Here is a 141663-nt window from a genome sequence, read left to right on the forward strand (position 1 = left end):
TACTCTGCCCCCCCCCAACTGGCTAGGTTGAAAGAGTTTCTTCTGGATCCCTCTGGCTGAAAGCCCAGTTGGATCAGAGAAAGGCTGGGAGACTTAGGTAAAGGACCCCAGAGTCCTATTCCTCCAGCCCTACTTACTGACTTTTGCTTCTTTTTTCCTAGTAGTCACAGCCTAGTCCCCCCAGCCTTGCCCAGTATGTAGGAGGGAGTGTTTCAGGCAGCCAAAGGGTAAGTGTGTGCTGTCTGTTTGAATGGGGAGGAGGATCAGGGCATGAGAATGGGGGAAAGAGGAGTAGGTCAGAAAGTTGGGATAACTGGATCCAGTACCTAGGTCTGAGGTTCAGGGCGGCTGGAATCTCACTTCCCAAGTCCAAGAAGGATTGCTCCTCTCCAGCCATAGATTAACCCCTGGGGAGGGACATGGGACCTTTTGAGGTGAGGAAACCTCACTTGTGCCCACACTTTAGAGGGATGTGAAGAGAGGGAAGTGTTAGGGAAATGTAACTTGTGCCCCCCCCCTTGTTAGGAGAAGGGAGTGGGGATTGCCTCCCAAACAACACCCCTTCCCCCTTTCATACACCATAGCTCAGGACTCTGGTAGAGAGCGGTGGGCACGCCCCCTTCTACCCCCACCCTGGCACATTCCCCCCCTGGCTCAGAAAGCCACCTAACTGGCACCTCCAGTTTCCCCCCTGCCCCACCCTGCCCGTGCCCTCCGATGCCCACACACATTCCACTGGCATTGCCTGCCTTCTCCCCTGGGCACTGCCCTTTCCTGGGGCCATTTTAGTGTAGGGAAGACACCTGGGGATGGGAGTGGGTGGGGACCCTGGGGTCTGGGCTCCTCTGAGGTTGGCACAGGGCCAAAGGAAACACCCTCCATACCCTCTGCAGCAGCCAGGGGGCCTAGGCAGGAGGCCTAAGGATGCCTGAATCCTTCCACTAGGACTGTGGATAGGGTCATGGAAAAAGGTGGTCGTGTTTATTCAGGGGGGGGTGAAGAAGGGGTGGGGGGAGAGCAGCCACAAGAGCCTCTTTGTTCCACAAGCTTAGCTGGACTGGGCAGAGAGACATGCCCCCCTTCTCATCCGCCCTCCATCCCTGCCCACGCCCACCCCCCTCAGTTACAAGAGAAGCTGCTTTGTAAAGCAGCCCACCCCTCAACTGGGCCCGTTCTCTGGGGTGGGATATTGGTAGGGTAGAGGGGTGAAAAACATTTCTTTCCAGACAGCTCCCCAGGGAAACCCAGGTGTCTCATATCCAACTCAATGCTTCTCTTTACTCCCCCTGTACCACCCCTTTCCTCCAATCCCAACATCCCCCCCACCCCACCCTGGGCCTGAGCTTCCCATCTACAATGAATGAAAGAGAAACTAAGCTTTCCTGGCCCTGTCCCCCATCGCCATTTCAATCTCTAGGGAGATGAGAGGTAGGCAGCTCCTGTTCCTTCATCTACAAACTCCATTCTCTAGGGAGACCCAAGTACTTGAGCACTCAGTTCTGGTTTCCTACCTTCCTGTCTCCCGTTCTCCCTTCTCTTTAGGGTCTAGAATCTCAATATGTGAGGGGGAAAAAGTGAAACCAGAATAGGAGACGCTGGGCATCCTGGCTTCAAGTCTAAACTAGGGCCAGGGAGGGGCAAGGGGGGGAGCCTTTTGCTTCTCACCCTTGGCATCAAAGGGGTTAATACAGTTGGAATGTGGCCCAGCCTGTTGGGCTGTGGCCCAGAGGCCTCTGGGAGCCAGGACTCCTGGCTCCACCTGGGATAAGGACTGCAAGGAGAAGGGAAAAGGAAGAAAGATGGGGCCCCTGAGGTTGGAAGGTCAGATTTGTGGGGATATGGGTGTGGTACAAGGTGAATGTGGTAGGGGGCGTCTCATGACCAGGTCTGAGGACCAGAATGGAAAGATACGTCACTGGGGGCCAGAGTCCCTGACACATGGGAGAGATGTACAGACACACACACACACACACACAGAGAAACGGAAGCAGAGGTAGAAGACAGATAATCTAAGGATTGTAAAAATACAGGACAAATAGATGCCCAGAGATGAGATGAGAGAAACAAACAGAAAATGATAAGTATGAAGACAGGTCATTGTGGTCCCACGAATAGATGCTGAAATGAAAAGAGAGATGTGGGAGCATTTCCCACCTCTGTCTCCCCCTTTTGTGTCTGCCTCTATCCATTCCCTCCCATTTCACAGCCCTAGAAGGGGATGCCCTGGGCTTGGCGCATAGGCTTCCCACTCCTGAGCCCAGACACCATATACAGGCTGGAATCAGAGTGAGCAGGGGGTGCAGGAAAAGAGGGAGAGCCTAAGAAAGAGAGATGGAAGCAAAGGCAGAAGGAAGGAAGGAAGTGGAAAGAGGCGTTTAGGGGAAAAGGGAAAGAGATTTGGGGAAAAGATGAAGTGTTGGGGTGGAAGTTGAGGGAATTTGGAAAGGGAAGAGAGAAGAGATAGGGAAAGAGGGAGGAGAGAGTTAATAGAAGGGGGAAGAAAAATTGGGAGAAAAGGTCACAAGAATTTCAGAAAAGGGGAATTGGATAAGTGTGCCAGAAGGGTAGCTGAGGAGGATTTGAGTGTGAAATGTACACAGATTAATAAAGAGATAAGGAAACACAAAGGGGCCTGAGAAATAGAGACAGGCCTGGGCTGCGGAATGGAGATAGAGACTTCTCCTCCTCCTTTGTTATCCCCAACTGGTGTGTCCTGAAGCCTGACCTCTCACCTCCCTCTACCCCCTGCCTCACCTCTTTCACCTACTTAGGACACATGATAGCCCCAGGCCCCAAGACCGTTTTCCCCTGGAGTGGATCTAGAGGGTGTCTCTAAGCCCCAGCACAAGTCCCCTTCTGTGTTTCCCCTAAATTTCCAAGGACCCTTTACTAGTAGCTGCAGATTGGGAAGGTGGCTGCCCAGTGAGTGAGGCACAAGAAGGGTATTTACAATCAAAAAACGATGCCCCCTCACCTTTTTCATCTGACCTTTTTTCTTCTTTCCTACTCCAGGACCCTTGGAGCCCTGGTGGTTGGGCTGGACGGGGTGGGCACGGAGCCTCCCGGGCCCAGGCGTCGGGCATGGGCGGGGGTTGTGGCTGAGGGTCCCCCCCGCCCATTGCAGACCCTAGAGGGCTCAGCCACCCATGCCACCGCCATGACTGCCAATAAGGATCGTCTGTTTGTCCCCGGTGCCCTGGGACCCGGGGCTGGTTTCCCTGGGACGACAAGCTTCCCTTTCGCCTTCTCCGGGGGACTTCGGGGATCTCCACCCTTTGAGATGCTGAGTCCTGGCTTCCGGGGCCTGGGCCAGCCTGACCTCCCCAAGGAGATGGCCTCTCTGTGTGAGTCTCAGGGGCTGTGAGAGGGAAAGGGAGGGGAAGGGGAGACAATCAGATACAGGGTATCCAATTGAGGCTGATTATAGAGTGGGGAGATGGTTACCAAGGGTCTTGGGCCCCCAGGTGGGAAAGTTAGGTCTGAGAGCTTGGGGTACTGGAAAAGCTGTTCTGATGCAGTGTTTGTTGAGGGGGGTGGGGGTGATGGGGATCTGGGCCATGTGGAAGTAGTTATGAAGAGGGCTTTTGCATGCAAATGGCTTGGGGAAAGCAGAAGAGGAAGAACTCGGGGTTTGGGAGAATTCTAGTCATGGGCAGTTATTTGTTGCTGAATAATAATGCTTGACACGTTTATACGGCAAGTGAAGGTTTGCAAAGCGTTATATAAGCATTATCCCATTTGCTCCTCCCAGTGGACTCTGGGCCATAGGTGCTATTTCTAGTCCCATTCTACAGACGAGGAAATTGAGGCTTGTAGACTTGACCCAGAGTCACGCCACTAGTAAGTGTCTGAGTTGGGATTGGAACCCACGTCTTCCAGACTCTAGGCCAAGCATCCTATCGCCAGAAAGGAGGCCGAGGAGGCTAGGGAGCCGGTCTGGGGAGCGGTAATTGTTTTCTGGGTTGGTGGGTTCAGTCTGTGCTGCAGAAGGGTAACTTCTTGAAAACTCCAAAGCCAAAATGGAAAAAAGGAGACCCAGGGTTGAGTGAAGGTGGGTGAGTTGAGTTCATCCTCCCAGACTCTGGGATGGGGTGGAGACCGTCCTATAGGAGGAGAAGAACTTTATATTTAAACAGGGGAGGTGGGGCCCCAGATAGGGGGTGGTGTCCTCAGATTATCTTCCCTCTCTTCTTTGTGGGACTTGTGCCCCTCCCCTCCTCTGGGGCCTGGCACAATGCCTGTGTGCAGCGCAGATCCCAACATGCCCCCCTACCCTACCCACTTTGAATTAAATCCTCGGGTGCTGACAGTCACCTGGTCCTCCCCTGTTCCCCCCACTGACCCCAAGCACACACACACACACACACACACACACACTCCTCCTGTAGGGCATCCAGCCCCTTCTACCTATGACCTCTTCTCCTCACCCTGTCCCCGAGCAGGTGTGCCCAGGGTCCTAGGAACTGGGGTCAGGGTGAGATGAGAGAGAGACAGACTGGGCAGGTGAGGCAGAGAGGGAGGCCCCCAGACCAAGCTAGAAAGGAGAAAGACAGTAAAAGGAGAGAAAAGCAGAGAAAGAGAGGGACAGAGATAGATGGAGTCAGAGAATCCCGGATAGAGAAATGAAGACATAGTGGGAGAGGGTAGGGAGAGAGGGGAGCCCTGTATTTGAGGAGGGGCCACTGAGAGTGGTATGTGTGTGTGTGTGGTGGGGGGAAGGAGGGAAAGGGGTGACTAGGCTGGACTGGCAACTGTACTGGAAAGAGTGAGCTCATCTGGAGAGAGGAGACATTGTGTGTGTGTGTGTGTGTGTGTGTGTGTGTGCGTGTGCCCCTGTGTAGTTACAGGCATACGTGTACATTCGTATGTATTATTCACACACAAAAGGACAAGCAGGGCTGGGGACCTAGGAAGTATGTGAGGAGCCAGTTGGCTTGTCTGATGGATTTGCTGTGGCCGGTCTTTGTTAGGTGTGCCTAAAAAATGGTGAAATTATGTGGATGGCATTCAGGTGCATGGGAAGAAACGACGTATCCTCTTTGTCTAAGGCCCAGCAGAACTCTCTGGATCCCCTTTCTATGTCTAATGAGGTTTAGGGATCTGGATTGTGAAGGCCAAGACCCCTGCCCTGTCACCATACATAGTTGTTGCAAAATCATGAGGACTTTGGACCCCATTCTTCCTAGGAATAAGGTGTCTGTATCTTAGGAGAAGCAAATGTGGGACTTGAGGGCTGGAAAATAAACCCTCTGGCAGGGAGTGGGATGGGCAAGGGAGACAGTAGGTATGGGACTGGCAGATTCTAAGCTGGGATTCTTGTCATGGACCCCTTTGGCAGTCTGGTGAAACCTATGGACTTATCAGAATAAGGTTTTTAAATGGTTATCAAAATACATACATACATACATACATTTTTTAAAAGTCAGGTTCACAACACCAGGTTAAGAACCCTTATTCTAGGGAGACAGTCCAGAGACCTGGGAGCCAGGAATCCTGGGTTACAACCCAAGCTCCATTTCTGTGATCCTGTGACCCAGTCTCTGGTCAGGGTTTAGGGTTCAAGGTGGGGTTAAGGTTAGAGAAGGGGTCAGGGACCAGCATGGGCTCCCTTTCCAAAGGCTGCCCTGAAGCTAGGGGCAGGGAAGTAGGCTCTGGAGGAGGAACAGGAATTAGGACCGGGAGCTGGGGAGGGTTGGGGAGGGTGCGGCTGCTGGGGACAGGCCTGGGCAGAGCTGTGGTGGTTGGGGGTGGGAAAGCCTGGGCCTCAGACAACTTGGGTGGGGAAGATGCATGGGAAAGCTGTAGTGGTAGGAGCAAAGAGGGAAACAAAAGGAGAGAAGAGGAACCATGTGCTTTCCTAGGGAAGCCCTGGGCAGTGGTGAGGGTTCTGTCTTCCCTTTAGGCCCCAGATCTCTCCACCTCCCCACCCTACCTTCCCTGGCTTCATTTTCCTCTATTCACAGCCCTTTTGAGAGAAAAAGATACGAGATTGGCATGGACGGGCCAGTGAAATGCATTATCTTAGACCTGCCCAGGTCTGGTCATGTTCACACTTTCTCAGAAGCCCAGATCCTTAGCCTCTTTCAGAATCTCCCCTTTGGTAGTTGGGGTTCTGCTGTACTAGCTAGGGGCCCACCGTTGGGTTTGAGTCTGAGGGAACCAAAGTGGGGGAGGTTGGGGGGAGCACGTGCTAGACTGAGGCATGTAGAGGCTTGTGTGCATGTGAAGGCAGGGAGGGCTTCGTGTATGTGTGTGTCCTCAGACATTGTATTTTGATGTGAGACTCTAGGGGTCTTTCTTTTGTGTCTGAGGGTGAGTGAATTTTTGAATGTTGAGAATGTATCAGTATTGCACTTATGTTAACCCAGGGCAGGGGGGCAGAGTGTAGTGGGTGGGGAAGGTTCTCAAAAGGTCTTTCTCCTGTTGGGGAGGTAGCTGAGTTGTTAGGATCTGGGGATTGCGTTTCACATCTAAGGATGTGTCAGTGCCCTGCCCATCTCTACTGGATCAGGCGAAGGGGCACATAGACATACACAGAAAACAGAAGTGAGAAATAAAAGAGATGAGAAGTAATCAAAGGGATGGACATAAACAAAGGGAAATCCTTCGGCAGAGACAACCAGGAAGACAGAGTCAGGAAAGACAGACAAAGGGAGACAGAGACTCAGATACAGAGAGGCAGAGAGTGCAAACAGGCGGGTGAGGGCACTGGGCAGGCGGCCTCAAGGAAAAAACCCCAGACTACCGCCTCCTTTCCTTCCCTCCCCTTCCCTGCTCTCTCCTCCTTCGGCTCCAGCTCCAGGCCGACACAAACGGGGCTTTGATTGCAACAGGAAACCTCTCTGGCGGGGGGAGCTGGGCAAGCCGCCGCCTTTGGGGCCCAGTCTGCACCCCTCTCCAGCCTTTCCCTGGCCCCCCTCTATCCAGTCTTTACCATGGAAGGCCCCTATCCCAGTCCAAGGCTCCCCACCCCTTAGTCCCACCTCCCCGAGCTCCAGAGACCCCTCCCATTGCCCTGGGCCATCCTCCCATCAGGGGCTGCTCCCAAACTCAGGTCTTCTTCCCTGTGGCCGTGCCCACTTTGCCGGGTAACATCCCCCCCAATAAATTGGAAAAGAGAAACAGTTGATTAGGAGTGAGGATTGGGGGGGTGTGAGGGATAAAGAAAGCTATCTCCCCCTTTTTCCTCCCTCCTGCATGTCAGCTAGAATCCATCTGTGCCAGGGGTAGTGTTGGGGGAAGGGTAATGATGAGGGTAAGACCATTCAGGACCCATAGAACTCATGGCCTGGATGGTCACTTTCTTTATGGGGGAGGGGAGCAGACACCCTGTTCCCCCTTCTCTTGTATGTGTGCTCATGTGCCATTGGGAGGCTTGTGAGGAGGAAGGGGCACAAGAAGAGTGGGTGAGTCAGGCAGTGTGCCCCCATCCCCCCCCAGGCTGGTGGAGAACATCTGGTTTTCATGAAATGCTAGAAGAGTAATGGTCCTAATTGCTGCAATAAGGGCAGGGGGAACATTGGGGGTAAGGGGGGAGTTGAGCAGCTCCCCACCCCCCTCCCTGTCACACCTTTCCCCAAGGCTGTGAGGGGGGCCAGGCTAGGCAGAATGCTCTAATGCCCCTCCCCTCGTGGGACCCCCTTTCTTAGGAAGGCAGGGAAGGAACTCTGAAAGGGTGATGTGGAATGGGGAGCATCTGGTGTTGGGAAGAGGGGGGCTGGCAAGGGTTTGGGGCTTTCTGGAACCCTCCTCCCCCACTCCTCTTGTGCCCTCCTCCCAGTCCCCCTCCCAGTGGCCTGGCCACTTCTGGTTCTAATTACCAACCAGGCGGGCCTGACTTAATTGGGACCTTTCGGGAGAGGAAGGGTGGAGGGGGAAGGGTGGGGGACTGACAGCCTACATTGAAGAACTGGGATCCCTTTATCCATTCCACCTGGGTTTTGGGGAGTTGGTGTCACCCCCATTTTGGTTCCCACACATAAATTTATGTTACAAGAGTATTCACGGGACTTCTCTGATTCTACCCCCTGCCCCCCATCCCAAACCCTACCACTGGCTCCATTCCAAGTCAAAAAATACATCACTTATTTGTTGGGGTGCCCCCTTCAGGAATGGGGAGTTAAAAAGATGAGGGGGGAGCTTACCCTGGATTGGAAAGAGGACAGCATCCCCCTTCCCCGTTTGCAGCCCCGGCCCCCTGATTCAATCAGCACCCTCCGCACAGCCTGTCTCACCTTCCCAGTACCCTCAATCCCTCCATCTCTGCCCCTTCTCAGTCTGCCAGCCCCTGAAGCCCACCTTTAATTCCCACCCCCGAAGCCCTCACCTTCCAGCATACTGTGGCATTCTTTGCTCCGCTCTGCTATCTGTCCTCCCAACCCTGTACCCAATATTTGTCCCCTCAAGTCCCTTGCACCCCTTAACTACCCTCCCCCCCAATTGCATCAGAGATTCTTAGAAAAGCGGCGCCCCGCCCCACCCTGCTGCTGCCGCCGCCGCCGGGGCCTGGGTTGGGGGGGGTGGGGAGGGCCAGCAGTGTGCGTGTGTGAGTGTGAGAGTGTGTGTCTGTGTGTGCGTGCGTGCGTGTGTGTGTGTGTGTGTGTGTGTGTGTGGAGGGGGGGGGCGGGCCAGGCCGGGCGGCGCTCCCACTCCCTCCGCGGCTCCCAGTGTGAGCCAGGCTGACCGAGCCGGCTGGGCAGGCCGGGCGGCTGGGCAGCGGGGCGGGGCACTGGGGATGGATGGGGTGGGGGAGGGACAGGGGGGGCGGTTTCCGGGAGTAGCAGCCGCTGGCGCTGTCCCGGGGCCAGGCCCCCCGACTCCGCCCGGGCAAACTCTTGACGTGGACCAGCTTCCCTCCACCCTCTCTGCCCCAGCCCCCGTTCCCCCCTCCCCAGCAGCTCCTGGTCCCTCCTCCCCAGTCCTGGGTCCCCACCAGCTCTAGGGCTCCCTTCAGCCCCGGGTTTCCCCATAACCCCACACCGGGAGGGTGACTGATGCTGGGAGGAGCGGGAAGGGAGAGGCGAGGGGCACCGCGAAGTGGGGTTGCGTGTGTACGTGGGGAGCAGCCCTACGAGCTGGGCACTGGAAACTTCCGAGGGACATTTGTGATCCTGGGGGCAGTTAGTGGTCCTGAGGGGGAGTTAATGATCCTGGGGACAGGTGACGATTCTTGGGGCAGGGGGCATTTGGTGATTCTGGTGGACAGTTTTGATTTGGGGTAGAATTAGTGATCTTGAGGGTCTTTTGATGATCATGAAGGGCAGTTCATGGGAGGGGGAATTATTGATTTCGGGGGGCCACAGTGATCCTAGGGGGCAGTTGGCAATACTAGGGAGCACATCCTAGAGGGGTATTTGGGGGAAGTTGTTTATTCTGGGCCGGGGGTAGTTGGTGAATCTTGAGTTGGGCATTTGGGAATCCCTGAGGGACACTTATATTGGGAGGAGAAATTTTGGAGCTTTCCCGGGGTACAGTCAGGCACCCTAAAAGAGGGGGATTGCGAGCCGGAGGGCAGTGGGAGTCACGGAGCAGACAGGAGCCGCGTGTGTGTGCGCGCGGGGGTAGGGTTGGAGGCGTTAGACAGACAGTCAAGGACCCCAGAGCTTGGAAGAGGGTGCCCCCAGGGCTGCGTTGTTCGTAGGGGGTGGGGGGGCCGGAGAAGGACGCTAGCCGACGGGGACGGCGGCCGGCTGGGCGGGGCCGGGCGGGGCCGGGTCAGGGGGAGGTGAGCGCGCCCGGCCGCCAGCCCTGAGGGGGGTTCCCGGAGAGTTCACGTCGGGCGCGCGCTTCGGCCCCGGGACAAGGAGTTGGTGGGGAGGGAGGCAAGGAGAGGGGGCGGGGACTAGAGGAGGCCGAGCCAGAGCCGCAGGAATGTGCCGCGAGCGAGCGCAAGGCGGGAGCGCGCGCCGAGGGGGTGGAGCCTCAGGAACCAACCCGGGGGGAAAGGGGGAGGGGAGCGAGAGCTTCGGACCCGGCGCTGCGCGCGCTGGAGGCGGAAGGACTCCTCGGTCCTCCCTTCCCTAGCCTTAGTCCAAGACCTAGATCTTTTTCTTCCCTTGGGTCGGATTGCAAGGAAAGTGAGGATGTTAGGGAAGACGAAGAGTATGCAAACCCCCTCTCTTTTCTTGCCTCCGCCTCCACTCTAGACACGCGCGTGGGTGCAAATTACGGGCTTCCGTACAGTGAACAGTGAATTCGAGGGGTGTCCTTGCAAGCGTGTTTATGTTTGCAAATGCGTGCGGGCATGTGCTTGCATTGCCGAATATGTGCATATGCGTGCGTTCCAAGATGTGTGCATGCATGGATTTATTTATGCCTCCATGCGCGCGCGCTCGTGTGTATGTATATATGCGCGCGCGCGCGCCTGTGCGCGCTTGACTCTTCGTTCGGCTCCAGCTCGGTGCCCGGCCCCCTCTGCTCTCCAAGCCCCACCCCCCTCCACCCCTCCAGGCTTCGCTTTTACAAAAGGTCTCCCCAACGAGAGCAGCCTCGGCGCCCGCCCGGAGTGAGCGGGACCGCAGCTGCCGCGGCTTCCAGCCCCGCCCAGCCCCCTCCCTCTTACTGGGGATCACTCCCCCCATCCACGCCTCCCCCCTATGCGGCCCGGCGACCGGCACTAGCACTCCCCCGCCTCCCTCCAGTAGCGGGGCGCTTGCTGGGGGAGGAGGGGGATTGCCCGCGGGTCCCCGGCGCCCAGCCTCCCCCTCCACCTCCTCCACCCCCTCCACCCCGAGCCGCGATGTACGATTGCATGGAAACGTTTGCCGGGAGCCCCAGACGGCTGTACGGGGCGGTGGGGCCCGGGGCTGGCTTGCTGCGCAAAGCCACCGGCAGCCCGTGCTTCGCCGGACTTGAGTCCTTTGCTTGGTCGCAGTCCGCCAGTCTACAATGTAGGTACCGCCTGGGACAGAGGTATGGGGTGCAAGAGAGGTGGATACTGGCCCTTTAAATGTTTTTTTTTTGGGGGGTGGACTTAAAATAGATGTCTTGACAAGGGCCCTTTAAATCCTTGAATTGGGGGGGTTCTGGCCCTTTAAATGTGGGGGGGCCCCGGAGATTTCTTTGGGTGTGTGCAGTTGGTGTATAGTAGGTGATTTCCATAGTGGTTGTATAGCTGGAGTGTGTGGTTAGTGTCGCTTAGAGGTTTCTTTTTGGGGAGGAGGGAGACCCTGGTGTTTATTTGTGTAATTTACAAACCAGTCGACCCTGCTCTTGGAGAGTTTGAACGCTGAGCTCTGCTCAGGAGTGTGTCTAAAGTTTTAAGGTCCCTAGGTGGACCTTGTGATTCCTTTTTGTGGACGAGCATTTGATACTGGAAATGTGGGTGACAGTTATTTTCAATGTGTGTATGTTTGTGACCTTGGGAGTGTGTGTGGTTGGTGTGGCTCAGTATGTGTCTGGGTGGTGTGTTTGTGTGTGTTAGTTTATCCCTGTGCGTATGTGTGTGTGTGTGTGTGTCTCTCTCTCTCTCTCTGCAGATTGCCTCCCAGCTCACCCAATCCAGTGGGTTTTGCCTGTGTGGCCCTGGGTGCATAGTGTGTACAGTTCGCCTGTGTGGATGTTTGCGGCATGAGTCTGACGGAGTGTGTGACCCACAGTGGATGAGGGGGTGGGTGGTTTTGGAAAGTGATATGTGTGAGAGTGTATCCTGTCCCCCTCCCCTGTATGTGTAAGGGGATGGTTGTGTAGTACTGTGAGTGGGGAGTGAGCTGGGGGAAGGGGGTAACCCAGGCCTGCTCCCTCCCACAACTTCAGGAGGAAGGACCCTGTATGGGTGGGGTGGGGTGGGGTGCTGTGATGATGGGCACGAAGAGGGCAGAGTTTCCCTCTGGGTCTTTTCCATATACCAGTTTGAAGGAAGCACAGAGTCAGAAAAAAAATGTGTGTGTGTGTGTTGGGGGTGGGAAGAAAGCCTAGTCACAGAGAGGGGAAATTTCTTCCTCAGTGGGGCCCCAAAATATCTATCCTGCCCTCCTCTGGTGAGGGGTGGGATAGATAGAGCTGGGGAGGGAAGACTGGGGCCCTGGAGTCCCCTTCTCCAGAGCTGTAATAAAAAGCCGGGACTGGGAGGCTGTAAAAATGAAGTCCAGATGAGAGGCAGCTTTGAAGAGTGGGCTGCAGAGCCTGGAGGAGGGGGTGGGCCAATTGGAAGGGGGGGCCCAGAGGGAGCTGGAGGCTGTGACCTGCCCCCCCCCCAACTTGCTATTCACAATTTCCATGGGGCCTGGGTCCCCTTAGGGAGGGGAGCAGGGTAAGGGTAGTTGGGGCTAGGGAATGGTGAGGATGGGGGCGGGAAGAGAGAAGGGAAAAGGGCAGGGCGGACTGGGGGCGCTGTGGGAGTGTGCGAGCCCGGTCACCGAGCCCAGAGCCCCCGCCAACGCGCCTCACTCCTTGGCACTCAGTAGTGCTGTTTACAAGTTCAGCCGTTTTCGGTTCCAGAGCAGAGCTGCTCAGATCTAATGACTTGACTGAGGGGGGCTGGGGGTGGTGGTGGTGGTGGAAATGAAGGGAATTAGATGGGAAGGGATGGGGGGGTTGGAGCTGAGGGAGGTTGGGTCTTGGCATTTCAGGGATGGGCTAGGGGAGGAGGAGGTATGTCCCAAACCTTCCTGGATTCTCAGCTGCCCCATCACTGCCTGGGTGAAGGGGATGGATGTAGTTTTGGGCTAGGGGTGGGGAGGTCAGGAGGGGTATTCCAGGAACTAGGGTTTTGTGGGGTTAGGTAGGGCCTTCTATCATTTCAGACTGCCCCTAGGCATTAACTGACCACTTCCTCTCTTCACCACTGCCATGGGAGGGGGGGTGTTTACCCCCTGACAGCCCAGGGTCCATCTGGCAGTGGGTGCCAAGCAGTTAAGGAGGGCTGAGGAACCTTGTTGGACAGCTAGGAAGAGGGCTGAGTAAAAATGTGTTCTAGGACTTACTGGGTCTTTTGGGGGTACTTGTTGGCTGTTTCAGGAATGGGTGTGTATGTTATTAGTGTGCCACTTTGTTGCTGGGTGAGTGTGTGTTGTGTGTTGAGTCTTTTGCCTTTTTGTGGGTCTTTTCTGGGCTGGGGGGTATGGGGAGCTGGGGGTGTGTGTGTGTGTGTGTGTGTCTCTGTGTGTCTGACTGGGAGGAGGTATGGGTCTGCTCCACAGCCTGGGGCTTCGGAGTGCCATGGGCCTCGCAGCTGGGAGCATTTACAGCGGGTTATAAAGAGTTTGTTTGAAGCTCTCAACTGGCTGGCCAGGAATTTCCTCAATTTCAGCAATTTGGACTTTAAAAGGAGAAAAACCCAGAGCCCACCACCTCCTCTTCCCCAAAAGAGGCCCCCCTGATTCTGCCCCAGCCAAGCCTATCGTGCCTAGGGGGCCCTTGCTGGGGACAGGGCTGGGTCCAACATTGGTTAGGGTCTCTTTGGAGCAGCTTCCCCTCACCAGATGGGTCCTGAAATCACTAGTTGTACTTCAGGGTTTGGAGATTGGGGCGGGGGTGGGGTGGGGGTGGGGAGCAAGGGAGGGCTGTTAAAAGGGTGCCCAGGCAGGGGTGATGGCATCACCCAAAGTAGAAAAACTGCCCCCTAGGCCTGTCTCCTCGAACCCCCCTGCTTTGTGGATTGGCTGGCACTGCCCCATGCCGGCTTGGCCCCACCCGGGGCCCTTTCGCAAGAGAGGAAATGAGGCAGCTCTCTGAGGGCAAGGAAGGCGTCAGTGCCCGAGGTGAGCACCCAAATCCATTCGTAGCCCGGTGGGCACAGTTCTTCCAGAGTAAAGCGTGGTGGGGAAGATGGGTCTGGGGAAAGAATCTGGCAGTCCAACCCCCTCCTGGATTCTTAGGAACAGCCACAGCCCCTGCCCTCAGTTTTGAAAAGAACTCAGGCATCTTTCTCCTCCCCATCTGGATTCTTATGTAAATGGGGGGGGGGTCAGGTCTCCCTTCCCCCATCCCACCCTCAGGCTTGGCGGAGCCAGGCTGCAACCCAGTAATCTGACTTTTGGATGCTCTTTCCACACTTACTGCCCCTTGTTGGATTGGGGACCAATCCCAGGTGGGCCCCAGTGGGCTGATGCGTCTTGGATTCCTTCATTCACTGACAAAGCAGGGTAATTCTTGCTCTAATTGTGAGACTCCCTTGGATTGGCCTGACCTACCTAACACTTGAGAATGGGGGCACACACACACATACACACAGAACCACCAAATATAAAAAGCAGTCTTGTCTCTGCTCAGATTAATTACTACAGCTAGAAGTGAGTAGTGTCTTCTCACCCATTGTGTGATGGGTTTACCCCACTTTGGGAGCCGTGTTTGGGTGTTTCTAAGTTCAGCAGCCCTGTAATGTAATCAGGAGTGGAGAAGCATGGAGACAGACTTTTCAAAGATAGTCCTCCCTCATTACCTACCCTTCCTTGCATGCTGATGCATGCCTTCCCAGGCATGTATTCCCCACAGACTCCTGAACGTGCTTTTGCATACGTGCCCCCCTTGTCTCTACCCTTCCTGGGCCCCATTTTCAGAGTCCCACCTTTTCAGTCTTTTCTTCCTGCTTTCAACTCTAGCCCCTGGATCAGAACAGTGTCTAGAGTGTCACTGCACCTAGTAGGAACTTAATCATGCTTGGTGGGGACTAAATGAGATGTGATTTATTGTCTCAGATCTGCTGCCAGCTCACTGTGTTGTTGGGCAAGCCTTTTCATTTACTTGGTCCTCACCTTCCTCATTTGTAAAATAACAGAATTTCTCAGTTTATATTGCTATGATTTTATGCTTTTTTATGGGGAGAGGGGTGTATACTATAGCCAGGAGATAAGCTTGGGCACTTGAGTTACATTCACCCAGATTGACCTCTCAGTCTCTCTTAACCCCAGATAGATTTAGGGCAAGGACACTGAGAAATTAAGGAATAGGGGCATGTTATTAAAGCATTTCCTGAGGGGAAAAGGGTAACTTCCTACCCTATTATGTTTTGGAAAAAGGGAGGCCCAGCATTCCAGGCTCTCCATAAGACTCCAGCTCCCCACTTACCCATTGCTCTCCCAGAGGCCCCAAGGAGGGGGCCATTGGACGATGGGGATATATGAATCCTGGGTAGTGAAAAAGGTCAAAGAACCTTGGTCAGTGCAAAAGTTGGACACCCAGAACCTGGCTTTTTTGGTTGGGTCCTAGAATTTTGGACCCTTAGATAATCCTGACCAAACAGGTCATTTTTCAAATGAGGAAACTGAGGACTTAACCTCTGTGGTTGGGCTTGAGTCTCTTTGGATTTGGGGCGGGGGGGGGGGGGGTTAGGCTTTGTCCTTGAAGAGCTGAAGGTGAGGCTAGCTTTGTTGTAGGGTTGTTGATGGGTGGGTGTTGATCATATGCATGTGGGGAAATGGGGGGAGGCCACTTGTTTATGGTAAAGTGGTCTGTGTGTCAACGGGAGGGAGCCTGAACTTTGTTGCTGTAAGGTCCTTTGCATGGCTGAGTTATTGTGGATTGTTGTTGCTAGAAGGCCGGAGGAATGAGCAGAAGGAAGGGTGTTGTGGGGAGGGAGTACCTTAGTTAATTCCACATTGCTCCTTCCCCTCCCAGCTGTAGAGACCCAGAGCACAAGCTCCGAGGAAATGGTGCCCAGCTCGCCCTCACCCCCTCCACCTCCCAGAGTCTATAAGCCATGTTTCGTCTGCAACGACAAGTCTTCCGGCTATCACTATGGGGTCAGCTCCTGTGAGGGGTGCAAGGTGTGTGATGGGAAAGTCTAGACCCACTGATCTGGGCTGAAGCGCCCCTTCCCCAGAGCAAGGTGGGGTGGGTCTGATTTAAAGGGTGGGGGACCAAAATTAAGGGTTAGGTAGGTAGGTCAGTCAAGCATTTATTAAGCACCCACTGTGTGCCAAGCACTGTACTAAGTGCCGAGGTTACAAAAAGGGTTGGGGGTGAGGTCAGAGAGTGGAAGTCTGGGGTGGGGTGGGGCAAAGAGGTGTTTGGGTGAGTGCTTTGGGTATAATACACTGTTCTAGGCTGGAGGTTGGGAGAGAAGGGGAGAAGCTCTGGGTGGGTCGAAGTGACTGTGGGAGCTTGGAGCTCTAGGAATGTTGGCTTGATGACCCCCTCCCCCCTTTTTCCCCTTCCACTGCCAGGGCTTCTTTCGACGAAGCATCCAGAAGAACATGGTGTACACGTGTCACCGGGATAAGAACTGCATCATCAACAAGGTGACCCGAAACAGGTGCCAGTACTGCCGCCTGCAGAAGTGTTTTGAAGTTGGGATGTCCAAGGAAGGTAGGCCCCCTGCCCACTCCTGGGAACACACTCTCTCAGCGGTGTCTCTATGACTGGTCCCTACCTTACTCTCTGAAACCCTGCCCTTTTCTCCACCCACCCCCCCACCTTTGCAGGACTTCCTATACTTATTACCACTGAAGACTACCTAGGAGGACCCCCCACCCACCCATTCTCAACCCTTTCTCCCTTCCCCCAATTCAGGCAGTTTCATGGGCCTTAACCCTTTGGTTTCCCACAAATAGGAGTGGTGATTAGGGAGCGCATGCCCTACTCCTCTGGGAAAATCAAGGGCTTATTAGAGGTTCCCCATTCTTCCTTAACACGGATTTGGGGTGCTGGCTCCCTCTCCTTCACCCATCCCCCACCATTGTGCTGCCAGGGCTATAAGTGGATATCCTGCCGGCCTTGTATCCTGCCACCCCCATCCCCACCCCCTCCCTGGCTCCCTCGGTAGCTCTGCAGGGTGACAGGAAGGGCAGGATGGAGTCCTGCTGCCTGGAGAGAGAAGGAGCAGAGACTACGGGCCCTGAGCCCGGGAAGGGAGGCTAGGAGACACAGTGAATGTGGGGAATGGAAGGGCAAGGGTTGGGTGCTGGAAGGAGGAAGGGGATCACTTTGAGACACAGGAAAAAGGGGAAGGGACTGACCTGGGTGCCCTGACCTCTCTCCCTGTGCTTCTCTGTCTTCACTCCCTGCCCTGCCCCAAGCTGTCAGGAATGACCGAAACAAGAAGAAAAAGGAAGTCAAGGAAGAGGGTCCTCCTGACAGCTATGAGCTGAGCCCCCAGCTGGAGGAACTGATCGCTAAGGTCAGCAAGGCCCATCAAGAGACCTTCCCTTCCTTGTGCCAGCTGGGCAAGTATACAACGGTGAGTGGACACAGCACGGTCAGGGAGTAGGACTGGAGGAAGACACCAGAGTGGGCATGGGGAGGAGGGGATGGGCTCAGGGTGGGCACGGGAAGGAGGGGATGGGCTCAGGGTGGGCACAGGGAGGAGGGGATGGGCTCCTGGAGATACTGAGAGGGAAGAGGAGCAGGAGAGTTTGGGAAGAGGATCAGCAAGCTATGAGAAGAAGATACACTGAATTAGGTTCTCAGAGGACCCCTTTAGGGATCGGGAATAGTCAATAGAGGCAGTCGGGGTTAAGTGACTTGCCCAGAGTCACACAGACAGTAAGTGTCTGAGTTTGGATTTGAACTTAGGTCCTCTTGACTCCAGAGCCAGTGCTCTTTCTACCTCACCATTTAGCTGCCCCTCAGTAAACACTTACTATGAGCCTATGCTGGGATAGGAATTTGAGAGTAGGTCACAATGGCCCTTGAACCTGTAACTCCCCAATTCCCATCCCTAGAACTCAAGTGCAGATCACCGGGTGCAACTGGACTTAGGCCTGTGGGACAAATTCAGTGAGCTGGCCACCAAGTGTATCATCAAGATTGTGGAGTTTGCCAAGAGGCTTCCAGGTTTCACAGGACTCAGCATCGCCGATCAGATCACCCTCCTCAAGGCAGCCTGCCTGGACATCTTGGTGAGAGCCAGGGAATCCTAGCAACCATCTAAGAACACTTTCTTTAGGTCATATCTAGGTTCTACCTTTCCTTAGATCCCCCTCCCTCAAGACCTCCCACATCTCAAAAACTTTCCATACTCTAGAAATCATTTCCCCCAGGGGAGATCCTTAATCTGCACCCAGCTAGGCCCCTGAGACCCGTCTCATCCAAAGCCAATCCCCTACCTCCTTAGCTTAAGGCTGCTAAGATTTCTTTGGTTGGATTTCTTTGGTCTCCTTTCCAATATTTCCTAGGTCACTAGGTCCTGTCACTGCCCACCTAAGGAGCCCAGTATGTATGGTAAATCAGAAAGGACAGTGTCCTTGGAGTCAGGAGAACTAGGTTTGAATTCTGGTCTCCATGACCCTCCTTAGTGAAGTGGAGATAATAGCACACATGATAATCTACACAACCTGTCTCACAGTTTTTATGGAAGCCTAAAAGTGTTCTGTGTATGTGTTCTTACTGCTCCCCAAATCCTTGAACTCAGGTTTCTGAGCTCCCTTCCCCACTCCCAAGCTCCTTAAGACTGACCCCAAGGATATTCTCTTCCCCATTCTAGCACCTTAGAACCTGGTCCTCTCAGAACCCTTTGAGAGGCCCATCTCTTTCCCTAGGACTGATCTCTGACCAACAGATAAACCCTTTTACCTCAAGTCTTCTTTGAAATGACTTTCCAGCTCCTACCCCTCTTTCTTTTATGTTCCTTCTCTTCCAGCTTATACCCATTCTTGGGGCTTATTCTCCAAGTCGGTATGTTGTTCATGGTAGATCTGCTGTTCCTGACAGACCCTCCCCAGATGCCGTGCCTCGGTTGGCCCTTTTCACCCCCTTCCTTGACAGGCCACAGATTCCTCTCTTTCCCCACTCTCCCTGAACCTTGTGCCCCAGCCCCAGATCCCCCCTTGTCTACTAAGACAGTATCATAGAGCCTCCTGCCATTCCCCAGTAAGGCCAGAACCACTCCTGACCACCTCCTCACCTTGTGTCTTTCCTCACTCCTCTCCTTCCCCCCCAGATGCTTCGGATCTGCACTCGATACACCCCAGAGCAGGACACAATGACTTTTTCTGATGGGCTGACCTTAAATCGGACGCAGATGCACAATGCTGGCTTTGGGCCTCTCACGGACTTGGTCTTTGCCTTTGCTGGGCAGCTGTTGCCTCTCGAGATGGATGACACGGAGACTGGACTGCTCAGTGCCATTTGCCTCATCTGTGGAGGTACTCCATGTCCCCTGGCATCTGGTGACCCTCCCTTGGCCTTTTTCTTCCTCATACTCCTATCAGTCCAGACCCCACAGGTCCAGTTTTTCTCTAAAACAGCTACTTCTGGGAGAGACTACCTTAGCCCTTTTTTTCTTATTCCTACGAGGTTGGATTATAAGCTTTTCTCCTCTCTCTTCGCCAAATGGGGGTACTATGGGAAATTGCTCTAGGACACCCCATAGCGGGGTCCCCCCTTCTTTGGGTCCCCATTCCTATTGTCTCCAGTCCTCTACTGTTACTGTGTCTTCTCACAATATTTCCTCTTGCCCTCCCCTCTACTTCCCCACTTCCCCAGACCGAATGGACCTAGAGGAGCCAGAGAAGGTGGACAAATTGCAGGAGCCGCTCTTGGAGGCTCTGAGGCTGTATGCGAGGCGGCGTCGGCCTAGCCAGCCCTACATGTTCCCGAGGATGCTTATGAAGATTACTGACCTCCGGGGCATCAGTACCAAGGGTCAGCCTGGAAGGGGGAAGGGTGTGATGGAGGGAGGAGGGAGCTGGGGGTAGAGCCTGCCCTAGAACTCAGAGAGGGAGGAGAAGGAAATCCAGAGGAGGTACCCAGACTGATGGGGGGAAATGGGACAGACGATTGCTAGCTGTGTGATCCGGGTAAGTCACTTGGTGGCTGCCTCTGCCTGACTCAGTTTACTCCTCAGTAAAATGCGGATCATAATGCTCAACCTCCCAGGGTCATCGTGAGGATCAAATGAGGTCAGATTTGTAAAGCCTGTTGCAAACTTTGGCGTGCTATATAAATGGTAGCTGCTATTACTGTTACTACTACTACAATGTATCCTGGGCCATCTCCAGTCATCCTGGTGAATATCAGGCCATCAGACCCAGGTGGCTCTGGAGGAGAAAGCGAGGCTGGTGACCTTGCACAGCCCTCCCTCCCTCACGTCAAAGTCAAGGGCAAGTCATGTCATCATCTCCCTGATGTCATGGTCTTCTTCGAGAACAAAGGACAAACACAACTACCCCCACCACCACCACCACCACCACCACTGCATAGTAATAACAAACTTTAAAAAAAAAATCTTTCCTCAGTCACCATGTGAGGCAGATGGTACAAATACTGCCCCATTTTGCAGATGAGAGCACTGAGTCTCAGTAGAACCCAGTCTCAGTACCCAGGATCACATAACTAGTACATGTTAATGCTTGCATTTGAACCCAGATCTTACTCCAAAGCAAATTCTTTCCCCGCTGCCTGAGCACAACTGGGTTGACTTTCCACATCAGCATTGGGGCTCATAGGATCAAAGTTAGGACTGGGTACAGTTTCTCTGGAAAGGCTTCCAGGAAGAGGAAGGAAATAGACATTTATTAAGCACCTACTGTGTGCCAGGCCTTGTACTGAGTGCTTTACAAATATTCCCTTATTGATCCTTACAACAATCCCTACATTGGGGCTGTTATCATCCCCATTTTACAGTTGAGAAACTGAGGTTAAGGGTGCCCAGGGTCACGCTGCTAGTAAGTGTTTGGGGCTGGATTTGACCTCTGGTCTTCCTGACTCCAGGTCCAGTGTTCTAGCTGCCCCTATAGAGCAAAGTTAGGAAGGACTAAGGGGAGAGATAGGGTTGTATAGAGGAGTGCTCAGAGATGGGAGAGCCTGAGGAATGTGTCTGGCACCATAGGGACCCTCGCTATCAGGCTGGAGGAGGGAGTCTATGCTGGCAAGTCCCAAGAGACAAATGGGAATGAGGTGGATGGGTCAGAGGTAAGAGAAGTAATGAGGTCTGATCATTTCTTCCATGGGATTCTTCTTCACAGGAGCAGAACGGGCTATCACCTTGAAAATGGAGATCCCAGGCCCAATGCCCCCCCTGATTCGGGAAATGCTGGAGAACCCTGAGATGTTTGAGGACGACTCCTCGCAGCCTGGCCCCCGACCAGAGCCCCCCAGCGAGGATGAGGGCATAGGGGGTGGGGGTGATGGGGACCTCAGCCCCGCCCCTGACCCAGACCCCTGATTTCCCCCTGCTGTGGTGGCGGTGGTAAGGGGTTATCAGATACCCAGGTAGCAGATTGACCATCCCCACCAGTGACTGGGAGAGGACCTTATGCGCCCTCTCTTCACTCCCATTCCCCAAACCAGCACCAGTTCAAGCTCCTTGTTTTTGCCAAAGTTTCCTGGGCTATTTGTCCATCCTTTACCCTCACCAAGTCCTTACTGGGCTTCCTCCCCACAATTTTCTGGCTGGGACCTGATTCCTGTGCCTCGCTCCCCACTTTAGGGAGATCGAATCGGAGGGGTGAGACGAGGTCTCAGCTATGAATCTAGGAGCTATCTCTTGGACATCAGGCTCCCTCGGTTCTCCAGCAGGGAGAAGGGGGAGAACCTTTGTTGGTGCTGAGTAGGTGAGGACCTTGTCTCCCACTCCCCACCCCTCCTATCCCCACCCCCACCCCATCTGGGGAGACCTCCAGGAATAATTAGGAACACTAGAGACCAAAGGGAGGAGCAGGGGGGCTGGGCCAGCTGCCTCCACCCCCTTGTGATCGCTGTGCAATGCCCCCTGCCTGACACATACTGCCCTCTGCCTCCCTGTGTGCCAGGCTCAGGGTAGGGGGTAGCTGGTCCCCTCCAGTCCTCTGGGGGCAGTGAAGGGGAGCAGATGCAGGACCGTTCTGCACCTCTTTGCTGATGGTTCCAGCGTGTACTCCCCCTTTCACAAAAAGGGGAAGTGCCCTCCGTTAAGAATCCCCCAGCCCTACCATGTGCCTTGGGTGTCCCCCGCCCCCCATCTCAGCCATCGGGGCGGAACCCTTCTACACTACAGAGGGGCTTGGGGAGCCCCTCCCTCTCCACCCCTAGTGCCTTCCCCCCACAATACCCCAGAGCAGCTCAGCCCAGGGAGGGGAGGGCTGCTTAGCTGATCCCGACCCTACCGAGAGGAAGCCTCTTATTTATTTATTAGCTTTTGTTTACACCCTGGAATTACCCCCCATCCCCCTGGGGGTTCTGGGGGTGGAGCCCAGGGCCCCTTCTGATTCCCAACCCCTGGTTTGTATTTAGCTGCCAAATAAAATTCCCACTGGCCCCCCTTTTTCTCTGGGGGGGCTGGGTGCTGTCCCCTCCCCCCCTTTGTTTACATCCCCCTTCCCTCCCGCTGTATCGCATATTGCTGAGTTTTCTATTTTTGCAAAATAAAGTGATGGAAACTCGTGAGATCTGACTTCATCCTGGTGGGGGGAGGGGAGGGGAGGAAGGTGAGGAAGACTTGCCTGAAGGACTAAGGTGAGGGCTTGTGGTCTGGCAGGTGTTCTTTCTCCTCTCCCCTTGGGGGGGGGCCGTCCCCTTTCACCCCCCTTCCCCCACCCACTCTCCAGGCAGATGTGTGAGAATACAGCCAAAGGGAATGAGATCTGGAAACCAGATTGGGACTCTTAGCTGGGAAGGGGGAGGAATTGGTGTGTGGACCAGGTAGATCCACCCCAGGCCTACCTGGGCCTATGTCTTCTGTGGCCACTAGAGGGTGTAGCTACATGTGGTTCACACAGCCTATTCTCCCAACAAAGCATTCCTCAGACAACCCTACTTCTTAGACTTTTAGCATCTTAGATTTAGACCCGGAAGAAACCTTTTGAGATCTTCTTCACCAGAAGAAGAAACAGGTCTTGGGGAGACATGGTTCGCTTAGTTATATATCCAGTAAGTTGCAGAGCTTGGACTGGACCATGGGTCTCTTGACTTTGCTTCCTCACTCCTTCCAACCCATACTTTCCACCTGGGTGCCTCCCATTGATACCGTCTCCCCCCTCCCCCCCCCACACCTTAGACAGGATCTGTGCTTGATTTCCTGAACTGAGGAATTGGGGGTGGGGGTGGGGTTGGGTAGTCTCTAGACTATTTGCCTTTTCAGAAATGTCAGTGCCAGGAGTGGGGACATATGGGAGAGAGAAGAGGCCATGGGTGGGAAGTGGGGAGCTGGGAACTAAGCAACCAACAATCAGGAGAAAGTGGACACTAGAGAGGAAACCACCAAAGAGGGTGGATGACGTGGGGGGGGGATCGTTACCTCTCCGTTGGGAGGATAGATGATTGGGTGGCAGGGATGTTACCATAAGTCCCAAGACAGCTTCCTCAAACTAGAGCAGGCCACCCTTCTCTTCCTTCTAGGCCAACCCCAACTAGTACTTGTTTTCATAGTATCTGTCAGATGGGGGAAGGGAAGGATTCGGGCAAGGAATCACACCAACACATTTCCCATCCCTAATGTTTGACCCCATACTCCCTAGTCCCTGGATATTGCTTTCTACCACAGTAAAAACACAGTGAGATTTCTTTCTCTTTTTTAAAAGCTTTATTTTTTAATTTGACTTTTTTGGGGGGAGGCAATCAGGGTTAAGTGACTTGCCCAGGGTCACACTGGCTGGTAAGTGTCTGAAGTTGGATTTGAACTCCAGTCCTCCTGACTATATAGGACCTGCTACTCTATGTACTGCACCACCTAACTACCCTTGTGGCATTTCTCGTGGTCCTGGATCCTTCTTGACAGTGTACCCAAGGCCAGACCTGACATCCTCATTCAATCTGTACTCCTTAGATATAGATCTTTTCTCCCCATCTTGTTCTTGTTCTTGTGTTCTTCCATTTACTTTTCTGATTTCTGGTCCCTACATCCCTCTTCAGTTTCCATCTCCCATCGTCATCATCTCCCATTCTGTCTTTTCCAGTGTTATCCTAGGTTTCTCCATCCACTTCATCTCCATCCCTCCCTACCCTCTCTCTACAATGACTCCCAACCAACAGCCCCCAGTTTCTCCTTGGCCTTCCCATCTTTTTGCTGCCCCTCCTTCGTGTGTCCTCCCTCTCTTTGCTATCTTCTAGCCACCCTCCCTTCCCCCCACCCTGCACGTACACACAGCGCCCCCCCCTCCACTGGGTGTGTCACTTCCTCCCCAGGCCACCCCTAGGCAGATGCAAATAGCACAAAGGCGGATACAGCAAGAGAAAGAGCTCTGCACCTGTGAGTACTGGAGAACCCAATTTCTCTACCTGGAATTCCCTCCAAGTTCAGGCTCTGTCCTCCACACCTTCTAAGGGAAAGGGGAAGTTTCTGAACCAGTGAGGCTGGACCCCTAGGTCCACAGACTCCACAGCATGAGCACTTCTGACTCCCATGGCTAGAAAGGAGTGAGGGAAGGGAACTCTGGATTCCAGAGTCTTGCCTAGGTTTTAAGATGGCTGTCCTGCTCCTGAGAGGCTGCTTAAGCCCTGAGCCATAACTCTATGCACACTTTCCTTTCTGATTTCATTTTTCTGGGCAGGGGACTGGTTGGGGGGAGGAGCAGGGGGGAGAGAAGAGAGATAAAGAAGGGAGGGACTTCTTTAGCATCCCAAAGTTAATTGCAATTTTCCTTCCTCCCTGGGTCCCAACTCACTACCTCTTGTTTCTAAAACCTGTTTAACTCTCCCACCTCAGACTCCCAAATGAGCCAATGTTCTCTAGGGAAAAGAGGTTAAACAGGCTTAGGTGACCAACAGGCATTAGTCCCATCTTCTCCTAGTGTCCCTCTACACTATGATTGTGAACAGAGGGGTCAGGATCAAAGCAGGAAGGTAACTTGGGATGAGGGCATCTGTGTTCTAGGTTTTGTTTCCCTACCAGTGTGGGAAAGAAGGAAATTACAAGAGGATTGTGTACTTTAGGGTACATATGATTTAAGGCCCAGGAGTTAGGACCAACAGATCAGAAAAATGGAAAGAGACTAGAGGGGAACGAAAAGAAGACTGAAGGACACTCAAATGGGAAGAGAAAGCAAATGGAAGAAAGAGGAAATAGTAAAGAGAGAAATGGATGGAGCCAATTAGGATCATGGAGGAAAGACCAAGCTTGGACTTTGATGATGGGAGTTAGGATTATGAGGAAAGACAAAGAGGAGGGAGCAGCAGAAGGGGCAAAGGAAGAAGGGGGTTGGTGGGGGGGTGAGATCATTGTTAACAGAGAGAGAAGCAGTAAAAATGGGAAAAGGTAATGGAGTAAAAGGAGAGAGAGTTGAGGGAAAAACCGGGAGATGAAGGGCAGAGTTGGGTGGAAGAGGAATTGGGGGATGGAGCGAAGTGGGAAGACCATGACCCCCTCAAAGGGGATAAGAGTAAAGGGCTGGGTGAGAATTATAGACTGTGTTTTTGAGTTTGCCCCCCACCCCCCGGGGCTAGGGGTTCTAGAAGGGTGGAGGCCCTGAGCTTTGTAGGAAATGAGTCAGAGCCAGGAAAGGTACTATCATTTCTCCCCCCACAAAGACATACATTAACCACATAGAATTGAGGTTAGGCTGAAGCTAAACACTAGGCTCCCTGAAGGGTATACCTAGTAAAAGGGGGTGGTGGTGGTGGTACAGATTCAGTACATTGACAGAATCTAGAGGTTGGGGGGGATGGAGAGGAAAAGGGCAACAACTCTATCCCCCTGCATCTCTTTTCACCACTTCCTCATACTCCTGGGCTCACTTAGCTCTGGGCCTGCAATTACCCTTGGAAGAAGTGTGCACAGATACCTTGTCTGCATTTGTACAGCAAAAAGAATCCACCTGGCCTTGCAGAAGTCATATCGGCTACAATCTTGCCTTCAGGTCAGATAACCCTTAAAACCTCTGGGGTAGAAGAGAGTATCTTCCTACTGACTCTAACTAACCTTTTCCTTCTTCCACCCCAGATCTTTAGAAAGTCTAACCTTGATTCTCCCCAGGAGTGTTCCCTTCTCTTTGTTTCTTTGTTTCTTCCATATACCCCATTCTTCCCAGTCCCTCCTGTCTGCCTTCCCTGCTGCTCCCCTTAGCCTTCTCTTCTTCCATCTCAATACCTGCATGTCTTTGATTATCCCTCGAATCCCTGAATATCACAGCTGGAAAGGAATGGTTCAGATGATCTAACCCCAGCCTCTCATTTTCTACAAGTAAGCAGCTTGGTTTGGAAATAGGTGATTTTTTAGTTCCTGGGGGCTCTGCACACGGGATGGGTGCTTAATAAATGTTTGACTTATCAATTGATTTACAATGAGGCAAGTGAAGTCCAGAGGAGCCAATAATTTGCGTAATTTCTCACAGTGTAGCTGACTCCGAACCCAGCTCTTTGGACTCTGGATCTACTGCCCTTTCTGTTATAGCACACTCCCTTCTTGAATGCAGATCTGACTTTCAATTCTTTCGATTTTCTGAAGGTGGAAAATTCATCTGTTCTGACTTTATTGAAGTCTTGAGTTGAGGTCCTGGTTCCTCTCTCCCTCAGGAGCCTGAGGCGGATCTGTCCTCTCTGTGTGTCTCTGACCTACTCCCCCTCCAAATCTTAAAGCATAGGGGGAAGTGAAACTCTGGGGTGTGGAGATAAGGAGATGGGGTGGGGTTTGGATGGGAGACCACAGGCTAAGCTTAAAGACTGATGGGAAAAAGTTGACCCACTGAGCACCTTCGTTGTAGGCTATGAGAGCTGGAGCTTTTGCAATATCCCTAGGGCTCCTGCTGGCTTTGGGCAGAGGCCAGAGGGAGCCAGATGCCAGGATCCTATCTGCAGATGAGACCCTAGAAGAAGAAGATACTGATCTGTCACCTTCTGGGTCCTGTCAATCAGTCTCCTCCTGTAGGGAATGCATCCGTTCCCACTACAGCTGTGCATGGTGCAAGCAACTGGTGAGGGGGCATTTGGGGCTCTGATTGGATGTGTCTGGGTCTGTATATGGGGCAACTGGCTGTGTGAAAGTGTGTGTGTGTGTGTGTGTGTGTGTGTGTGTGTGAGAGAGAGAGAGAGAGAGAGAGAGAGAGAGAGAGAGAGAGAGAGAGAGAGTGTTTGTGTGTGTGTGTGGTGGGTGCTGTGGGTGGCAGCGAGGGCCCTCTTTCCTTTTTGCGTGTCACCCTATATTCTCTACAGGAAGTTAGAGGGCCTGGACTCCGGGCGGTGGTTGGGAAGCTCCGCCGGGCAGGGAAGGGGCCATAAGATGGGGAGGGGAGGCCAACGCTTGTATTGAGAAGCTGGGGGAGGAAGCTGCAAAGTCAGGCCAGGGAGAGAGTGCAGCTAAGGATTCTCGAAGAATGGGGGATGCCGGGGATGCCGGGTCGGAGCCGAGTCAGGGTGGGAAGCATGTGGATCCCTGACAGGCCTCCTCCCGCCCCGCAGAACTTCACCGCCGTGGGAGAGGCGGAGGGGAGGCGGTGCGCCCGACGAGAGGAGCTGCTGGCCCGGGGCTGCCCGTTGGAGGAGCTGGAGGAGCCCCGAGGACGGCAGGAGGTGCTACAAGATGAGCCCCTCAGCCAGGGCGCACAGGGCGAAGGCGTCACGCAGCTGGCTCCGCAAAGGGTTCTCGTTAAGCTGCGGCGGGGTGAGCCTGGGGCCGAAGGAAGGATGGAATGGGCTAGGGGCGTGGGGAGGCGGGAGGGCAGTAGAAGGGACCCTGAGCACTCCAGAGCTGGGCTGGGAATTTTGGCCCGCGAGCACTTGGAAGGGATGATGACTGTCCCCCGGTCCGCCTGGGACCCCACCCACAGGCGAGACACAACGGCTCCGCGTCCGCTTCCGTCGAGTCGAGGGCTACCCGGTGGACCTGTACTACCTCATGGACCTGAGCTACTCAATGAAAGACGACCTGGAGCGAGTGCGCCAGCTGGGGCACGCGCTCCTGGTCCAGCTGCGGGGGGTCACCCGCTCGGTTCGTATTGGTGAGTTCAGTACACCTCTGCACAATCTCTGTACACCCCAGTCTATGCCCTAAGCCAGGACAGGTCTCCAACCCCTGGGGCTACTTTCTATCTCTGAAGACCCTCCCCTTTACCACATACACAAGAGGCTATCTATACCTGGACGCGAGTTGTAAAGATTTGGGCTCTCTCCCCGAACATCCCAGCTTACCACCAAGGTTGGGGCCCAGGATTTGTAGGTAGCTTTGTACAGTACTCACCCCGACCTTCCCCCTCAGCCCTAGCCTGAGCTCCACATTCAGACCCCTAGTCCCCTTCCTATCCTTTGAACAACCTCAATCCCCAACCTCCCTTTCCCTGGCCCGCCTTCTTCTACCTAGACCTATATCCCGTATTATCTTTCCCCTTTCCTCAACCCTGCTTATTCCTCAACCGTCATGAATTTCTGGTCTTTACAACCTTCTAATCACTTCCCACCCCTTTGGGAACTGCCAGTTAACTATTTGATTCTTTCTATCCCAAAGCCTACGCTACAGACTCTTCTCTTTAATTCTATTTCCCAATGTTTGTTGCTCCCTGAATGTATCCACCATATGTGAAGAGCTAAAAGTGGGAGAGATTTGTCCTGGATGGGTATTGTAAAGACCGTTTTATGCCTGATTTAAGGGGGAAAGTTCTTAACAATTATAATTGTCCCAAAGTGGAATAGCCTGCCTCAGGAGATAAGTGGACTCCCTTTCCTGGAAGCTATGTTGTTGTCGTTGTGTTTGGAATCAGGGAGATGATGATGTGACTTGCAGTTGACTTTGATTTGAGTGAGGAAGGGCTGTGCAAGGTCACCAGCCTTACTTTCTCCTCCAGTGCTAGGTGGTATGCTAGATAGAGCACCAGCCCTGGAGTCGGGAGGATCTGAGTTCAAATCCAGCCTTAGATACTTAATAGTCATGTGACCCTGGGCAAGTCACTTAATCCTGATTGCCTCCTCGCCTCCAAAAAAAGTAGGAGGTAGAAGTTAGACAATAGCTTGTAAAGACAGTTTTATGCCTGATGTAAGGGCTATTCAGGTACAGTCAATTGTCCCCAACACATTGACAAACCCTTTTCAGTATCGAGATTCTGTGGTTCTGCATGTTTCAACTAAAATTTGCCTCACATACCCTTATGACAAGTCTGAGTCCCCTGTTCCTAGGAGTGCAACTGCCCATTCTGTCTCTTGGTTCTCCTCTCCCCTCCATTTCCTAGACATCGTTTTCTTCTCACCATTCCAGGCTTTGGTTCCTTTGTGGACAAGACGGTGTTGCCCTTTGTGAGCACGGTGCCCTCCAAGCTTCAACATCCATGCCCCACACGACTAGAAAAATGCCAGCCACCCTTCAGTTTCAGACATGTGCTGCCCCTCACTGATAATGCCTCTGCCTTTGAGCATATGGTTGAGCAACAGAATGTGTCAGGCAACCTAGACTCACCTGAAGGGGGTTTTGATGCCATCTTGCAGATAGCCCTCTGCCAGGTGTGTGTGTGTGTGTGTGTGTGTGTGTGTGTGTGTGTGTGTATTGACAGGGGGACAAAGAGGGTAGGCTGGGGATTGGTGGGGGGGCAAGAATGCTGGAAGCTAGGATTTGGGAGGGTGGGTCCTGAAAGACAAAGGAGAGAGCTCTAAACCACCAGCAGGAGGCCTGGAGGACAAGAATAGAGAGGCTAGGAGAATGGGGGACTGGGGAGCAAAGGGGTATGAATAGTACAGAATTTCACAAATAAAGGGTAGAGAGGGTTTGGAGGGAAAAAGAAAAACACAAAGGCAGAGCTGTAGATAAATTGATCTCTGAGTCTGATTGTTGCTACTGCCTGCCAGATAGGTGGCTGTGGTGGTAGGAGGTTTCAAGTCACTGATATATTTCCCCTTTACCTCATCAATACCCCAGGAGCAGATTGGCTGGAGAAATGTATCCCGGCTGCTGGTGTTTACGTCAGATGACACATTTCACACCGCAGGGGATGGGAAATTGGGTGGCATCTTCATGCCCAGTGATGGACACTGTCACCTGGATGCTAAGGGTTTCTACAGCCGAAGTCAAGATTTTGTGAGAGCCTCTCTCCCTTGGTGCCTTAAGCTCTGCCTCCTTTCCCAGCTACAACAGCTGTCTTTCTTTCAGCCAGGTCCTGCCTCTCTGCCCCCTGGAGCTGCCTAGCCACAGGACACCCCTTAGAGCAGAGGGTCTTCATCTGGGGTGCTCGAATTAAAAAAAATTGTTGATCACTGTATTTCAATAGAACTGGTTTCCTTTAAAATCCTATGTATTTTATTTTATAAATTTAAAAACATTTTTCTGAGAAGGGATTCATAGGTTTCACTAGACACTGCCAAAGGAGTCCAGGATACCCAAAACACAGGTGACTGTGGCTCTACCTGTGGGTTTACAGAAATGACCTGGTCCCTCTCTGTTTCTTTCTTTTTTTAAGTTTTGCAAAGCACATTACATGTGTTTATTTATTTTTAATTTATGGAATAAAACAAGCATTTCCATAATATAGTATAATAAAAAAGATGATTGCATATGAAACTGCAGATCTATTATGTACAACTTGCTTTCCCTTTTAAATATATAATATATAATAAATATATAATAAAGTTATCATGCAAATTTTTTTCTTTTTTTCTTCCCTCTCCCCTTTCCCCTCCCTATGATTCCCATTAGACACAAATATGTACGTAAAATAATTATTCTATCCTCCTGTTTCTCAGGACTACCCTTCTGTGGGTCAAGTAGCCCATGTTTTATCTGCTGCCAATATCCAGCCCATCTTTGCTGTTACTAGTCCTGCATTGCCAATCTACCAGGTGAGACTTTTCTGGATCCCAGACCATTGTGTCTCCCCAGTCCCCTTCACTTCCTCTACCTTTCTTCCACTCTCCTCAACTTCTGCCATCTCGATTCCTTTTTCCTCCCCCTTGGAACCTCTCTAATGATCTCTGTGATTCCTTAGGAGCTGAGTAAGCTGATCCCCAAGTCAGCTGTGGGGGAGCTGAGTGAGGACTCCAGTAATGTAGTGCAGCTCATCATGGATGCATATAATGTAAGGCTGGAACCAGGTAGGGGAGGGGAGAAGAGCACAGGGACTGGATGGGCAAAGGAGATGAATGGGGGTGGGGGTGGAGAAGGGGACCATTCAAAGGTCTTAAGGAAGGACTGGGCTGCTTGGTGGGGTGGCCAAAACAAAGAGGAAGACATCTTTTCTTAAATTCTTATACCTTAGCAATCAGCTTTGATTTGAACCATATTTGAACCATAATCCCTCACTTCATTCTTTCATCTATTCCTTCGTCCCTATTATACACGAGATGTTTACATATACATAAGATACAGTCCTTAATCTCTAACAACTTACAGTTCAATAGGGCAGATCTAATTTGATTTGCCTATATCTCTTAGTATTTCAATTACGTGTTGCTTCTGTCCTCGACTAGACTCATAGGATGTTAGAGCCAGAAGGAACCTCTTTGAGATCATCTTCTAGTCCAAGGGTCAGCAAACTACCACTATAGGGCCAACCCACAGCCTGTTTTGGTGCCCCACGAGCTAAGAATGGTCTTTACATGTTTAAATAGAAAAAAAACCATTTAAAAATATAAAAAATTATTCTTAGCTTGTGGGTGGTACAAAAACAGGCAGCAGCTGGGCTGTGGGTTGTAGAAAACCCCTGATTTCCAACCCAACCCCCTCATTTTGCAGATGGGGAAGCTGAGGTCCAGGGGTTGTGATTTGTCCAAGCTCACATAGTGAACTAGGGGTGGAATGCAGGTCTCCTGACTCCTAGACCACGGATCTTTGAGTAACACTGTCCTATTTCTCAAGTCTTTTGAGGGTAGGGACATTGTCTTAAAATTCTCTTGTTGCATAGAACTGAGAGGGCCCAGCATGGGACCTTAGTAAATTCTTATTTTCTTGTGTCGAGTAAAAAGGGGTCCATAGGATGGGTAAAGAGGCGGGGAACTGGCTGTTGGACAAGTGGGAGTTTTGTGTGGGGAGCGGGTTAAGGGAGGAGGGAGAGGTTCATCCCCACATTGTGATTCTCAACCCTCAGAATCTGTCTTCCACCGTGACTCTGGAGCACTCACAACCTCCTGCTGGGATCCACATTTCCTATGAGTCTCAGTGTGATGATTCTGAGATCAAAGACACAGGAGATAAAGGCCAGTGTAGCCACGTCCGAATTAACCAAACGGTGAGACAGGAGCAGGGGTGGGAAATAGAATGAGGTGGGAAGAGATAAAGGACGCTGTTGGGAATAGAGGGAAAAGAGAGGAGCAGGGAGGGACTCTAGACCTTGCAATGGGGGGGGGCATTACTGAATTCTTATGCCCTTAGAATGAGAAGTTTGGAGACTGGATATCTATCTGTGTGTATGTGTGTGTGTGTGTGTGTACACCCTGACCCCCATGCTCTCCCCTCCCACTGAGTTTTCTGGGTTATGAGTGTAGATCTTGTGTGTTCTGACCCTGCCTTCTCCTACCAGGTGAATTTCTGGGTTAAGATCCGTGCTACCAGCTGCCTCCCTGGGCCCCATCTCCTGAAACTTCGGGCTCTTGGGTTTTCTGAGGAGCTGAGCTTGGAGCTGCATACCTTGTGTGACTGTAACTGCAGTGATGTGCAGTTACAAGCCTTCCACTGCAGCCATGGCCAAGGTGACCTCCAGTGTGGAGTCTGCAGGTGAGGGGTTCCTCTTCCCCTCTAGTGCTCCCTTACAGCAAGCCATCCATGCTGTCTTAGAACTACCCCTGCCCTGACTTTTCTCCCACACTCATTCAGGAGCTCCTTTTTCACAGATAGCCCATGGTTCACCCTAAATCCTATCCCTTGACACCCTCAGCATTCCAGGATTCCCTTCCTGACCTACCATGGGGAAGCCTTCTATATCCTTCACATATTCTGAGACTACCAGGGTCTTAGTTCACTATTATTCCTTTTTTGTAGGGGTTGGGCAATAGAAGGCAATAGAAGAGGGGAAGGGGCTGGGGAGCACTGAGAGCAGAGGGATTGGGCCTGAGGGAACACTGAGGGGAGAAGAATAGAAACTAGAGAAACCCTGAGGTGTGGGAAGCAGGGTCTAAGTCTGAGGAGGGGCGGGAGGGCACCAATGAAAATCGGAGAATCTCAGAATTGGAAGAGAACTCAGACGTTGCCTTGTTCAGTCTGTACCCAAACAGGAATCCATCCATTTTATAACATCTCTGACCAATGTTGGAAAACTCACTGCTTCCTAAGACAGCTTGTACTATTTTGGGGGTAGCTCTTGAAGTATTATAAAGCTCTTGAGTTTCAATTTGAACCAAAATCTTCCTTTCTGTTATGTCTATCCATTGCTCCTAATTCTGGTATCTGGTGTCAAGTATTGGTTGCATGCCCCCAAATCCTCTCCTCTTCATGCCTGGTTCCTTTAACCAGTCCTTTTCTGGGTTTTGGTCCCCTTAACAATCTGGTTGTTCTCTACTTTACGGAAGTTCTTCCCGGAAGGTAGTGGCCACATTGAACACAGTATGGTGTTGGGTAGAGAGTCCTGGATTTGGAATCAGAGTATGAGTCTCAACTCTACGACTGCCTAGCAGTGTGACTGAAGGCAACTCCCTTAACTTCCTCGAACCTCTGTTTTCTCATCCATGCAGTGGGGATAATGTCAAATAAGCTTTAAGGGCTAGGTAAATATGAGTGGTCACCAACTGCCAGATGTGGTCCAACCAGGTCATAGTACACCTACCCCATTCTGTGCTTTTTTTTTTGACGCAGCCTAGAATGTAGGTGGCCTTGTCATGCTCTTGATGCATATCGAGCTTGCCGTCTGCTAAAACCTTCAGATCTTTTTCACATGTTTCATATTGTCTAGCTCTGTTTCCCTTATCCTGTATCCATGCAATTGATTTTTTGAACCCAAATGTAGGACTTTACATTAATACCTATTGTATTCTTTCTTAATAGAATCAGTCTGTTCTAGCCTGTCAACATATTTGTTTTTTTGGAGCCTGACTCTATCTTCTCATCTATTAACTATTCATTTGAACTTCCTGTTATCTGTAAACATTTAAAAATATTTTATTTTATTTTTTCCCCCAATTACATGCAAAAACAATTTTTAACATTCATTTAAAAATCTTTTTGAGTTCCAGATTCTCTCCCTTCTCTCCTTCCCCTCACTTGCTCACTGAGAGGGTAAGTAATTTGATATAGGTTAGATGTGTGCGGTCATGCAAAACATATTTCCATGTTAGTCATGTTGTGAAAGAAATCACAGCCAAAAAACCCCCAAGAAAAATAAAGAAAGTAAAGAAAAAGTATGCTTTGATCTACATTCAGATGCAATCAGTTCTTTCTCTGGAGATGGACAGCACTTTTCCTCATAAGTCTTTCAGCATTGTCTTGGATCATTGTATTGCTGAGAATAGCTGTCATTTACAGTTGATCATCTTACAGTATACTGTACTGTATACTGTTACTATATACGATGTTTTCCTGGTTCTGTTCATTTCACTTTGCTCCAGTTCATGTAAGTCTTTTCAGGTTTTTACGAGAGCATCCTGCTCATCGTTCCCCCCACCCCCCACTTAATAGTGTTTTATTTTTTTCCAATTACATGTAAGGATGGTTTTATAAGATTTTGAGTTCCAAAGACAGTAAACAATCTGATATAGGTTATACATGTACAATCATGTTAAACGTATTTCCACATTAGTCATGTTGTGAAAGAAGAATCAGAACAAAAGGGGAAAACCATGAGAAACAAAAAACAAAAAAAGTGAAAATAGTATTCTTCGATCTGCATTCAGACTCCATACTTCTTTCTCTGGATGTGGAATAGCATTTGCCATGATGGGTCTTTTGAAATTGTCTAAGTCAGGGGTGGGGAACCTGCAGCCTCGAGGCCACCTGTGGCCTTCTAGGTCCTTGAATTTGGCCTTTTGACTGAGTCCAAGTTTTACGGAACAGATACTTTTATTAAGGGGATTTGCTCTATGAAGTTTGTATTCAGTCAAAGGGCGCAAACTTGAGGACCTAGAAGGCCACATGTGGCCTTGGGGCCACGTTTCCCACCCCAGTCTAAGTCTGTGGTCTAAGTCTATCATAGTTGATCATTGCACAGTGTTGCTGTTACTGTGTACAATGTTCTGGTTCTGCTCACTTCACTCAGCATCAGTTCAAGTAAGTCTTTCCATGTTTTTGTTTTTGTTTTTTAGAGCATCTGGCTCATCATTTCTTATAGCACAGTTGTATTCCATTACATTTATATACCACAATTTGTAAAGCCCTTGAGGCATCCCCTCAATTTTCAAATCTTTGCCACCAGAAAAAGAGCTGCTATAAATATTTTTGTACATGTGGGTCCTTTTCCCTTTTTATGATCTCTTTGGGATACAGATTTAGTAGCAATATTGCTTGGTCAAAGGGTGTACATGGTTTATGGCCCTTTGGGAATAGTTCCAAATTGCTCTACAGAATGATTGAATCAGTGTACCACTTCATCAACAATACATTAGTGTCTCAATTTTCCCAAATCCCCTCCAACATTTGTCATTTTCCTTTTTGTCATATTAGCCAATCTGATAGGTGTCGGGTGGTAGCTCAGAGTTGTTTTAATTTGCCTTTCTCTAATCAGTGGTGATGTAGAGCATTTTTTTCATGTGACTATAGATTGCTTTGACTACTTTATCTGAAAACTGCCTGTTCATATCCTTTGACCATTTATCAATTGAGGAATGGCCCTTGTTTCCATAAAACTGACTCAGTTCTCTATTTATTTTAGAAATTAGGTCTTTACTAGGGAAACCTGCTGTAAAATTTTTTTTCATAATTATGATTACTATGTATTCCCTTCCATTCAGTTTTCCCCTTGTTATCCTCCTCTCTCTCTCTCCATTCACCCTATCCATTCTCAAAAGTGTTTTGCTTTCGAGTTTTACCTCCCCTAGTCCACCCTCCCTTCTACCAGCCCTGCTTCTCTTTTATCTTATTCCCTTTCCCTCTTAATTTCCCGTATGATAAGATAGAGCCAGGGTGTTCCTAAAGTCTGGACGCATAGGCAATTGACAGCAATGTGGCGTTATTGCATCGAGTTCATGTGAATCTTGCAAAGCGCATCACAAGTGATGGAAATCATACTGATGATGTTATTTGTTAATATTCCAATTAAATAAAATATTGTTGAAAATTTCATTCATCTCATTTCTTGAAAATATGCATTTTTGCCTATGTGTCCAGACTTTAGGAACACCATATTATTCCCTCTTTGAGCCATTCCAATGAGAGTAAGGTTCACAAGCTCCCCCACACCTCCACCATCTTCCCCTCAACTGTAAAAGCTCTTTCAAGACTCTTATATATCAGATAATTTACCCCATTCTACCTCTCCTTCTCTCCTTCTCCGAGTGTCTCCTCTTTAATTTTATTTTTTATGATAATTATCCCATTACATTCAACTCACACTCGTGCCCTCTGTCTATGTACACTCCTTCTAACTGCCCTAATAATGAGAAAGTTTTTATCATTTTCCCATACAGGAATGTAAACAGTTTAACCTTACTGACTCCCATATGATTTTTCTTTCCTATTCACGTTTTTATGCTTCTTCTGAGTCTTGTATATGAAAGTCAGATTTTCTATTTAGCTCTGGTCTTGTCATCAGGAATGCTTGAAAGTCCTCTATTTTATTGAATGTGCCATTTTCCCCCTGAAGGAGCATGCTCAATTTTGTTTGTAATCCTAGCTTTTTTGCCCTCTGGAACATCATATTCTAAAGCCCTCCAATCCTTCACTATAGAAACTACTAAATCTTGTGTTATCCTAACTGTGGCTCCATGATATTTGAATTGTTTCTTTTTGGCTGTTTGCAATATTTTCTCCTTGACCTGGGAACTCTGGAATTTGGTTATAATGTTCCTGGAAGTTTTCATTTTGGGATCTCTTTCAAGAGGTGATTGGTGGATTCTTTCAATTTCTATTTTACTCTTGAGTTTTAGAATATCAGGGCAGTTTTCCTTGATAATTTCTTGAAAGATGATGTGTAAGCTCTTTTTTTCCAGTAATTCTGAAATTATTTCTCCTGGACCTATTTTCCAGGTTAGGTATTTTTCCAGTGAGATATTCCACATTTTCTTCTATTTTTTCATTCTTTTGATTTTGTTTTATTGTTTCTTGATTTCTCATAAAGTCATTAGCTTTCACTTTGCAAATTCTAATTTTTAAGGAATTATTTTCTTCAGTAAGCTTTTGTACCTCCTTTTCCATTTGGTCAATTCTACTTTTTAAGGAATTCTTTTTTCAGTGAATTTTTGTACATCTTTTTCCATTTGGCCAATTCTCTTTTCATGGAATTCTTCTCTTCATTGGATTTTTGTGCTTCTTTTACCATTTGGCCTATTCTGTTTTTTTAAGGTGTTATTTTCTTCAGTATTTTTTGTGCCTCCTTTACCAAAGCTGTTGACTTTTTTTCATGATTTTTTTGTATCACTCTCATTTCTCTTCCCAATTTTTACTCTACCTCTCTTGATTTTTAAAATCTTTCTTGAGTGCTTTCATGGCCTGAGACCAATTCATATTTTCCTTTGAAGCTTTGGATGTAGCAGTTTTGACTTTATTGTCTTCTTCTGAGTTTGTGTTTTGATCTTCCTTGTCATCATAGTAACTTTCTTTAGTCAGGATCTTTTTCTGCTGTTTGCTCATTTTTCCAGCCTATTTCTTGACTTTTAATTCCGTGTTAAAGTGAGGCTCTGCTTCTAGGATGGAGAGGGCACTGTCCCAAGCTTCAGGTTTTTTGTGCAACTGTATTCAGAGATAATTCTGGAGACCTGTAAGTTTTCAGTTTTTCCAAGGTAGTATGAGCTTGGTAGCATGAGTATATTTACTAGTCTCCTGGCCTATACTCTGGTCTGTGAGCAACCACAGGCACTCTTTTCTGCCTCGGAACAGTGACTAGGATGCCAGCTCCCCTGTGGTCATAACCTCTGATGTGCTAGTGCTCCCACTTGCCCTGGGACTTAAACCCATGACTGTGACCCAGATCCAAGTATGGGCAACGCAACAGAGTCTTGCTCCTGATGCCAACAAAGGGACCCCTGTAATCTCTTTCTGACCAGTTGTCTGATTGTATTAGCAAAGCAATAATTGCAATATAGATGATAATTGTAATTATGACTATGTAGTTCTGTATTGCAAAATATAAGAGACTCTCCATATAGAAGGTAGAAGTAAACCATTTATTCAGACACCAGAGAACCAGATCCCTAAACCAGTAAGTCCAACCCATCCAAGCAGCAAAGAAATTAATGCACGTTATCACAGCAGAGAATGACTCCATCTCAAAACCATTCCCACCCGTGCTGGGGCCTTGCCACCAATATACACTCACAGGACAGCTAGCACACATCTGCTCTCTCCCTCAGCTCTAACTGTTCTCAGTGTTTCCTGCTCCACCCTTCCAGTTCCTCTCATTGAGCAAGCTCCTCCCACCACATATGACTTAGGCTTCCTGTGATGTAAGCGGTTCACATGGGCCTATTAATAGGTGGGAAAGATCTTCAAATTTAAATTACCATTACACTGACCTCCCCCCTTTACCATTTGTGGCCTGAATGGTCTGGAAACTGCCACTGCTGCCAGTGATTGTCATCCCAAAGCCTGCAGCTGGTTTGCGAGGCCACAGCCTACACTGGACTGCCCTGCATGCTCACCCCAGTGCAACAGACCTTTCCTGCTGAAATTCTAAGCTGTCTTGGGCTGGAAAGTTGTTTCACCCCGTCCTCTTGTGGGTTCTGCTACTCCAGTATTTGTTTCGAGGTATTATTTAAAGTTTTTTGGAGGGGTCTCGGGGAGATCTCAGGTGAGTCCCTGACTCTTCTCCTCCATCTTAGCTCTATACCCGGTAAACATTTTTTAAAAGTTGTATTGAAACAGCTAGGTGGCACAGTGGGTAGAGCACTGGGCTTCGAGTCAGGAAGACTTGAGTTCAAATGTGGCCTCAGACACTTACTGGCTGGGTGACCCTGGGCAAGTCATTTCACCTCTACCTCAGTTTCTTCAACTGTAATATGGAAATAAAAAGAGCACCTACCTCCAAGGGCAGCTAGGTGGCGCAGTGGATAGATTACCGGGCTTGGAATAAAGAAGATCCGAGTTCAAATTTGGTTCGTTTTTAAGCTATGTCTTGAAAGAAGCCAGTGATTTTGTATATGAGGAAGCAGTGGAGAGAGAAAATTCTAGGCATGGGGGAGAGCCAAGGCAAAGGCACCAAGTTAGGAGATGGAGTACCATATGTAAGGAGCAGCGAACAGGCCTGTCTGGATCATAGAGCGCCTGGGCCGAGGGGAGTAAAGTACAAGAAACCTGGTAAAGGTAGGAAAGGCTTGGGGTGTGAAGAGCTTTAAATGCCAGAGGAGTTCATATTTTATTCTGGAGGTAACAAGGACTCACTAGAATTGACTGAATGAAGGGAGGGGTGATGTGGTCAGACCCGTGCTTTAGGGAGAGATCTGAGTGAGTCCAATTAGAAGGCTATTTCCATAGTCCAGATGAGAGCTACAGTGGTGATTGTGTGAATGGAGGGAAGGGGAACGCACATATGAGATGCTATAAAGGATCTTTGCCTAGTCAGTTCTGGGCCAGTTCATTGTCCATCTGAAGCACCTTTAAAAGAAATTTGTACTGATGGAGTAACTCAATGGGCTGCCAATTACCCAACCATACTTCATAATCTGGGTAATGATATGCATCTACTTGGTTTTTCCTGTGTACATTGATAGGTCAATTTCTTTTGAGTGGTCATGTTTCTTAAGCAGTATACTCTAGTGTTCCAGGGCTTGATTCAGTCAGAAAAATGTCTTATGCAAAGGGCATCTGGAATCAAAGGTGCCCCTATCCTCCCAGTCACCTAGGTTTACAATCTCAGTACTTCACTGAGATTCACACTGTACTTCACATATCTAATGTCACAAAATATCATTTCTACATCCACAATATCTCTTATGTTTGTCTACTTTTCTCCTCCAACAATACCTCATGTCCCACCCTGGTGTAAGCCCTCATCACCTCATACCTGGACTATTGCAGTAGGCTGCTGGATGGTCTTCCTGTCTCAAGCCTTCTCCCACTTCAGTCCATTCTTCACTCAGCTGCCAATGGACCATATCACTGCTCCACCCGAGACTCAGTAAACTCCAATGGCTCCCTATTGACTTCAGGATCAAATACAGAATCTTCTGTTTGGCTTCTAAAGGCCCTCACAACCTGGCCCTTTCCCAACTCTCTTGGTTTCTTTGCTGTCACTCTTTTCTAAGTACTTTATGATCCAATGGCCCTGACCTTCTTTCTATTCCTGGAACACAACACTTTGTCTTCCAATTCCTTTACCCCAGCTGTCCCTCATGCCTGCAATGTTCTCCCTCCTCACTTCTACCTCTTGGCTTCCCTGGATTCCTTCAGCACTTCTCTCATCTTTTGCAAATCTCATATTTCCGCAAGAGGCCTTTCTTGGTCCCCTTCCTGCTGATAGTACCTTCCCTCCGAGGTTACCTCCCATTTACATTGTGTGTGTGTATATATATATATATGTATTTACATATATAAATATACACATATATGTGTGTGTGTGTCTATCTATATCCATCCATTTATCTGTCTGTTCATCTATCCCTCAATCCATCCACCCATCTATCTATATCTATCCATCTATCTCTGTCTATCCATCTATCTATATCTGTATCTATCTATTTATCTATATCTTGTATGTATGTAGATGTTTCCATGTTGTCTCTCCCTCATCAGACTCCTCCCTTGAAGGCAGGAACTGTATTTTTACTTTTCTTTGTATCCCCAGCACTTAGCACATAGTAGGTATTTATTAAATGTTTCTTGAAGGTTGCTGATAGTGATAATGATGAACCTCACCATCTATAAGGAGCTATAGTCACTCCTGAACTCCAGTCATGTGTGATCAAATGAGATAATATAAGAAAAGTACATTACTAACCGTAAATACTAGCTATTGTCATCCCTATCAGCTACCTGAGATTTCCCTTCTGGATGGGCCATAAGTATCTCAAAACTCTACATGTCCAAAACTCATAATCTTCCTTTTTTTTTTTTTAACTTGGAGGGAGGAAGGCAGGGCAATTGGGGTTAAGTGACTTGCCCAAAGTCACACAGCTAGTGAGTGTGTCAAGTGTCTGAGGCTGGATTTGAACCCAGGTACAGATTTGACTCCAGAGCCTGTGCTCTACTCACTGTGCCACCTAGCTGCCCCATAATTTTCTCTTTTCTAAAGTTCCTTATTTCTGCGAAGCCTGCCACTAACTTCCTGAGTCAACCAGGTTTGTATCCTTGGAGTCTTGACTCTTAATTCTTGGCAGCTAGATGGTGAAATGGATAGAGGACTGGTCCTGGAGCCAGGAAGACCTGAATTCAAATACCCTCTTCATCTCTCACCTGAACTACCAGAATAGTCACCTCATTGGTCTCCCAGATTCCAGTCTTCCAGGTCTCTCTCAGGCTCATCTATACAGCTGCTTGGAAATCTTCCCAGGTCCCGGGTTAGAACTGGGCCACCTTCCTTCTCAAAAGCTTTTAGCAGCTCCCCTATCGTTTCTAGGATAAAATAATCTCCTCAGTTTACCATTTAAGACCTTCTATAATCTGGCTCCCACTTGTCTTCCCAGCCCTCCTGATGTTGTGCTCCCTCCAAACTGGACACTCAGCTCCTCCCTAGAACTCAGTACTCTGTGCATTTCATAAACTATTCATAAACTATTTGTTGCCATATTATAAATGCTCTTAGCTGATTTGGCATAGTTGGGTCTCATGCCAAGTTATCTGGAGGTTTGCCCTTTTTTTCCCTTCTGTTTCATGAGTATCTTGTAAATACTCTATTGCTGCTTTTAATATATTGTTTCAGTTGAGCAAAATATACTCCTACAGAGCCATTTTCTAGTTCTGAGTTCCATATCCCCAAAGCTCAGTGATATCCATAAAGCTGAATTTAACTTATCATGTCAGTATCTAATTCATTTTGAGTATTTTCCATACCTTATGCAGAAATCTGAGACTATAGGATTTATTATTGGATCTTTTCTTGGATATTATTTCCCTGAGATACTGCTGATCGTCTTCTCACCATGTTATACCTCTGGTATCTGGATTGACACATACATGTCATCAGTTTCCTCCCTCTCCCATTTTTGTTTTAAATCTTCCTTGATCAGAGATGAGGGAAGAATAGCAGGGGCTGGAAGATGCTGAGGGAGAGGAGTATGGGTCAAGTCTAGAGAGGAGGATGGATGGTCCCTTCATCACATTTTTTTCTCCCCACTTCTCTTCCCCTTTCCTCCCACCCCACAGTTGTGCTCCTGGTCGTGTTGGTCGACTTTGTGAATGTTCAGAGGCAGAGTTGTCATCACCAGATTTGGAGTCTGGATGCCGGGTGCCCAATGGGACGGGGCCCCTTTGCAGTGGGAGGGGTCAGTGCCAATGTGGACGGTGCAGCTGCAGCGGGCAGAGCTCTGGGGATCTTTGCGAGTGTGATAATGCCAGCTGTGAGCGGCATGAAGGCATCCTCTGTGCAGGTACCTGGGAAGGTTTTGAGGAGGTGAATACTGTCTCTAGGAGGGTGCTCAGAAGACACCGGGTAAGCAGAACGGCTCAAATGAACATCCAGGGGAATCAGATGATCTCCATCAAAGGATGTTTGCCTATAAGGGGAGAGGACTCTCAGTTTCTGCCCATTTCCTTTTCTCCTGTCTCATCATAGGCTTTGGCCAGTGCCGCTGTGGAGTCTGTCACTGTGATGCCAACCACACAGGCCAAGCCTGTGAATGTAGCAAGGACACAAGCAAGTGTGCCACCCCAGGGGGGGTCTGTCATGGACATGGCTCTTGTCGCTGTAACCAATGCCAGTGTCTGGAGGGTTACTATGGTGCCCTGTGTGATCAGTGCCCAGGCTGCAAGACACCGTGTGAGAAGCACAGGTGAAGAGTGTGGGTGCTAGGGTTTGGGGAAGCCAGGAAGGAGGAGCTCCAAAGAGTTGGGACCCAAGCGATACAAGGGGAAACCCAAGGCATTGCATGAGATGCCTCTCACAGAGCAGGCACTTAATAAGAGTGTATTGGATTGAATTGGGTGTATTTGGGGAGGGGGATTATTGGGGAATGTCAGTGAGTGATTCTTGGCATTGGTGCGACAGGGACTGTGCTGAATGTGGGGCTTTCAAGACAGGGCCGCTGGCCAGCAACTGTAGTCTGGCCTGTGCCCATGCCAACATAACAGTGAGCCTGATGCCTCAGCTGGATGATCGTTGGTGCAAGGAGAGAACTGTGGACAACCAGCTGCTCCTCTTTCTGGTGGAGAATGAGGCTGAAGGCAGAGTTATACTGAGAGTGAGACCTCAAGAGAGTGAGTATAGGTGGGAGTACTGTGGGGACAGAAGAGGATGGACTTGGGGACATGGTGAAGAAGGCTGTGGTAAGGGGCAAAGGGACATTTTGGGGAGGGGTGGTGAATCTTGGATGTATTAGATGACAGGCAGAGCTAAGGGTCTGGTTCCGGGTAGAGGAGGTACTCATGGGCACAGGTTGGTAGGCAGTCCTCCTAGGGAAGTTCTAGGCCTCCCCAGGCTCCCTTGGTAAACATTCTTCCACGTTTCAGGAGGATCAGATCACACCCAGGCCATTGTGCTGGGCTGTACCGGGGGCATTGTGGCAGTGGGGTTGGTGCTTGTCCTGGTCTATCGGCTCACCGTGGAAATCTATGACCGGAGAGAGTACAGTCGCTTTGAAAAGGAAAGGAAGCTGCTCAATTGGAACCAGGTGAGCCACCCTTGCTCTCCCTGACACCCTTTTCATATTTCCTGCCCCCAGATCCCTCATCACTTCTTTGTAACTCACAGACCTCTACAGGAGTGGACACCTTCACAGACAACCTTACCTGCACCCTGCTTCATATTCCTCTTACCTAGAACATCCCTCTTGTAGGCTTCATGATTCTGTTCCCTATCCCATAGCTCTTTAATCTTGTGCCTTCTCTTTGTCATTTTCCTGGTCCTGTCTCATCCCTCTCCACTCCATTTTGTTCTCTGTTGGCACCTAAGGTGAAGCCTGTTTCAAGGGAACCTGAGGACTAGGGGATAGGTAAAGGCACAATCAGCCTCCCTTACCGGTTTCTGACACCCTCCTCCCATTTTCCCCAGGATGACAACCCCCTCTATAGGAGTGCCATCACCACCACCATCAATCCTCGATTCCAGGAGAATGACGAGAGCCCACAATAAGCAACTGCTCTCAGGCTGGATTTGGCCCTTCTCCTTAAACCTGACTCGGCAGTCTTCAGGGCTTGCTTCTCACTCTTGTCCCCGACAGTGGCAAAGCTGAGAGGGGCACCCTTGTTAAAGTGCTCCCTACCCAACAAATTTTTGCTTAAATGTGCAGGATAGAAACCCTCCCTCACCTCACATGGCCCAGAGTTCTTCCTAACCCCTAAGGGAGCTGTACCCAAGGCTAAAGCTATTGTGTTGTGCCCCCAGACGGTCAATAGCCCAACTGGACAGCAGGCATTTTCTTTTTGCCTGGTTTGGTAGAGTTCGCCTAGTTGTTTATATTGAGAGCCTTTGGAAAGAACTTCCTTAGCAATTTTCTACCCCTACTCAGGTCCATCTGCACCCTATTGTTATCCCCTGCTTTTCCCCCTTGTTCCTCTATCACATGACCCACTGATATTGCCTTTAAATCCATAGGTGGAGGAGGTATGATGTGGGATAAAAGAAGGGAGGGGGCACAAGTGGGGATGCCAAATTTTCCTTCTCCAACTTGTGATAAAGGCAACCTGAAATGGACCCCTCCCCAGGAAAGGCAGACACTGTAGAAAACCCCCATTTTATTTAAATATTCTAAATATGTCACAAAGGAACATACACTGCACTTTGAATGGTAAAAAGATACAAGTTTATAACATCTTATAAAAACTACCATTTAAAATTTCTTGTCCATCTGTTACTCCCTTCCCGCCCCCCAATAGCAAAATAAGTGTATTAAAAAAAAGGGGGGAGGGTGAGAGTGAAGGGGATGATGAAAATAAAAGCTCCAAGGCCTGTGTAGGATGGTGGGAAGAGGGAGTTGGGAACAGGGGGCCAGGGAGACTACTTTCCCTCTAGCCACCAGGCCAAGGGGCATTATCAGTAGCTAAACAGCCGCTGTGGGCTAGTGAAGGGGTCTTTACGACCCTCAGACGCTGGGGTGGACAAAAAAGGAAGGATAGGGGCTGAAGGAGATATAGGAATTTGGGTAAATGCTACATTGATGTAGCAACTCCCCTATAAACTGGCTCATCTCCCCTTCCTCCCAGCTGCGTTATCTGCAGCACAGAGGAGGGTGGTGAGGATTCAATCCAGGAGTCCTTGCAGTCTTCTGTGGTTTCTTCCATTAGGTGAGGCTCCTAGGCCTGGGTGGGTAGGTGTGCAGCACCCCTCCTTCTATCCACCCACCCCTTCCTCTAAAGTCTTAGCACCCATTGCAACAGAATTAGCCACAGGCTTCCCCCTACATGCCAGTGATGGCTGTGAGCTGTCCTGGCCTGGTCCCTTATCATACACTCATTAGCTCCCTCCCATTCCTTCGGCTGCTCTGGCAAAAGCTGAAGAAGCAGTCTGACTTACAACACATCAGCATATAACCCATTCACATGATTTCCCACTCTTTTCCCTACCCCTGTAAAAAACCTCTGGCCCCCCAAAAATTGGCCTTGCAAGGCAAGGGGGTGGGGTGGGAAGAAGCCTTCCCAGTTTTTAAGAGCTGTTTGTGGTTCACCTTTCTAAATCCATCCTTGCTTCTCACAAGACTCCTCATTGTTGATGTATAAGGAAATCCTAGACCACTGGCAACCCCGGCTCACCTCCCTGACACCCAGGAAGCTGGCTGACATTCAGTAAGACACCCCCTCCCAGGGATCATTCACTGCACAGGGGAGGGGGAATGCATAGAATTCAGGCCAGGGGAAATGGGCGTGAAATTAAAATTGGGATGACTGAGCAAAGTCTTAGATGCTGCCAGCGCAGAATCTGAGCGCCAAGGATCCCTGACTTCATTGAGTCCTTCCCCTTTGGACAAGCAGGATTCCTTCTTTCTCTGGCCCCCAATGTCCATCTATAGGGCGTAACCACAAATTTGCCGCCATACCCCCTGCTCACCAAGTTTCAGGACTACAGGGAACACAAACTCTTCCAGCCCTGCTCTCATCTAGTCCCACCTCCTACTATCCTACCCTATTCACAAGACACAGGTAACTGACTCAACTTTCCCAGACTAAGATGGGAGATAGGGATAGAGAGACTGCCACACTTCCCAAAGAGAGCCCTTAAGAGTCCAAATGGCCATCGTTCAAGAATCCCTAGCTCTCAGCTTAGTCCAGAAACACCAGAGCCTCAGTTTGTTAAATAACAACATCCTCAATATACAAATCCCCTGAAATCACTGAGATGCTGCTCAGTTTCCCAAGAACCCTTTCAGTTTGGGAGAGAGGAGGTGCTTGGCTCAATCTGCCATCACGATCTAATTCTGAAACATCCACACTGGTGTTACACACACATAAACATCTGTAATCGATCAAACTTAGGGGCATGGAACAAGTGGACATGGGGATTAGAGTATTGATTTAAATAGAGTCCACATTAGCTCCATTAGTCATTACAAGCAGCACCCCCCCCTCCCCCATTTAGGGTTGTGGAGGACCATGAGGAGGAAACAGGACCCTCTCTCTCTTTCATTACGAGGAAGCAACTATTGTCATCTCAATACAGTGATAGGACTTGGTGGGTAGGTACAGGGGAAAGATACTCCCCTCCCCACTTCAGGAATGAGATAAAAGGCAGACTCCAGTTTCATTTACTTCTTCAGCAGGTTGTGATCCAACTCAAGTCTAATCTTGACACAGAGTAGCTAGCTGAACTCCTAAGTGGGGACACAGCACTGATCCACTTTTTGGCACCCAGAACTTCCAACCTATCCACTTTGATTTGAACTCCAGTGGCATTGGGGGAAGGCAATCAGAAAATTAGGCTTCATGGAGACCACCCTCAAGATTTAGGATCCCTAAGAAGGGGCGGTGTGTGTGTGCACGTGATCCCCAAGCCTCCTTCCATAGCTTCCTCCAAAAGGCACTTGAGCCAGCCCTATCAAGTATTTGTGTCACACACACTGCTTTAACAGACATGGGCACAACTCTTGCTACTCCACTGAGGGAAAGGAGGTACCTGTCCACTCTTGCTTGTGTCCAACTGCCCCTGCCTCCCAGGGACCGCTTTCTATAGCCCATAGTAAGCTCAGCTGCCAGCCATCTCTGCTTCCCACCTGCCTCAGAGAAAGTGGTGAGGTACAGGGCATGTAAACGCTGAAGGCAAAATGCAACCAGAATGCCACCTGTGGGGGATGATCAGGACAATCATAGTCCCTGTTTTGCCCTAGGGTACCATGCCTTCATGTTATCTATATCCACAGTTCATCTGGTGAAATCACTTTTGGATTAAATATATATGCATATATACACACACATATGCATATATATGTATACACACAAACACACACACGTATATGTACACATATACGCATATGTATACATATACACGCATTCACACACACCCCTTCCCAATTTCCACTCCCATGTAGAGTTCATGGCTGTGTGATCCGCTGTTCTGTCTTGGTCCTGTATCTTGAGTCCCTTTCCATGGCTTAATCAAGGGTTCAGAGATTGGTCAACCCTCCCAGGAATTGCTGGAAAAACCCCTCCAGCTGCCAAAATCTCATTATTTACAGGGCTGTGGCTCTGGTGCCCTGTCCCCTGATGTAGGTTAGGTCTCTGACTCTCCTGGTCCCCTCCTCCATGAAGAGAAGAAAGAAGAGGCATGTGGAAGAGTGGGAGGTGGTGGCACCATCAGAACCAGAGGGGGCAGCATCTTCAGCAAGCTCTTCTGATCCTTCCCACCACCCTGGGCCCCATGCCTAGAGGGAAAATTGCCCATCAAGGGTTTTGGAGTGACACCCTTGGCACATCCGTTTGTGTCTGAGCAAACGATCTGTCCGGGAAAAGCTCTGAGAAGAGAAAAAGGAGACAGTAAACTCATAAGAAGAAAACTGAAGAACCAGTTAGCTGGGCCCGATCTTTTCCAGCCCCAGCCACCTTTCGTTATTCCACCCTGCCCTGACCTGTAGCCTAATATCTGTGCTTTGATGACATTGCACTTGTTTATATGTTATCTAAGTCTGGGGTACTAAATCTCTTATCACACTGGGAAATGTTTGATAGCACGTGTTCCTACTCCCTCTGTATTTTCTTCTAATACCACTTCAAGGCTCTGCACATAGGGGACACAGCAGTTAAACTGACTTTTGCTCAGAAACGTCTCATGGAAGACTAAGAAAAAGGACAATGGGTATCACTACAATAAACACTGTTTCAGTGCTGACACTGGTCAGGTATGAATGGACAGTGCTAATGTCCTCTTTTGTAAGAAGACATTGTAAGAAGACCTAAATTAGGTCACCCTGTGATGCTAATCCCATCATAGTTGAGGGAGATAGGGGGATGTCAGGGTTGAGGAGCCTAGCTTCTTATAGCAAGCAGGGAACTCTGTGTTGACCGCAACCTGAGGAAGGGTAGTGTAACCTATATGGGGTTGGGACCCGCAGTTTAAGAAGCCCTGAAGGGATCTCAAGTGGAAAAAGTTTAAGAAACCCTGGTGTATATCAATGGTAAAGAGGAGTATGTGTTCACGGTGAACGTCGAGAGACTGGGGTGGTACCTGCTGACATCGTTCACACTGGTAGGGTTTCTCCCCACTGTGCACACGTTTGTGACGTTCCAGATGGTACTTCTGAATGAATCGCATATCACATACATCACATTCAAATGGTTTCTCCCCTGGACATGGCAGAGAAAAGACGAACAAGGAAAAGTCAACATGATAGGGACCTTATCCCAGGTACATATTCCTGAGAACTACATCCCCCTTTAACTTTGTACTGACTGCTTCACTCTGGCCCTAGTCAGTGTTCTGAGTGGGGTGGAAAGGTGGAAGACACTCCCCACAAAGGGGCTCAGGTGTGAACTACATCACATCCTCATGTCTTTAGGTGTTCTTCCTCCCATTTCTAACCTTTCTTTTATAAAGTAAGGTCTCTGGGGGTTGGGAGGAGAGGAGAGGTCCTGTGGCCTTGTTTTCACTTAACTATTACAGGGGACCTTTACTTCACACACACACACACACACACACACACACACACACACACACACACACTCACTCTCTCTCTCTCACTCTCTCTCTCACCCACCCTCCTCGTGCGTTAGTGATTATTTTCTCTCCTGAATACAGGCAGAAGGCTTACCTGTGTGAATGAGGATGTGCCTCTTGAGGTGATAACTACTTCTAAAGGCTCCAAAACACTGCTCACAAATAAAGTTTTTTTGGCTCTTCACTTGAAAAGAGCCATTCTGCTCCACAACCACCATCTGGGGGATGACAATCAGGCATGTTACCTTAGGGGGAGCCCCCAGTGTTGGCCTATTCCTAGAAAACCCTATTGTACTGTAGCATCTCCAGTAGTTGCTTGGCTTTAATTTCTTTCTGCTTATACTAAAGATAGTCTTTTTTCTCCATTACTGGGGTCAGGTCAATCCGAGTTTGGAGATGAAGGTAAAACGGTTTATCTTGGCAAATCTGCAACATGAGAGATGATCTGAGGAGTCAAGTCTATGCCTTTCCTAAAGAATCCCACATACTACCTCCTCCTCCTCCTCTGTGTCTTATAACCCAGGTCAGAAAGCAAACAATAGTGATGAGAACAGCAATCCATATAGTTTAAGGCTCACAAAACACTTAACCTCACAGCAACCCGGGAAGTATGTTAAGTATTTTTTTGAGGGGACTTTGGTTTTTTTTTTGTCTTGGGGGGGAAGGCAGGACAGTTGGGGTTAAGTGACTTGCCCAAGGTCACACAGCTAGTAAATGTGGCAAGTGTCTGAGGCTGGATTTGAACTCAGGTCCTCTTGACTCCAGGGCCAGTGCTCTACTCACTGTGCCACCTAGCTGCCCCCCATTGAGGGGACCTTGGTAAAGGGAACTCTTTGGGGTACAATCACGTTCTTCCTATGCAGACTGGCAGCTCTTCTGTGATTAAGAGTGCGAGCATCACTGTCTCCATTTTACTGATAAGGAAACAAGCCCGGAGAGCTTACATAACTTGCCCCTTCGTGATGCTGAAGGAGTCGCGCCTCGAACTCAAGTTTTCTGACTACAAGTCCAATGTTCTTTCCAGCCTGTTATGCTCCTATATCCAATGACTCCCATTTTACGTAAGAGGAAATCAGGGCTCAGAGGGGTGAAGTGCCTTGGTCCAAGAAGCCCAGCAACACATAGCAGTGCGGGGACTTGAGATCAGGTCTCGCTTGCCCACTGATTTGGAGGTGATCTAGACTTCAGGGCAATGATCCTAGCAAAGCAGAGGGGTGAAAGGGATCCCTCAACCCCAAGTGTGCCTGCCCCATTACCTGCCTTTTTAACTTTTTTTGGTGGAGGTGCTTCAACTGTGGCGCTGTCATCTTTTCGGTTTCGCGACTTTTCTCCATCTTTGCGGTGACCCTTTTAAACACAATATCATATTTAAAGCTTTGGTCTGCTCCAAAGAGATAAAAATGGGCAAAGAGACAGGATAAGAAAAGAGGTTCTCACTGTTTTCAGACACATGATTAGCCCCCAAATGAGTCATAGGCGATGGACTCCTCCCTCTTCCCTATCCCAATGATCAGAGAGTGGGGCCTCAGTGGGAACCTCTGTTCTTATCTTCTCACAGCTCCTCAGGCTGTGGCATCCAAAGGTTAGAGGCAGGGAAAAGACCCTCCCTCAGATGTAAAAAAAATGCCCATTTACCCCACCCCAACATGATCAATGGGAACTGGTGGCGCCGAGAAAAGGAAGGGACCTCTCCCTATCTGGCTGAACAAAAGCCCAGAGTTTTCTATGGAAAACCAGGTTGCTCAACTCGCAGTGCTGTACCTGGCCTGAGCACCTCAGCACCTCTGGGTTGCCCGTTCGCTCCCCGTTCTCTGCCTGTTTGCTGGCAATCTGGCTCAGCATCATCTTCTTGCTGGCTGCCGTGGGGACCAAACTCACACCTGCAAGGCCCTCACAGGCTAGGAGACTCGCCTAGATTGGGAGAAGAGAGGTCAGATGACTTGACAGGTTCAACTAATCTTGGTGATGCTCCCTCACCCACACACTGGTACCCTGCTCTGCATAAGCCAACCTCTATTCCAGAAGGGCCTTCCTCTTTCCCAACATCACCAAATACTATCTTTGCTTCCCTTGAAACACAGCTACAAAGCTTACCATTCTTCCTGCCTGAGATGGCTTCTGTTTTTCTTCAAGACATAACTCCTCAGCTTCTTCTAATCCTCACTTGATATTCCCCATTCCCCTTCTCCAGGAAGTCCTTTTTGACTATCCTGGCACATAAGGAGCTCTTATTAACTTGCTTATTAATTGATCCTGACTGATCCTACCAGGAATCAGTCATTCTTTTACTCTGATATGCTTGTTTCATGTTATTTGCTTTGAAAATTGGTTTTTTCTTTTACTTAAAAGGGACAGCTAGGTAGAAAAATGGATAGAGCTCTGGACCTACAGTCAGAAAGGACCCAAATTCTGATCTCAGACACTTACTAGCTACGCTGACTCTAGGCAAGTCACTGAACCTGTTTGCCTCAGTTTGCTCATCTGCAAAATGGGCATATGACCCAGCTCCCAGGGTTGTTGTGAGGTTCAAATGAAATAATTGTAAAGTGCTTAGCATAGTGCCTGGTACTAGCAAGAGCTATATAAATGGTAGCTATTATTATCATATAAGAAGAAACTAAGGAGAACAATGGAGATTGAACACGCAGAACCCTGAGCAGTGACTTGCTCTTTGCCAATAAACTGTATTCTAGAGGTTGTTTTGGTTTAATTGAGTCATGGGCTTGCCCTGAACCACAGTTTAACCCCACTCAGAGCAGTCTGGAGAGATCTTGCTCAGCCCTTGGGTCATCTCCAGTCTCAAAGATGCGGTAAGTAAAGCCAACATTCAGATTTCAGCTGATATGGAAGGGGAAAGGATTATGGGGGAAGAGAAAATAGGGGATGAAAATTCTGCCCCAGGGAAGTCTTCCTATTACCCTGAGAAGAGACCTCATCTCAAGAACCCTCAGATCAGCAATAACTTTCCTCACTACACTGTGGCACACATACTGTTCCCCTCACCCCCCAACAGATGGAGGCAGTGAGGCTCTTGTTCCTATGCTTTTACTCTAACCCGAGGAAGAGGACAGACCTTGAGTAAGCTGCTTATATGTATCTAAGCCTGTTTGTTCAATGATGGGGTTAGAACAGATGATCTCCAAAGGTCTCTTTGAATGATTTATGACTATACTCAGTCTGAACTCATCAACAAGTATTTATTATTGACTATGAGATTATCAGCAAGTACGGGAGACAGCATTTCTATGGTGCCGTTTATATGCCAGGAACTGTGCTAAGAGCCCCACTACAATCCTGGGAAGGAGGGGCTGTTCACCCTCATTTTGCAGTTGAGGAAACTGAGGCAAACAGAGGTGAAGTAACTTGCCAGGGGTCACATAGCTAATAAGTGTATGAGTCTAGATTTGAACTCAGGTCTTCCTGACTCCAAGCCCAGCATCCTATCTACTGTGCCACCCCGCTGATAGGTTTGTCCTATCTCTAATATTGAACTTCCACCATCTTTTGCTATTTTAATATCCTCTCCCAGCACCCAGGGCACTTCCCTGCTCTGCCCAGTCTATATCACTCATTTCTTTACTAGAAGAAACTTCTTTTTGCTGAGCAGTGACTGACTCCAACTTCTCTTCTTCCCCTTTCTTCAGGTTCTGTACACATCCAGGACCTAGGTAATCTCAGTGGGATGAATGCTCTTTCTGACGCGTCTCAATTCCTAACTTTAGATGATTTTTCAGAGTTGCTATGGCCAGAAACATTCAAGACCGTGCAGCCTGGTGCTGAGCTCCTCTGGACCGAGATATGAGACAAGTAATCTATGATTCATCACCAGACCTGCACTTGAAGCCTTTTCCATTCAGTAAAACCCACCAGAGCTGGTACCTAGCTCAGCCTTCAAGAATGGAGGGCGACATTATATCTGGACCAAAAGGAGATTCTGGAGGGGACTTTATTGGAGCTAAGAGTCCGTATGTATGTATCTATATCTGTGCGTGTGTTCGTGCACATGTGCTTTTTCTGGACAACCATCTCATTTTTCCCTTTAAACTGAGAGCTCCCCGAGGCAAGGATAATTACAAAGTAGGGATTTGAAGGCTGGCTATATAATTGTACTTGACCAAATATCATTTCTATCCAGATATATTTTTTCACAACATATTACCTTTATCACTACCCAAATAAGGGGACTAAAAGTCATATGGTCTCTCAGGCATAAAGTGGTGAAGTAAGTTCCTAGCCCTTGTCTTCTACTCTGACCTCCAAAATGGATTGGTTAAGTCCACCTAGCCAATAATAACAGCTAGTATTCACACATCATTTTAAGGTTGGCAAAGTGCTTTATAAATATCTCATTTTATCCTCATAACCACCCTGAGAGGTAGATGCTATTATCAGCACCCCAATTTTACGGAAAAAGAAATCAAATCAGGCAGAGATCAAGTGATCTGCCCAGGATCACACAGCTAGTTTCTGTGACTAGATACGAACTCAGGTCTTGACTCCACCTAAGTTCAGTACACTACCCACTGTGCCACCTAGCTAAAATAAATGGCTCATTGGGACACTGTAAGTATCCCTATTTTGAGGACTGAAAGCCATGTGAGCCCTCAAAGTCATCCTAGTAGGTGAAACTTAACAAATGGGATATGTAGCGTAAGAAACTGAAGTGGATCTAAGGGTGTTCTGAGGCAGCGTGGAAAGAGGAAGGCACCGGGGTAGAAGTAGTTAAGGAAAATAACTCAGACACGTTGTAGTTATACTCGTTAAGCCTGGGGCAAGGAGTTTTCCTCAAAAAGAGGGAAGAAAAGGGTGTTGAAAGCTTTCCTACTTCTGGGTATCTATGCACATACCATTTTCTTCTTGTAAAGAGACCAAAGGCATAACAGAAAGGTAGCAACAAGAACTAATCTGGGACCAACAATACTGTAGAGAAATTACAAGCACCCTGTGATTCTAAAGCTTTTGAAGTTCCATCAGAGGGTTAGCTAAAGAGCCTACCTGAGTACAATGACAAAGTGGGTCTTCTTCCACTTTCCATCAACAAATTACTAAATGTTTATCAGGTGCCTACTCTGTGGGCACAGGGTATAATAGGAATAAAACAGCTCCAAGGAGTTTGTCTTCTACTGGAACAACACATCATATGTATGTGTGTGTAAATACACAGTCAGTATACAGGGAGGTAATATACAGACTGTACGTATATGTGACATGTGTTATATGTGTACACTACAAATTGTGCATCGACAATAAATACAAGATAGTTTAAGAAGATGAGGAACCAAGAGAAGCTTCGTGTAGAATGGGGTAAGCAGGTAACTAGGGATTCAAAGAGATAAGGAAGTGCATTCCAGATATGGGAGGATGGTCATTTTGAAGGGACAGAGATGAGAAATGGTGTACAACGTGTGAAGGACAGCAAGGTCAGTTTGGCTGGAACACTGAATACATGAAAGGGAGCAATGTACAATGACGATGCAAAAGGTCAGCTAGGATCAAGTTGTGAAGTTTCCAAAGGCCGACAGAGAAGTTAACATTTTATCCTAGAGGTAATAGAGACACTGGAGTTTATTGACCAATGGAGTGTCACAGTCAGACCACTGCTTAAGGAAAACAATTTGGCAGCTGCATGGAGGAAGAAATGTAGCGGAGAGATTCTTGAGGCAGCGTGATCAACCAGAAGGCCACTGCTATGGTCCAGGTGAGAGGTACTGAGCACTCGAACTAAGTCAGAGGCTGTGTGAATAGAGACAGAGATGGATGAGAGAGAGGTGGTGGAGTTAGAAAAGGCCTGGAAATGGCTCCTGCAGGTGAGATGTGAGCGGAGTCTTGAAGGAAACCAGGAGGCAGAGTTAAGGAGGAGGAGCATTCCAGGCATGGAAGAGAGCCAGTGAAAAGGCATGCATGCAGGACACGGAGTGTTGTGTTCAAAGAACATCGAGCGGGCCAGTGTAGCTAGACTGAAGGGAAGCAAAGTCAATCAACAGCCAGTTAACAAACTTTTAATAAGCACAAAGTATGTGAAGCACAGAATTGTGCTGGGGATCCCAATCCCCCAAAAAGACAAAAAACAACCCCTCCCTTAACGGAGGGAAAGGTAGAAGGGAACAGAAGATTAAGGGCTTTAAAAAGCAAACAGAGGGAAGAGGGAGTCACTGGAGTTGATGAAGTCTGGAGACATGAGTCAAGACCTGACCTTTGGGAAGACTACTTTGGCTGCTCGGTGGAGAAGGACTGGAGTGAGACAGCAGTTGGGAAGGGGGCATAAGTACAAGTTAGGTGTGGATGATGACACCAAGGTTGTAAGGCTGGGTGACTGACAGGATGGTGGTGCATGCAACCGTCATCAATAAAATTTATTACTGTAATACAGAAGTAATAGTAACAAGGAGGATGGGAAGAGGGCTTGGGAGGAAAGATAACGAGTTCCATTCTGGATTGTTACGTTTGAGATGGCTACGGGATATCTAATTCAAGATGCACAAAACACAGCTGTCATTGATGTGAGCCTGGAAGTCCTCCTGAGGAGAGAGGTTAGAGCTGGATAAACAGATCTCGAATCATCTACATGGAGATGACAGCTGAGTATGTGAGAGCTAATGAGATCAACAAGTGAGTTAAAATAGAGCAATATTTCTCTAACTATGCAGCAAAGAACCCTGAAGTATTCCAAATTTTAAAAAATGAAACATGTGGTTTGTTAATAGGCATTGAAATGATAATTTTAGAGGATTTTACTACAGGGGTTCTGCCAAGTTGTTTTTTACCACTGTGAAAAAGTCTGAGAATCACATATACAAGAAAAAGAGAAAGGGGCTCAGGAAAGAACCTTGGAAAACATTCATTGTTAGTGAGTGTGACTTGGAAGAAGATGCTGCAAAAGAAATTAAGAAGCAGATATCAGATAGGCAGGTGAAGAATCAACAAGAGGGACTGACAATGTCAAAAGTTTCAGAGAAGGTCAAAAAGGATGAGGATCTAGAAGACGCCATTACCCTTGGCAATTAAGAGATTGCGGGTGCCTTTGGAGAGCAGGTTCAGTTGAATGATGAGGTCAAAAGCCAGACTGCAGAGGGTTTAGAGGTTTACAAGAAAGTGAGAGGACAGGCAGTAAAAGCACTGATTGTAGATAGCTTTTTTAAGGTGTTTAGCCAAGAAAAGGAGGACACATATAAGATGATAGCTAGCTGGGATGGATTCAAGTGAAGGTTTTCGGTTTTTTTGTTTTGTTTTTAAAGAATGGGAGAGTCAAGAGAATGTTTGTAGGTGACAGATGCAGTTAGATAGGGAAAGACTGAAGAATAGTGAGAGAGTGGGGATGATAGAGGTGGTCAGTCTGCTGGAGAGGATGGGATGGAATGAGAGCCCTCTTGCATGCAAAGGTATTTGTCCTGGCAAGGAGAAGGGCCATTTCTTCATGTGAGATATGGTAAAGAAGTGGGGGAAGACATGTGAGTGATGTGAGAGAAGACTCTTCTGAATGGCCTCAGTTTCTCCTGTGAAGAATGAAGCAGGGTCCTCCGTTGAGCAACTGGTGAAAGGGGATGCCATGAGAGGTTTGAGGAGAGATGAAAAGATTTTACAGTAACACGGAAAATTCTTAGTGCCATAGGGCACCTTGGAAGACACGTTGTCAATGTAGTCACACAGTCTTGTCCCTAAGAGGCTGAAAAATGGCAGCCTTCTTTGTAGCTGTACACAAGTCCCAATTCAGTTCTGATCTGTGTAAAGCTGCAGCAGTCGTCATGCCTTGTCAGCAAGGATGGTATGGGACTAAATGTCCACTTTGTGGGTTCAGAGGCCAGAGTGAGCTAGCTAGGTGCAGGGTGGTCAGGAGGAAAGAGGGCCACAGACTTGTTGTCTTCATAGTATACAGTATATAGCTGTACACTCCTTGAGGCGAAAGACTGTTTTAACCTTCCTTTGTGTTTTCCCAATGCTTAGCGAAAGATATGAACAAAAGCTTGTTCCTTGATTAGAAGGGAGACATAATCAGAATAATGATTAGTCGGTGGGGGGAGGATTATGAAAACTGTGGTTCCCCTGTAAACTACCTGGAAGTTAAAATGGAAATTGGAACTTTATATATGAGTCCCTTAAAAGGGCTTTCCTAATGATATGACTTCTATTTCACATGTATTGGGAAACTTAAGAGGATTTGGAAAAGCTGACTAAATTCATCATGTCCGAGCATCAATACATTTTTCTAATGAACTTAATACCCCCCTCAAGCAAATTCTCCCCCGCCCCATTCCCCTTTTTACTCATTTACTACCTTCCTCCCACCATTAAAAACATGACTTTTTTGGTATTTTATTAAGAGACAACATGGTACAATGGAGAGTTGGACTTAAAACCAGGACAACTGGGGTTCAAGCCCTGCTTCTGTGACCCCAGCCAAGCAGATTAACCCTTCTCAACACCCCAGGTAACTCTCTAAGATGGCAAGTTGCAGGGAAGGTGCTAGCCTGTATTGGAGATGGAGTTTCCTCATCAGGGAGCTCCTTATACCAATGAAATCACAGGTATCCATTCCCTAACCCTATCTTATTTCAATCACATAATTTTAAAAATTATTGCTGCTATCTTTTGTTTTTGTATTGCTTTTATTACCAAAACTATCCCTCCCCCTTCCATAGCCAGAATGCTATCCCTTGTTTAAAAAAAAAGGGGGGGTTGTTGGGGGAAGAAAATGTAATTCATCATAACTAACCAATGCAGATTTAATCTGACAGTACACAGTGTTGCCCAGCCCTGCAGTTCCCCATATCTGCAAAGATGGGAAGGAGGTGCACTGACTCATTTATTTTGCAAGCTTTTATTGTTCAATGTTAAATCTGCTTGTGTCTATGTGTACAAGCGTATGTGTGTATGAGTCCACCGTTTAAACTTGTGTATGCTGGTATATCAGGTATTAATTTGTTCTGCCAGAGTATTATCCTTTAAAGAAAAAACAGGGGAGGGAGCGAATTTAAGGAGTTAGAAATTGTTTCAGACTCTTCTAACTCTTTATAGGATGAAAAAATGGGGGTGGGGGAGGAGGGAGGAGGAAGGGGCTCTGCAAGGAATTCTAGCACTCTAGAGTTAGAACGAAAAAGGAGACTGACTATATCTTGGAATTAGGAATGGCTTTTCTGGTTTTGGCTAGTAGTGAATTTATCTTTGGATTATAAAATTTGAACTAATAATTTATGGACAGAGAGAAATAATGTTTCACTGCCCAATGTGGTGAAAGCTAAATGATATGACCTGTTTTTGCAATGATGGCAAGTGTTTGTATGAAGGGTTTCTCTTTACAGGAGACCCTAGGGCATCTGAATTATCAGAATATGGTTTGGCAAATGCCATTATGTATTCCAACTTTAATTATATTTTATGTTTTAGTTTAACTGGAATTCTATACAGATTCAATTCTGTGATATATGAACTTGGACAACCCCAAGCATAAATGGAGATAAAATTGTGTACTTAGAAGATTTTAATTCAACTATTTCATTATTTAGGACTATATTTGATTTTCCTGTATTAGAATGAAAATATCTAGACTGAAGCAGAAAGAGTGCTGGACAGTCAGGTGAGACCTGAACTCAAGTCCTGCTGACATGGATTAATTGTAACCTCATTTATAAAAGGAGGCTAGGATTTCCTATACTGCCTAGCTAACCAAGTATTATTAGGAAGTGCTTCATAAATCCTAAAGTGCCACATAAATGTGAGTTTTTATTCTCACATCAGTGGCATATAAGATCGTAGTTACCATGGAAGGTATTTGGTAGGAAATGGGACCTAATTCATGCAGGTGCTGAAAAAGGCATCTAACGCTATGCTCACTGGTAGGTTTAAGGAAGCCATGATGTGGCTCCATTATGAGAATAAGTATGCTGTATTTCATCTGCGTGAATAATGTAGACACACACAGAATGCAATTATGCTTCAGAACAACCAACTGATCACCAAGTATTTATTAAGCACCTACTGTAAGTTTAATTATATCATTAGGGCTGAAAATTATTGGGCTGTGGCTACAGTGGACGGGCACAAAGTCTGACAGCGCTTAGAGTGCCCATGATGGGTTTATCTAGGATCCTTCACTTTTCTTGTGGCATGAACCCCTCTGGTAGTCTGGTGAAATCTACAGACCCCTTCTCAGAATAATATTTTTAAATGCATACAATAAAATACATAGGATTACAAAGAAAACAATGATATTAAAATGTAGTTATCTAAATATTAAAAAAACCACACACGTGAGTTCTCAGATCCCAAGTTAAGAACCCCTGATCTAGAGAATTTTCTGTAGGTTGGGAAAGACTTTGCAAGCTGTTTCTCAGAGATTCAGGAATCATTATGAAGCACACATCAACTTCTGAATAACAGTAAGGAAGTACTCGGTACCATTCTATTGTCTTTTTCATTCTCCCCTCTTATGCTGCTTGGTTGTGATTTTGATTTCTGTACTTGGTGTTTGTGACTGTTGAAGCTGTTTAGGCCCAATGTCCAGTTTGATGTGAGACTTGGTTTGCCATGGCACATAAATAAGAGGTATCTGATAGGTGATATGCATGAAAGGCAGGAGTGGGTGAACAGGATAAGAAAATGAATGATAATATCTCCATTTGCGCCTACATGTTACCTTGTCCGGATTACTACTGGGTTTTTATTTTTATGCCATTTTGACACTGTTACGGTTATTACTATGAGATGACTGAAATAATACTGCTAACATGACTAAGATTCTCTCGTTCCATTGTTTTTCATTTGTTAATGACAAAAAAAAAATAGACATTTTCAGATAGCATTTTAGAGTTTGGTCCAGAGTAACTCACTAGATCCTCACAATAACCCGAGGTGGTATCATTATGGCCCCTTTTACAGCTGAGCACACTACGGTTTAGAAAGGGGTCATGACCTACGTGTGACCACCCTGTTTGTGTCAGAGGTATGCTTTGAACCTAGGTTCTGACTCCAGGTTCAGCTCCAGATCAAGCCAGCTCTGACCAAAATTTGTAGAGAGAAACTTACGGTCTAAGAATAGTTTCACTCAAAGTGGACAATACACGAACACAAATCTTCACAGAGAACACACTGAATTTTAGGGGACAGAGAAGCCATAAAAGGATAATGAATTATATGTTGGGCCCTTACGTGGATGTGGTAATTGGTTTTTGTTGTTGCTCAGTCATTTCAGCCATATCTGACTGTTCCTGATCCCATCTAGGGTATTCTTGGCAAATATACTGGAGTGGTTTCCCATTTCCTTTTCTAGCTCATTTTTTACAAATGAGGAAACTGAGGCAAACGGTTAAGTGACTTACCCAGGGTCAAACTGTTAGTAAGAGTCTGAGGCTGGATTTGAACTCATGAAAATGAGTCTCCCTGATTCCAAGCTCAGTGCTCTATCCACTGCACCAGCTAGCTGCCCAAATTAGTTTAGGAGCAAGGGATAATTAGGTTGCTGGAAGCAAAGACAAGACTGCTTTGAGACTTGCCCCTAATAACCAACGATAGTCACAATAAAGTTGGGAGCTGGGGGATTATGAGAGTGACCTTGTAGGGCAGTTAGGTGTCACAGTAGACAGAGTACCAGCCCTGGAATCAGGAGTACCTGAATTCAAATTGGGCTGTGTGACCCTGGGCAAGTCACTTAACCCCGATTCTTTCCTCCTCCCCTCCCCCCAAAGAAAAGGAGAGAGAGTGGCCTTGAAAATACCAACTCCAAGAAGGAAAGGAAACACTAAATTCAACTGTGGCTTCTACATGCCAGTGGTCATACTAAGGACCTGAGTCCAAGGTAGAGGATTGAGGCCAGCTGAGAATTAAGTTGCTATTTTCCTATAAAGTACCTAAGCAATAATAGTAGTGAAGCAAATGCTAGAAAGATTCAGCATTGTAAACAATTTTCTTCTCTCTGAATGTATGCTTTTAGCAACTTCATCAGCAAATTATCATATCCCATAGATCATATGCCTTTCAGGGCAAACTGTGGCTGCAAAGATTTGAACACCTAAGAGAGATTTAGAGACAGAAGAGACCCTGGTGGTCAGTGGCTAAATGATTAATCAGAAATACTCTTAGAGGGTAGCAGAGGTACTTATTAGTGACTAAGTAAGGTACATGATTAGTAAAGGCCTAAGAAAGAAGGCACACAAGAAATTATAGCTGTCTGGACAATCTTAAGGGTTCTTCTACTCCATCAAAGGGGATGGATTAAAGAGATACTAAAATTGCCAAGTCTTTCTTCTTGTAGTAAGTAGAAATCCATATTGCTTGAAAGTAAAGACAATTTTAAAGACAAAACTGTAGTACAGGCAGAGACAGGTGGCTTAAGCAGGCTGTTCTTTGGGGGCTGAAGTACACATCTCCCTGTACCTGCTGAACACAGTCTGGCCAGTAAAACAGATTGTACGGAAAAGTCAGAGTTAGTTGAAAATGCATCCTTTCCTAAGGTCGTCTTCACCTTCAAAACCCTGTTTAAAACTAGTCTCCCTTTCTGGAATTACCCCCTTATTAATGTTATTAGACTATAACCAATAATAATGATGGTTTACAATTATATAAGTCTTTTACGTCTTCATCTCACTCCACCTTCACAACAATCCCATGAGATACGCTACAATTATTAGTTACCGTTATTCCCATTTTACAGATGAAGAAACTGGGGCGTAAAGAGCTTACCAAAGGTCACATGACAAGTCAGTATCTGAGGAAGTATATAAAATTCTCTTACATCCAACTCTGGTGTTTTTTCCACTCACCCACCATAATTCCCTGATCATACTTCTACTCTCCTTAGCAGGTGAGGACTCAATTTACACCTTATCTGCACTTACCTATGTGTTGCTTTCTAAGCATTACATCTGTGCCTGGGCATATGCCTTATTTGCTTTGTTTGACTAGGAGCTCAGTGAAGGTAAAGACTTTAGATTGCCTCTCTTCCTTTCTCTAGGCCAGCATTTCCCAACTTCTAGCCACAAGTCCATGGCAAATTTTTGCTTGTATGGCAGAAAAATCTTTGCAAAGTCCTCTGTTTAGAAAATTTTTTAACTTTAAAAATGGACCCCTTCATCACCCTTCCCATCCCCATCCTCTAAGGTACCTACAACCTCACTGTTGAGGCTGCAGGGAGCTGGACCATCTTCAGGAGAAAATTTACATATTTTACCAGTCCAAAGTATAGTTCTGATAGGGAAGTATTTCTCTAGCTCTCCCCTTGGGCCCAGCACAGCACTTGGCTCACCCATGTAGGATGACATCGAACACAGCACAGAGCCCACAGTCTGGTGTGGCATAGATTTAAGAGCACTCTAGACTGCCTTACCTGAGCCATGTCGCCCACTTCACTTAACTTGATCCAACAGTTCAAGAGCTTCTTACTCCTTTGGTTAGTGGGTATTCAGAGGGAACTATCGACATTTCACTGTGGTCTCATCATTTCATGTTCTCTGCATGCCCTTGTTGCCATACTGAGAGGCCTTGGGCTGCCGCTGGAACTCAGCGCCCTCCAAAGGGAAGATGACGTCCCAACAATTGGTCTCTCTAACCTCAGTTGCCGTTTTCTAAGGGGCTCCTGCCCGTTCTCAGAATAGAATGAAAACCTGCAGTCTTCAGTGTTCAGCTCAAGTCTCTGGAGGTAGCTTTGAATCTGTATCAGAAACCTGAAACTAGAAAGTGAGACGAGGGTTACTGAGATCTAGCTGCTGAGAAACGGACAATAGTATCACAGGGTGGAATTATTTTATGAGTTCTACGAAAGCTCACACAGACGAGTCATGTTAAGCTGGGCATACATAGATCATTAGAGCTGCAGAGGATGTTAAAAATCACCTAATCCAACTTCCTCATTTTATAGATAGGAAACTAAGGCCCAGAGAGGTTACCTGTCCAAGAAACAATGTTATAACCAGGAATCAAAATTTAACTCCCAGCAAATCAGCTAACAAACGTTTACTAAAGCCCCTAATGTGTCAGGTATTGCTCTGGGTGCTAGAAAGATGAAGATTCTGCCCTCAAGGAACAGTGACAATCATAAGAAATAACAAATAAATAGAAAGTAAGTAGAAAGTAATTTTTAGGGGGAGGGAGTAACACACAACTGACAGAGGTATTTAGGAAAGGCTTCCTGTAGGAGGCATGTGAGCAGAGTTCTGAAGGATGCTAAGAAGTTTTACAAAGAAGTGGAGATGAAGAGGGAGAAAATTCCAGGCCTGAGGGATGGTCCATGCAGAGATAAAGATAGGTGAAGGATGTTATGTGTGAGGAACAGCAAATAGGCCAGTCTGGCCTGCCTGGAGAGTGCAGAGGGGAGCCAAGGGATAGATGAGTCTGAAGAGGTAGTCTGGAGCCAGACTGGGAAGGGCTTTAATGGCCAGACAGAACAGTCTGCACTTTATCCTAGAAGCAACAGGGAGCCACAGTGCAGTAGGATTTCTTGACCTGTGATGCATGTAAAGAGGTGTGTGTGTGTGGGGGGTCTGTGAACTTACATAAAAAAAGAATTACTTCTTTATTTCAATACAGTTAGTTTCCTTTGTAATAATACTGCATTTTATTTTATGCATTCAACATTATTCTGAGGAGTCAGTGGGCTTCACCAAAGGGGGTCCATAACACAAAAAAAAGATTAGGAACTCCCATACTGGAGCTTTTTGAGCAAGGATGTGTTAGGGTCAGACCCATGCTTAGGGCCTTACTTTGACAGCAAACTGAAGGATGGTTTGGAGATGGGAGGGACCAGAGCCCAGTCAGGAGGAGGTTACTGCAGTAGTTCAAGGGGATATGGGTTCGAACTAGGGTGGTGACCATATCAGTGGAGAGACAGGGTCAGATGTGAGAAATGCAGGGAAGGCAGAATTCACAAGACTTGGCAAAAATGACTCTTAAGTCATTTAACCTGGGTGACTGAAATGGGCAGTTAAGAAGAGGGTGTGACTGTCAAGGAGAGGGGACAATAAATGAAATCTATTTTGGACATAGATGAAAAGGACCTCAAAGGCCATCTTGCCCAGCTCTTCACTTTACAAATGAAAAAAAAAAACAACAAAAAAACACGTGTAGGAAGATTAAGTGATTTTCCCAATTTCATATGAGTTTGAGAAATCTACAGGCTATACAATTAGAAATGTCCAAAAGGCAGATGGTACTCAAGATGAAAGGAGGAAGAGGATGGATGTGTAAGTTTGGGAGTCATCGGCAGAGAGATAAATGAGCTCAAGGGAGCTTCTGAGGTCAGTTAAGACTATAGAGAAAAGAGCAAAGGGATGATCAGACAGGCCGAGAAATACCACCCCCCCCCAAACCTAGAGCGTCCAGGAAGAAAGCAGTAAATGCTACACAGCACCAGAAGGAAGAGGGCCGAAAAAGGTCAAAGGATTTGGCAATTTGGTAGCCACAGGTGCCTTTGGAGGGAAGAACTTCAGTTGAAGGATGAGGCCATATTGCAAGGAGTTGAGACAGGGAAGGAAGTAGAGATAGAAGTACCGTTCTTGTTTTTCCCTACAAGTTTGGTGGTGAAAAGGAAGAAATAGGACATCGCTTTACGGGACTGTAGGGTCTACAGATTTTTTTTAAAGGGGAGGGGGTCACTCGTGCTCCTTCCTCTACTCCACACTGTTATCTATCACCCCATCCTTTAGTTTGAAAATGACTTGTGGTTGGCCCGGGATACAATTAATTCTATCCTTTCCATGTGACAGATGCCGGGGGTGAGGGGCTTGACAGGCGGTCTGCCGGCTAGTTAAGGACGTGCAAGGCTGCAGGGGTTCATCCCCCTAGCCTTCTCCCCGGGTCAGGAGGGAGATGGGCAGCAGGAATGAAATTAACCCCTTCCTCCTGGGACGACCAATGCCCTCGAGGCTGGAGAGGCAGGTCCCCCGGGGAGGTGCTCTGGTCCGGCGTCTCGCACACAAAGCAGCGGGGAGAGGTGGGGGGAGGGGGAGCGAACAGACCCAGGGAGCTTTGGAAGGATCCCCGGCAGCGGCGGCTGCTGCCGAGAAAAGTTTCTGGGAAGAGTCGGTAGGCGGCCGGTCAAGCGGTCAGGCGGAAGTGGGACACGGCCCGCAGGCTGGGCCGCACGTGGGTGCAGGCTCCCCCAGCCGGGCCGCAGGGGGTGCGGAGACGCAGCTGGCTGCCCGAGCTCCCCGGGGCAGGCGGCCGGCGCGCAGAGGATGGGCGCGGGTCCGCGAGAGTGCAGAGGGAGGCGAGCGGCCGGGCTGCGTGCTCGCGCCCGAGGCTCCCCCTACCCTCCCGCCCCCTCGGCCCAGCGACGAGGCCGAGCACGCGCGCGCTCCGGCAGGATTGGCCAGGCCCCGGGCCGGGGGTGTAGGGTGTCGGGAGGGGGGTGGGGAGAGAGAGAGGAGTGCGCGCGCGCTGCCATCCTCCGCGGCTCCTACTGCTCCTCCTCCTCCTCCTCCCCCGCCTGCTCCGCACGCGCCCGCGCTTCTCCCCCGCGGCCTGCGAAGGGGCCTGAGGCGCAGTCGTCTGCCTGAGCCGCGCTTTGCTCCCCGGGACGAGCTCTTACCTGCCGGGCGCAGCCTCCAGCAGTGTTCCCGTACGGGAGAACCCCTCCCCCAGTGCTCACTCTCCGGTGCCAGCCCCGCCGCTGCCGTTGCCCCCGCAGGGACCGAGGCAAGTTTACAAACACCAGCCCGGGGCCCGTTTCCCCGGAAGCACTTTCCCCCTCCCCCTCGTCCTCTCCGCCGAGCGGCGGCATCCACTTCCGGGCCCAGCCGACTCGGGTAGGAGAGAGAAAGCGGGAGGAAAGAAAGCTGTAGGGCCGGAGGTGCAGCCTGGGAGGCGGGATTAATGGATTCAGGGCGGGAGCGCACATGCGCAAAGGAAGAAAGGGTCTATCCCGGCAGCCATCTTGGTAGAGGGCATCTGAGTGGGTCACGTGGACAACAGAGGGGGCGGGGCCAGGGTAATTGGCAACAAAAGTGACTAACAGTGAAGGGCTGTAAAAGTTGTTGGGAAACAATTCTAGAATGCATCCAAGGTTCTATTCTGCCACTTCGTCCTGATAATCGCTCTCCCAGAATCCTTCATTGTTCAATATGATAGCTAGCATTTAGCATTTAAACATAGAAGGGGAAACTAAAGAGCTAGCTTTCCTTCTCCCTCTCCCCCCAACCTCTCAAAGTTGAGGCTGGATGACCCCTTGTCAGAAATGTTGTGTGTAGAAGGAGTTTGTGGTCATGCCGTGATTAGGCTGGATAACCTAAGATCCTGCGGCTAGTGCTTGTTTCCCGCTTCTCTTGGAACCCCCGACCTAGGGTCGCTCAACCTGGGGTCTGTGAACTTGTTTTATGAGTATTTCCATAACTGTTTCAATGTAATTGTTTTCCTTTGTAACATTTTATTTTGTGACTTTGAAAACGTTTTTCTGAGAAGGCGTTGGTAGGCTTTGCCGCCAGACTACCAAAGGGGCAGGAGTATTTATACTAAGTTACTACTTGTACGTGTTGCATTCTATTTTCCCACCCGTTATCCTCTGTGCCTGGACTGCCCTCCCTCCTCTTTGAACCCCTGGTTTCTTTCGAGCTTTAGCTCAAGCATTGTCTGACATCAGCATGAGTTTTCTTTGACCATCTTTCCCCATCCTCCCCTACCCGCAAGCTGAGAGTGCATTTCTCTCTCTTTTTTCTTTAAATCTGCCAGAAATAATTTTATTGAATTTAACAGTGTACAGAGTGCTTGTCCTAAAGTCAGGAAGACTCATCTTTGTGAGTTCAAATCTGGCCTCAGACTCTTATTAGCAGTTTGACCCTGGGTAAGTCACTTAACCCTGTTTGCCTCAGTTTCCTCATTTGTAAAAAATGAGCTAGAAAAGGAAATGGCACACCACTCCGGTATCTTTGTCAAGAACACTCAAAACGGGGTCCCGAAGAGTCAGACACAACTGAAATAACTGAACGACTACAACGTGTCCAAGTTTTTCTAGCTCCGAGAGAAAGATGTCCAAAAATGGCAGTCTTCCGCGTCCTCCGATATAACTCTCTGCCCTAAGATGATTTGACGTAACATTTATAGGACTCTAGAAAAAAAGAAAAGATCATAATATGTTAAAATGTAGCTTTGGGTTAACATTCTGGAACGACTCAATCCCTTCCTGCACCACTCCCTTTAAGTACTTCAAAGTTCAAAAAAGAAGACAGTGTCCTTACTTGGGTCACTAGGCACCCACTGTGGGAGGGAAGGCAGTGATACCATCTAGACAAGAGTTAAGTTTGGTTATGACGCTTACTCCATTTCACAGGAAAGCCCTAGCCTTTGTGCTTTCAACTTTCCTAAAACTAAGAGTCTGGAAAGAGTTTTCATCTGGAGAAATTTCTATTTCTAGAGAAACTAAAAAATAAGGTTTTTAATATGCTTTTACAAATTCTCCCTTTTTTGCTTTGGCACCATTTGAAACATAGTCTATACTTATTAATTTTAATTTTGTACTTGCTCACCAGTAGCAAGATACATTGCTCTAGTTGGTCCAAAATATGGACCAGTATCCCTCTGTTTTTCCTTTTCAAACGGCAGCAAGGCAGTAGGACGACAAGGGCCATTCTCAATTCTGTGACTATATACCAAGTGGTCTATTGGGGTTGGGACACTACTGTGAATTGGATACAGAAAACATTTTATCCAGTGCTGTTACCTTTTGGAGATTTCGAATCCATAATTGTATTCTCCCTACATAGCTATCATTCTCATCATGAGAAGTACTTGCTATTGTCTCATCAAGTACTACAACTACATCCTCAGCTCAGAATTTTGTGCACGATGCAACTGGCTGGTTTTAAAGATCAGAAAGTCCACTAATTCCCTATTCCATGAGTTATTCCAGGAGCACTCACTTCTGCTCCTGGGTGGGTGGGAGGGAGGGGAGGTTGAGCCCTTCCCCTCCCTAATACAGCCTTCCCAGTGTCTAAGAGTCAATGCCCAGACTCCCTTCATGGGGCCAGTAGGTGCATTATGATTCTCCCAAAAGCTTACTTTGCTTCTGCTTTGCATGTGTCTTATACCTGTATGTGTGCTTGTTATCTTACCGTTGAAATATAAGCTCTTTGAGGGCAGGGACATTTGGTTTTTGTCTTTGTGTCCACCTCAGTGCCTGATAGGTAGTAGGTCCTTATATGCTTGTTGGTAGAAAAATAAATCTAAACTTCTCTCTTACAAATCTTTGCGGGGGGTGTGGCTCATAGTCTACTGTTGTTCTCCTCTCTGGAGAGCTCCTTTTAAAAATAGAGCTCTTGGAGGTTTACAAAGTACTTTACATATGTTATCTTATTTGATCCTTAACCATAACATGGTAAGGTAGGTATTATTATCTACATTTTACTGGTGAGGAAATGGGTCAAGAGGGGTTAAATGCCTTGCCCTTGGGTCACTGAGAGTCCAAGACTGGATTAGATTGCTGGCCTTCTTATCTCTTAAGTCTAACACTCTAACACTGTACCACCTAGCATTTTGTATTAATATAACTTTTTTTTACATCAGCTACATTTCCCAGTGCAGTCTTTCCCTCTCCCAAATAGCCAACTCCTATAACAAAGAATAAAAAAAAAGGAGAGAAAAAATTTAGCAAAACCAATCTATACATGAAAAAAGGCTGAAATATATGTAATGTTCCATATCAGGGGCCATGCTTTTTCTTTGCAATTTTGAAACATTTGCTTTTGATTATTTTGTGGTGGTGCTTTCTGTTTATCTTGTTTTGTAGTTATTTTGTGTATTTTCTTGCCTCTGCTTCCTTTACTCTGCATCAGTTTATGTATGTCCATGCTTCTATGTATTCATCATATTCATAATTTCTTACAGGACACCGATATTCCAGTACATTCATGTAGCCACTTATTTAGCTGTTTGAGCATCTACTTTGTTTTCAGTTCTTTGCTCCTAATATGGGGCCTTTATCTCCTTGAGTTACAGGCCTAGCAGTGCCTTTTAGTCAGGATTCCAAATCGCTTCCCAGGAGAGTGTCTACCTCCTACCACGTGGCTCTCATGAATATGTCTGTTTTCTCACAATCCCTTAAACATTGACTTTTCCCATCTTTTGAAATCTTTTGTCAATTGTGAGGTGAACCTTAGAGCTGTTTTGATTTCCTTTCTCTTAGTGATTTGGAATAGTCTTTCATTTGGTAATAGTTTGCAGTTCTTTTAAGAACCATTTGTTCAAATCCTTTGACCACTTAATAGTACTAGTTGTGGAACACCCTTTGGTCAGAGACACACACCTATAGTGTGGCTAACTAGAATTTTGGGAACCTCACGCAGAAAGGTAACCAATACTTCTTGCTCTGCTCTTTGCCTTGGAACTCTTTTCTTAACACTTGAGATCACTAGCAGGGGAAGAGTAGAGGATGGGTATTCATAACTCCTTGGGCTCCTTCATGGGGATGAGAAGGAAATTCATAGATATGTCTCCCAAAGCTACTTGGTGTTCTTCTCCAATCCCCCTGTCCCCAGTGCAGTAAGACTGCAAAACAGATAGGTGGAAGCTCATCCCCTTTATCGATTCTTTGTCTGGTGTTGGTGCGGACCAAAAGAAGAAGACAAGTTGGAAGTCTAATTTAAGGGAATAAATTGGGTACTAATGCAAGTAGCTTAGGAATTTTAAGCTCTGTCTCGTTTGGTGGTGTTATAAGTCAAATCAAATATTTGTCAAATGCTAAAAAACACTATCCCTATATATAAAATTCCTTGGGCTTCCTCCTGCTTAACGGCTTGCTCAGCTTTTCTGTCATAGAAAACCAAATGCCTCCTGTGCTCTGAGAGTGGAAACAAAAATGGAGAAGACTCAGAAAGAGAATGTTTCAACAATATCTCTCCAGTTCAGCTGTACCCCTTTTTTTTTTCTCAACTGTTCTACTCCATGTCCTCATTACAGCACATCAGGATTATAGCTATACCTTCCTAACCAGTGTTCCAGTTTCCTTCTCTGTTCCTTCCTCCATCTTCTGTGTTGATTCAAGGTAAACCAGGTAAATTAGGCCATGGTCTGGTCACAGCACTTCTTTGCTCAAAATCCCTTTAGGGGAATTTATTCACTCTCAAAGAAAGCAATCAACTCTTATACTCACCGTTTTCTAACAAGGCATTTGAGGTCATATGTTGTCTGGCTCTAAGGGCCTTCCTTGTTCTCCTATCAGTCAATTAGCAAACATTTATTGGGTACCTACTGTTGTGCCAGGCACTGTGCTAGGTCCTGTGGGCACAGATAGAAAGAATGAAATAATCTACCCTCAAGGAGCTTTCATTCTTATCAGGGAAACAAAACATAAATAGAAGCAAACACAGAATAGCTAAATACAAGGTCGTTTGGTTAATCAGGAAAGATGTAGAAGTTGGTGCTTGAGTTTCTTTTTGACAGAAGAGAAAATTCTCTGAAACAGAGGCAGGAGAGAGAGAGTGTTCCAGCCATGGAGAACAGTAATCGCAAAGACACAGTGATGAGCATTAGTCTTGTGTATGAAGAACAGAGAGGAAACTAGTTTTGCAGCACCCCTGAGTGCAGAAAGGGGAGTGTCAGATAAGATTAGAAAGGTAGGTCGGGGCCAGGTTGTGAGTAACTTTAAAGCTGAACAGAGAAGACAGGTTCCCACGGCCTTATAGAGAAATGTCTCGTTTTGTGTCTTGAGCCTGTCACCTCTCTGTTGGGAGTTGGATGGCATGTTTTGTCTTGGTTTTCTGAAATTATGGTTGGTCATTGAATCAATCAATTCTTAAATCTTTCAAAGTTATTTTCTTTATTTTTTTGTGGTTGTATAAGTTGTCTCGGTTCTGCTCACTTCACCTTGTATTCAGTTCATAGAGATCTTTTAGTTTTTGCAGAAAGATCCATTTTGTCATTTCTTTTGGCATAATATTACATTACAATACGTCCATAGGCAGCTAGGTGGCGCAGTGGATAAAGCACTGGCTGTGGATTAAGGAAGACCAGAGTTCAGATGTAGCCTCAGACATTGATGGGCTGGGCACCAGCTGGGGCAGATCAATTCACCTGTATCTATCTCAGTTTTCCTCATCTGTAAAGTGGGGATAATAATAGCACCTACCTCCCAGAGTTGCTCAGAGGCTAATATAAAATAATATTTGTAAAGCTTTTTGCAAACCTCAAAGCACTATATAAATGCTGTTATTATTGTAATATACCATAAATTTTTATTTTGACTGTTCCCCAATAGATGGACATCTCCTTAGTGACTAGTCTTTTTTTCTACTATAAACAAAAAGTTGTTAAAACTATTTCTGCCCTTTTGGGTTTCGTAGTGATATTGCTGGTTCAAAGGGCATGCACAGTTTGGTGACTTGTTGAGCATGGTTCCAAATTGCTGGACCAATTCACAGTTCAATCAGTAGTATATCAGTGTGTCTTTTCCTGAAGAGCGTCCAACAATTGTAATTTTTGTTTTTTGCTATCTTGGGGAGTCTAATGGGACTCAGGTGGAACCTGAGAATTGCTTTCATTTTGAATTTCTCTCATTATTAGCGATTTGGAACAGTTTTTTTCATATAGCTATTAATAGTTTGAATTTCTTCCTTTGAAAACTAGTTGTCCATATCCTTTGACCATTTATCTGTTAAGGAATGGCTCTTGTAGAAGTGCCAGACTGATAGGAAATAATGTTATAGTAGAAAGAATATTATGAAAGCACCCAACTGGCTCAGTAGATAGATAGAGTGCTGGGCCTGGAGTCAGGAAGACCTGAGTTCAAATTCATCTTCAGACACTCACTAGCTGCATGACCCTGGGCAAGAATGTAACCTCTGTTTGGCTTAATCCACTAGAGAAGGAGATGGCAAACCACTCCAGTATCTTTGCCAAGAAAACCCCACATGGAGTCACAGTGAGTCAGATGACTGAACAACTGAATAGTAACAACCAAAAATATTAAGGATTGGGTGGCTTGGATTTCAAGCCCAGTTTCCTTCACTATCTGGCTATCTGACCCTGTCATGTCATTTCTCCTTTTATAGCTCAGGTTCCCCTCCCTAAAGTGAACTGTTAACTTCTGTCTTACTCTAATTCACTAATTGAGAGGATCAAATGTAAAAATGAATATGAAAGAAGCTTTGAAAAGTGTAATCCCCCATACAAATGTAGAGCAGGTCTGGCTTGAGTGACCTTCATTGCTTCTTGGTTTATGCAAGCTCAATGCAAGTGAATAGCACCATCATTTAGAATGATGATCGTTTCACTGCATAAACCTTGGACGGAACACATACATTGTATCCTGTGGAGGATTCTGGTTCTTGGGTGAGACCCAAAGGTGAGTGAGGATTTCTGCTCTCCAAGGGGCTTATGGTCTAGTGGGGAGACCGATCTTCCTAGTAGTTGCTGGGATAAGAGGCATTATGTCATTTTGCTCTGGTTTATCTTTAACTATATTATCAACCTTGGGATTTGAATCCTTGTTGAGAAGAGCAGAAGTTTTTGAAGTTAGACTTAGATCTTAGACACTCAACAGAAGAGCTCCTCGTAGGTATCTCCATTGATTCCTTAAGCTGGCCCTCACCGGTATCATCTGTTAGAAGTCTTTGCTGCCTTTTATCACCTCTAGTTGGAAAATATTGATTCCTTAAACCTCTCTCAACTTCTTGTATTTCTGAGCCTTCTTGATGGGAAAAGGTATTTGATGGGTCTAGCCCAAGTTGCTCCAATCCATCAGTCAACAAGCAGTTATTAAGCACATACTGTGTGCCAGACATCGTGCTAATTCCTGGGTATATGAAGACAAAGAAGGAAATGATCTGTGTGTGGGAAGACCTTAAGTTCCAATGGGGAAGTTCACAAGGGCAGATATGAGTATGTACAGTGTAAACATAGAGTGAATAAGTACAAATAAGTACAAAAGGTATTTGGCTAGATCAGGAAAGGCTTCATGTAGAATATGATTCTTGAGCTTCATCTTAAAAGAAAGATGGGACTCTGAGGCACAGGGCAGGGGGTAGTTCATTCCAGGCCTGTGGGATGGCCAGTGCAAAGGAAGGCAGACTGGAGGAAGCCCCTTGCCTAGACATCAGGGTGCCAGAGGGGGAGTGTTATATGCTGAGACTGGAGAGAGAGGTTGGGCCCAGGTCAGGAAGGGATTTAAAAGCTAGACAGAAATGTGAAGCTGTTTGCTTTTATATTATTCACAAAAGAAATGGGAAGTACCAGGTTCAGTTCCATTCTACTAAATTCCCCTTCACTGAAGTTCAGCAAACATTTTTTGTGTTTGGAGAATACAGTGACAAAAAGATGAAAACAATAGAATTTATTCCCTCTCAAAGAAAGCAATCAACTCTTATCCTCTGCAGAGTAACTTTTTGAGTTATCCCCCAACTTTTTTTCTCCTTTCAGTGAGCATTTATTAAGTATCTCCCATGTGCCAGGTGTAAGTCTACTGAAGGAGAGGGGAAGAGGGGAGAGCTACATAAGGATAAGTAGATAAGGATGCTGGAAGTAGCACATGTTTTGTGTAGGGAACAGGCAGTGCAGTCCAGGGTGGGGGCAGGTTGAGGAGAAGCCCGTAGAATCCTAGGGTTGCTTAATTTACAGATTAGGAAACTGAGGAAGCATAATTATACACACCGGTCCTTTGATGTCACATCCAAGACTGTTGCATGTACACTGTGCTGCGTACATGTTGGAGTCCCTTTACTAGATTGTGATCTTTACAAAAGCAGGCACCATGTCATGTTTCCCCACAGGATGGAGAAGTGGAAAAAGAACTATAGGGACTGGATTCAATAAACATTTGTTAAGCAAGGTGCTCTAGGGGCACAAAGAACAAAAAGAGGAATACCCCTGCCCCCCTGCCTCCAAGGCTTCTTTTGTGGCCCACTGGAGAAAGAGTGGACCTCAGAGGCAGGGAGGTCTGACTAGCTGTGTGCCTGATTCCTCATCTGTAAAATGGGAATGCTAATAACTCAAATGATGTAGAAAGGGTAAATAACCTTCATCTTACCTGTCAAAGTGAATTGGCATTATCTTTTTCCATGGCTGAGTCATTTCTGCAATTTTTACTTTTCCTTAGATTTTTTCCCACAGTTGGTCTAGGTTATAAGGAATCTCCTTTGTCCTGGTGGGATTTTTCAGAAGCGCTGCATAAAAATCTTCCCCATGTCATTTCATTACCTTAAAGCCTTCAGCAGCTCCCGATTTCCTCTAGGACAGAATACAGTCTTCTCAAGGATAATTTAATTCCTTCCTTAGTCGAGCGTTCTTCTAGCCTTAACATTACTCCCCTTTACATACCCTACATTTCAGCCAAACTTGACCTCCACCTGCTGCCAAAACTCCATATGCTGTGCCCTGGCATCCATCCCCTGAGCTTGGAATAGATTAGCTTCTCATCCTTGCTTTTCAGAGTCATTATTCGGGGCTTTTCTCCAGCCTTCTCTCATGAACCTTCCCTGATTTCCTCAGGTATTCCTATTCTCTCTGTGCCGATATCTTCTTCGGGTATGCCTGCTGAGGTCTAGCTTCTTTCACTCAGTATCATGTTCTAGCTGCCTGTATTGGTAATTAAGTTGGGACTTTTATACTGTCTTCTCTTTCGGAGCACTCAGTAATCAAATGCCTTTGATGAGCCTGACCTTTGTTTCTTTGATTAAATCTTTGATGAAGGGAAAGTCTAGTTCACATAGGCTTTGAGTCTAATGGCTGTGACGCCTGAAGAAGTGTCACATGGTTTTGAGTAGCATGGTTGTGAAGCCCTTTGACCCTGAGCAGGGTGTATAAACTCAGGTTAGCCCTTTGCTTTGGGGACTCTCACTCACTGGAAGAGTGTTGATGTGGAGACACTGGGTAGCTGCTGCAGCCCCTTGGCTTTGAAGAAAACCCAGATGTGGGTGCTTCTCTTTCTGGTAACTATGTATGTGATGTCTTGATCAGATAAAGCCTGTCTGTTGAATTGTGTTATTTGATCTGTTGATATTTTCTGCTTGTAGTTTCTGTTTGTATTTGCTCTGAAGTTCAGGGTGCTGCTTTTTCCTGAACTAAGTAAATGATATCTGTATGCTGGATTAAAGTGAGATTGTTAACCCCTTAAGGTTGCTTTCCTTAGGAAAACAGATCAAAGAACCTGTGCTGGCAGCTTCTTGTTGCTGGTCTTGATGGGCCTTGCACCCCTACAGCAGCTGCTAGCCACATTGTCGTTATGCTGCCTGAGTACATGAAGACCCTCCTCCGCTTCATCCTGCCATAGTCCATGAGCTGTGTAAGAGCAGGGACAAGTGTTTTATCTTGTATCCCTAGAATCTGGCAGTTATTAAGCCTTGCTTAATGAATGCTGATTGAGTTGTATTCTCCAGGGCCCGCCTGGGAGAGAGTGGTGGTTGAGGGATTTGGGGTTTTTTTTTGACGTCTCTATCCTGTGGAGAAACACAACATACTCCTGATGTATTTTTTGTTGTTTTTTTTTTCTTTTCTTTTCTTGGAGCTTACATTAGAGTAATGGGGCTTTTAATGTGGCATAGTGACAACAGCAATCTGATGTCCAAGGAAGTGGATTTGAGTCCATCTCTTGGGGCAAGTCACTTCCCCTGTCTGAAGCCTTGGTTTCCTCCTTTATGTCTCCACCTCTTGGGTTCCCCCTCTATTTAAATCCTAGGCCTAAACCCCTTACCCAGCTCCTATTCCCTGTTCACCACTCCACTTTCTCTTGTTAAGAGACCTCATTGGTTGGGTAATAGAAATTGTTATCTCTGCATGGAACTGAGCTTTTTGGTCAGGAGTCACTGGAATGGACTAGAGACATTCCCTGACTTTAACCACTTTCTTTTTTTAGTAAAGAAAACATTGCAACATAGTCTAGAGGAGAGAGGGAGAGCTTATCCACTTTTCTGTGTAATGGGTTGATGTTTATGAGGAAGGAAAAGAGATAACAGCTTTCTGACCCTTTGAAGATTAACTATTTATTATTAACTGACTGCCCCCGGCCAAGGGGGCAATCAACCTACCTCTCAAATTTATCCCACCCTTTAGCATTTTATCCTGGCTGAAGCTGAAGCAATTCTCCTATTTGTGATGATAACCACTGAATGCGGGAGGGAATTGTACGCTGTGAATGGCTCTTTGGGAAAACTAAGGCCTGAAGGAATTTAACCATTCATTCCTGAATTTTCATCTCTGATTATCTATCTATGACTAGTGTGACTGTAAATCTTGGAGATCTAGCCAGAAATCAAGTTGCCTCTGGCCAGGTGATCTAGGCTGGAGTTTCCTTGGAAAGTCCAGGCTTCCCTTCCCTTCCTCCTAGACTCAGTTTCTCAGTCAGTACTTCCAAGGATAGGAATAGGAATAGGACCAGGAATTGGACTTGTGATTTCATCGAGATAGGGAGCTTCCAGTTCAGGATGGCGCCTTCTCTGAAATTTGTTATTGACCACAGTAGTAGTCTCCAAACCTTTTGGTCATATACCCTTCTCAGGAAAAAAAAAATTGAGCATGCATTTTATACGTATGTGTGTGTGTATATTAACTTGTTATGAATTGTATACATGTACTACCATACTAATAATCAGATATATTATAAAATACAAAAGTAGAAATAAAAGTCAGATGAGATAGTTATAAAATAATATTTTATCCTGGGAGTTGCTAGGAAGCCATAAAAATTATTGAGTAGGGGGGTAAATAATGTGGTCAGGCCTGTGTTTTAGAAAAATCACTTTAGCAGCTAGCTGTGCATCAGGGAGGAGGGAGACTGACGCTGGAAGACCAGTTAAGGAAGCTCTTTCTTTGGTCCGGGCCTGAACTAGGGAGGTGGCTGGCTTTGTGGCTGATATGAGAGATACTGTGGAGATAGAAAGGACTTTGGTAAAGGAGTAGACCCTGGGATGAGGACAAATGAGGAGTGAGGATGGCACCAACTTGGATGACTGTAAGGATAGTGGTGTCCTCCACAGAAATAGGGAAATTCAGAAAAAGAGTGGCTTTGGAGGGAAAGATAATATAGGAAGATCTGTTATGCATATTACAAACTGTCTGTGCCTGCTCATCCTGTTTGACTTGTTCTGTCCCACTGAAAAAGGAGAAGGCGGGGCTCTTACTTACAGACCACTGGATTGGAGTATAGACCCCATTTCTGAGAGGAGCAAAGGATGCGATATGGTAGGGCATGGTATGCATAAAAGGCAACAACAACCACTGGGGGATGTGTGTAGTTTTCCCAGTTTTCTTGTTGGACATAAGCCCCACAATTGACTATCTATCATGGGGACTGTGGGATGTGACGTATCTTCCTACCCCCGATTGGTTGACACACATCCTTTGGGGTCAGGCCATAACCCCTTGCATCCCTAGTCTGGAGATTCCTGACATGGAGTACTGAAAGGTTCAGTGATCTGCCTAGGGCCACACAGCCTTTGTGTCCTAAGTGGGACTTGAAACCTGGTCTTTCTAGCTCTAAGGCCCCTCCTCATCTCCAGAAACACTTCCCTAAGCAAACCTACTGAACTTCTCCATTATCACCAGCACTGGTGTCTGGCCTAATTCTCATAAAATGTTCTGACAGAAGTGACCTCCAGAATTAATCTAGGACAATTTCTTCATTTTCCTTCTTCAGTTCTTTTTCTTTGTTACAATTTCTTGGATGTATTCTTGTCTGTTGCCCATAAATGAGGAACTCTGAAGAGAGCCAATGTCTCCTTTTTCTGGCTTTCCTTTTTTTTCCTGAAGTGCTCAGAAAGGGCAAAGTCCTATATTAGAGGAAAACAAAACAAAGATAAATTTAATTTATCTCCTGCTTATAATTGAATGTAATCCGTACCTCGGAACCCCAAGCTCTACAGGCCTGGTTACACTTGTCTGGTCTAGTTTGGGATATCAGTAGACTGCATATGAAGGAATACTTTTCCCTTTGGGAAGGGGAACCTCTTTTTTTCTTTCGATTTAATTGTTTTTAATTTCAATTTTATTTTAGTAGGTTTTTTTTCACTTTCACTTTTTTGTTTTGTTTTTTTATTTGGGACATAGCCCTGCAAGCACCAAGGCAGACGGTAGTTGTGTTGTGTGTTGGGGGTTAGTGTGGGTGTTAGGCTCACATGAGAGGTCCAGACCTTTATAAAGGATTGTGATATTTATTTTCCTGATCCCTGAATTCCATTCCTTGCCTTTAAATCTTTTCCAAGATTGTCCCCTGTGCCTTTTGTCCTCCTTCTTACTCTTAGAAACCTCATTGAGATTTAGGGGACAATTCAGATGTCATCTTCTCCAGGTAGCCTTTCCTGATTCCCCTGGGTTGTAGAGACTACATCTCTCTGCAAGCCAAGCTAGGTTAAGCTAGTTTTTCCCTGTAAAAGTTATTGAGTAGGTTTGACATGTTCAAACTTGCGATTTATGAAAATCACTTTCATGAGTAAGTGGAGATTGGACTGGAGTGGGGAGAGACTCTAAGCAGGCATACCCACCGGTGGCCAATGGCAGTAATCAAGTGGTGAGGCGATGAGGTTCTGCACCAGAGTGGGTGGCAGTGGCAGGAGAGAAGGGCACGTATTCAAGGGATGTTGCAAAGGTGAAATCAAGAGGCCTTGGCAACAGCTTGGATGTGAGGGTCAGAGACAGTGAAAAGGCCAGGATGGCTCCTAGGTTGTGGGTGGTGGTGTTGAGGATGGTGTTAGGGGACGTAAATGAGTTTAAGATGTCTACTGGACACCAGTTTCAAGGTGTGTGAAAGGCAGTTGGAGATACGAGGTTAGAGTTCAGCAGAGAGTTTGGGGCAGGATAGGTAGATTTGAGAATCCTCAGCATAGAGATAGTAATTAAATCCATGGGAGCTAATGAGATCACCAAGAGAAGTAGCATAGAGGGAGAGGAGAAGAGGGCCCGGGACAAACCCTGTGGGACACCTACAGTCAGCAGGCATGATCTGGAAGAGGATGCCCCAAAGAAGACTGAGGAGTGATCTGGTAGTAGCAGGAGAACCAGGACAGAGTGGTATCCTGAAAAGCCAGAGATGACAGGATCAAGAAGGAGAGAGCGATCAACAGTGTCAAAGGCTGCAGAGATGGAGGAGAATGAGGATTGAGAAAATACCATTGGATTTGGCAAGTAAGAGGTCATTAGTAACTTGGGAGAGAGGGTAGAGACACCTAAATGTAGAAGGCCTTTTCAAGGATTTTAGCTACAAATGGCATAGTGAAGGGAAGGGAAGGATAAAGTGAAGGTTTTTTTCAGGTTAGAAGAGACATGGGCATGTTTGTAGGCAGTAGAGAATGAGTCAGGAGTAAGGAAAAGACTGAAAATAAGTGGAAGACATGTATAATTGGTATCATTGCTTGTCTTCTCAATGGATGGGGGAGGGACCAAAGGGAGGAAGAGAATTCAGAACTCAGAATTTAAAAACAATAAATGTTAAAATCAATAAATCATAAATTTGTTTTTAAAAAGTGAAAGAGTAGAGATGAGAGAGGGGGCAGTCTATTGGAGGAGATGGACTGAAATAGGATCACTTGAACAAGATAGATAATAATTGACGCTCTTCAGTGGAACTGACTCCCTAGTGGCCTGGTCCTGGCCCGGCTGCTGCAGCATCCTGAAATGTGCTCATGTCTTGACAACTGGTATGGCCATCTTCTCTGCAGACGTATGAATAGAGATACAGATGAAGAGAGGGTACAAAGTTCAGAAAGCAGGCTTTTATCTTGTGATGGGAATCCTGCTCCTTTTTCAGAAGGACCATTTTGACTCCAGAGGGGTGAGGGGGCAGTCCTTTTCCTGAGCCAGAATCTCAGAAATTGCTCCGTCAGCCTCTCTCTGTGAATCATTTCCTTGGGACCCAAGGATATTCAGAGGCTTAAACCATGAGCTAGCTTCTCCCAGGAAGCATATTTATCTGGGTTTTCCCCTGTGTTCTATTCCTCTACCAGAATTTAAGCTTCCTGAGGGTAGGGACTTTCATGTTGTGCAAAGACCAACTATACTAGGTATACATTGTGGGTGTTTAATAAATATTTATTTATAATAGAAGAAGAAACGAAGCTCTATACAAAGTCTTAGGAAGGAAGGAAAGATATTTTCCATCTACAGAGATCAAGGAAGTTTTCATGGAGAAAACCATCTTTGAACTGGAATTGGAGAGATCCTAGGGAAAAGTGTGAATGAAGAATGAGGATGAGATAACCTAGAATGTGTAAAGGGACAGGATAATAGTCTAGTCTGGCTAGAGTATAAAATATTTGGTGGGGGGCAGGCATGAAAGAAAAAGTGGTGCCAAATGTGGGCTTCTCAAATCATAGACTAAGGAATCTGGGCTTTCTTTGGTAAACAATAGGGAGCCATTGAATGATTTTAAGTAGAGGAGTGACATGATTACAACTGTGCCTAAAGAAGATTAATTTGTCATTGCAATGAACTGGGAAAAATCATAACGTAGGATGGTGACTTGCTTAGTTTAGCTTCCCTTTGGAAAAAATGCCAACAGATTCACAGTCCTCAGCCCTAAACTTTCATTGTTTCTCTGAGGATTTGCTCCTGTGCTTAGTGCAGGCTGCGTTAAGTCATGCTAGCAGCTTCAGCCTCCTAAGTACATGCCAAATAGGTCCTGTCTTCTCAGTGATCAGATTCAGTTCAGTTTAATGTGGCATTATCTAGCACTTATTGTGCACAAGCCACAGAAGTTTTCAATAATGGTCTAAAATAGTTGCCTCTGTTTTCTTAATTCATGCAATGTAATTTTTGCCTCTATCACTCTAGTAAGGTCTTTTTTACTCTTGAAGGTCTCCAGTAATGTTTTTGCCAGGTAAATGGCCTTTTCTTAGTTCTCATTCTTTGGCCTCTGCAGCTTTTTGCACTATTGACCTTGAAATACATTTACCTTGATTTTCATGACACCCTATGTTTTTAAAATTTTCCACCTACTTTTTAAACATCTCTTTCTATATTCTTTGATATCTTCTGTCTCCTTCCATCCCCAATGGTGAGCATTTACCAAAGCATTTCCCCCCCTCTTCTTCCCTCCCATTCCTCTTGGTGAATTGATCCTGTATCATAGCTTCCTTGTAGTGCTTGTAACTCTCAAATCCATACCTTGAGTTTTATTATCTTACTAGATACACAAAAGTATGTGCCCCTACTCCGTGGCTCTTGTCTTCTGCCTACAGGACATCTCTACTTGGATGACTTTCCCAACTGATTTCCCCGTCTTCTCTAAACAAGCTTCCCCTTTTGACATCTTTATCTTTACTAATGCTGCCACCATTTTCCTAGATTGAAGTTTAAAATTTGTCATTTGTATGTGCTCAGTCCCAGGGTTTGGATGCCGTATTTGCTTTTGAGAACTATAATCTCTCTGAAGTCTTTGCATGCATTGATATGCTTTTAGCAAGCCATTTTGCAAAGGAAGACTGAAATCTAGCTGGTGTGGGGGTGAGGAGTGAGACACAAGAGCAGCTGCCAAAGAATGTGGGCAAAGAGTGAGAGTAGTTGGAGGCCAGAGAGATCTGAGGGGTGAGCTGGGGAACAGGACACCTGGAAAGCAGGATGTGGAGTCAGATGGAGTGACTGACATATCCCCCCATCCCTCTGTGCTGGGGAGAGCAAGAGGTTAATTGGGAGTCAGATTAGACCTACCCTCAGAGACGTGTTTTAAGAGAATGGACTATAGCCATTTAGGAATGGGTACGTGGAGAATTAAAGACTGCTTGTCATTCTGTTGCAGTAAGTTACCTTGTTTTGAACTTGTAGTCATTCGGTTTGGATTAGTAAACAAAGGATCAGTGGTGATTTGGGAATGGTGGGTTCCAATAGATGACTACCTCAAAGATCCCAGATACTTGGGGATTAGCTAAGAAGGGACCCAAATAGCTACACGTCTTTGATTCTTCCTTCATCTTTGTCTTCTCTATCTTCTCTGCAATCCAATTTCATTGTTTCTTCCTTTGAAATGTCTCTAGGGTCAGTCTCTTCCTTTTCTGGACTACTTTAATAATAGCCTCTTATTTGCTCAACATCATCGACTTAATTTTCTTCTTCCTTCCACTCCCTTCTCCACTTTCTACTGGCAGACTAATCTTCCTGTGATGTCAATTCTGTCATGTCACTTCTCTGGTCAGAAACTTTCAGTGGCCCTCAAAATTCATTCATTCTTTCAACAAACATTAAGTGTCTGCTAGAAGCGCTGTGTGCTTTGCATTCAGAGGCCTCTATAAAGGGACATTTACTGATAGGACATAGCCAGGAGAGTTGTTACAGAATTTTAATCCAAAACTGGGAGGTGTGGTAGGAGGGTGGAAAATACACTCTCCCCTTCAATACACACAAGCTCTCTGGGTAGAGTGGGTTCAGACTTAGATCAAATGGCTGTAGGGTAAACTCTTGGCTTTGAAAGTCTTTTTTTCCCTTTTGGAGCCTTCATGAAGAAATCCCTTTGAGTTGTATGTAACTTTCCTCTGAGATCCCCAGGGTCCATACCCTTTTAGAGTAATAAAACTGCCTCTCCTTGGTATGTCTAGTTTGTCTTTCATCTCCCGCTGCAGACACTGTTCAGCCACTACCTTTCTGGGAATATTGCTACCAAATCCAATGGGAGATACAAATTTAACAACCTTTTGAAGATCATAAGGTTTTCTTCTGGTCAGAGGTGGGGAAGAAGACAAAGACACCACAGTCCACCCTCGAACTTCAAGTGATACCACTAGCCCCTCTTCCTTCACACTTTTTCCAGTTATTTTCCTTGAGATTCTTCAATTTTGTTCCTCCAGATGAGTTTTTTTATAATTTTTTTTATAGTTCTGCAAAGTAACCCTTTGGTATATATTTTGATTGGTATATTACTGAATTGATACGTTAATTTAGGTAGTATTATCACTTTTTCTTCATATTGACATAGCCCAACCATGATCACTTAATCTCTCTCCAGTTATTTGTTTGTCTTTAGTTCTGTGCACTTAACCTCTCAGGGCTCTAGACAACTCTCTAAGACCATCAATTGTAGAATAGTTGCCAACCTACTTTGGTAGAAGTTACTTCTCTCTGTTGGCTCCCTGTACATGGAAATCATAGGTTAAATTCCTATAAAGAATGTTTTGTAATTGTATTCATAATTGTCTGGGCTGCTTTCTCTTTTGTAAATTTGAAAGAATGTTTCAGTGATCCTCTTTTTTTTGGCATCATTATAGATAACTTCCCTTCATCTCGTTCTTGCCTCTAATTATTATTATTTTTTTTGGAGGGAGGAAGGCAGGGCAATTGGGGTTAAGTGATTTGCCCAAGGTCACACAGCTAGTGTGTCAAGTGTCTGAGGACTGATTTGAACTCAGGTCCTCCTGACTCCAGGGCTGGTACTCTACTTACTGCCCCACCTAGCTGCCTCATTTGCCCCTAATTAACCAAGAGAAAGAATTGGGGGTCATTGCAGATGACTAGCCTCCTACTTCACTGAGAAGAATAGTAATAGATAACGTTTATATAGCACTTCAAGCCCTTCAATATTCATATGAATTCATTTTCACATATATGTGAGGATCATTTGAGAAGTAGGGGCTCTTATTTCACCAAGAGGGTCCCATAGTTAATAAGTATGTGAGGCAAGATTTGAATCTAGCCCTTTCTGATTCCAAAGGTAGTGCTTTATCCATTGTGCTACCAAATTGTCCCCTTATCATCTGAAGTGAGCTCACTCAGTTACCTTCTTCTAGTCCTCAAAACTTCTCAGCAACATCTCCCACTTCCCCTCTGCTTTTACCCTTTGTTACATTGCTCCTAGAGAACTAGATGACAGAGTGGATGGAGCACTGGGCATGGAGGCAGAAGGATCTGAGTTCGAATGTGGCCTCAGACACTTACTGGCTGTGTGACTCTGGGCAAGTCACTTCACCCTGTTTGCCTCAGTTTCCTCAACTGCCAAATGGGGATAATCACAGCACCTACCTCCCAGGGTCATTGTGAGTATCAAGTGAGATAATGTTTGTAAAAAGTGCCTGGCACATATTAGGTGCTCTATAAATACTTACCCTCTTCCTTCTAGACTCCTAGAGCCCGTCTTGCTCCTCTCCTTTATGATCAACTTTTTGAAAAATCTGTTGACACATCCTCCGTACCTCCTCTGTCCTTGACCTTCACTCTGGCCTTCACTCACACTGCTCTTCCTGAAACTTCTTAAAGGTCCCAGGCAGCATTTTAATCATCAAATATCCTACTTCTGGTCCTTGTAATAGCAATTTAGATTGAAAGATCTTTCCTCATCTTCCTTGATCTTTCTACAACATTTGAGGCCGTGAAGCACCTCCTCTTCTCCCGTGGTTTTGGAGACATCACGCTCTGCCTTCCTTTTTCAAAGGCTATGTCTCCGTCATTTCCAATCATTCCTTGCAATCTCTTTGAGCCCTCAAGGTGGATGCTATCCAGAGTTCACTCTTTCTCCCTCTTCTTCTCCCTTCCTCGCCTTTCCAATCCTGTGTAACCTTGGTCATGTCAGTTCCCCTCTCAAGTTCCTCATCTGTAAACTTAGGAGGTTGGCCTATGACTCTCTGAACCTTCCCATCTCTTTCTGCACTCTGTTTTGACAATTTCAGCCGTTTCTACAGCTTGAAACATTACCTCTCTGCAAATGATTCTCAGATCTATATTTCTATTCCTGAACTCTCAAACAGCTTTGCAACATCTATGAGGATATATTCTTGTCACCTCAAATTCAACATGCCCCAAACTAAGCTTTCCCCTGTCACTCACCCTGTATCCCAAACTTGGTGGAGTCCTTGAGTGTTCCCTCATATTAAGTCACTCATCAAAGACTTCCACGACATTTCTCTTACTGGTCCTTTCTTCTCCATTCCCCCTGCTACTGCTCTAGAAGAGGCCCTTATTACTACCCAGTAGTTCAATTCAGTATGTATGTATTGAGACCTTGCCATAGAAAGATAATGTACTAGGTGTTGGAGATAAAAAGACACAGATGGAGAAAACAGGTCCTGTCTTCAAGGGGCTTGTTTTCTACTGGACCATTCCCACCTGGACTATTATAATAGCCTCTGAACCATCCTTCCTACCTCAGTCAGATTTATAATCTTTTTCCCTTTTTTTTTTCATTTTTTGTTCTAAACTTAACAAATACCAAATAAAATGAGCATTTCCATACGTGGTGTAGAACAGGAGAGGATTACATATGAAACAGTGAACTTTTATTATGTACAGTTTGCCTTTTCTGTTTAAGTATATAATAAAGTTAACATGTAACTTTGTCTGTGATTGCTTCTGGCCTTCCTTTTGTTCATTTCTCATTTTGTTTGGGTTTTTTGTTCTTGTTACTTTTTAACCCCTGTCTCTTTCCCTTTCTAGCCCACACCCCAGTGGAAAAATAGGAAAACAAAATCCTTGTTAACAAATATACATTGTCAAGCAAAGTGAGTCCCCATGTTGGTGATGTCCAGAAATGTATGTCCCATTTTGCATTTTGAGTCTTTCACCTCCCTTTCAGGATGAGGGTAGGTAGCATGCCTCATCATAAAAACTCTTAAGTAGGGGCAGCTAGGTGGTGCAGTGAATAGAGCAGGAGGAGCTGAGTTCACATCTGGCCTCAGACAATTGACACTTACTAGCTGTGTGACCTTGGGCAAGTCACTTAACCCCAATTGCCTTCCCCCCTCCAAAAAAAGAAAAAATTAGAGTCATAAAAAAAATAAAAACTCTTAAGTCATGGTTGGTCATTTCATCATTAAGAGTTCTTACATTGCACTCCTTATTCATATAACTAATCTTACTATCCCTATGCTCAAATCATTGCCTATTGTCTGCTGAGTAAAGATTAAACTCCTTGTCTGGAATTCAAATCCTTCTGGAGTCACTGAAATCTTCCTCATTCAACTTCTCCAGCCTTTTCTCAAACTATACTTCTCAACACACTCCCTTCTAGTCATACTGTATTTACAAGCATAAAATATTTTACCACCTCTCTCTTTGTTCACACTATTCACTATGCCTTGAATGATCATCCCTCACCTATAGAATTTCTACCTATTCTTTAAAGACCAACCTAAATTTCTTCATGACCCTTTTTGGTTCCCCTAACCCTTCCCTCAAATTCTCAGGTAGCACTTTGTATGTTATGTATTAAGACAGATACTTGGCATTATAGTAATTTATGTATAGGGCATATATCCCTATTGGACTGTATGGGCAGGAAGCCATCTCATCTAAACTTTCTATCTCCTCCATTGCCTATGGTAGTATCCTACATATAGTAGAAGTAAAAATGTTTGTTTGAATTGAATTAACTCTCTTGAGCACTTATTTGTGTTATAGGAAATGTAAATATAGCATCCTTCTGGGGTGCTTAGTTTAATTCATGGGCCTGAGTACCCTGGAAACGATTTCTAATGGTTCAAGGTACCCTGTGGGTCTGTTCTTGTTTTGGGCCAGGACCACTTCTGACTAGTCTAGTGGTTTAGGTTTGGGATTGGAACAAAATGAGACAGTTATTAATCAGTTAACATTTTACAAAAGAAGGTTTACTTAATAATAGCATGGAAGGGGTATTCAGCAAAGATACAACATTAATTCAGTTGACTGAAGCTCTCGTCACTTTGTATAGGGAAGTGTACCAGGTCAGGAGAGTGTGTTGGTTCACATGGAACCAGAGAGTCTCTCAAGCCTGAGGAGCTCTGATTCCTTTTGAGTTTTTCTTCCTTCCTTCCTTCCTTCGTTTTTTTCTTTGCCTTAGGCAACTGGCAAACTATGTCAGTGGTTCAAGCCTTAATTTATTGGACCACATAAGTATTGGTAACAGTTTAATTGGTTTCTTGGAGAAAAACTAGCCTTGCTCATGTGGCTTGGCTTAGTAGATGTAGTAGATCTAGCTAAGCCTAGATGTTGCTCTAAAAAATTTTAGCTCATGAGCCCTCACTGGTATGTTTACCTTTAATAAGACCGAACTTTTTTTTTTAAAGAAGATAATAATGATTTTTACTTGTCATCTTTCTCTCTCTTCCCTCATTTCATAAAAGGGCCTCAAAAGTACATTTAGTCCAACTCATACCTGATAAGGAATTCCCTTGGCAAGTGATTTCCAGTTTCCAGCCGTATTATACAGTATTCCTCTTCTTGCACTCTGGTCCAGCTACACAGATCTTTTTGCTGTTCCTCATATACAACACTTCATTTTCCATTTCTCTTCTTTAAAACTCAATTGCTGTACTCCCTTTCCCCCCAATTCCTGTAATGGTTTCCTTTCTTAACTGTATCTATTTCCTTTAGGATTTAGCTTAAGCACCATCTTCCACATGAATCCTTTCTCCATCTACCCAGATCCCACTTCCCTCCATCCAAAAATTACTTGATATTTATTTTGTATATGCATGTTTATGTCTATGTTATTTCTCTTTATAGAATATAAACTCCTTGGGGGGAAGTATTGTTTTGTTTTTGTGTTTGTATCCCTGGTGCCTAGCATGGCGTCTGGCTAATGGTACAAGTTTGAGAAAGCCTGGTTGATTGAATGATTAGGTAGTTAGCCAGAGGACACAGTGTTCTCAAGGCACTTATTGAAATAGTAAGGACAGTAGCAACAAAACATATCTTACATAAACTTGGGGTGGAATCTATAAAAACACAGCATTAGTGGGAAGAATGGCCATACATCCACACACAGCGTACACTAGTAGAGGGATGTGCGTAGGAAATACCCTTGACCTGGGAGACTAACAGTCTGGCACTACTGTCTTTGCTTTTCCCATGGTGTCTTCACAACGCTCCTCCTGAGTACCATGCATGTATGGTGCACTTTTCCCTGTCTCTGTCTCCTTCCTTCCACCCCCATAGCAAACAGAGCTCATACATAAGCCTTTAACTTGGACCCTGCTCTTCTCCTTTTCACATCATAGCTTTTGGGCTAATGTTTATTCTAAGAGACTTATCTCTCACCCTGCCATAGTTCTCCAACCTCCTCCACCTCCCCCATATCAGACTACTAAATTCTGTTTGGCCCAGTGGTCATCAGAGGTGATGTCACAACCACATGACTTGCTTATTCCACTAGTTTCCCTCCATCTAACTTCTGCCCAGTGTCTCAACCCACTTACTCCAAATAAGTATTGGAGACACTCAGATTTCTTCTAGTTCTCCAACTCTGGTGAATATTGAACCAACAGCTGACTGGGAGGGTGGGGTTATCTTTACCCTAAATCTGATTGGAATTTAGAGTAGAGGATAACTGCTATTCTTCCTTATGTCTCGCCCTGCCCCCCCTTTTTAAGTCTAGCTATTTCCAGATGCTCTTTGGAACTCTCCTTTCCTGCCTCTTTTAGGTTTCTCACTTCTGACTCAGTGGTGGCTTGAAGCAGAGGGAGGCTTAGCTAGCTGGGGTCCATTGAGGCTCCTAGTCCAGGTGAGCTGTCATCTCTTACTTGCAGATCTGAGCAGATTTTCAGATGGCTGAATCAAACCACCTCTCTCCTGATTGGGATATACCGGCTGGTGAAGCCCTGCTTCAGGATGTCTTTGGCATTGTTATGGATGAGGCTGTACGAAAAGGAACTGATGCCTCTGAGAAGGTAGGTTCTCTTCTTCCTCTCTTTCATAAAGTATATTGCTTGTAAATATGTTTTACATGACTTCACATGTTTAATCTTGTGCTTGCTTTCTCAAGGAGGGGGGAGGGAAGAGGGGGAATTTGGAACTCAAAAATTATGAAAAAGAATGTTAATTGTTTTTACTAGTAATTGAGAAAAAAGTACAATAAATATGTTTTTAAAAGGGGTAAAAAAATGAAGTATAGTACTCTTTTTTCCACTCTGTCAAATCGTGCTTTTTCTTGCTTCCAAAGAACCTTAACTCTCCCTTCTGATAGCTTTCTTGCTCTGCAACTCTGTACCAGTTAAATTTTTACCATGTTCACCTGCAGTGTTGTTTTTGTAAGTGTGTGTGACTTGTTCCTTTATATGTGAATAGTGTCCCGTCCCCTAGGGTTGTATAGTTCTTTGGAGTTTTTCTGTGGTATTTATTTCTGAGCTACAAAGCAATGTTCAATCAGTGTTTTTGACTAACTGTCCTCACTCCCACCACCACCTTTCTTTGCCTAGGTCTGTGAGTGGAAGGAGCCAGAGGAGCTGAAGAAACTGCTTGATTTGGAGTTACGGAGCCACGGAGAGAAGCAGGAACAGATCCTTGACCGGTGCAGGACCATCATCCGATATAGTGTGAAGACCTGTAGGTCTGGGATTTAGGGTGTGGGAGAATGGGGTGAGAGCTAGGCTCAGTCTTGGCCTCCCTGCTCTTCTCTTCCACTCCAGGCCATCCTCGGTTCTTCAATCAGCTCTTTTCAGGGCTGGACCCTCATGCTCTGGCTGGTCGAATCATCACGGAGACCCTCAACACTAGTCAGTGAGTGTCCCTCTACCAGCACTTAGAAAAGGAGTGGGAATAGAACCTGCATGGATGGGAGCATGGCCTCTTCTCCCTCTTCCACACTCCTTTAGGATCCCTGACAGAAGCCTTTCTTTCTAATCTTCCTGTTCTCCTTCCCTCTCTCCTGTCACTACAGGTCCCCTTTCTTTCCTTTTCTGTCCTTTGGCCTCTCTCTGCCTTCTGTTCCTCCACCCTCTTAGATTGTATGAGGAAGATCTGAGTTCCAGTTCTCTTTCTCTTGTCTCTGGGTGGCCCTGGACACATCACCTGGGTACCTCTCTGTGCTTTGGTTCCCTCATCTGCAGAATGAGGGGGTTGGACTGATGGTGTCTGAGGCCCCATCCAGATTGAGCTCTAGGAGCCTGGTTTTTGACTACTCGAGCCCCCAGCCCTGCCCCTCTGGATGTCGTATTTCCTGTCTCTCCTGGTCATGGCTTCTCTTTCTCATGATCCCCTTCCTTTTCTAAAGAGATGAGTGAGCAGCACCCCTGCCTTTTCTTCACTCACCACCTCTCCTCCCTCCAGGTACACTTATGAAATTGCTCCTGTGTTTGTCCTCATGGAGGAAGAGGTGCTGAAGAAACTCCGGGCCCTGGTGGGCTGGAGCAGCGGGGATGGGGTCTTCTGCCCGGGTATGGTCCTGGGAAGGGGATGGGGAATGCTCCTTTCTTCTCTCTGATGACCCAGCATGTACCCAGAGAGCAGATAAGCTGGCAGAAAACTAGAATCCTGTCCTTGTATTCCCTCCCATTGGGTCCGAGGTCACATAAAGGGAGGATGCAGTGGTTGTCTTTAACCCTTGTCTTTCAAAACTACTCCAGGATCAGGGCTCCTTCCAGGATATCTGCCATCCCGGGTCTCTCTCATGTGGGGGAAGGGAGAAAAAGGAGCAGGGGCCTTGATGAGAACTCCGTTCTCCCTCTCATGACCATCCATCCCTCATGCTCCCCATGACAGGTGGTTCCATCTCCAACATGTATGCGCTCAATTTGGCACGTTACCGGCGGTATCCTGACTGCAAACAAAGGGGACTTCGGGCCCTCCCACCCTTGGCCATCTTCACAACACAGGAGGTGTGAGGCTCAATTTTTAGGTTTTCATCCCTGCTTTCCTCTTAGCTTAGCTAGAGCTCCTCAGATCTTCTTCATTCACCTTTAGTTCTTGAGAGCAAGTGCTACCCAAACCTCTGGCGCTGGAGTGAGTTCTCTTGGCTACTCTGCCTTCAGTCTGGGCCCGGCTGCTACTGTTGTCTTCTCATTCTGTCTCTTTGTCTCTCTCGTTCCACAGAGTCACTACTCTATTCAGAAAGGAGCTGCTTTCTTGGGCATGGGCACAGACAGCATCCGACTGGTCAAGGCTGATGAAAGGTGAAAGTTACTTCTGTTCATATGGCCCCAGACCCAGGATTGACATGTCTTTTCTTTACTGCCTTCAGGCCTAGTCCACCTCACTCAAGCAGGACCTTCCTCTCTTCCCCCATGTGGCTGCTTCTGCCTAGCCAGGCAGGCATAGCCCTCTCTTCCCAAAGAGTACTGGGCTCCCAAGTCAGAGGAGCTGGGTTCAGATCCCCTCTGACACAACTCCCTGTGTGACCTTGGATAAGCCGTCTGGCCTCCTGGGGCCTTCATTTCCTCATCTGTGAAATGAGGAGGGCCTCTGAGAACCTTCTAGCTCTAGACCCATGGCCCTGCTGCCCTGCCGTCAGCCCTGTAGCTTCTGAATGCCTCCATGCTCATGCTCCCCACCTTGGCTGTGCCCCGGTTAGGCCACACTTAGAGTCTGTGTCCACATTTTAGAAATGACATTGCTTCAAGTGTCTTTAGTCTGCTTAGCCCCAAAGGATAGAACAATAATAGTGGCTAAAAATTGCAGGGAAACAGTTTGTGGCTTGTTGGAATGAAATCTCGCTGATAATTAAGCAGTCTGGCAGTGGAAGGGGCCCCTGGAGAGGGAGCAGTGAGGGGGTCCCCCCTCCCCCAGGCTGAATGATTTGTTAGGGTGGTTGGGAGGAGGGGGAGCTGCTCAGGTATGAGCTGGGCCCTGTGGCTTCTGAAATTCCCTCCTGATTCCGAGATTCAGAGCTTCTGTCGCCTTGGCCTTCCTTTCTAGGGGAAGAATGATCCCACAGGACTTGGAGAAACAAATTAATCAAGCTGAAGCAGAGGTAAATAAGAGGGGCTGGGATGGGGGAGGGAGAAGCAGCCTGTGTGGGAGGCTTCATTTCTTTGTCTCTTCCACTATGTTGGCTTGCTCTGGTGCTTTTCATCTACCTGCTCACCTTTGTGCAGAACTTAGCCTGGTCCTGGATTGTGGAAAGGGGGTGGGACCCACAGGGGCAGGAAAAAGGACCCTGATCTCCCCCCTCAGGGAGCTTCCATGCTTATAGGAAAGACTAGAGGGTGCCTATAGTACATACCAGAGAGACAAGGCTAAAGAAGCTTCTGGAGAGACAGAGACTTGAGAGTCCAGCTTTGAGTCTGGCTAGTTCTGTGACTTTGAACGACTCACCTAATCTTTCTGGGCTTTAATGCTTTCATTCCTGAATTAAGAGGAATAAACTACATGATCTCTGAGGTTCTTTCTAGGTCTGTGACTGTCGTTACAGAGCTATGGTGATGAACAGAGCAGATGATGGGAATGGAGGGGAGAGCTGGGCCGGGAAGACTTCAGAGATGTTTTAGAGGAGTCAGATAATCTGCATTGATGTGAAGGGAAATCTCTGGATCTTCCAATGCTATCCTCCCCTCTCCTGAACTGCAGGGTGCTGTGCCACTCCTTGTCAGTGCCACCTCGGGCACCACAGTGCTGGGAGCCTTTGACCCCCTGGAGGCCATCGCTGATGTGTGCCAGAAACATGGGCTGTGGCTGCATGTGGATGTGAGTGCCTAGCTTTCTTGGGGGAGAGGTGAGCTTCAGAGGAGCAGCCTTGTACCCCTACTGTTACTCCTTCTTCCAACAGGCAGCCTGGGGTGGAAGTGTCCTGCTATCTCAGACACACCGACACCTCCTGGATGGAATTAAGAGGTGTGTGTGTGTGTGTGTGTGTGTCTGTGTGTCTGTCCCTAGGCACAGGTAACTCTTTGGTGCTGGCATAATGCCTGACGGGGCCCCTGTATGCATGAGAGAGCCCACCTCCTCTTCTCTTGGGCAACCTTTGCCTCCTTTATGGTTTCCCAGTGTATGTATGCAGTATGTATGTATGTATGTGTGTATGTGTTTGTCTTTGGCTCAAAATTTCTGTTTCTCCTGTTGTCCTCCTCTGTTCTTTGTTTTCTTGTTTCTCCTTCATCATTCCCATTTCTGTCTCCCCTTGTCTCTACAGGTATCTGTTTCTGCCCATCCTCTCTTTCCTGATTTTCTTTTTCTCTCCTTTTTCCTGGGTTCTGCTATAGAAGTAGAGGTGGATCCACCATTTGATTAAAGGCCTTGGGAGAAGTTGGAGGAAAAGGGAAAAGATTTAGAATTATTACATGTAGACTATAGAAGAAGAAGCTAAGAGATTAAGAGAAAATATGAATTATACTCTTCACATTCTGAGTCTAGAACAAAAAATCAGGACTAAGGAAATTGTGAAAAAAGGGAGTCAGTAGTAGGTGTTGGAGAAAGGAACAGTTGGGGGGGGTCTTGAGGTAGGAGATAGATGTAAGGGAGTGCTTTGTAACTGGTAGGGTAGGGGTAAGGTTAGGGAGCAAGGGAGCCCTAGAAATCTTGAAGAGGAAGAGATAATTGGGCTGACTTGGGTAAGGGGCAGTTTGACTAGGTTGCTGTGGGAGAGATGGAATGACCTTGCTTTTACTTTCTTCACAGGGCTGACTCAGTGTCCTGGAATCCCCACAAGCTGCTTGCCGTTGGACTGCAGTGCTCAGCTCTCCTCCTTCGGGACACCTCAGTGGGTCTCCCTGAACCCCTCTATTGTACTTTCTTTCCCCTGCATCATCAGAGCATTCCCCATCCTCTTCCTTCTCTCTTGACTGGATACCTTTGACTACCCCTCACTCTCTCCACCCCCCATTCTCCTAGTTTTATGTAAAAGAGAGAAGCTCAAATCTGGAATTATAACAGGGGAATTCCTGGTTAGAGCTGGGGAAGAGCTCAAGACTAGGAGAAAACCCAGGATCATAGATTTAAAGCTGTAAAGGATCTTAGAGGTCACCTGAAAGATGAAGAAACTGAAGCTAAGAAGTTAAGTGACCTGTCCATGCACATAACAAGGGCCAGGATTCAAATGCAGGTCCAGTGCTTGTTCCACCATATTGAATTGTGTCCTCTGGGTTTGAGCCATTCATGTATCACCTCCAAAGGTCAAGGGTTAGCCTCTGAGGTGGTCAGATTAGATAGATGGTCTTGTTCTAGGTTTGAAGTTCTGTGATTCTAGTGATGAGGAGGATGGGTGGGATAACCTTGGTTCTCTCCCAAACCAGGCAGGAGGAACTGGAGGTGATGAGTGTTGGGGGACATTCTTAGGGTTTCCTCCCTTGTAGAACTTGCTGAAGCAATGTCACGGAGCCCAGGCCACCTACCTGTTTCAGCAAGACAAGTTCTACGATGTGTCTCTGGACACAGGAGACAAGGCGATACAGTGTGGCCGTCGTGTAGACTGTCTGAAGCTGTGGCTCATGTGGAAAGCTCTGGGTGGATCGGGGCTGGAGCAGCGTGTGGACTGGGCTTTCACTCTCACCCGGTACGGGAGCCCCCTCTGGCTTCCTCCCTCAGAACGTCTGTCTCTCTGAGTAGTCTCTTTGTCTCTGCCTCTGTACCTGCCTATGTGCTCCACATCTTTACGTTTCTTTTTTCTTTTTTACCGCTTTCTTCTGTTTCCCTTTCTCTTTTTCCATTTCACTCTATCTTTGTTTTTGGCTCTCTTTTTTTGGACTTTTGCTGTCTTTGTTTTCTTTTTTACCTGTCTCTCCATGGTCCTGTCCTTCCCTCTTTTTCTATTAACTTGTTATTTAATTTTAGGCTAAAGTCTGCACCTATGATTTCATTGGTATCAGAAACTCCCTTTACCAGCACAGGTTGGCACCTTCTCTGCAACTTACAGCCCTTGACAGTTGCCTAGAAGAGCAGAAGTTTAAGTGGCTTGCCTTGGTACATGCAGTGTCTGTCTGATGTGCCAAGCTGCCTCTTATATAAATTTAGTTACTTCAAGTATTATTGCTCCTTTTTTGTTTTTCATGGCATAGATATTTCCCAATAACTAACCCCCAAACATGCGAATCAACAGACATGACACATTCCGTACTCTGCACCCATTCTCCACCACCTCTTAACCAAGAGAAGGGAGTTGTTTCTCATCTTTAATCCACTGGAATAGGAATTGACCATTACGTTCTAGTTGATCTTTGGTGTCTTTCGGTGTCGTTTTCGTTCGTGTTATTGTAGTCATCGTGTATGTTCTCCTGGTACGGCTTTCTTCTCTCAGAATTCTCCAACCTCCTTGTAGCCGCCCTTTCTTAGGATGCCATTAGAGTCTGTCACATTCACGTGCCACTGTTTCTTCTGCCTCTCCTCCCTCCTGTTCCTGCTCCACTGTGGCACCTGCTCTTTTGTAGGTACCTTGTAGAGAAGATAAAGATGCGGAAGGGCTTTGAGCTGGTCATGGAGGTATGATCCCTCTTCTTTTTTTTAATAACTCCTTCCTGTGGGGGAGATGGAGATCAGCCTCCCTCCCCTCCCCCCCATTCATTTCAATGATCTATGCTTTGCATTTGTTCCCTCCCAGCCAGATTTCATAAATGTGTGTTTCTGGTACGTACCCCCCAGCCTTCGTGGACAGCAGGACAGTGCTGATTATTGTAAGAAGCTGGCTAAGGTAGGTAAATGCTGATGGTCATGATCATTCCTTCCTTCCCTTTCATCTCTGGGCCTAGAGTTGGGGGAAAATTTTAGGTGGCTTGCTTCTGCCACCTGGTGGTCAGAAATATGTAACGTCTCTGCCTCACATTTAAGAGAGAGCCCAGTGCCCCCTGGTCACTGTTTCCTTGGACTTTTACTTGGGGAAAGCAGAAGAGAGAGCAAAACAAGGCTTGTTTCTGGAATACCAGAAGATAAAAGAGTGAACAGACGTGTATCAGTTGGTCCTGAGCCAGGCCCAGCGTGTGGACGTGTGCTATACTGGAAACTAAGGAGAGGAAGGAGACCCAGGCCCATTAGTGAGGAAGCTTCTAGTCTAATGTGGATGGAATTGGGTGGGGCAGCAGAGACATCATCTACCTGAAGAACAAGGAGACAGAGATGAGGATCAGACTTGGGCTGAGGAGTGTGCCTAGAAGGAAGGAGACCTAGATCTGGGTCCTGGATCTGCTCCCTACTGGCCACGAGACTCTGGCCAGATCCCAGCTTCATAGGATTTAGAGCTTGAAAAAACCAGAGACTTCATCTAATCTAACCCCCTTAGTTTACGGGTGAAGAAACTAAGGCCCAGAGAGGTTCATTGATTTCCCAAGGTCCTGTAGATAATAAATAGTGGAGTTGGTATGCAGCTCTTTTGACCCTCAATCTGGGTTCCTTTGATGACCAGATACTGCACAAGTCATTGAACCTCTCTAAACCACAGTTTCCTCATCTGTAAAAGGAGTGTAAGAAAACTGGGCCTGCCCACCCCATAGAGGTGCTATGAGGATCAAATGTAGTTTAAAATTCTTAAATGTGATAGTTGCATAAAGTCAGAGATTCTGTTAGAGAGTCATGGAATGATAGAGCTGGGAGAGATTTGACAAATAAGGAAAAAAGCACAAAGGTATTTATTAGTAGTATTTGTTTTAACTAAAGGCTGTAGAACTGAGTGGTAGTTTGAAAAGAGGTAATAGATTTAGAGTTAGAAGGGACCCATCCAACCCCCTTAGACAATCTGAAGGTTGGAGGGATGAAGTAAAAAATGCCCAAGGTCAAATAGTAAGGTGGAGTGCCAGGAACCCAGGCCTTTCGACCCCAAATTCTGCGCTCTTTCCATTACACCATGTTGCCTTCTCCTAGAGGAGGGGTTGTTAACGTTTCTGGGGCATAGACTCTTTTCTGATGAGATACGGAGAAGCCCCTTCTTAGAATGATAGTTTATTCATGATTGAAGGAAAGGCTAAATTTCAGTTATAGGTTAGTGAAAGTTAAGATGTGATTTTTTTTCCTATCCAAGTTGATTGACTCCCTAAAATCTCTCAGTGGGCCCCAGATTAAGAAACTCTGAACTAGAGGAAGGAAGAGAAATACTTCTGAGCATTTATTATGTGCCCACTGTGCCTGGAGATAGACAGCACATGCGTTTTACCCACTGAGGGCCAGCTTAGCTGAATTTGAGAAATTCTCCAGCAGGCTGGCAGCAGGTAGGGAGGAGATGAACTTTTCACTAATAGCAGCTTTCAAAGACCAGCTACTAACTTGTAAAATAGCTTTGAGCCATGTGGGCAGAAGGAGTGGCCACACCAGAGAATTCCCAGATTATTGAAATGTTGAAATAGGTGGGCCCAAAACTATGCAAAATATTATGAAATATGACAGCTCCTGCCCTCTGGAAGCTTTTGGTCTTTGGAAGTTTAGGCATAGATATGACACTAGGGAACGATAAAAGACAATTTTATAGTCAAGATTGTAAGCTGCAGGAGTTGAGAGAAAGGAGAAGGAAATGTGGGCTGGAAGAGTTAGCGAGGGCTTCTTGGAGAAGGTGGGACTTGCCTTGGGAGTTGGAGATGCAGAAGTGAAAGAGAGGATGTTCTAGTCAGCATGAGTACAGGTAGGAAGGAGCTTAGTAGATGGCCAGGGCACAGGGAGCATCACCTGATTGAAGCAAAGCTTTCTGCATGTGGAGAGAGAGCATGTGTCAGTGAAAAGTCTGTCGTATTTGGAGTCCCAGGAAGTGGATTTGACTCCTATGCCTGCTGCTCACTGTCTGTGTAATCTCCATTGAGGTTAAAAACCTCACTCGGCCTTTTGGATTGTAAGGCCCCTCCTAGCTCTGTGGTCCTTTGCTGAGTAGTGGGAGATGCAGTTAGATATGTGCAGTGGGGCCAGATCAATGGAAGGAACTTTAATCACCAGGCCAAGTTTGGAGTTGACCCAGTAGACAATAGGGGTCCACTCTAGGTCCTTGAGCTAGACAGCGTTGGGATGAAAGTGTTGTTTTAGTGGTCATAGTTGAGTGGAACGTGGCTTCAGAGATGGCTGAGGGGGGAGATGACTAGAGGAGAGTGGCCTGAGTGTTACTGCAGCAATCCGAGTACAGAGCAGTGAGGTCCTGAGCATGGCTGGTGCTAGAGAAGAGCAGATGTCTGTTGTGTCGTAGGCTGGATCTCTAGCCCACACTGCTCTCTTCTCCCAGTCCGTGTAGCACGGAGCTCTAGTGACATCATTGTGTTCTTTTGCTTCATACTTGTGTCCTGATCAATTAGCCAGTCGGCAAGTGCTTATCAGGGACCTCCTGTGGCACAGGCACTGTGCTGGGTGACAGGTATGAAGACAGAATAAGACAGGGCCTGCCTGTAGGGAGGCTACAATCTGCTGTCTTCAGCGGGCTTCAAGCTCTCTGAGGGAGGAGGAACCCCCTTACAACCTGAGCGTATTGACTGACTGGATATAGAGGGGAAATGAGAGGACGACGTCAGAGACAACAAAACGTGGTGGTGAAAGCCGGGGTGGTAGAGGATAGGGTGGGGGGGACTTTATGAAGCCTTGGGGTATGAGAGTCACAACATCTGGGTTCAAATCTTGCTACCTTATGTGATCTTAGACAAGTCATGTAACCTTCTGGAACTCAGTCATAGATGAATTAATGACATTGAGCACCAGGCCTGCCTGCTCAATGAAAAGGGTCACTTGGCACTGGGGAAGAAAAGCAGACTGCAGAGGAACCCCAAAGCCCAGATAAATGGCCCGGGATGTGACCATTGAAGAAGCAGTTGGAGCCTCACTAGTGTTTTGGTTTGTGAAAGAAGATGGTTATGGGGGGCGGGGTGGGGAGGAGGAGAGAGGCCAGCAAGCAGGCCATCCCTTCTCCCCTGCAGGCTGAATTTTGAGCCCTGTCGATATCTCTTGCAGGTGGCGCCGGTGCTTAAGGAGCGCATGGTCAAAGCGGGCTCCATGATGGTGGGCTACCAGCCCCACAGAACCTTGCCCAACTTCTTCCGCCTGATTGTGGCTAACCCAGCCCTGCGCACGGTCGACCTGGACTTCTTCTTGGATGAGCTAGAGCGATTAGGCCAGGACTTATAATTTCTCTAGGTTGACTAATAAGCCACAGTTCTTATAAATGTAAAGTACTCTTTACATTCTCTTTCTTCTTGTTTGCCCTGAAATTAATTGGTGATGATGAGAGGTGGTGGAGGAGGAGCAGGGAATCAGTTAGCCAATGATAGAGCATTTATTAAGCACCTAGTATGTGCCAGGCATGGTACTAAGTGCTGGGAATACAAACACAAAAAGTGAAGCAATCCCTCCTCTGGAGGAGGGCACCTTCCTGTGGAGAAGATAGTGACTACATATATGTCTATACAGAAGCAATATATAACGAGAGTAAATACAGAACAGTTAAATACAGGTTACTTTGAGAGGGAGGACACTGGTATTTAGGGGGATCAGGAAAGGCTTCATGTAGATGTAGATGAGTCTCGAAGGAAGAGGGAGCTTCTGGGAGCTGGAGGGAGGGCGGATGTGCATTCCAGGCATGAGGGATGGTCAGGGTAAATGCATAGAGATGAGAGTTATGTGTGTGAAGCAAAGAGAAGGCCATTTTGGCCAGATCTCGGAGGGTGGGAGCAGGAGCAACAGCCAATACATAGGTTGGGTCCAGGATCTGAAAAATAAACAGGTGAATTTCCGTTTTATTCAGGAGGCCATAGAGAGCTGCTTGGAGTTCATTTAGTAGGGGAGTGACAGAGCTGTGCTTCAGGAATACCACTTTGGCATCTATTTGGAGGGGGGACTGCAGTGGAGAGAACAAAGTAGGGGGTCCACTTAGGCTTTTGCACCAATCTAGGCAAGGGTACATGTGTGAGTAGAAGGAAGAGGCAAGATGCAAGGGATAATGTTGAATGTCAAGATTTGGCAATTTGTGAGTATTGGGAGAGTGAGGAGTCTTACTGACTTGGGTCTCAGGTTACAAACTTGGGAGACTAGGAGGATTTGGACAGAAATAGAAAAGTTTGTAAGACAGATGGATTTTGGGGGAAAGATGATGAGTTCTCTTTTGGACATGGTAAGATTGAGATGACTCCAGGACATCCAGGTTCAAATGTCCAGTTGAGATATAGGACTGAAGTTCAGGGCAGAGATAGGCAGCATACATAAATATGTGGGTCACCTGCATAGAGATAATTACACCGTGGGAGCTGAGGAGCTTAGCAAGAGAAAGAAGAGAAGAGGGCGGCTGAGAAGTAACAGGAGAAACAGGAAAGAGAGTTGTCACAAAAGAGAGAACATCCAGGAGAGGAGGATGGTCAGTCACATACTTCAGAAGGGTCGGGAAGGATGAAGGCTGAGAAAAGACCATCAGATTCGGCAGGTGAGAGATCATCAGTAGCTTTGGAGAGATTCGTTGGAGTTGGGATTGAGGAATGAATGAGAAGAAAGGAAGTGGAGGCAATAAGTATAAGACAGGAGTTTGGCCAAAGAAGGGAGGCGAAATAGAGGGTGGTCACTTGAGTGTGTGATAGGGTCTAGGGAAGGTTTTTTTAAGATGAGGGAGACTTGGATATGTTTGGAGGGAGGGAACCAATAGATATGGAAAGGTTAGAGATTTGAAGTGGGGATTGCAATCTGTTGGAGATTATGGGAGGGGGGGATGGGATCAAAGGCACATGTACAAGGGGAAGGGCCACCTAATTGTTAGAGACTAGGAGAAAGGAGGAGAGATGTCAAGTGGTTTTGAGGTGAAGAGAATAGCAATGAGAGAGCTCAGGTAAAATGACCTTAGTTTTCTCAGGAAAGTGAGAAGCCCTCAGATGAAATGTTGGAGGGAAGGTGATGTATGGGAGGCTTAAGGAAAGGGGAGAAGAATTGGAAGAGCTTCTGTGGGGAGTAAGAGAGAGACTCAGTTAGAGAGGAGTAAAAGGATTGCTTTGCTGCCGAGAGGACCCAGCTGAAGTTGGAGAACATGACTCTATAATGTTCCAGGTCAGAAAGATTGCATGACCTTCTCTAGCTCTTGTTCAGCAGCTTTTTATTAAGTGATGGGGAAGGTTGGTAGAGAACATTAGGGGATGGAAGTAGTAAGGTATGGATTAAAATTGTTGGGAGCAGGATCTTGGCTTTGTGACCAGGATTTCCAGCCAAGCCTGGAGCATTTTTTGTGAGACTATTGTAATTGGTGGAAAGAATGGTATCTGCCTATGTGAGGGGTAGAGTTGGTGCAGAAAGTTTTAAAGAGAAGCATTCTTCACTTCCTTCTTTAAAAAGATGACAATTCTGCTTCTATACTCTTTTCGGGACCAGTTCCAGGCAGGAGAAATAGAAAGGCTTTCTTGTAGCCATGTAGGGGAAGCTGTCTTCCCAACAAATGCCTGATTCCTAGTTTGTTTTCTTAGAGACTGGAGAATTTCTCCTTGGGTTAGGTTGAGGCTATTCACTTGGTTAAACAAGATCCCATCTCACGCCTGCCTAAAGAGCGAGATCGCCTAGCTAAAGAACTCTTTTACTTATGTGTATTTTCTGATATATTCTAATCTATAGAACTTCTCCAACCTCTGTTTGTTGTCCATTTATATAAAAGTATTTACTCACTCTTCACTATTTGTGGTTGTCTTTTGTGTAACCAGCATTTGGTGGAAAGGAGCCAAGCTGGTGGATATAAACTTGCGGTCCCTTTTCTTATTAAGAGATCGCTACCAGGGAAGCTGGTGGCTTTTTTATTTTAGTCATCCCCATAGACCAGTGATATTCAGAGAGGTCTAATTCTTGGCAGGGCTTCTTAAACTTTTCCACTCGAGACCCCTTCAGCGCTTCTTAAACTGTGGGGCATGACCCTATATGGGGTACTCCTTCTTTTACAGGAAAACAGAATGGCCAGCCTCATGGTCCCATCTCCTGTTCCCCTGAAGACAAGAATAGAAGTCTCCCTTGGAGAGGGGTGGGCAAGATTCCTCAGATATCTATCCAGGCCTCCCCTTCAGCATCCTATCTATATGTTTAGACATCACATGTTCATGTCTTACATAGGCCATGAATATCTTACATATGCATATTTGGATCCTAACAAATGGGTGTCTCTGTTAAATGAGTGGCAAGTATAATTCTGAGTCTTCTGCCTAGGGAAGTCTGGGAAGCTCAGGATGGGGGGAGGTAGGCCTGAAATCTGCCTCTACAAGGCTAAACTGGAAGAGAGGGATTGGATAGTAGAGGCAGGATTTTGATAATCGGAGAAGCCAACCCCTAGCCCCCAACCAAACAAACGTAGGTAGACACAGATTAGAGCTCCTAAGGCAGTCCTGAGACTTGGATTGAGTAAGGAAAATTCATTGTAAGTTTATAACAATTCTCAATTAAAATTTTATTCTTTATATTTTATTGTTGCCCTTTGCTTTTTGATACCACAGGCATTTCCCTTTAAACATTCCCACCCCTACCCCCACCTGCCATAGAATCCTCCTTTGTAACAAAGAAAGATATTTAAGCAAATCCAGCCAACACATCGATCATGTCTGACAGTATATACTGCATCCCACATCCATAGAATCCAGCTCTACTTGGGGAGAAGGTACGTTTTCTTACTACTTTTCCAGGATTGATCGAATGAACATTTTTTTTTTCAGTACACAAGCAAGCTTTCACTTTATTGTTGGCCTGAGCTTAGACTACATGTAGTCCCCCACCTGCCCCCATTTCCCAAGGGTAGTAGAGGGGCTGAGGACCAGAGCCATGGGGTACACCGGCCTGCTCTGCAGATGTGAGGGGGGCGGAAGGTGTGAGTGAGGGTGGGATTGGAGCATCCTCCTCTGCTGGGGGTGGAGGGGAGGACTGGAGAGGGTCCACCGGTGGATGATGGTGGGAGGACTCCCAGGTGAGAGACAGGGTGAACTACGGGGTCCCCGTGGAGGGCTCTGGGGAACTTTCAGTTGTCACTGACGGGAATAAGGGGTGTCTCTCCCAGCTTCCCATTAGGGTTGACAGCCTCCTGAACCTTGTCCACCAGCGATGTCCACTGGCGCTGCAGGTCGGTGGCCAGGGGCTGGAACCAGGCCTTCAGGTGGTCGTGAAAACCCTGCAGTTGAGCCTGCAGCTGGGCCGACTGCTCATCCACCTTGGCCTTGACCTCCTCCATTCAGTTGCGCATCTGGTCCAGGTGGTTCTGCAGGCGCTCCCCTGCCAGGGTGCCCAGGTTGGCCACCCTCTTCTTGTTCTGCTCCTGGATGCGCTCCAGCAGGGGGCCCAGGCTCTTCAGGGAGCCCAGTCCTCTCTCCACCCCCTCCTTGGCGCCAGAATGGTACGTGGCCATACGGGTCTGCAGCTCTTCGTGGTCCCGCCCAATGCGCTTCTTCATCTTCCTCAGGTAGGCAGATACCCGGTTCCTGACCTCATCTATGTTATGATTGACGACAGCATGGAACTCTCGGTGGTATTGGGCGAGGCGGGACCCCACATCCTCCATGTCCGCCCCGAGGCGGGCTTGGGCTGCTGTGAGCTCCTTGGCCAGCCGAGCCTGGGTGTCCTCGGTCATGGGGGTCAGCTCCTGGTCCAACTCAGCCTTGTAAGCGTTCAACTCTGTCAGAGTGTCTGTCATAAGACCCCTCAAGTCCTTGACTATCTGGGAACTCTGCACCTCACTCTGCAGGTCCTCAACCCGGGCCTGTAGCTGGTCCAGGTAGCCCCGGAAGCGGCCCATGGCCATCTCCCAGGCCCGGGCTGGCTCGGAGTTCCAGAGCTCTGGGTCTGTAATTCGCTCCTCTGAAGAAGTCTTAGCATCTTCCCCCTGGCAGCCAGTCAAGAGGGCTGCCAGTGCCCACAAGGCCCACAGGAACTTCATGTTCACAGCACAGCTGGTGATTGGTCTGGCTTGGCCCCGGCTGCTCATCTGGGGCTTCCTCTGGGTCGGTCAGAGAGATCCTCTCCTGGGCTGAGTAGCTCGAATGAACATTTTAAATGGAAGAATCAACTACTCACAACCCCAAATTCTCCCCATATGGTGTCATATCCATATGTGTCCACTTTTTCCTAGGTTCTAAGACCTATGTGTATATGGGATTTATTTTTTCTCCTGGTACTCCTTTTAGTTCTCCAAGAAGTCAGAGGTCATATGGTAGGTATTTATATACCTAGCATTGTGTTAGGCACTATAGAATACAAAAGAAATATGAAACACAATGGAGTGAAAGAAGACACAGAAGAAGGAACGTGCATGGAAAGGTACCATGTTATATTAGTATTCTATGCACATAATGACACAGAACTAAATTATGTGATTCACTCAGTTTTAGAATAGGATGAGGTACCAACTGTGCAGTACAGGCAGGTACATAAAGTGTTGTAGAATGAAAAGATAAAGATCAGTATTATCTGAAGCCATTAGCAAAGGCAGAAACTTAACTTGGTCCTCGAAGGATACGTCAGGAGTGGATATGTAGTGGGTTCATAAGGTTGACAGGATTGTAGACTCGGATCTGGAGGAGACCTTAGAAGCCATCAAGTTCACCTCTCATCTTACAGATGAGGCAACTGAAGTACAGAAAGGATGAGCGACTTCCTTGTGTCTGAGGCAAATTTGAACATGGGTCTTTATGACTCCATATGCAGTCTGATCAAGGGAGCTCCTCATCACCTTGATAATAATAGCCCCATAAAATTTTCAAGGCATATATTATCTCATTTTATGATCTACAAGGTGGTTAAACTTTTGGGGTTTTAATTATATCTTTGTATGGAATGTATGGGCATGCCCCTTGGCACATCACCCATATGCTAATTGGTTTTCTGCTGCTATTGTGGGGCAGACTTTAATGGAAAGAGTCCCTGGTTATTCTGGCTTATAAAACAACAGATCTTTTGGGGGCTTTTTTCCTCCTTTTGCCTTTTTCCCAGAAGGATCTTAATAACGCAGATCAGAGTTAATATCAGAAGTTGGTTCTGGGGAGAGTTTACTTGCACCCACTCCCATAGTCTGCTAACTCCTGCCTTGGGACAGAAGTCGACGAGTTTCTGGATCCCATGTTCTTGGCTTCAGCTTCAGAGTCAGCAATATCACCTCTCAGCCCAAGATGTGGGAGCCACATTGTTAAATGGTGAGAGTTCCTGAGAGTTGCCTCTAGCAACTTAAAATTCAAGAGTTCTTGAACCCCCAGCCTCCCGGTTAGAAGAAAGGGGATTTCCTGGGCTGTAAAATCCTGGAATAAAGCCTTCTAGTGAAAGAAGGAGAATTTCCTGCACAGGGTGCCAAGAGGCTCAAGCCCATTGCTAGGAGAAGCACTGGTAAGAGACTAAAGTCACAATATAAGGCAGCAAGGGAACTGGAATTTGCCTTCTGTTAATACCATGAGTTAATCTGATAATGTGGATTCCATAGAAAGGAAAAGGTATTGATTGTGCGTGTATAATCTGTATCAGAATGCTCTCTGTCTTGGGGAGGGGGGAGGGAGAAAAATTTGGAACTCAAAATCTTATAAAAAATGAATGTCGAAAACTAGGTGTAATTGGAAAAAATAAAATACTATTTACAAAAAAAGATGTGGAAGCCCCCCTGTGTTGGTAAGCAAAATGGGCTCCTTAGCACTTAGTTCAACAAATGCCCTTGAAGAGTTTGGCCTTTGTTTCCTTTGATAAATTCAGTGTCTTTGATTGAGTCTTACTAGGTGCTAAGCCCCAGGCCCAAACCCCTATCTGTTAGGTGCTAAGCCTGTGTGGGAGTGGATTGGTGACTGGGGTGGGGCCCGAGGTGGGGCTGGCTAAGGGGAGGTGCTAACTCCAGAGCCATGCCCTATTAGGTGTTAACCTAATCTATGTGGATATGAACCTCCCAGGGTCCTAAGGGGAGGGGCCAACTCAAGAACCATAGATGACATCTGAAGCCCTATAAGAAGAGAAGACAGAGCCATTTGCGCAGTGCTCTCGAGATGGTGTTGATGAAGAGACTCCGGGCAGCTGTAGCTAAGGAGCCCTCCAGCTTGTAAACCTGGATGCTGAGATTTTGTTGGACTCTGGTAACTATGTATTGGGATTTGAATCAGACAAGGTCTGTCTGTTGATGTTTGTAATTTGTTTGTATTTTGCTCTGAAGTTCAGGGTGCTGGTTTTTTCCCCTGAACTAAGTAAATGATATTTGTATGCTGAATTAAAGTAAGTTTTTCAACCCCTTCACCTTGCTTTCCTTAGTTAAACTGATCAAAAAAACCTGTGCTGTTGGCAGCTTTCTGGGTGCTGGCTGTGGGTGGATCTTACACCCCCACAGAAGCTGCTAGCCTGATTGTGGAAACACCCCCCCCCCCCAAAAAAAAAAGGAAAATGTTTTCTTCTGAAATCCCCAAATCATTTTCCTTCTAGGAAAGACTGTGCTCTCAAAGGAGTTTTAGAAGGCCAATGCTGATAGTGATCCCTCCTTAAATCTCCCTTGCCTGCCCTTCCTCCCACCCTCTCAGCTGAGAACCTTGTCTTGTATTTTACGGAAAAAAATTGAAGCCATTCCCCAAGAGCTCCTCCTTCTCTGCTAATCCTCATTTCACATCACCCAGATGCTTTCTGCTACGACCTCCTTCATCCTCACCTCACATGATGAGGTGGCACTTCTCTTCGCCAAGACAAACCCCTTTACATGCACAAATTATCCTATTCCATCTTTCTCCTCTAGGTGGTTGCTACTTTATTCCCTCCCCCCTCCATACACGTCTTCAAACTCTTCCTATCTCCTGACTGCTTCCTTAAAGCCTACAAACATGCCCTTGTCTCCCCCATACACCTCAAAAAAACCAAAACCAAAAACCTTCACTTGATCCATCCATCTCCCCCAACTCATCCCTCGCTTGATTCATCCATCTTGACCACCCCCCCCACCCCCATATCTCTCCTCCTTATTGTAGCTAAACTTCTTGAGAAGGCCATCTACAGTACATACACAAAACAATTCTTTCCTCTCACTCTCTTCTTTACTCTTCACAGTCTGGCTTTTAATCTCATCATTCAACCAAAACTACTTCCTCCAAAGTTACCAGTCGTTTCTTAGTTGCCAAATCTAATAGCCTTTTTTCAGTCCTCTCTGTAAGCTTTGACACTCCTAATCACCTCTTTCTCCTTGTTACTCCCTTCTCTCTGGGTTCCTGTGACACTACTTTATCCTGACCCCTCCTCTCACTTGTCTGACCATTTCTGTCTCCTTTGCTGGATCTTCATCCTGCTAACTGTGGGTGTCTCACACGGCTTTGTCCTGGGCCCTGATTTCATCAGCTCCTATGGATTCAATTATCTCTGTGTTGATGATTCTTCAATCTCCCCTGCTGACCTCCAGTCTTGAATCTGCCTGTTGGATACCTTGAACTGCATGTCCTGTAGACATCTTAAACTCAAAACTGAACTAATAATTTTCCCTCCCAAACCCTGTCTCCTTCCAAACTTTCTTTTTATGGTCAAGGGCACCATCATCCTCCCAGGAACCTAGGCTCTACAGCCTAGGTGTCATCTTTGACTTTTCTCTATATTACCACCCCCATATCTGATCTGTTGCCAAGGCCTATGGATGTTACTTTTGTAGCATCTCTCAAATATGCCATTTTCTCTCCTTTGACACTACCACCACCTTGGTACGGACCCTCATGACTTCCTACCTAGACTATTTTAATAGCCTGCTGATTGGTTTCTCAACCACAAGTCTTTCCCCATTCCAGTCCTTCCTCCACTCAGCTGACAAAAGTGATCTTCCAAGGTTCTAAGACAGCTCCAAAAGACTCATGATGGAAAAAGCTATCCACATCCAGAGAAAGAATTACAGAGTCTGAATGCAGATTGAGGCAAACTATTTGCTGTCTTTTTTTCCCCTTCTTTTTTGGTTTTGTTTCTTCTTTCTCATGATTCATTCCATTGGTTATAATTCTTCTTTACAACTTGACTATTGTATAAATAAGTTTAATGTGAAGGTATATATAGAACCTATATTGGATTTCATGCTGTCTCGATGGGTAGGGGGGAGAAGAGGGTGGGGAAGAAAATTTGAAACACAAAAACTTGTGCATCTGAGTGTTGTAAACCAAAAAAATAAATTTAAAAAAGGTGATCTTCCTAAAATACAAGTATCATCCATTCAATAAATTCCAGTGACTCCCTATCACTTCTTATATCAACTATAAAATCCTCTGGCATTCAAAGCCCTTCATAACCTCCCCTCCCTGTCTACCTTTCCTGTGTTCTTATGCCTTACAGCATCCTATGTACTCCGTTGGTCTTCTTGTTTCTCTGACAAGACACATTCCATCTCCCAACTCTAGATATTTACACTGACTCCCCCACCTTTTCTTGGCTTTCTTCAAGTCCTAACTAAAATCCCACCTTCTACAGGAAGCCTTTTCTAATTCTTAATTCTAGTATCTTTGTTGATTATCTACAATTTATCCTGTTTATAGCTTGATAGATACATAGTTGTTTGTTGTTTCTTCCATTAGACTGTGAGCTCTTTGAGAAGAGGAACTGTCTTTTGCCTTTCTTTATTTCCTCAGTGCTTTGCATAGTGCAGAGCACATAGCAGGTGCTTAATGAATGTCTATCAACTGAATGAAAGTGAATGGGATTCACCTCATAGTTGAGGTGCTGCCTGTTCTAAGTTTATTTCTCTTCTGAGGAGAGTTCAAAACACAGAAGGGCATTGTGAATCTGGGATAATGCATTCAACCCTCTGGAAAGTGAGACTCTGAAATATTGCGGGTATTGCTTGTCTAGAAAACCCTTTCTGTTCCTTCCTGAGATTTGCTACAGAATGGTGCAAAAGCCTGGCAGACTTTAGGACCCTGTGGAAAGTGGAACTCACCAGAGAGAAAGAATTGTATTGAATGTTTATGGGTTACTGGGAATACTTTTTATTTGGGTGTAAAAGCTACCCTGGACCCAGTGAATGAAGTGAAAAAGCAATTAAGCTATGCTAAGCACCAGGCATATAGAAATAGAAAAGAAAAGTGGACTCTTTTTTAAAAAATTAATTGATTTTTTCATTTTCAACTTTTGATTTTATAAGATTTTGAGTTCTAAATTTCTCCCCCCTCCCTCCACTCTTTCCTCTCCACAGCAGCATGTAATCTGATATGGGCTGTACATGTATGATCATATTCAACATTTCCACATTATTCATGTTGTGAAAGAAGAATCAGAACAAAAGGGAAAAACCAGATGGTTGGTCTCAGAGGAGATAACACATAGAGGTTTCTACTTCAAGTAAAATGACAAGACCCAATGGTCCTTGGGATGCAGCAGCAAAACAGATGGTACTCCATCTTCTAGGTGGTGTAGTTGGTAGGTGGAAGACTGAATCTTGGAATCAGGAAATTCAGATCCTGCCTTATCTACTTATTAGCTGTGTGACCCTGGACAAGTCACTGGACTTAGTCTCTTTATCTGTAAAACACAGACAATAAGACCAGTCTTATGAGGTTGTGAAGCTCGTGAGATTACATCTGTAAAGTGCTTTGCCAGCCTTAAAGCACCATCCTATAAGCCATTAATGTTATTTCCAAGGACATATGCATCATGACCTTGAGTGTGTGACGGGGACCAGGGATCTATACCCACATCTGTAGAGTCAGAGGAATATTCAAGCTGGATTTGGGGACATTTCCCAGAGGCAGACCTGGGTGGGGGCATAACAAGTCAAAGGAAGAAATTACTCTTGAAGTCTGTACCTAAGACCAGATCCTGTCTGTATAAACTCCAGAACTCTAGGCCCTAGACCAGAGGTCAATGACTGGTAGAACTGGGACAGTCAGGGACGCAGCCGTGCAAAGATGTAACGGGTAAGGAAAGGCACGTGACCGTATCAGGCTAGGCTTCACCATGTGGCTGAGCTTCGATGTGGGCATTATAGGTGTGGGGTTGATTCTCAGCTCTCCAGCTAGCTTCTGGAGGGGAGCGATTTGGTGTTGAAAATTATCTCATGTAATTCAGACTCCTACGAGACATTTATAAACAAAACACAACTGTATTCCTTCAAAGAGGGGAACTCTCAGTCTGCTCTCCAAGGTTTGTCCTTCCCATTATCGACATAATTTTTGTTGGGTCCTTTCAGTTGTGTCCAAGCCTTCATGGCCTCACTGGGGTTTTTCTTGGCAAGGATACTGGAGTGGTTTGCCATTACCTTCTCCAGCTCACTTTACAGATGAGGAAACTGAGGCAAACAGGGTGAAGTGACTTGCCCAGGGTCATAGAGCTAGTAAGTGTCTGAGGCCAGATTCAAACTCATGAAGATGGGTCTTCCTGATCCCAGCCCATATTTTTTTTAATTATCCTTATGTTGTTTGTTAATAGGCATTAGAAATAACAACTTTAGAGGATTTTATTACAAGGTTTCTATCATAGTTTTATTTAAACAGGAGTGTTCCAGCACCATGCGAAAGTTTGAGAACCACTGAAGTAGAAGAAACCTGCTTGATGAGCTGGGATCAGAGGAGTGGGATTGTAGGATCATAGATCTGATGCTAGAAAAGGCCCTTAGAAGTCACCTGGTGTGTAATCCCCTTATTTTATAGACGAAGAAACTTAGGGAGAAACATGGTCCCACAGTGTAACCCATGGGCCAGCTTGTTCCGGGTTTACATAGATTAGATTCAATCCTGGAGCCTGGGTGCCCAGTTCTCCTAACATTGGAGGTGCCCCTTAGGGACCTTTGCAGCATGTCTAGATTGCCTAACATGGAGACCTCTTCATTCCCTACCCTGCCTGTGTCTTTGAAACTGGTGAGACTTAGCCATTAGCTCTCTTTCTGCTGCCCTCTTTTAAAAAATAAATTTATTTATTTATTTCTAGTTTACAACATTCAGTTCCACAAACTTTTGAGTTTTAAGTTTTCTCCCCCTCCCCAAGACGGCGTGCCATCTGATATAGACTCTGCATATACATTCATATTAAACATTTTCCCATTAGTCATGTTGTAAAGAAGAATTATAACCAATGGAATGAACCATGAGAATGAAGAAACAAAACAAAACAAAAAAGAGCAAGCAGTCTACTTTGATCTGCATTCAGACTCTGTAATTCTTTCTCTGGATGTGGATAGCATTTTCATCATGAGTCTTTTTGGAGTTGTCTTAGAACCTTGGAAGAGCCAAGACTATCAAAGTTAATCATTGAACAATGTGGCTGTAACCGTGTTCTCCTGGTTCCCCTTCTCTCACTCTCTGCTGCTCTCTAATAGCTTCATCCAAATTCCAAAAGACTCATGATGGAAAATGCTATCCACATCCAGAGAAAGAGCTATGGAGTCTGAATGCAGATCGAAGGATACTTTTTTCCCTCTCTCTTTTTTTCCTTCCTTGTGGTTTGTTCTGATTCTTCTTTCACAACATGACTAATGTGGGAATATGTTTAATATGATTGCACATGTGTAACCTCTATCAGATTGCATGCCGTCTTGGGGATGTTGAAAACTAAAAATTAATTTTTAAAAATAGCTTCACCCAGAGGGTGAAGATCCCAGTTTCCTCACAGTGAAGATGTCATTAACTCAACCAGTGAGAAGGGAAGAATTTTCCTCTCCTTCCCCTCTCTCTTTTGTCCCAGCTCCAAGAGGTTGACCCGGGGTATTTGTTTCTGTTGTGTGTTGTGTGTCCTCCTTCAGTTCCAGGTGGTCTCCACAGGGTGAAGAATTTGAACCCTGGTGACGTTGGATTCAGGATTGCAAGTGGAGCGGTACATGCAGCCTGCCCAGCATAGAAGCCCTAAGAAGCCAGGGTATCTGGGACTCAAGCTTTGGGGCAGTTTTGGACTTAGAACTAGGACTGTGCTCTATAGGTACAGAGCTAAGGTGTGAACCGTTTCTATCCCCAGAGATTGAGGTAGTGTAAAGGGAAGGAGGAGGAGTATGTTTCTCATGTATTGGAGGAGTAAGTTCATGTTTTTATTTTCTGTGTCAAAGCCAATGTGACTGTTAGTGGCTAAATGGAATTGTGGTACAGAGGATCACCCCCTACAGTTGGGGGAATTCCTTTGGTGGGGGCCGAAACCATTGGTAGAGAGCCTGGACATGCACTAAGCCCCCTTAAAGGTATCAGAGAACTCTAGAAAGGGGGAGAGAAATATAACCTATCTGACCTTCAGACGGTGGAGGCCAGGCCTCTGTTACACATATTTTGTAATTGCTTCTATCCCTTATTTAGTTAAAAATTCATCTCCTATCTATACCTGTGATAGGTATATTATCTGTTTCTCTTCTCATTTTTTTTTAAATGGTATGACCTCAGTTTGAATTCTGGCTCTGTCACTAACTACCTTGGTGACCCTGAGCAAGTCACCCTTCCTGGGGTGAATTTCCTCATCTATAAAATGAAGGTGTTAGACAAGATGATCTTTAAGGTCCCTTCTCTCCCTAAATCTATGATCCAATAAAAAGTAATGCACATAGTAAGTGTCGGAACTGATGCTCAAGCCTGGGTCTTCTGGCTCCAATACAATGTTTTGTCCTGTTGCCTCCAGACATTTCCCTGCTTCCCCTCTTCTTAAAATGAAACAACAAAAAATCATAACTCAGTCCAAACATCCTAACTATCGTCCTATATCTGTCTCTCCTTGCCAAGCGGAGCGATCAAGCCAGGCTTTCTCTCTTCTTGGGCGGTGGCTGGCTCAGTCACCCCACCTGCATCCGCGTTGACAAGATGGGGTGGCCACATGGATACTGATCACTCTCAGGGTCCTACGGTGTGTTACTGTAACTCTGACTTCCCATTTACACAAAGTCAGTCACAATGATAACATTGACTCTTAAAAAAGAAACATTTACTTAATGAAAATGCAAAGTAAGGAATCATTATAACATTTTCTCAACAAAAAAGAAAATTACTCGCAAGAGTAATCAAAATGTAATACTCTTACCTATAAACTTGGATCATAATCTCCTGTCGATATACATAGTGTCAGGAAGAATGGGTATATATATATATATATATATATATATATATATATATATATATATATATATATATATATATCTACTGAAACCTCATAGTGAGGCACTTGAGTAATGGAACCCATGTACCTGTGGCAATTCATGGCTGGACAGCTGGTCTTGTGCCCTGGATGTCTTCAGGCATCACTTGTCACCTGCCTGGCAAAGTTGCTTCTATTGCTTTCAGGATTCTGAAACAGTGTCAAGTTCTTTTAACATATAGACATCCTTGGCAAGGTGCTGGCAAAGTGTTAGGAGAACTACAAAGTTTCTCAGATCTGTCCTGGGGCAGTTTTCCTCTTTCAGTCTGTAGATACTGATAGAGCCATGCTGCTTTTCCCCAGCCAACTCTTCAAATAATATGGCATTCTGTTTTCTCCAGTACATTCTCAGCAAAATCAGGCTTCTTCTCTAATTAGCACAACTCACAGAAAAGTGGTTGAAAAGCCTGTCTTTTCCTACTCAGTTTCTCCCTCATAAGCCATAAAGGGGGAAACGTAGACAAGAGCCAGAGAGATTTCCCATCTCTCTGTCTGTATATGGTACAAAAGGTCACGTCCAATTGGCTCTACATATAGGGCAATGATTTTCCTCTTCTCTCATTAGCTTCCAGCAGCTATCTGGAGCTGTATCTTTCACAACCCTGAAAACAGTAATACGTAGATGAGTTGATGGACAACAGTCTCTTACAGCCATCCCAACCTTCTGTCATGGCTTTTGTGTCTGAAAGAGATGGTTCTCTCTCCTCTCAGAAAACCATCTCTCTCCTTGAGCACATTCATCTGATGGGCTGTTTCTTTTTAGGCTGATTTCATCAGTGTTCTACGTATAAATGTTTTTCTTCTCCTTTCACCAGCTAAAATATCCACATAACAAAGTGGGTGGTACATTACATGAGAAAGGCTGCCAGCAGGTTGGGTAGACCCCAAAATTACAGAAGGACAAAAATAAGAGTAGAACAGGTTGAGCAGGTGTGGATGTGTTGGGATCTGTGTTACCGAAGGGAACTTCCAAATCCATGAGATCACATATTCATTTAGGTATTGAATATGTCCAAGGTACTGTCCAGGCTCAGGGTAAAAACCAAAACAATGTCCTCAGAAGACTTCTGTGATCCTCGCTGCAGAGATGACGATTGGAACCATTGAGGGCAGGTGAGATTACTGTGGGAAAGAAAGTTGAGAAAGAAGAGAGCTAAGGACAGAACCTTGAGGGACCCACACGTTGAAGGAGCAGGAAGAGAATGGGGAACCAGCAAAGGATACGGAAAATGAACAGAGAGGTAGGAAAGAACCCCAAGAGTTTAGCGTTGTCATCTGTAAAATGGGGATGATGATAACACCTACGTTCCAGGGTGGTTGTGAGGATCAGATGGGACAATAATTGTCTAGGGCTTAGCACAGTGCCTGGCACATAGTACAGCTATATAAACGTTAGCTGTTATGGAAGCAAAAAAAGGAGAGGGAAAACAGGAGGGAGTTTTTCAATGTGTCTAAAGTTACAAAGAGGTCAAGGAGGGTGACAAGAGAAGTGATTGGGAGGTGGAGTGGTGACTTGGGAGAAAGCTATTTCCGTGGTGACCTCTGGGAAGAGAAATTGAGGCAGGAAGCGTAGACTTTTTTTTTAAAAGGATATTAAGACAAGGGGACGTGAGCTTGAGGGTATAATCAGTGTTAAGGGAAAATTGTTTTTCTTTTTTCTTTGGAAAAATTTTTTTAAGATGAGAGAGACTTGAGCATGTTGTAGGATTAAGGGAAGGAACCTGCACAGGACAGACCATCAAAAGGTTTTGCCCATTTACCATTCTCACTGACCTAATCACACCATATAGAAAGGTGCTTTTAAAGACATTAAGCTAGGCAATTTTCCCCAGCAAATATTTATACAGAAAATATTCCTTCCCCTGCCATCCATTCAAGGCTTCCCTTCAGTTAGAATGTAAGTTCTTTGAGGGCAGGCATATATTTTTGTCTTTCTTTGTATCCCTAGCATGCGTGGCACACAGTAGATGCATAATAAATGCTTATTGACTGACCTTTTTCCTCACAGAAAAGCTGATTTTATTTTAAACTGGATGGAGATTGCTGCTCCAAATTTCTAAGCATTAAATTGGGGAAATAGCCAATCATTCATTGATACAAGGATACCAGAATTTACTAAAACAGCTGAATTTTGTCATCTTTCCATTTTAAGGTGCCTCTAAGGTGCAGTGGTCCTACTATATCAAAAATCCCCTGTGAGAGGAAGCAACAGCTTTAATATCACCCTAATATAAAATTACAACTTCCTAGGCATTGTGTGTATAGTTAATATAGAACTGGCCCTGAAACTAGGAAGACTTGGATTCAAGTCCTGCCTTGGACACATGGTAGCTTTGTAACCCTAGGCAAGTCACTTGATTTCTTAGTGCTTTAGGCAGCTGGTAATCTGTTTAAGACTGGGATTCGCAGAGAAGGTGCCAGTCTGCATTGGTAGAAGGAACCTCCTCACCTGGGAATTCTCTATGCCAAAGAAATTAGTGTTTATCCCTATCTAATATACCACCATTGGGTGTCACTGTGGAGTCGTAGAGTTAGCTTCTGGTAGTCAATTAGCTAGGTGGCAGAAGTTTAATAGCATGCTAGGCCTGAAGTCAGGAAGACCCTGAGTTCAAATCCATCCTCGGACTCTCATTAGCTGTGTGATCCTGGGCAAGTCACTTAACCTGTTTGCCTTAATCCACTGGAGAAGGAAATGGCAAACCACTCTAGTATCTTTGCTAAGAAACCCAATGGACAGCATGGTCTACAACAGGGCTATCCAACCTTAGGTTATCTTAGGGCTGCATTAAAATAAAATAATTATTTGAGGGCCACACTCAAAATGAAAAATACAGTACACTAATAGAAAGTGGGGGAACACGTGTCATCAATATGACAGGCGAGGGTCCAAAGCGCAAAAGCAAACACAAAACAACAAATACACAACACAACAGTATAAAGGTAGGTGCATACTGACTAGTCTGCATCGTACAGACAGAATGCATCCTACAGAATGATTGAAAATTCCATGTGATATGTTCCATCCGTAATACTGCTTAAAAATGCCAAAGAAAATTAACATCAATGAGATTATTTATTAGTGATGGAATTAAAAAATCTAATATACATTCCATGCAAATTATTATTTTATTTTTTCACTTGTGAAAATTAAAACCCACAGACAGGCCACATAAAATTGCACTGCAGGCTGCATGTGCCCTCGGGCTGTATTTTGGACAGCCTTGGTCTACAAAGAGTCAGATAAAACTGAATAAGTCAATTCTTTCTGCTCCTTCCTCTCAATTAGACAAAGCTTAGTTGGACCTTTCCTTCCCAAGTCTTCCTTATTTACTGGGGGTGGAGGGAGTGGCGGGGGCAGAGGGTAGTGAGAGAAAGTTTATGATGTGACATCTACTGGCCTAGCGTAGGGTTAGGCACACAGAAGGCACTTAATGTTTATTGATTGCCAGAAATTTAATCTGATCTTAATCTATTAAGAATAAAATTTCACTTTTCAGCCTATGGGCAATATGATTCAGGTCCATGAGATCACCTCCTAGGCTGTTTGATGGAGTTAGTAATGATGGGGGTGATGGGAGCTGGACCCCTAAAAGGAAAAGACCATGTCTTTGAAAGCAGCCCAGTCCCATCACTCCACTACTCCTCAGTTCCTGCAGAACTCCTAATTACAAAAATTCCTAACCTTTTGGCAGAGGTCTCTCTGCTCTAATTTAAACTTTTGTGAATCTCCAGATAGTCTTTGGTCACACTTTTTTGAGGCAAGACCAGGTTAAAGGAAATATTTAGTTAAAATAGTAAATAGAGTATATTCCAGTGTCTGTTACTAGTCAATCAGTCAAGCCAGTAAGCATTTATTTAGAACCTGCTATGTGCTAGGTACTGTGCTATGCCCTGGGTATACAAAGAGAGGCAAAAGAGTCTCAAGAAGCTTGCAGTCTAATAGGGGAGACAAGAAGCAAACAAATACATACCAACAAGCTATGTTGTTGTTATTCAGTCACCCCGTTTGGGGGTTTTGTTGGCAAAGATACTGGAATGTTTTGCCATTTCCTTCTGCAGCACATTTTACAGATAAGAAAACTGAGGCAAACAGGGTTAAGTGACTTGCCCAGGGTCACACAGCTAAGAAGTGTCTGAGGCCAGATCTGAACTCAGGAAGATGAGTCTTTCCGACTCCAGGCCTGGCATTGTATACACATTGCCACTAGCTGCCCAATAAGCTATCTACAAGATAAATAGTAGATAATTAAAAGTGGAAAGGCAATAGAAGTAAGGGTTTGAGAAAGGCTTTCTATATAAGATGAGATTTTAATTAGAACTTGAAGGAAGCCAGGGAAGCCAGGAGGTCACAATAAAGAGGGAGAGCACTCCAGGTGTGGGGAATAGTCAGAGAAAATGCCTGGAACAGAAAGATGGAGTGTCTTGTTCATGGAACAGCTAGGAGGCCAATGTCACTGGATTGAAGAGTAAAGGGTGGGGAATAAGGTATGAGACTAGAAAAGTAGGAGGGGGCTAGATTATGAAGGACTTTAAATGACAAACAGTACCTTTAAATTTGATTCTGGAGATAATAGGGAGCCTTTGAAGTTTATTGAACAGGGGCAGGTGCTGACAAGGTCAGACCTGCACGTTAGGAAAATCACTTTAGTTGCCGAATGGAGGAGGGTAGACTGGAGTAGGGAGAGACTTGGGTCTGGCAGACCCATGAGCAGGCTATTGTAATAGTGCATCTGAAATATCTGGAACAAATATGCATAGTCAAGTAAAGATACTCCTGCATTGGTTGTCCAAAAACATATGTCTCATCCTCTCTGCTAGGAGAAGGGTAGCATGCTTCGTCATCAGTTTTCTAGAATCATGATTGATCATTATATTAATAAAAGTCCTTTTTTTAGTAGTTTATAATCTGTCCCTCCTACTGAGTATCATTCTCCCTCAACGAACAACAAAAAAAATAAAAAAACCAAAATTATTATAAAAAATATGCAAAGTCCAGAAAAAAAAAAATTTCCCACATTGGCCATGCCCCCAGATATGTCTCTCTGTAATGTCTACATTTAAGTTCATCACCTGGTAGGAGGTGGTTAATGTGTTTCATCTTTAGTCTTCTGCACTTGTGATTCGTCATTTAATTTTTTTTTTGACCTTGTGGTTTTGTCGTTGCATCAGAATTCTAGTCTTTACAATGTTGTTACTATTGTATAAATTGTTCTCCTGGTTCTGCTCATTTTACTCTGCGTCAGTTCGTACAAGTCTTCTCAGTTGCTCTGGAACTATTGTTTTTTTTTTTTTTTTGCAGGGGGGAAGGCAGGGCAATTGGGGTTAAGTGACTTGCCCAAGGTCACACAGCTAGTAAATGTATCAAGTGTCTGAGGCCAGATTTGAACTCAGGTCCTCCTGACTCTGGCCAGTGCTCTACTCACTGTGCCACCTAGCTGCCCCTCTGGAACTAGTCTTGTCATCATTTCTTACAGCATAATCATATTCCTATGCGACATTCATATCCTATAATTTGCTGAGCCATTCACCATTCAGTGGGCATCTCCTTGGTTTCTAGTTCTTTGCCACTTCAGAAAAAAACTACTATAAACATCTTGGTATGGGTCCTTTTCATCTTTTTCTCTCTCTTTGGGACATAGGCCTAGTAGTGATGTCACCGGGTCAAAAGGGTATGTACATGGAGGCAGCTAGATTGCTCAGTGGTTAGAGCTGAGGACCTGAATTCCAATTTGACCTCAGATACTAATGAGCTGTGTGACTGTGAGCAAATCACTTAACCCTGTCCTCATTTGTAAAATGAGCTGGAGAAGGAAATGGAAAAGCACTCCAGTATCTTTGCTAAGAAAACCTCAAATGGGGTCACAGAAGGTCTGAAACATCTCAAAAACAAACTTGCATTAATTTGTCTGTTTTCCCTGAAGTCCCTCTAACATTTTTATTTTCCATCTTTTTTGCCATCTTTGCTAATCTGATGGGTGTGAGGTGGCACCTCAGACTTACTTTATCGTGCATTTCTCTAATTATTAGTGATATGAAGCATTAAAAAAAAAAAGACTAGGTCTCTCTATTTAGCCCATGCTAGGAATGCAGTGGCCACTTACTGGATCCCAGTACTGATCTGCCTGCTCCATTTCTGACCTGTGCCAGTTCACTCTTCCTTAGGCAACCTGGTAGCCTCCAGAGAACCAGGATTCACAATATTAATGCTGTATTCAGATACCTGATCAGTTTACCCTACTGGAGATCAGAACTCCCAAGCTCAAGAGTTCCAGGAGCCATATCCTCTCTGGTTTGTTATTGTTTAGTTGTTGGGTTATTTTTCTCCCAGTTGTGTTTGACTCTTTGTGACCCTATTTGGGGTTTTCTTGGCAGAGATACTGGCGTGGTTTGCCATTTCCTTCTTCAGCTCATTTTACAGATGAGGAAACTGAGGCAAACAGGGATTAAGAGACTCGTCCAGGGTCACACAGATAGTGTCTGAGGTCAAATTTGAGCTGGGCGGGTGGGGTGGAGCCAAGATGGCGGCTGGAAAGCAGGGACTTGCATGAGCTCCCCCCCAGGTCCCTCCAAAAACCTATAAAAATGGCTCTGAACAAATTCTAGAGCTGCAGAACCCATGAAATAGCAGAGGGAAGCCCGGGACATCCTGGATGGTCACTGGGAATGGTCTATTGCATGGAGCTAGGAGCAGAGCCCAGCGTGGGCCATGCCAGGACCAACCAGACTGGGAGCCAGGCGTAACAGGCCTTAGCGCCCTGAATCATTGAGCTGTGGCAGTTACCAGACTTCTCAACCCGCAAACACCAAAGAAAACAAAGAAGGTTAGTGGAAAAAGCTGCGGGGACAGAGTTGAAAGGAGTTTGAGGTTGGGCCACCGCCCTGGGGGCAGCGGAGGAGGGGCAGCTACAGAACTACAGCTGCAGTTCCTTCTGGCCCCAGGCCCACCTGGTGGGAGGAATTAAGTGGTGGATCAGAGAGGGAGTGCAGAGCCTGCTTAAGATCTGAGTCACTGTTAGGGTTGGCAGTTCTTGGGGGAGGAGAAACGCTGGTGTGGCAGAGCTTGCTGTGTAGAAATAGCTCTGAAAACAACAGCACAGCCCCTCAACCTTGGGACAAAGTACTCTCTCCTCTACAAGCAGTCATACCCTGACAAAAAACTCAAGTGTCAAGTAGTTGGCTGGGAACATGGCCAGGCAGCGAAAACTGACTCAGATTCGGACTCAGACTTCGGAATCTTTCTTTGGTGACAAAGAAGATCAAAACATACAGCCAGAAGAAGTCAACAAAGTCAAAGAGCCTACATCAAAAGCCTCCGAGAAAAACATGAACTGGTCTCAGGCCATGGAAAAGGTCAAAAAGGATTTGCAAAAGCAAGTTAGAGAAGTGGAGGAAAAATTGGGAAGAGAAATAAGAGTGATGCGAGAAAACCATGAGAAACAAGTCAATGACTTGCTAAAGGAGACCCAAAAAAAATACTGAAGAAAATAACACCTTAAAAAATAGACTAACTAAAATGGCAAAAGAGATCCAAAAAGCCAGTGAGGAGAAGAATGCTTGAAAGGCAGAATTAGCCAAATGGAGAAGGAGGTCTAAAAGACCACTGAAGAAAATACTACCTTAAAAATTAGATTGGAGCAAGTGGAAGCTAGTGACTTTATGAGAAATCAAGATGCTATAAAACAGAACCAAAGGAATGAAAAAGTGGAAGACAATGTGAAATATCTCATTGGAAAAACCACTGACGTGGAGAATAGATCCAGGAGAGATCATTTAAAAATTATTGGACTACCTGAATCAAAAAAAGAGCCTAGATATCATCTTTCAAGAAATTATCAAGGAAAACTGCCCTCATATTCTAGAGCCAGAAGGTAAAATAGAAATTGAAAGAATCCACTGATCACTTCCTCAAAAAGATCCCAAAAAGCAAACTCCTAGGAATGTTGTCACCAAATTCCAGAGCTTCCAGATCAAGGAGAAAATACTTCAAGCAGCCAGAAAGAAACAATTTGAGTACTGTGGAAACATAATCATAATAATACAAGATCTAGCAGCTTCTACATTAAGGGATGGAAGGGCTTGGAATATGATATTCCAGAGGTCAATGGAGCTAGGATTAAAACCAAGAATCACCTACCCAGCAAAACTGAGTACCAAGGCAAAATATGGATTTTCAATAAAATAGAGGACTTTCATGCTTTCTCAGTGAAAAGACCAGAGTTGAATAGAAAATCTGACTTTCAAACACAAGAATCAAGAGAAGCATGAAAAGGTAATCAAGAAAGAGAAATCATAAGGGACTTACTAAAGTTGAACTGTTTTGTTTACATTCCTACATGGAAAGATGATGTGTATAATTCATGAGACCTCAGTATTAGGGTAGCTAGAAGGGAATATATATAGACAGAGGGCACAGGTTGAGTTAAATATGAAGGGATGATATCTAAAAAAATACAATCAAATTAAGGGATGAGAGAGGAATATATTGAGAGAGAGAGAAAGGGAGAGATAGAATGGGGTAAATTATCTCACATAAAAGTGGCAAGAAAAAGCAGTTCTGTTGGGAGGGAGGAGGGGGTAGGTGAGGGGGAATGTGTGAATCTTGCTCTCCTCAGATTTGACCTGAGGAAGAAATACCATACACACTCAATTGGGTATCTTACCCCACAGGAAAGAAGGAGGAAGGAGATAAAAAAGGGGGGACGATAGGTGGAGGAGGTAATCAAAAGCAAACACTTTTGAAAAGGGTCAGGGTCAAGTGAGAAAATTGAATAAAGGGGGATAGGATAGGAAGGAGCAAAATATAGTTAGTCTTTCACAACATGAGTATTGTGGAAGGGTTTTGCATAATGATACACATGTGGCCTATGTTGAATTGCTTGACTTCTTAGGGAGGGTGGGTGGGGAGGGAAGAGGGGAGAGAATTTAGAACTCAAAGTTTTAAAAGCAGATGTTCAAAAATAAGTTTTTGCATGCAACTAGGAAATATATAGGCAATGGAGCATAGAAATCTATTTTGCCCTACCAGAAAGTAAGGGAAAAGGGGATGGGGGTGGGGAGTGGGGTGACAGAAGGGAGGGTTGGCTGGGGAATGGGGCAATCAGAATACATGCCATCTTGGAGTGGGGGGGAGGGTAGAAAGGGGGAGAAATCTTGTAATTCAAACTCTTGTGAAAATTAATGCTGAAAACTAAAAATATTAAATAATGATTTTTAAAAAAATTTGAGCTCAAGAAGTAGCAGGAATTAAAAGAGTATACCACCATGTCCTGGCAGCTGGGTGGTGAATTGGATAACGTGCTGGGCTTGGAACCAGAAGACTCATTTTCCAGAGTTCAAATCTGGCCACAGACCCTGGGCAAGTCACTTAACCCTGTTTGCCTCAGTTTCCTCCTCTATAGAATGAGCTGGAGGAGGAAATGGCAAACCATTCCGGTATCTTTGCCAAGAAATAGAGTTGGACCATGATTGAACAACTATAACCATTGTGCCCAACCTTGGGCATTTTTTTTCATAAGGCTTGGATTTCTTTCTCTGAGAATTATCTGTTCATATCCTTTGACCATTTATCAGTTGGGGAAAGATTTTCTTAAAAATTTGAATCAGTTCCTGATATATCTTAGAAATGAGATCTTTGCCAGAGAAACTTGCTCCAAAGATTTTTTTTTCCTTTGACTACTTTGGTTTTGTTTGCTCAAAACCCTTTTAATTTTATGTAGTCAAAATTGTCCTGCAGATGCATTCCAGTCTGTCTTAAGTCTTGGTGGTGATTAGGGATGCTATATTGCTCTCTGGGAGGCCATGTGTCTTATAAAACTCCCAGGTGTGACTCAAATCCACCTTCTAGTCCCAAGAAGGTGATAATTTAAATTGATTTTAGGTCTATATATAAGGGAATGCTAGCTAGCCCCTCTGAATTTACAAATCCCAGTATTCCAGTAAGTTCTCAAACTCTATGTCCAAGTATTCCATAGAATAAATTCCTGTGAAACAGAATAACTTTGGAATCTCAGCTCTCTTGTCAGAAATCAGGTGGACCAAAAGCTCAAGCTGAATTAAACAGACCAAGGCAGAAATTTACAGGCTGTGCTTGGGTCCACATGGCTCCCTGGGACAAAAGAGCCCTTATAAGCCGGCAGGAAGAAAGGGGATCTGCCTAGGGGGGCAGCCAGAGCAGTCTTGAGTTTAAATCCCAGCATCTGTCAATGCAAAGAAAAGGAGAAAGGAAAGCCTACACACCCAGCTAGAATATTCCCCTAATATCCCTCACTATCCACTTAAAACTCAATTAAACCTGGTGGGGCAGATTTACAAAATAAAGAGGTGGGTGTGGTTCTAACTGAGAATGGTAAAAAGAGCCTTGGAGCTTCCTCTCCCTATCCCACCCCACTCTAGCTTGGGCCAGCCCATAGCCCCTTTCATCAAGATTTCCCTGACCCCAGTTGAGAGGCCACCTCTCTTTACTTCAATGAGCTTGGTAGAATAAGCCAAAAATTTACGGGGCCTCATCATTAACATACGCACATTCATCAGACTGGAGCTGTAAAGTTCAGTTGGACGTCTCTTAAAACTATGCTGACTTTTAGAATACTCTCTATAAGGTCCAAAGAGTTGGACTTTTTCTGTGAATCAATCCATTGTGCTGATTGTTCTTCTCTTCAAATGATAGTATTTATTATTTGGGGGGTGGCTAGGTGGTACAGTGGATAGAGTGCAGGGTCTGGAGTCAAGAATGGACTCATTTTCCTGAGTTCAAATCTAGCCTCAGTCAGCTGTGTAACTGGGCAAGTCATTTAACCCTGTTTGCCTCAGTTTACTCATCTGTAAAAATGAGCTGGAGAAGGAAATGGCAAGCCACACTAGTATCTCTGCCAAGAAAACCCCAAATGGGGTCACAAAGAGTCGGACACAACTGAGAAACAACTGAACAATTTATTATAAGAGGTGGCTGGGGGTAGGAGGTGTGGAGCTATGAAGTGGAAGAGGGAGGGATCCTGGGGAGAGCTACGATAATGTAAGAAACAGAAGATGTCAGTAAAAACTTATTTAAGGAACATCTTGTATAAATCAGGACCCACGAGGTGTCAAACTACCAGGACCCACTTTGATCAAAACTAGGACCTTTAAAAGGTTAAAGAATGCTTATATACCATAAAAGCTAGAACATGTCCCTATAAAAGGATCTCATAGCCTATGTGGGCATTTCCCTGTTAGGGGGTCCACTGTCAGTTAAATCCCAACTGGAGAGCTGAAGAGATGTCCTTGGTGGTCCATAGAGCCATGGGGCTTCAGAGATCTCAGTAGGACCCACATAACTTTCCTATTACAAACAGAACCACATTTTTGTTTAGCAGGCAGATTGTCCAAGTTTGCTTTTCACATCTGTGCAGCTGGAGGATTCATTTCCTTTCAGAGTAACATGTCAGTGAATATTAAAGGTTTGTTTATATGCAACTAGAGCCTCCCTAATTCCTAATTCCGATTTAGCTTCCTTACGTAATTGTAAATGGAACAGGGTCAATGGGAAACCTATTGGAGAGCATGGCTAGGATGCTCTGTCTACTTCCAGTCCATGGGGAAGAGACTGGGGACTCTACTCCTGGGAGGGTGTGATAACATATAATGGAAACGTCCTGCTCCCAGATTCAGAGAATGTTCAGGTATTCTGACTTATTCCAATCTGCTTACATCTTGGTGAAGAGGGGCCCTTTTGGTTGGCTTCTGAACCTGAAGTGAGAGGCAGAGGAAAGATTCCCAGAAGGACAATTTGATACCTTTCCCCTCCCTGTCTGTGATCAAAAGAAGACTTGTTGTAAGCCTCCTGGAGTGGAGAGAGGCCTCAGGATTTAATCTTCCAGCCTATGAACTTCAAAAGTTTGGAAGAGTGAGTCACTCTCGAGGACTGGAGTAGATGCTGGATTTTACAGACAGCTGAGCTTGATGAGGCACAAAGTCCCTGTTTGACCCAGCAGAGTAGTCTATCAAAGGCAACTGAGAGGGAGCAAGATTAACTCATCCACTGGCCATGTTGCATTTGGAAGGGAATTTGATCATTGCATTATGGCAGTAGCTTTTAAGTCTGAGCCCACTCTTTCCAAGGACTGAGGTGTTAAGTTTGTGGGTGGATAGACAAGAAATGCCTGTAGCATTGGGACTTGGCAGGATAGTTTATTCTTAAGTTCTAGTTTTATCTTCTCAGTACTCCTTAATACCTAATGCTTAACATCCTTTTGTAAAATCTAACTGATATTAATTGGTTAAATGATGCTAGAATGCTAATTACTAGAGAATATTGATATAAGGGAAATACTGTTACTGGTAACTGATACTAGGGAATGGGGACTTAGGCTGATAGCACTAGGGAAGAACCCCACTCCTCAAGGATACACCTAAAACTATAAGGGAAAGAAGTAGCCAACCACGAACCTTCTGGGGAACTGACTTATCAATGAGATTGGGAATTGGAATGAGAGTTTCTGCTCTGGTTACTTCATGGTGAAGAGATGATGTGGAAGTAGTGTCAGATTTTATATTTGTGGGCTCAAAGATCACTGAAGATGGAGACTGCAGCCATGAAATTGAAAGACGCTTGAGCTATGGCAGATCTGGACAACTGACTATAAGGCAGAGACGTCACCTTGCCAGCAAAGGTCCATGTAGTCAAAGCTATGGTTTTTCCAGGAGCAATGTATGGCTGTGAGAGTTGGACTATTAAGGAAAGCCGAGCATTGTAGAACTGATGCTTTTGAATTGTGGGGCTGAAAAAGACTTTTGAGAGACCCTTGGATAACAAGAAGGTAAAAATCAGTCAATACTTAAAGAAATAGATTCAGACTATTCACTGGGAAGTGAAATGCCAAAGCTTAAATACTTTGGCCACATAACGAGAAGACAGGACTCATGGGGAAAGACCCTGGTGCTAGGAAAGATCGAAGGCAAAAGGAAAATAGGATGGCAGAGGATGAGATGGAGAGATTGTGTAATGAAAGCAACAGACAGGAACTTGGACAGGCTTTGAGAAATTGTAGAAGATAGAAGGTCCTGGCACGCTGTGGTTAATGGGATCACAAAGAGTCAGATGCAACTGAGTGACTGAACAGCACCAATAAGGAGATGACCTTTTTAGTTTATCTACATACCTGCTCTCCCCCACCTCATTCCACCCCCCAATTTAGGTTCAGCAGCCAACCAAAAAGGCCTCTCAGAAACATTTGCTCTGAATCTGACCAGTAAGGTCTGTCCATTATACAACATCATGCTTTTCTAGAAACAGAGTCTTCCATGTGGCTGGGAGCAGGCAGAGCATGTTCTGAGAACCAGGATCCTGCTGGTTGGTTGCCTTGTTAAATTTACAAATACAAACATAAAGGAAAGTAAGTTAAGAAGTTGTAAAGGCAATCACACGGACACACTCAGGATGGCTCCTAGGGCAGGTTCTTAGATCTGCTTTACTAGGAAAGATAGCTGTTTCATGGGTCAACCATCTTCTTTAATTACATAAAATACAGAGAAGAGAAATAAAGACTGACAACAGGGCTCTTAACTGCTTGAATCAAAATAATAATACTATATACTTTACATACACCACTGATCGAGAGAGCCTTTACCTCTGAGCAGTTGGAGAGCTCTGAACATATGACCACTCAGAGTCTTAACCAGGAAATCACAAGATCCTTTTTATAAGGGAGCCCCCAAAGCAAAAGGCTCACCTCTCAGAATAGATGCTTTTTCAGCTAATAGACTCAGAGCCAGAAGGCATCACAACCCTCTCGACTCAGTGTGTAATTAGAAATTAACAAAGTGTGTAAGCCTTCTTACAAGCAAGCTAGCTTCCCTTAATGGGCTCTACCTGAGGCCTATTGATGGGCAGGGAAGATCTTATTCCCCATTAACCTTACAGGAGCAGGGTCTAATGAGGTCATAGGGCAGGAAGAGGGGAAGGACACATTGGTGTTTCACAATCCCAGGAACTAGCACTGAGCAGGAGAAGGGTTTGAGACAAAATACATATGATTCACCTGTTCAGATGAGATAGGAGAGGGTGGGGGTGGGGAGCAGTTAGTCATTGGCCTAAACTTTTAAAAGGCAATATTTAAGGGACCCCAAGGAAGAGACAGATAGTGGCCTTAGGTATTTGAGAAAACCAGTTATGCCAATTTTGTAAGTTTGTACAGAACAATAGGTCTTTTATTCTTATTTCTAACAGGAAAAACAAAAACAAAAAAATCTTGTGTCTTAATAATAACTACCATTTATATAGTGCTTTAAGGTTTGCAAAATGCTATACAAATATTATCTCATTTTATTTTCACAACAACTCCAAGAGTATTATTTCTCCCCCCCCACCCCAGGATTATTATCCCCATTTTACAAGTGAAACAACTGAGGCCTAATGAAGCCCAGAAGTGGCAAATAGTAATAAGTGTGTGAGGCTGGGTTTGAACTCAGGTCTTCTTGGTTCCAGTTTGAGCACTCTATCCACTGTGCCATCTTATAGTCACCATTTAGAACATAAAGTAATACACAATAAATGTGAAAGCAAGTAGGGCAGATTTTGGTCATAAGGAAATAATTATTTTTTTCACAATACATAGTAAATTTTATTGGTCCAGTATTCATTTTCATGTACATGAGGTCTTCTCACCCTGGAATATCCCTAGCTCTGGCCCCTTTCTTCCACTGGTGAATTCCTTCTGGGGCTTCTATTTTGGAGAGGGGCCCAAGCCTGCTGTTCTTCGTTCCCCTCCCTGCTGTGCTTCTGACTCTCCTGACTTCAGGTCCCCGAGCAGATACCTTATCCCTGCCATCTCCCTTTTATGACTCCCTATTTTGTGTTGTCTTCCCCCATTAGAGTGTAAGTTCCTCAAAGGCAAGGACTGTCTTTCTTTTCACTTATATTTGTATCCCCATCATTTATTGCAATACCTGGCACATAGTAATCATTTAATAAATGCTTATTGCTTAATTGCCTACCTGGATAAGTTTCTTGTATGCAGTAGATTGTTGGATATTGTTTTCTTATCCATTGTCACTCTTTTGTTTTACAGGATTGTTTAATCCATTCATGTTTAAGTTATCATAGTTGGACTTTTATTTTCTTCCATTCATGTGTCTAGAATTCCTTTTTTTAAAAAAAATCCCTATAAAAATAACCCCATTTTGGGGCGGAGCCAAGATGGCAGCTGGTAAGCAGGAACTAGTGTGAGCTCCATGCCGAGTCCCTCCAAAAACTTATAAAAAATGGCTCTGAACCAATTCTAGAACAGCAGAACCCACAAAACAGCAGAGGGAAGCAGGGCTCCAGCCCAGGACAGCCTGGATGGTCTCTGGGTGAGGTCTATCCCACACGGAGCTGGGAGCTGGGAGCTGGGAACTGGGAACTGGGAACGGAGTGGAGCAGAACCCAGCCTGAACGGCGTGGACCATCCAGACCAGAAGCCGGGCGGAGGGGGCTCTAGCGCCCTGAATCAGTGAGCTGCGGCAGTTACCAGACTCCTTAACCCACAAACACCAAAGACTGAGGAGAAGGTTAGCGGGAAAAGCCGAGGGAGTAGAAAGGAGTTCGCGGTTCGGCTTCCAGCCCCGGGGGCAGCGGAGGTGGGGCAGCTACAGCTGTTGTTACTTCCGGCTCCAGGCCCACCTGGTGGGAGGAATTAAGTGGCGGATCAGAGCAGGAGTGCAACAGCCTGCTGAAGATCTAAGCCAAGTCCGGGTTGGGGGTTGGGGAAGGAGCAGTGCTGGTGTGGCAGAGCTGGCACCTCCCCCCCAAACGTGGAACATAGAACTCTCTAGTCTACAAGCAGTCATACCCCACTGAAAAACTCAAAGGTCAAGTTAGTTGGCTGGGAATATGGCCAGGCAGCGAAAACGCACTGAGATTCAGTCTCAGACTTTGGATTCTTTCTTTGATGACAAAGAAGACCAAAACATACAGCCTAAAGAAGTCAACAAAGTGCAAGAGCCTACACCAACAGCCTCCAAGAAAAACATGAACTAGTCCCAGGCCATGGAAGAGCTCAAAAAGGATTTGGAAAAGCAAGTTAGAGAAGTAGAGGAAAAATTGGGAAGAGAAATGAGAAGGATGCGAGAAAATCATGAAAAACAAGTCAATGACTTGCTAAAGGAGACCCAAAAAAATACTGAAAAATACACTGAAGAAAATAACACCTTAAAAAACAGACTAACTCAAATGGCAAAAGAGCTCCAAAAAGCCAATGAGGAGAAGAATACTTTGAAAGGCAGAATTAGCCAAATGGAAAAGGAGGTCCAAAGGACCACTGAAGAAAATACTACTTTAAAAATTAGATTGGAGCAAGTGGAAGCTAGTGATTTTATGAGAAATCAAGATATTATAAAACAGAACCAAAGGAATGAAAAAATGGAAGACAATGTGAAATATCTCATTGGAAAAACCACTGCCCTGGAAAATAGATGCAGGAGAGATAATTTAAAAATTATTGGACTACCTGAAAGCCATGATCAAAAAAAGAGCCTAGATATCATCTTTCAAGAAATTATCAAGGAGAACTGCCCTGATATTCTAGAGCCACAGGGCAAAATAGAAATTGAAAGAATCCATCGATCGCCTCCTCAAATAGATCCCAAAAAGAAATCTCCCAGGAATATTGTCGCCAAATTCCAGAGCTCCCAGATCAAGGAGAAAATATTGCAAGCAGCCAGAAAGAAACATTTTGAGTATTGTGGAAACCCCATCAGAATAACCCAAGATCTGGAAGCCTCTACATTAAGAGATCGAAGGGCTTGGAATACAATATTCTGGAGGTCAATGGAGCTAGGATTAAAACCTAGAATCACCTACCCAGCAAAACTGAGTATCATGCTCCAAGGCAAAATATGGATTTTCAATAAAATAGAGGACTTTCAAGCTTTCACAGTGAAAAGACCAGAACTGAATAGAAAATTTGACTTTCAAACACAAGAATCAAGAGAAGCATGAAAAGGTAATCAAGAAAAAGAACACAAAAAAGAAATTGCAAGGGACTTACTAAAGGTGAACTGTTTTGTTTACATTCCTACATGGAAAGATGATGTGTATGATTCATGAGACCTCAGTATTAGGGTAGCTGAAGGGAATATGCATACATATATGTTTATGTATATATATGGGTGAATGTGTATGTATGTATATATCTATGTATGTATGTATATATATATAGAGAGAGAGAGAGGGAGAGAGGCAGAGAGCGGATACAGGGTGAGTTGAAGATGAAGGGAAGATATCTAAAAGAAATAAAATCAAATTAAGGGATGAGAGAGGAACATACTGAGAGAGGGAGATAAGGAGAGATAGAATGGGATGGATTATCTCCCATAAAGGTGGCAAGAGGAAGCAGTTCTGTGCGAGGAGGGGAGAGGGCGGATGAGGGGGGAATGAGTGAACATTGCTCTCATCAGATTTGGCCTAAGGAGGGAATACCATACATACCCAATTGGGAATCTTACCCCACAGGAAAGAAGAGGGAAGAAGATAAAAAAAAAAAAACGTGGGGATGATGGAGGGGAGGGCAGATGGGGGTGGAGGTAGTCAAAAACAAACACTTTCGAAAAGGGACAAGGTCAAGGGAGAAAATTCAATAAAGGGGGATGGGTTGGGAAGGAGCAAAATATAGTTAGTCTTTCACAACATGAGTATTGTGGAAGGGTTATACATAATGATACACATGTGGCCTATGTTGAATTGCTTGACTTCTTAGGGAGGGTGGGTGGGAAGGGAAGAGGGGAGAGAATTTGGAACTCAAAGTTTTAAAAACAGATGTTCCAAAACAAACAAAAATGTTTTTGCATGCAACAAGAAAATAAGATACACAGGCAATGGGGCGTAAAAATTTATCTTGCCCTACAAGAAAGGAAGGGAAAAGGGGATGGGAGGGGAGTAGGGTGACAGAGGGGAGCACTGACTGGGGAACAGGGCAACCAGAATATATATACGCCATCTTGGAGTGGGGGGGAGGGTAGAAATGGGGAGAAAATTTGTAATCCAAACTCTTGTGAAAATCAATGCTGAAAACTAAATATGTTAAATAAATTAAAAAAAAAGAAAAAAATAACCCCATTTCAGAAAAAGAAATTGAACAAGCCATCAATGAACTCCCTAAGGAAAAAAATCTCCAGGGGCAGATGGATTTACAAGTGAATTCTACGAAACATTTAAAGAACAATTATTTCCAATACTATATAAATTACTTGGAAAAATAGGCAAAGAAGGAGTTCTATCAAATTCTTTTTATGATACAAACATGGTGCTGATACCTAAACTAGGAAGAGCCAAAACAGAAAAAAAAAAACCAATTTCCCTAATGAATATAGTTGCAAAAATTTTAAATAAAATATTAGCTAAGAGATTACAGTGACTTATCATGACTTATCATTATACACTATGACCAGGTGGAATTTATATCAAGAATGCAGGGCTGGTTCAATATTAGGAAAACTATCAGCATAATTGACCATACCAATAACAAAATTAACACAAATCATATAATTATCTCAATAGATATGCAGAAAAACTTTTGGCAAAATACACCACTCATTCCTATTAAAAACACTAGAGAGTGTAGGAATCAACAGAGTTTTCCTTGAAATAATACGTAATGAGGATAAGCTAGAAGCATTTCCAATAAGATCAGGGTGAAACAAGGATGTCCATTATCACCATTGTTACTCAATATTGTACTAGAAATGTTAGTTAGCTTGAGAGAAGAAAAAGAAATTAAAGGAATTAGAACAGGCAAAGAAACAAAGCTATCACTTTTTGCAGATGACATGATGTTATACTTAGAGAATCCTAGACAATCCACTAAAAAACTACTTGAAATAATTAACAACTTTAGCAAAGTTGCAGGATATAAAATAAACCCACTTAAATCCTCAGCATTCCTATATATTACCTACAAAGCCCAGCAGCAAGAGATAGAAAGAGAAATTCCATTTAAAGTCACTGTAGACCATATAAAATATTTGGGAGTCTACCTGCCAAGACAAACCCTGGAACTATGTGAACACAACTATAAAACACTTTTCACACAAATAAAGTCAGATCTAAATAACTGGAAAAATATCAGTTCTACCTAAATTAATTTACTTATTCAATGCCATACCAATCAAACTACCAAAAAATTATTTTATAGCACTAGAAGAAATAATAACAAAATTCATATGGAAAAACAAAGGGTTCAGAATATCAAGGGAATTAATGGAAAGAAATGCAAGGAAAGATAGCCTAGCCATACCAAATCTAAACTATATTATAAAGCAGCAATCATCAAAACTGCTTGGTACTGGCTAAGAAATAAGAGTGGTGGATCAGTGGAAGTACACAAGATACAGTAGTCAATGACTATAGTAATCTACTATTTGATAAATCCAAAGATCCCAGCTTGTGGGATAAGAACTCACTATTTGACAAAAACTGCTGGGAAAACTGCAAAATAGTATGGTAGAAACTAGGCATAGACCAGCATCTTACACCATATACCAAGGTAAAGTAAAAATGGGTAAATCATTTAGACATAAAGGGTGAAACTATAAACAAATTAGGAGAGCAAGGAATAGTTTACCTGTCAGGAGAAGGGAAGATTTATGACCAAACAAGAGATAATGAACATTATGAAATGCAAAATGGATGATTTTGATTACATTAAATTAAAAACTTTTTGCACAAAGCCAATGTAACCAAGATTAGAAGGAAAACAGAAAGCTGTGAAACAATTTTTACAGCCAATGTCTCTGATAAATGTGTATGTATGTATATATACATGTGTATATATAAAGTGAGAGACAGAGAAAGAGAGAGAGAGAGAGAGAGAGAGAGAGAGAGAGAGAGGGAACTGATTCAAATCTGTAAGAATACAAGTCATTCTCCAATTGATAAATGATCAAAGGATATGAACAAGCAGTCTTCAGAGAAATAAATTAAAGCTATCTATAGTCACATGAAAAAATACTCTAAATAACAATTGATTAGAGAAATACAAATTAAAACAACTCTGAGATACCACATCACACCTATCAGATTGGCTAATGTGACAAAACAGGAAAATGATAAATTTTTGAGAAGATGTGGGGAAATTAGAACACTAATGCATTGTTGGTGGAGTTGTGAACTGTTTCAACCATTTTGGAGAACAATTTGGAACTATGCCTAAAGGGCTATAAAACTCTGCATGCCCTTTGATACAGCAATACCACTTCTAGGGCTGTATCCCAAAGAGAACATAAAAAAGGGAAAAGGACTCACATGCACAGAAATATTTATAGCAGCTCTTTTTGTGGTGGCAAAGAACTGGAAATTGAGGGGATGCCTATCAATTGGGGAATAGCTGAACAAGTTGTGGTATATGAATGTAATGGAATATTACTGTTCCATAAGAAATGAAATTGCCCTGCCTTCCCACCTCAAAAAAAATGCAAAGAATTAATGAGCAGAAAAACCTGGAAAGACTTGCATGAACTGATGCTGAGTGAAGTGAGCAGAACCAGGAGAACATTGTATATAGCAACAGCAACACTATGCAATGACTGACTTTGTTAGACTTAGCTTTTCTGAGCAATGAAATGATCTAAGACAATTCCAGAAGACTCATGATGGAAAATGCTATCCACACCCAGAGAAAGAATTATGGAGTCTGAATGTAGATCGAAGCATACTATTTTTTCTTTTTGTTGTTGTTTTTTGTTTCTCATGGTTTTTCTCTTTTATTCTGATTCTTCTTTCACAACATGACTAATGTGAAAATATGTTTGATATGATCTTATATGTATAGCTTATATCAGATTACTTGCCATTTTGGGGAGGGAGGAGTGGAAGGGAATGAAATTTAGAACTCAAAATCTTATAAAAGCAAATGTCGAAAACTAAAAATAAATAAATTTAAAAAAAAGTAAACATAAGTGATAAAAAAAATCCTCTTCCTCTTTTTAAGGCAGTAATTTAATGCTATGATTAGTTTTGCTTATACTACTTTGATGATAATGTCTAACTAGAGGCAAAGGTAACAGTGAACTTATAGTGAACCAAGTTGGGAGTTTTCTGTGACTTCCTTCATCCATGTTCATCAGATAAGAAAAGATGGCTGCTTGGGGGCAGACCCAGAGCTGAGTTTTTAGCAGCTTTAATAGTAGTAGAATAAGGGATTCAGGGGTGGAAAGTGCATAGTTGATCTGGTCAACTGTAGAGTCAAGGTTACAAAGAGAAAAAGAGAACAGAGGGGGGTGATGGATTAGGAGAACAGGGAAAGATGGAGGGACTGGAGGTCACAATGAGAAAGAAGAATAGGTTTAGAAGTGAGCTAGACAGAGAGACAGAAGGACAGGAGATTTAGGAGTGGAAAGTGGAATTTTAGAATTCAAGATCACGGAGATGGGTAAAAGTTTTGGGTTATATGAATGAGGTCTAAGGTGTCTCTTGCTCTGTTGGTGGGTAATGGTGAGCAGAGGTGGAAGTCACAGGAGTTGAGAGTGTTTGAAGGAACATCAACATAAATATTAAAATCACTAAGGAAGAGGGCAGGGTTTAGGGTTTAGAGCAGACCTACACAACTTAGCAGTAGGTCAGGGCCAAAATTAAAATAGGCTAAATTTCTTCCTGCTGCAAATAGGTTAGCTAGAGACAGACTGATGATGGTTGGTTGCCATGGGTCACCTGAGGAACAGGAAAGCAAACAGTGGCAACCTGACATTTTTCGTGGGCCTCCCAAAATCCTTTGGTGGGCTGAAAGTGGACCCAGGGCCATATGTTGTGCAGGCCTGGTTTAGAGCAAAACTAAGTCAGATCCTGAAATCCTTGAGGATACTGACCTAGAAGCTGAAAGACCTAGAGGCAAAGAGGATTTGGCCAGAGTGGACTAAATTGGAGGAATATACTTTAAAGGAGGGGAGGTTGCCGAGTGATAGTAAGAGAGGTAGATTCTAGATACGTAGCTTCCCAAAGTGGGAGGATGCTGGAATGTTGGGGGGGCAGTAGTAGTCTCAGGTGCAATTCGGGGTGGCGATGAACAAAAATAAGGGGGTGGTGGAAGCATAAGGAAAGAAGGGAAGAAAATTTTGAAAAACTGTTCATACATGTTTTATCTGTTGTATAACAGAATTCAAGTCATAGTGATTACATCATTTTCCAAATAAACACACAAAACACAAGTTATAACTAATCAGTGGTCGAGTCTGCAGACAGGTCTTAACAAGCAAGTGTTGGCAGGTGATCATGTCGGGCATTGTGTTGTGCATTGTCAGAAAGTCCAGCATGCATCAACAAGAACATGCATGTATAATAACTTGTTTATAGTATAGCACTATACAGTTACATGATGCAATCAGAATTTCGATGCAGGAAAAAACCCACAAATTTACAATAAATTATTAAATTTAAAGTGCATCATTTAAAAGATATATATTTTTTGAAATTATGCAAATTAAAAAAAAACCATTAAAGGGTTAAAGAAAGTAAATTTCCATGGTGCTGCTGAATAATTTTTTTTAAAGGGGCAGTAGGCCAAATAAGTTTGAGAACCTCTGGTCTAGAAGAATGGAAGGAAGGAAACAAGCATTTATTAAGTGCCTTACTTACTATGTGCCAAGCACTGTACTCAGAAATCTCGTTTAGTCCTCATAACAACCCTGGGAGGTAGGTGCTATTATTATCCCAACTTCACGGTTGAGGAAACTGAAGCAGTCAGTGGTTAACTAATCACAAAACTAAGTGTCTGTGGTCCAATTTGAACTCAACGTCTTTCTGACTCCAGGCCCAGCAGTCTATTGCACTACCCCCACTACCTGTATGCACAGGTTAGTGACTTTTAAGGTATGATACCAAATTGCTTTCCAGAATAACTAGACCAATTCACATCCTACTAAGAGTACATTATTGGGCCTGTTTGCCCACAGGCCCTCCAAAATCTTTGATTTTCCTCTTGTCATCCTTGCCAGTCTGATGGGTGTGAGGGAGAATCTCAAAATTGCTTTAATTTGTATCTCTCTAATTATTAGTGATTTGGATAATTTTGAAAGAGTTTCTCAGGAGGCACTTTGATCTACTGAATCAAATGTTTCTTCATATTCAGCAAACAGAAAGCCCAGTGCGATTTTATATTCCCTCTACCTTTCAGTCAGTTGTGAAATATTAAAGATACAGTCCATTGCTGATTATCACTTTCAAAAGGATGATAATTCCCTACTTCCATCAAAGATGTCCTCAATTTGTGTCTAGATGACTTTCATAAAGATTATAGATAAGACAGTAGGTTTATGTCAGTAGTTTATGGCATTTTTATTGCCTTTTTCAGTATTAATAAGATCTGAGATTTTTTCCATGCTTTTGACGTCAATCCTTCCTTTAGGTACCTTGTATAATGATCCCCAATCCCTTACAATTATATCACTTGTAGCATGGATTTATATCTCTATATGCGGTCTATTCTACTTGATTTTACTGTCTTTGTTCTCTTTAGTGTCATTTCTACATTCCCTATGAGCATACCTGAGACTCTGATGGTAAGGTGCAAATGTAGAGAGAAAATAGTTTATTATCATAATTTTTTAAACAAATTTTTCATTTTTCTTTTGTTATCTTCCTTCCATTTTTATCCTTCAATGCCCTTGGGATGACTTTGAATCTTTGGCCTTGACTTAGTTGGATACATTGCTGGGTTTTTTAAAAACTTGATATTAAAAAACTTTAAAACTTGATTCTCTTTGCTTTATGAGACAATACCACTCATCACTATCCATCGGCCTTCTTTGTAATATTTTACAAATACTTTCTATGCTAATCTGATATTGCCACTGTTGTTTTTTATCTCTTGGTAAGTAGGATGGATGTTCCCTGACTAAGATACTTTCTGAGCTCTTTTGGTCTCCTTGTTGTGACAATTAATTTACTTTGCTTAAACTTCATAAAGTGATTATAAACTGGTGTGATGTCATTTCTGTTGTCTAGGAAGAGGTACGAGAGATAGGAATTAAGAGAATAGGAGAGAGAGGAATCTGCTTGTCATGGATGAAGGATGTCACGGACAAGAAAAGGCAGTCCTATGTCCAATCTCCTACTCTCTTAATCCCTGTGGTTCAGTCACCCTCTGCTGAGGTAAAAATCTCTTTCTCTGGCTATGTTCCTTAGTTCTCATTCCTACCCAGCTCAGTCTGGCCCAACCTTGCTACTGTGCTTTCTGGAAACCTTTATCATTAAACTATTCTTTATCATAGATCTCTTCCTCTCAAACATTCATATTCTGATGCTGACAGAAACCTGGCTTTCTTTGAAGATACCTCATCTCTTGCTGCCCTCTCCAGTGATGACTTTTCTCTGACACATGGGGCAGGGGTTGGTTTGGTTTTGGTTCTGGGCTCTTAGCACTTATTCAGCCAAGTGCCCTTGAAGAGTTTGGCCTTTATTTCCTTGATTAAATTAGGAGTCCTTGATGACCTCCTTGCCTCAAGGGAAAGCCTATTTTACACGGGTTTGAGTGACGTGTTTGTGACATCAGAGGCTTTTAGGCCACATGGGTTTAAGTTGAATTTTTTGTGACGCTTTTAGGTCACTGGGGTGAGTCGCATATGTGACTCATCTTTGACCCTGTAAGAGATATATAAACCCAGAGGTTTGCTTTCTCTTTTGGAGCTCTGAGCCACAGCAGGAGTGGCATGTGACACTGGGCCAGCCATTGTTATGAGCTCCCTGGCTTTGGAGAAAACTCAGATGTTGATGCTTCTCTGGTAACTGTATATTGTGGTTTTGTCAGATGGAAATCTGTCTGTTGATTCATGTTTATTTGCTCTGTTTGTATTTCCTCTGAAGCTCAGGGTGCTGGCTTTTCCCCCCGAACTGAGTGAATGATATTTGTATGTTGGATTAAAGTAAGATCGTTAACCCCTTAACACTGCTGTCCTTAGTAAAGCAGATCGAAAGAACCTGGGCTTGTAGCATTCTTGTTGTTGGGCTTGTGTTGGTTTTTTACCCCCACAGCAGCTGCTAGCTGAATTGTTATAACAAGGGCTTAGTAGATAAAGTGCTGGGCCTAGAGTAAGAAAGACTCTGAGTTCAAATCTGGCTTCAGATACTTACCAGCTGGGTATAATCCTGGGCAAATCACTTAACTGTCTTCCTTCCAAAATGATTCAATCAATAGTTTTGTAGGAAACTGGGAGGATCTCTAGGAATTGATGCAGAACAAAGTGAACAAAAAGAGGAAAATGATACAGTAACAACATTATAAAGAAAAACAGCTTTGAAAGACTTGGGAACTCTGATGAATACAATGATGAATGTAAGTCTAGAGGGCCAAAGATGAAGCTAATGCTACCCACCTTGTGATAGAGAGCTGATGCCCTCAAAATGTACAATGAGACATAAATTATTAGAATGGGGAAATTATTTTTGATTCATTATGCTTATTTGTTGTGAGGATTTTTTGTTGTTGTTGCTGTTGCTGCTCAACTGTGGGAGGAAGCAGGTAGGAAATAAAATAAATATTGGTCAACTGGGGAAAAAAGGAAGTAACTTGTTGAATTTGTTATCTATTTTTTTAAAAGCAGACTGTACATAATAAAGATTTGTGCTTTCATATGTATGCCTCTTTTTATATTCTACTTTATGTGTGGAAATATTTTCTCTTTTTGGGTGTTTGTTAAATCAGAATAATAGCATAAAAATTTTAAATATATAGTTAGAAAAGCAATTTTTTTTGAAAAACTATCTTTTTCAACAGGGTGTCTACCACCTATACATCAAAATCCACTGGATTTGTACATATATTTATGTATATAATATTTTATATATATATATATATATATAAAACATATATATCATTCCTTGAATGATGGAATCAATCCAATCCAATTTATTAAATTATTAAATTATTTTTATTTATTATCAATTATAAATATAATATTCATTATTTATTTATTTCATTTATTTATTATAAAAATTATTTATTAAATTTATTAAATACCTTCTGGGGATACAATTAGTAAAAAGATAGACAGTCCCTGCCCTCAAGAAGTCTACAGTCTAATGGGGAGAGTCAACACACAAAATGAGGTAGGAAAGGGGTGGTGGTAGAGGTGGGGACAACAACAGAACCAAGCCTTTTCGGTGTTCCTTGACCACAAGCATCAGGTGGGGAATATCAAAGTTTGCTAAGGTCATGGAAAAAAAACACCCAAGAACACAAGCTGAAGATGGATTCCCTGTGGATAGTGGCATCTTTCAGATGCTCTTGTTTGTGGGTAACAGGATGCTGATTCCATCCAGCCCTAGAACACTGCAGGCTCCAATCACTCAAAGGAGTTTGGCCTGTCCATTCACACTTCCTCTTTCATCCATTTGTCTCAGTTTCCTCATCTGTAAAATGGGGATAAACACCTATTTCCACCCCCCACCCTTCCCACCCCGCCTTGACATGAGGATCAGATGAGATAATAATTGTAAAGCACGTGGTACATAATAGGTAGCTAGTATAAAAGTTAAGGAAAAAGGAAGTGAATGAAGAAGTCTCTTGCCCAGATCACAATATGCCTTTAGATGAACACTCTGCCTCAACAGCAACTAGCAACTGTAATGGTTATCAGGGCAGGATTTTTTGCCATCAAGTGCCTTTGATGAATCCTCTGGGCAAGCCGTTGAAACAGTCCTCCCAGCTTGGTAACCCAGATATTGGTGCTTCTATGGTAACTATGAATTGTGATTTGAATCAGACAAGGTCTGTCTGTTTCTGTTTGTATTTGCCCTGCCGTTCAGGGGGCTGATCTTTCCCCGCTGAACTAAGTGAATGATATATGTATGTTTAATTAAACTGAGATTGTTAAACTCCTTAAAGTTGCTTTCCTTTGAAAAGCAGATCAGAGAACCTGTGCTGGCATGCTCTTGTTGTTGGTCTTACACAGCCACACTAGCTGCTGGCCACATTGTTGTTACAGCAACATAGTAAGTGCATAATAAGTTGTTGTTTCTCCATTCTCTGACTGATAAATGGTCAAAGAATATGTTCTCAAGGGAAGAAATTTAAGCTATGGATTGCCGGATCAAATATGCTTCAAATCACTCATTAGAGAAATGCAAATTAAATCCAGTGTTAGGTTCCACAGCACCTACCAGACTGGCAAAACTGACAGAAAAGGAAAATGACCATTGCTGGCAGGTGAGGGCAAACAGGCCCATTGATGCACTGTTGGCAGAGTTATAAAGTGGTAAAGCCATTTGGAACCATGCCCCTAAAGTGTGCATTCCCTTTGATCCAGCAATACTACTATTAGGTTAATGCCCAAGGAGATCAAAGGAGGAAGAAAAGGTCTTTTATAATAAAGGTCCATTTGTGGTGGCAAAGCACTGGAAACCAAGGAGATGCCCATCAATTGGGGAAATGACTGAACAGATTATGGCATTTGAATATAATAGGATGCTATTGTATTCTTCTTGGCAGTGAAAGTGAGGTTTCAAAGGGTTGGAAGAGCCCTGGCTCCCTTCCTATGATTGCATTTATTTCTCCTCTCAAGTTCTAGGTGCCACTTGGACAATTGTCCAGCAGAGGCAGGTGCTTGGGCAGTTGGCCAAGCATGGTTATAAAAGAAAGCTCTGAGCTGTGTATCTTAAGGTTCCTTCTAGCTTTGCAAGGGGCTGCACTTTAATAATGACTTTAATAATAATAATAGCCAATGTTTATTATGTGCTAGGCCCTTTACTATGTGCTAAGAGCTTTGCAATTATTATCTCATTTGCTCCTTACAACTGGGAGGTAGGTAGGTGGTGGTGTTGTTCATTCATTTCAGTCAGTATCCGACTCTTCATGACTGCACTTGGGGTTTCTTGGCAAACATACTGGAGTGGTTTGTCATGTCCTTCTCCAGCCCATTTTACAGATGAGGAAACTGAGGCAAATAGGGTTAAGTGACTTGTCCAGGGTCACACAGCTAGTAAGTATCTGAGGCCAGATTTGAACTCAGGTCTTTCTGATTTCCAGGTCTAGCATTCTATCTACCACCTAGTTGCTATTACTTTGTTCCTTCTTACTGTTTTATAACTTCATAGTTAAATTTCTACTGCTCCCTAGCCCTTGTGATGTTTTCTATCTGTGTGGCCTGACCTAGGGATGTTTCCTGTTCTTGCCACTGGAGCCTAGTGAGAAAGGATGGTCAGTACTCACCAACCATCCAGTACCCCACTCCAGTTCTACTCAACCCTCTGGAATTTCCTTTCCTTCTCTGACAAACTTCCCTTTGGTTTAAACCCCTTTTTCTCTTAGTCCTGCCATTGTCTGGAATCCACTTAATTGTTTTTTCCCAGATGCTCCTGAATCTCCACTGTTCTTCCTTCACTGGCTGTCCTTTCTCTCTTGACCCACCTTGACACACTGGTCCTGGAGAGACAGTCCAAATCCTCCTTGATCCCACCGCCTGTTCCAGAATTTCTCCTTGTTGCCTCTACCCAGCAACCTCTCTTCCTTTGAGGTTCAGACCATTCAAACTTATCACCCAATCCAGATACTAATAGCTGTTATCTGCTGGGCCCCAGGTTATTCTCCCTGCTTCTCTTTTTTTTGAAAAATTAATTAATTTATTTTTAGTTTACAACATTCAGTTCCACAAGCTTTTGAGTTCCAAATTTTCTCTCCTTCCCTTCCCACCCCCCTCCCCAAGACAGCATGCAATCTGACATAGGCTCTACATATACATTCTTACTAAACATATTCTTACATTAGTCATATTGCAAAGAAGAATTATAACCAATGGAATGAACCAGGACAAAAAGGAAACAAAATGAAAAAGAGAGAGAGCAAATAGTGTGCTTCGATCTGCATTAAGACACCATAATTCTCTCTCTGGTTGTAGATAACATTTTCCATAATGTGCCTTTCAGAGTTGTCTTAGAACCTTGCATTGCTGAGAAGAGCCAAGTCTATCAAAATTAGTTATTGTACAATGTGACTGTGTATAATGTTCTCCTGGTTCTGCTCACTCCACTCAGCATCAGTTCATATAAATCTTTCCAGGTTTTTCTGAAGTCTGCCTGCTCATCATTTCTTATAATACAATAGTATTCCATTATATTCCTATACCACGACTTAGGAAGACCTGAGTTCAAAAATGACCTCAGACATTAACTAGCTGTGTGACCCTGAGTAAGTCACTTCACCCTGTTTGCCTCAGTTTCCTCATCTGTAAAATAAGCTAGAGAAGGAAATGGCAAACCACTCTAGTATCTTTGCTGAGAAAACCCCAAATGGGGTCATGAAGAATCAGACATGGCTGAAACGCGAGAACAACA

At 45.2% G+C, this 141663-nt stretch overlaps 5 protein-coding genes across 14 annotated transcripts; 3 read left to right on the forward strand and 2 right to left on the reverse strand.

Annotated features, from left to right (window-relative positions):
• The first annotated feature begins 3157 nt into the window (after positions 1-3157).
• RARG (retinoic acid receptor gamma) lies at positions 3158-22242 on the forward strand. Of its 4 annotated transcripts, none has more exons than XM_036758370.1 (9): positions 3158-3344; positions 13566-13700; positions 15556-15704; positions 16104-16245; positions 16956-17116; positions 17601-17777; positions 18818-19022; positions 19363-19521; positions 20844-22242. In XM_036758370.1, the coding sequence occupies exons 1-9, from the start codon at positions 3158-3160 to the stop codon at positions 21041-21043; spliced, it is 1515 nt and encodes a 504-aa protein (XP_036614265.1). In that variant the 3' UTR covers positions 21044-22242. The 4 variants fall into 4 exon arrangements, with proteins under 4 accessions (XP_036614265.1, XP_036614263.1, XP_036614264.1 ...); XM_036758371.1 differs by lacking the exon at positions 3158-3344 and adding an exon at positions 10478-10889; XM_036758368.1 differs by lacking the exon at positions 13566-13700.
• A 1768-nt stretch (positions 22243-24010) lies between these two features.
• ITGB7 (integrin subunit beta 7) lies at positions 24011-44607 on the forward strand. Of its 3 annotated transcripts, none has more exons than XM_036761621.1 (16): positions 24011-24043; positions 25532-25649; positions 26493-26702; positions 27187-27388; positions 27555-27725; positions 28973-29214; positions 29627-29785; positions 30448-30543; positions 30690-30779; positions 31788-31928; positions 32220-32413; positions 42077-42300; positions 42486-42702; positions 42918-43126; positions 43379-43539; positions 43920-44607. In XM_036761621.1, the coding sequence occupies exons 3-16, from the start codon at positions 26496-26498 to the stop codon at positions 43998-44000; spliced, it is 2394 nt and encodes a 797-aa protein (XP_036617516.1). In that variant the 5' UTR covers positions 24011-24043; positions 25532-25649; positions 26493-26495; the 3' UTR covers positions 44001-44607. The 3 variants fall into 3 exon arrangements, with proteins under 3 accessions (XP_036617516.1, XP_036617517.1, XP_036617515.1); XM_036761622.1 differs by having other exon boundaries at positions 24012-24043; positions 25594-25649; XM_036761620.1 differs by lacking the exon at positions 24011-24043 and having other exon boundaries at positions 25295-25649.
• ZNF740 (zinc finger protein 740) lies at positions 44588-65885 on the reverse strand. Its single transcript, XM_036761629.1, has 7 exons — positions 65521-65885; positions 62323-62665; positions 50769-50918; positions 50268-50354; positions 49102-49225; positions 48519-48637; positions 44588-47808 (listed from the first exon to the last, which is right to left on the reverse strand). Exons 2-7 carry the CDS (start codon positions 62329-62331, stop codon positions 47719-47721), a joined length of 579 nt encoding a protein of 192 aa, XP_036617524.1. The 5' UTR covers positions 62332-62665; positions 65521-65885; the 3' UTR covers positions 44588-47718.
• Positions 65387-101027, forward strand: CSAD (cysteine sulfinic acid decarboxylase). Of its 5 annotated transcripts, none has more exons than XM_036761623.1 (15): positions 65387-65627; positions 88322-88462; positions 88991-89117; positions 89201-89291; positions 89841-89947; positions 90273-90388; positions 90603-90682; positions 91425-91479; positions 92076-92192; positions 92275-92339; positions 93123-93204; positions 93797-93996; positions 94868-94919; positions 95038-95127; positions 98343-101027. In XM_036761623.1, exons 2-15 carry the CDS (start codon positions 88340-88342, stop codon positions 98514-98516), a joined length of 1479 nt encoding a protein of 492 aa, XP_036617518.1. In that variant the 5' UTR covers positions 65387-65627; positions 88322-88339; the 3' UTR covers positions 98517-101027. The 5 variants fall into 5 exon arrangements, with proteins under 5 accessions (XP_036617518.1, XP_036617520.1, XP_036617523.1 ...); XM_036761625.1 differs by lacking the exon at positions 65387-65627 and adding an exon at positions 74803-74842; XM_036761628.1 differs by lacking the exon at positions 65387-65627 and adding an exon at positions 74830-74850.
• A 1009-nt stretch (positions 101028-102036) lies between these two features.
• On the reverse strand, positions 102037-103339 carry LOC118849589 (apolipoprotein E-like). Its single transcript, XM_036758505.1, is given in 1 exon segment — positions 102037-103339. A coding segment is annotated over 1 exon segment (960 nt). The 5' UTR covers positions 103309-103339; the 3' UTR covers positions 102037-102348.
• Between the last annotated feature and the right edge of the window lie 38324 nt (positions 103340-141663).

The sequence above is a fragment of the Trichosurus vulpecula genome, chromosome 5 (assembly GCF_011100635.1).
Source record: "Trichosurus vulpecula isolate mTriVul1 chromosome 5, mTriVul1.pri, whole genome shotgun sequence".
NCBI classification, from domain to species: Eukaryota; Metazoa; Chordata; class Mammalia; order Diprotodontia; family Phalangeridae; genus Trichosurus; species Trichosurus vulpecula.

Coding starts and splice junctions, on each gene's coding strand:
- RARG (XM_036758370.1), top strand. CDS start 3,158: ATGACTGCCAATAAGGATCGTCTGTTTGTCCCCGGTGCCCTGGGACCC. Junction 13,701..15,555: donor GGAAGGCGTCAGTGCCCGAG/GTGAGCACCCAA, acceptor TTCCCCTCCCAG/CTGTAGAGACCCAGAGCACA. Junction 15,705..16,103: donor GCTCCTGTGAGGGGTGCAAG/GTGTGTGATGGG, acceptor TTCCACTGCCAG/GGCTTCTTTCGACGAAGCAT.
- ITGB7 (XM_036761620.1), top strand. CDS start 25,455: ATGGAGAGGAAAAGGGCAACAACTCTATCCCCCTGCATCTCTTTTCAC. Junction 31,929..32,219: donor ACGTCCGAATTAACCAAACG/GTGAGACAGGAG, acceptor TTCTCCTACCAG/GTGAATTTCTGGGTTAAGAT. Junction 43,127..43,378: donor GAGAGTGAGACCTCAAGAGA/GTGAGTATAGGT, acceptor TCCACGTTTCAG/GAGGATCAGATCACACCCAG.
- ZNF740 (XM_036761629.1), bottom strand. Junction 49,226..50,267: donor CACCAAAAAAAGTTAAAAAG/GCAGGTAATGGG, acceptor GTCATCCCCCAG/ATGGTGGTTGTGGAGCAGAA. Junction 48,638..49,101: donor GCACATCCTCATTCACACAG/GTAAGCCTTCTG, acceptor TGCCATGTCCAG/GGGAGAAACCATTTGAATGT.
- CSAD (XM_036761623.1), top strand. CDS start 88,340: ATGGCTGAATCAAACCACCTCTCTCCTGATTGGGATATACCGGCTGGT. Junction 89,292..89,840: donor GAGACCCTCAACACTAGTCA/GTGAGTGTCCCT, acceptor TCCTCCCTCCAG/GTACACTTATGAAATTGCTC. Junction 95,128..98,342: donor ATTGTAAGAAGCTGGCTAAG/GTAGGTAAATGC, acceptor TATCTCTTGCAG/GTGGCGCCGGTGCTTAAGGA.